This window comes from Culicoides brevitarsis, chromosome 1 (genome assembly GCF_036172545.1).
Source record: "Culicoides brevitarsis isolate CSIRO-B50_1 chromosome 1, AGI_CSIRO_Cbre_v1, whole genome shotgun sequence".
Classification (NCBI taxonomy): domain Eukaryota; kingdom Metazoa; phylum Arthropoda; class Insecta; order Diptera; family Ceratopogonidae; genus Culicoides; species Culicoides brevitarsis.
The window spans coordinates 33,635,759-33,757,654 of NC_087085.1; the positions used below are offsets into that span (position 1 = coordinate 33,635,759).

The following is a 121,896-nucleotide window of genomic DNA, read 5'->3' on the forward strand; positions in this document are numbered from 1 at the left end:
AGGCCTAAAAAAAAAATCTACAACACTGAAAGTTTTGATGGTTTAAAAGAAAATATTTTTTTTTAATTTTTCAAAGAAAATTATTATTTTTGTTGAAATTTTTGATTAATATGATATATTCAGTTTAAAAAAAAAAATTAAGTAAAACTGATCAAATATTAAAAATTTTCTCGAAAAAATTGATATTTTCATGAATTTGAAGGTGCCCAATTTAAGAATAAAAATTCGTACACTTATTTGAATTTTGGGTGCCCATTTTGGGAGATTATACTGTAGATCTATTCTAATTAATCCAAACCAAGCAAAAAAAAATAACATGTGACAGACATTAACTTCCAAAATGGATCCATTTCGACCAAATTTTTTTCAAAAATCCTCAACCTTTACTTTTTCTCAAGTCATTTGTCGTCGTCGTAGTCATCTTTCTAATAATCCATTAATAATCTACTAATATAACTTTTTGTGTGTGATAATCTTGACGTTGAATTGTTTTTGTGCTTTGCATCATCCATAAATTTCTAATGTTAATCATATTGCCAATTCTCATCTTCTCTACCGAGATATGAGAAGTGTTTGTAAAAACTTAAGAATTTCACATACAAAAGTTGAAGATCATCTTCTCACTTACGATATGTGAGCAACACCGATATTGATGATGATGTAAGAAGAGTTCCAAGTGGTTTTTGTTTTCAAAATTGGTACAAATATCGGTAACTTTTTTTTCCGCACATTAATATATTAAGCGTCCCAGAAACAGTGGCATCACGGCATGGCATCGGAATGAATGAACAACGAAAAAAAAAATGGCAAATGACTCTATTTTTCTTCTGATTGCCGTTCTCACACATGACGTGCTTGCTCTCACATTTAAATTTGCCATTCATCATAAATAGTAATATTTCGGATTAACGTTGATTCTTGCGACTGATTATTTATTTTTTTTTTTTACATTTCTCATAATTTCTTTCCATGAAGAAGAAATTAAAGCTAGAATTGTGTGCACTTCGTTACATGAGCATTTGGATCACTACCGTAAACCGTAGAAGTCGAGTAATTGTTTTTCTTGTGCACAAAAGTTTTTAACAGATACCAATTATAATACAATAGACAATCATGTTTAAATAAACGCACAACAACAACGACGAAGAAAAAATACGAAAGACTTCTCATGGACTTTTCTTCTGCATTTTTTCTTCACTAAATTGTTATATTGTTGCTTAGAATCTCTTGTAATTTAATAATCAAACAAAAAAAAACACACAGAAACAGGTTCATTACTGTTAAATGTGATAAAAAAAAGAAAGAAAAAAATTATATAAATTACGGCAAAAACCTATTTAACCTAGTTTTTGGCATCATCGCGCATACACAAACATTCTTCTTCTATTATTTCTACATTTGATTGCTTCCCATTTGATGATGGCTCGCTACAATAGAAAAATAAAACCATTTACTTATTTTATGATTTTTTTTTATGAAAAGAACACGTAATACCTACTTAATATTGTTATTGGTTTTGTTATAACTGAAATTGAGTCTCATTTTTCATTCTTTTAGAGGTAAACTCATCGCATAATTTGATGTAATAATGAAAAATAAAAGAAACAAATGTACAGGGAGGTCAATAAAATTTATCAAAAAAATTTTCATAGCTGATATTTTGTTAAATTTTACAAATTTGAATAATGTATTTTTTAAATTTAAAAAAGAACTTGAATATTCACAAAATTGAGATATTGAATTGAAAAATTGCAATATAATTTTTTTTACAGCGCCATGAGTTTCGAAAAGACTTTCAAAAAATCAAATTCTATGGAATAACATTTTAAAATTAAATTATTTTTTTTAAATGTAAATAAAAATTAGTTCAGGTACTCAATTTTTCAGTTTAAGACGCCAAATTTTTTTCCAAAAAAATTGATTAGAAGTTGATTTTAATCATACCTTTTTACATTTATTAATTTTAAATATTTTTCAATTTAAAACAAACAAAATTTTGTCATATTTTCATATAATTTTGATTATAATCTCATAAGAAGCTCATATCACTTAAGCTTTAAAAATTTTGGCGCCAAAACACATTTTTTGAAGGATCTCTTCAAAAAAAATTTTTTTTTATTAAATTTAATTTTTTTATATATTTTTTTAAATTCAATTCAAAAATAACTTTCGGTTTGAAACGTGAAAACTAACGACTATTTTTTTAAGAAAATTCTATTTTTTCGAAAAATAAAGAACAAAAATATAAATTGACAAAACGACACTGTACCAATATAAAAATATTTTGTTGCTGGAAAACCAACAAAAATAATTTGCCTGCCATCACAGTTCATAATCTTTCTCTCTCGCTGCAGTGTTGTCTCGTTATGCGCACACAACATTGTCTCTTCTTGTTTGTTGTTCCACATTTGTTTATGTATTATTATTATTTTTATAAGTTGAAGTGCATTACTACACAATTTTCGTAACAACTGACAAGATCATGTTCTTTTTTCTACACACAGCACTGAATGCATGAATAATTTAGTCACATTTCTCAAAACATAAAACAGTTGATGATTACTACCTCCGTATCTTTTTGATACTCGTTGCTCGAGAGAAATGCAAATACCGTTTCTGTTGCCTTTGCTGCTGCTGCTGCTATTACTATTATTATAACAAACAACAAGAACAAGACGACGCAAAACAATAACAAACAACATAAATTTCCTCCAACATTGTGACTGTGACCTTAGAAATTACATAATCTACTATCAATAATAATGTTTCTGGGACAACGTACTAATAAATTACAATATTTAATTTTTGTGTCTTTGAATAATCCACTTTTTAATCACCATACGACGACGACGACGAAGTCGAAAAAACGTAGAAATGAAGTTAAAGGTTACGCTGCTTCCAAAACGTGACCTGCGCTCACAAACGACAAGAACGCGGAGAAAGAATGGGAAAAATAATTGCTAACAAGATCAAAAATTAAAATGCAATACAGCACGCCATTTGCCATTTGGATATATCGAAAAAATAAAAAAAAAGAACGAAATAAAATGTCATTTTCTAAAATGTTGTCATTTCAACCATGAAAAAAGGCAGTAAACGTGCTTAAATTTCGATAGAAATATTTCTCACAACGATTAAAAAAATATAAAAAAAGAAATATAAAGTCGACCCATTTCCATCGGCGATTTGAGTTGCGCGCATATCAAAACTTTTAATCACTTCTACGTTTAGTTTTTTTTTTTTGTTTTTTTGTAATTAACTTTCAATTCAAATTAGTTTCACTTAATCACATCCTTTGTAGCAGCATGTAGAAACATCGTGTTGCGAGAGAGCTAAATACTTTGTTAATCAATTCATCTTTGTGGAACGTCATAAATGTGGTCACAGTTTCTTCTTTGTTGTAATAAATTTTCTTTTATCGGCGTTTTGTGATCTGTTGAAGATGCAAAAATGTCAATAAAATTATCTTTTTTTGTTTTGAGTTTAGATTTGTGGAGAGAATTTTAGTGAAAATTTAACAAATAATATTTTTCATCTTAAAATAAATTTTAATTTTTTTAATTAAAAAAATAATTAAAATTATTGCCATTTTTTTTTATTGAAGTTCAGTAAATGAGATAAATATTTTGCAATATTTTTTTTTTTACAAAATTTTTAAAAGGAAAAAAAATAAAAAAAAATAAATAAATTAAAATTCATTCAAAATTTTCTATTTTTCTGAAAAAAAAATTCTATTTCGCAAATTTATTAATTAATTATTAATTAAAAATCTTGGATTAAAGGAAAAATAAAAAATTAAAAAAAATTAAGGGACAAAAGTTAAGTATTTCTTAATTAAAAATTAAAAAAAAGAAATATGGAAAATATGTAGTGTGATTAAAAATTTTTTAAATTTAATTAAAAAAATAAAAATAATTTTAAAAAATCATAAAATATTTCAGATAACTTGTAAATATTTTTTAAAATTATTTTTCATGAAATAAGGATTTTTTAAAATTAATTTCAAATTTTATGTGAAAAATTTTAATTTATTTTTCCATTATTTTTTTTTAAATTAATTAATTCTAAATTAATTATTTTCATTATGTTAATTTAAAATAAAATATTTTAATTTATTTTAATTAATAATATTTTCCTTTCTAGATCAATATCAATACGGGTCACTTGCCTTCATTCTAAGTCACAAAGGGAAAAAAACTGTTGACCAACATTCGCGGTTAACACACATTTCTGGATCAACTTTTCTTGGTACTTTGATCGCTGATAGGTATCATCTTCATAACGAACCGATAACTAAAGGTATTAATTACGAAACATTTCTTACTTTTTTTTTGCATAAAAAAGTATTCTTTCTCTTTTTACTATCTTCAGTCCATCATCGATCGATGAAAATAGCACGGCGCGGCAAATTCTCCAGCAGTAGTGATATAAATTTCCGAAAAACCACAAAAACCGTAAATCACTGTCATCATTTTTTTACTGTTTACCTAATAATCGTTGGTTACGAGCGAAATTGGGCCAACTTTTGTGCTGTTGTGGATTTTTTCTTCGTGAATTCTAATAATTTTTTTTTTTTGACCAATTCGATTCGATTCACTTATTCTCGTGTGTATTAGCTTATTATTATAACAGTCACCGAAAAATTTAAATAAAAATGTACGATGATTACATAATGGATGTGGTGCGCATTTGCATAACTGTTCTTCGTTGTACGATTCTCGATCTCGACGGTTTTTTTTTCTTTATTTTAATTTAATTTTGGTAACTGTCTCGCAACTAGTGAGTAATTATTTGCATGCAAAGGCAACGTTTCAACATTCATTTCGCTTCACATCGTAAAAGACATGCTTACAACACACCTTAAATGCCATAATTAACAACGGACTTACTTGTCATTTCATTGTCTGACGCTCGCTCGTGTGTTCTTTTCTTTTGTTGCCGAGAATTTCTCTCTAATTATTTTTCTTTTATGACTTTTTCGTATAAAAAAGCGGCATTTTACTTTGATTGTCTTATCACAAAAATTAGCACGATTATATTTTTTTATTACACAACTTACATTTTATCGATGGCGATGATCTCTTCGGAGGAATCTCTCATAAATACGTTATTTATGCTGAGTTTATGTTTCATTAGTGACGCGCAAGTGTGTCATTCATCCATTCAAAGTTCATGTCCAAAACGTGAATCTTCTTCCCAATGAAAACTTACACCTCGCGCGAGAATTTCTTTCACAAAATTATACACTTTTTTTTATTGTTAACGGTCTTCAATGAAAATTATAACTTTATATAAACTTTATGTGTTTGCGTTTGCGGTGTAGCTAATTATTGCACGATGACTTCTTCTTCGTCGTCATCGTCGCGCTCGTCTCAACACTACGTGACTACAAATTAAATGTAAGCAAAATAACACCAAAAACCCAGTTACATTGTTTATTGCGATAAATAAAACTCTTTATTATTATTTTTTTTCCTTCTTCGTTTGAGTTACAGTTTCTTATGCGACTGCTGTTATTATTTATGATTTAATTCCTTTTGTTTGTTTTTTTTCAGCGGATCTTGTCTAGAATGTTTAAAGAGATTATTACTTAAAAAGAAGATAATTTGGATGTAAAATTATTTTTTAAAGAGTTTTTGACACCCGGATAGAACTGTACTCTCTATTCAATTGGTGTGGGAAAAATTTCATGTGATACTGTTAGAATTTTTTGTGGATTCTTTTTTGACTTGTGAAATTCTTTTTTGGGTGAAGAATGGAAGTTTTTGTTTGGCGATGTTTACAAACAAATATGCTTTGAAGCTGAAAAAAGTAGATTAAAAATCGATCAACACTTAATTTGAAGACAAATAAGAAAAGAAAATTTTATTTAAAAAAATTAACTAAAAAACGATAATTTTACGAATTAAAAAAATCTTAATTAAGTTAAAAATTTAATTAAAAAAAAAAATAAATAAAAATTTTAATAAAAATTAAAAATTTTAATTTGATTTTTACTTAAAAAATATAAAATAAAAAAATTAAAATTGATTTTAAAATTTTTAATATTTAAATTTTCTTTTAATTTTATTAAAATATATTTTATTACTATATTTTATTTTTTAATTTTATTTTTTAATTTTATTATTTAATTTTTATAAATTAAATTTTTATTTATTTTTATTTTTTTTGTTTATATTAAAACTTGGATATTCGAAAAATTTATTACAATATTTTTGTAACTTAAATATATTTTTTCATTTGAAAATAAAAGTTATTTATAAAAATTATTTTTTTTTAAATATTTATTTTATTTTATAAAAAAAAATTATTAATTAAATTATTAATATTAAATAATTATTTTTTTTATTAAAATATTATTGCATATTTTTTTTTAATTTAAAAAACAACCAAACAACGTTTTAAAATAAAAATATTTTTTACATTGTCCATAATTTAATTTTAATTTATTTTACAATAAAAAAGAACTAAAATTAGAAAGTAACAAGTGTTAAAAGTCACAAAATAATTTTTTCATCAATTTTGACCTTTTCTTTAACATTTTTAGATCAATTACGATTACTACTTTGTTTCAAAAGCACAAAAACGCTCGAAAAATTCCAAGAACGAATAGAAAAGTATTTTCATGTTTTGCTCTCACATTTCGCGTGTTTCTCGTAAATTTAACGACCTTAATTTTTTTATGACTTTTTATCACTTTGACATTCAATGATAATTTATTCTAGAAATTTTTTCTCCACAAAGTCATTAAAAAATATTTTCGAAGAAGCTCTTCCATCTTCATCAAGAGAAACAAAAGTCCTTGACCTTTAATGCACATTTTCATATTTTTTTTTGTGCAATCTCATGCCATGCCAATATTTCGCTGCATATAATATCTATGGGCAATGTTAAATAAATTATTATTGCAGTTTTTTTTTGTAACTCTCTTTTATATTATTTAATGCGAGTTGTGTATTATTATAAGACGTTTTTTTGTTTTATTGGAATTCATGTATTTTTCCCTTAGACTGATCACCAGCGCATCAACGCATTAACAAGAAGGTAAAAGTAATCTATTTTAAGGTTCATGAGTGAGTGAGAAAAGTGCAAAAAGCAGTGCGAAGGCAAGACAAAAGAAACAATCGATCAAGCGAGATGCATCTTTGCACTTTTTCCACATCACTTGCACGCAGCAAGGCGAACGACAACGTACGCGAGTAAAAAAAAACAGGGAGATAGATCAAATAAACATATTTATGGATGGAGATGATGATGATGATGATCTCGGGTGATGCATTCTAGTGTGAAACAAATGATAAAAGGTGAATAACAAGCGAACGTTGCTAATAAAAATCAATCATCGAACCCATTTTTGCACTGACTGCCAGCTAAAACAACGCAAACGGCCTGAACTTTGATAGAAGAGCACAAATAAATAAAATATCTGGCAACACAATATGATCTCCGTAAGATAAATGTCGAATTGGAAATTGATGTGGTGTGTTCTACATTGGTCGATCTATCAAATATGTACAATGAATAAAATAAAATCCATTCCATAATAAACCACAAAGCAACTATCAGCATGAACAGAATCAAGATTACCTTTTCTCCGTCTTTCTTCGTCTTGCGAGAGAATGCGATGCTGATGGAAAAGTACAAACGTTCGTTTTCCTGATCGTCATCTCTCACTCACTCAAACCAAATAAATAAACTTTTAGCCACAATCAAAGATCGTTATAACTTTACAAATTGTTACACGAAAAATATCGTTCGTTAATCGAAAACATGAATTATTTGTAGATTTTTTCACTAGATATTTCGCACTTTCTTATATATGGAGCAGCGAATGTTCCGTAGGTAGTTCTTAACCTCAATAACTTCGTGTTTTTTTTTTAATAAAGTTAAGTCAATAAAAGGGTTTTACGACGACTTCATGCTGAATTTGATTCAAATTTATTCATTGCTTTTTCTTTCCATTTATTTGCTTTTTTATTATCTGAAATTGTAAAATAATTAGTTGATAAATAAAACAAAAATAATAAAATTTAATTATTTTAATTAAAAATTAATTAATTTTTATTCAAATATGAAAATTAATTAATTAAATAAATTAAAAATAGATGAAAAAAATTGAAAACAAAAAAAAACGGTTAAAGATTCGTTAAATTGATAAAATAACCAGAAATTTTAATTTTTTTTTAAATGCAAAGAGGTTCGTTTCTTGATGCCAAATTATTTGTGAGAAATCTTTTTTTAGAACATAATAAGATTATTGATAACAATTGAACAATTTTGATATTATTATTCTGAAAATACAAAAAAATTTTGAATAATTAATTAAAAATATTAAAAATTTATATTAAAATTATTAAAATCGATTTTTGATAGATTTTTAAAGAAATGTTCTCAAAATAGAAAAATATTCATAATAAAAAAAAATAAATAATAAAAAAATAATAAAATATTACAGGAAGCACCGATGCAAAAATTTTCCAGAAATATTAAGGAAAACTTCATTTTAACTCGTCGAGCTGTGATCAAAGACTAAGTTTTTTTGCTGATAAGATACAAAATATATTTTTAAAGATTTTTCTGTTTCAAATATCTGTTCAAATATGAAACTTGGGACAAAAAATCGCTACGTTGACAACATTATAAAAATATTTTTTTATGAATTTCGGCTCATTTGACAACAGAATTAAAAGAAAATTTAAAAAATTCATTGAAAAAATACAAAATTTGGGAAATCTTGAAAAAATTAATAAAAATTGGGCATTTTTAAGCTTTTCTACAATTTTTATTCCCCGTAATAACTTATGATTTGTAAAATTTAAGAAGATGTTGATAAACAAATAGCTTTAACTGCTTTCACAATCTCTTCAGAAACAAGTTCCTCAACTTCATGGTTAATCCGATCGTAAAAATGATTGTCAATGGTTTCAGTGTACCATTTCGCAGTCTCATATTGTTGCAAATGGGATCTCCTTAGTTCATTCAAATGGATAATCTCGTGCTAAAAAAAAGTTATTTTAAATTTTTTTTAAAGAATTTCAAAAATTGAGTCATACAAGCTTGATTTTTGACAAAGCATCCTCTTTTCCTTCTTTTGCCATCTCATACACTTGGTAATAAAATTCTTGAATTAAATAATGCAGCATATTTTGGTGTGAATTTTCAACACTTTGAATAAAATGGTCAAAATGATGCAAAGTATAGTTCAATCTAATTTCGAGCTGATTTATGGCTTCGTGTATTTTCGTCTCATTACAAAGCTTGGCATCCAAAATTTCAGTAATTCGGTTATGACCGAGCTCAATACTTTCACCGAGCTTTGCGCGATTCTCGTCAAAGGCGCAATGCATTTTCTCTCTGATGGCTGCTTGAGTCGCATTTTTGGCTGTTTCAATTTCAAGGCACCATGGCAGATAATTTTGTTTTTCTTCCTGAAGATATTTTATGACATCCGGATGGGAGCCATTTAGGTAGATCGTTTCAAAATCAAATGCCATTAAGTGACAATTCATAGAAGTGTAAAACATGTTTTCCAAAATATAATGAACATGAGTTTCGAAGTTAATGTGAATATCCAGAATGGTTTCTGTAAAGTTGGAAAACGCATGAGAACACTGTGAAAGAAAAAAAAATTAAAATTTGAATCAATTTGATGAAAAAAATAAAAATTAAAATACTTACTGGCAGTGCGAAAGCACAAATTGCAAAAATTGGTAAGAAAAGTTTCATTTTTAATCAAAACTCGACGAAGTTTGATACAAAACTGATCGTTGTTACTAATCCGAGGGACAAGGGAAATTAATATTTTACTTTTTTATTTTTTTTTTCAAAGCATCTGTTCAAACACTTGACGTTGGCGAAAATAATACTTTTCGTTGACAACAACCAAAACATACTTTCAAGTGTTTTTTTTTAATATTTTTTGTTTGTTTTAAGCATTTTTCTAAATTTTTTAATAATATACTTGAGAAGCTATGAATTATTTTATGAATCGATTTCAGATTGATTTGATCAGTTTCTTACTTAATTTTATAGAAAATACCTAAATATTTTTTAATTAAAAATTCCTTTAACAAATATTTAAAAAAAAAATTTGGAAAAAATTTAAAAACTTTAAATAAAATAAAAAAAAGAATTAAAATAAAAAAAAATAATTAAATAAAAATAAATTTTAATTAAAATTAAATAATTTATTTTTTATAAAATAAAAACTTAATTTAATTACAATTTAAAAAAAAATAATAAATAAATTCTTAAAATATTCAAAAAAATAAAAAAAATATTCCAAAAATATTAGAAAAAAAAAATAAAAACAAAAAATTGAAAAAAAAAAAATATTAGAATTAAAATTCTCTAAAAAAATAAAAAAAACACGTTCCTCAAATATTTTTTTCTTTCTATGATCTACGTCAGCGATAGCTTTGCCAACACAAAACGACATTCGACAAGATATATTTTGTTGCCACATGACAAACAGTAGCAACTACCGCATGAACTATCTCGACAACGAGTTACCGATCTACGACAGTTAACTAACCTGCGATGGCATTAAATACACTCCGATCGAGCAAAAAATGTCAATTAATGTTAGAAAAGCGATTCATCTTTTTGAAAATTGAAACTTTTATCAAATTATTTGAATCGCATTGCATGTTGCACGTACAACATTTCAACTTTTAATAAATAAATATAACAGCGAAATCTCCGTGAATCATCAACAAATGGCTCTTTTTCGCTGCATCTCCAACGCAATATGGCTTGAATGATGATTTACGACCACACTACTTGCAACTACTTGCTTTTCTCCTTCTAAAGAAATTTTGCTGAACGGTGAAGTTCTGACCCATATTTTGTCTCCCTTTTTTGTCGTCACATCACGTCACCTAGAAAAAATGAGAAAAAAAAATCGAAAACTCGGCATAAATATGAATTTGTCGTGAAAAAAATAAATTCACGACGTTCTTATGTGAAACAATTTGTAATCATACCACCTAGCAATAAACCATAAAATAAAAATAAACAAACTTTGTAGGTTAAATGTTAACGAAACGACACATAAAAAAAAGATTTAAACAAAATTCAGCGATTTTTACTGAAATAAAAACGAAATGAAACGAAATAAAGTGAATAAAAGAAGAAAAAGAAATGGCACACTTTTGAAAAACTAATTTAATCTGAAGATAATCATATGGTAGCGATGATATTCCAAAATGGTCATTAAAAACAGGAAGTTTATCGTTTTTTTACACTAACACACATAATTTTCTACTTAAAAAACTTGCAAATTTCCTGTCGTTCTAAAATAAATATCATTATCAACATTTCTTATCTTAACACATGAATAATTCATTTCTATAAAAATGAATGAATTGGTGTCATAACAAATTAATATTAATATTTTTTGTCTTCTAATTAATTAAAAAAAAAATCTTTTGTTCTACAATTTCTTTCAGCAAAAAAAACGGATTAATGGCACTTCACTCGTGATCAATCAAAATCAAGTGAAAGACAAACACAAAACACGCTAATCCCATAATTGAGTGTGTAAAACAAGAGGCACGCAAGCGGATTAAAATGTAAGATTAGAAGATTTTTTGGTCATCTCATAGAAGAATTCTCCATTGGAGTTCGCAGAAAATTCCAAGTACATCAAATAACGGTCAGTGTTAATTGTAAGACCTATTATGTATGCATAAATATCACGATTTGCGAAAAAAAAAAATAATAAAAATTTAACAAATATAAAAGAGAAAGATGCCACAGGATGGTGTCAAAAATGCCGCAAAGTATTTACAATGTTGTTGAACATTTTGTAGTTGGCGAAATTGGTGAATGGAGAACAAATCTTCATTCTTTCTTTCGTTTTTTTTTATGAAAATCATTCATCATCGTTCGCATCACTTTTTATTGTTATTTAGAAATGCTTGGACGATTATTATTAAATAAATAAAAAAAAAGTTGTAGCACAGATACGTAAATATAATAATTATTATTTATTAAGAAACAACAAGAGATTATTTTATTCTTTTTTGTTTTATTTAATTTTTAGAAGTTCGTGTCGATTTCGTGCTAAATTTAAAGCATTGCCATAAGGGAAATAGAAGTAGAAGTTTATAATATGTTGAAAATATGTAATTTTTGATCATTAACGGGAAAGTTTTTTGAAGTAATAATAACACGAGAAGATTTTTTTATTCTAATTTGAGTTAAATTGAGTGTTAAGAACGAATTTAATTTAATTTAATTCTTTCAACGAAATTTTTCGTAAAAGTTAATTTTAATTAGTTTTGAGTTTATTTATAAAATTTTAAAATTAAATCATTTAAATTAAGAAAATATTTTTAAACATTTATTAATTTTAAAAATAATTAATTAAATAATAAATTTTTAAATTTAAATAATAAATTAATTAATTTTTAAGTTTTAATTTTAGAAATAATTTAATATTTTTTTTTTAAATTTTTATTAATCCAATTGATGAAAAATAGAAATAAATTAATAAAATATTTTTTTATTAAATACATAATTCAATATAAATTTTTTGTTTTAATAATTTAAAAAAATACAATTACAATTTAATAAAAATACAATTATTATAATTTTAATATAAAAAAATTATTTAATAAAAAAAAATATTTAAAAAAAATTAAGCAACTAAAAATTAATTCATTAATTTTTATAAATTTTTTATTTTTAAATTGAAAAAGTAAATTTTATAAAATTAAATTAAAATTTAATAAAATAAGAATTAATAAAAATACAAAAAAAATAAATAAACAATTCATTTTTTAATTCTAAATATTGGAGACTGAATTTAAAATTAATTTCTTATAAAAAATATCACCGTAAATTCTAAAAAAATATAATCTCATAAAAACATTAATATAATTAAATTCTTTGTATGAAAAGAAACCCATATCATTCCATTCCCATAACACTTGTAGGTAGCAAAATTCTCAACTCTTTACGCCACATGTGAACTAACGCATGCAAATTCACCGTAAAGTTCTGCCTAAAGGTGATGGAAATGAATCGCACAAGAACTACAATTACTGCGTGATTTTCTTTGTTGCGTATTCTTCTAACACATCAAGCCACAATCGAACAAAGTAGATTAAAATTTTCTTGTTAAAAATGCAAATCAATCGCCTTTGTAATTATGACGTCAACTGCGTAACACATCAGATTTTCTTGCTGCTGCAAAACCCACCTACTTGTCTCGCATTTGACATGAAGTTTAAATAAAATTCCGATCGACGAAGAAAGGTTGACTCGCTGATGCACGACGACATCTCAACCAACCCGTGCAAATTAAGAAAGTCATGTTAGAAAATTAATTTGCATAATCTACATCTCATCGTTGCTCGTTGCTGCTACCAGACAAGTCGAGTCAAGGTAATTAATTGTCTTAAATGCTCGAAAAATAAACAGATGGAGAAGGAAAACTAGGTAAAGTTGCGGCGCGCGAGAGTAAGACAATAGGCATTTGTCTAATTTTGGCCTGGTTTTTTTTCTTTAATTTCTTCGGTGAAAAAATATCGAGAGTAAAACGCATGTGAATGATGGTAAAAATATTTTTAGAAAAGGTTAAATGTTGTGTGTCTCGACTTTTTTCGGTGTAAGCGTGTGAGAAGGTTGAAAAAGAAATTGCTTTAATCAATTTTATTAGATGTTCAGTTATCTACCGACGTGTGTTTCGTGCAAAAAAGAAGATAAAAGCAATTTTGAGTCGTGTCAGGCAATGAAAACTGCCTCAAGGAGCTTCATTTCATCACGAAATGTCCCAAAATTTCTCCATTTCTAACAATTTTTCGCCTAAAAATAAAAAAAAATATAGAAATTTAAAAGTTTATTCGAAAAATGTGCAAAAATTAGTTTATTCTAATTTTTTTTTAAGGAACTTGAGTTTCATTATTTGCTTCTTTCACAGATTTTTCAATTTCATCGACTTCCATCAATTCACCATTCGTTACTTCTTCGTCGTCGCCGAAGTAAATATCCGGCAGCGGAAGATTTTCCGGTTCATATTTTTCTACCAAAGTAACTATCAGATCTCTCAGGTACTTTCGTTTGCCCCGAATGTGTTCTTGGGTGAACCATTTTTCAAGGCCCTTGATTGGAGTTCGATAATCGCTAATTGGATGCAAACAAAAATGTTCCACGTACTCCAACAAAAACACGCCGCAATCGAAATAATTTTTCTGACGCGGTACTTTCACATAACAACCTGGCATCACAGTCGATGAAAACTCACAATTTGGCGAATCGTCTTGTTTTTCGGCCAAAAATCGATGTCGCAAATATTCCCGCAGCGCTTTCGACACATTCGGACGATCAATACCGAGCGAATCGAAGATCAAAAGACATGCTTGCTTCACGGGAACACTTTTGAGGAATTTCGGGTCGATTTCTTCGCCTGTCTCAAAGTTCAATTTTTGTTCCATGAGGTATGGGAAACAAATAACAGCCAGCAACCAATGCTCGTTGATGTTAATTGGCACGAAAATAAAGTCCTTTTCGAAGAGTTTGACTTTCTCGTCCCACTTGGCGACTCGTTGGTACTTTTGAAGGGACGTTTCTTCAGCTGACATCTTGCCAGTTTCCTCATCGGAGCATTTTGTACTCAACTTTTTCCAGAAAAAACTGTCGAAAATGTGAATTCTTTCACGCATTTCGGGCGAAACGAGTTCCATTAACACGTATTGCAGGTACAAATCGATTATGGCATCGTTTAAATACGTCTTTGGCGCTAAATCCATGAAATCGTTGAGGAAAAGTGAGATGTGTCGACCACTGCTGCTTGTCGGAGGATATGTCAATATTCTTCGGACATTCGAATTTTCGTTATTTGTCACTTGTTTCGGCTTCGTTGGCGAAACTACTTCTTCCAGATAGTCAGCAGGTAAGTATTTTTGATAATTCTCAAGTAAATCTTTAGCTTCGATACACGAGATCTCATCGAACTTTGTTTCAGCGAATTTTTCGAGAATTTCACACAATTTCTCCGTGTGCGCCGACACTTGCAGCACAATTCCAATCCTTTTGAGGCTCGATGTGATGGTTGGCACTCTCATTTGCTCATCGCTCAAGCCCAAGCTCTGTTTGATGTTTGCTATAACGGATGGCAAAGGATAGAGAAATAACATTTTTGCCTTTTTCGAATGGCAAAAAACAACTTTTGTGATGTCCTCCGACTTTAACGTCATGCTTTTCTTCTCACTGCCCTCAAAATTGTCACACCAAAAAGTAATTGAATTTTCCGTTGCAAGTAATAACGTTTCGCCACTGTGATGAGCTCCGATGAAAACATGCTCACAGGAAAACTGTGATTCTTCCGTTTCAGCGGGAGAAACTTCCATCTTATTATAAAATTTTGTTTATTTTTGATTTGTTTTTTTTTTACATGCCGCTGTTTGTAACAGAACAACTTGTTACTTTCGAACTGGGCTACGTATGTTACGCGATTTACACATTGAGCGAGTGTGACGATGTAATTTTTTATCATTGGGGAAACTTGAAGCGGTTTATTGTTGTATCAAGTGACTTGAGGTAATTTTTTTTTCAAATGTTTTAAACGTTAAATTTATTTTAAAAAATACTTTCTTAAAAAATTTATTTAAAATTATTAAAAAAAATTTTTTAATTTTATTTCATTTGATTTTTTTCATTTTCAACCATTTTGTGGCTTAAAACCACAAAAAATTTAATGTGAAAAAAATTTCTGTTTTTAATTTGAGTAAAAATTGACCAATAAGAAAAGTACGGAAAAAATTCTTAAAAATTTGACATAAATTGACAATTACTTATATGTGTGATAAAAATAATTTTTAAAAAATTTTTGATAAAAATTCTTACTTTTTGTGCTTTCTTCAATATGTGTTTTTTATTACATAATTAAGCAATTTGTGCAAAATTTTTGTATCTTTAAGCGGTTTAAGTGTTGAAAATGTATCTATTTTTCAATAAATTATTTATTTATAAATTATTTATTATTATAAATTATTGACATTTTAGGTGAAACGATGAATAAAATCCTTTAAAACGAGCAAATTACTGTAACCAGCCTGCAAGACGGTCCCAAATCGTTCAATTGTCATCTCGTGAATACCAGCTGCCGTGAGTCCCAATTGAATTTTATCGCATTGCAGCATAACCAACAAAATCTTTTGATGTTTCACATCGATCGCGTACCATGGCAAGTCATAAAGAGCTTCTTCAATTTCGTCAAACTTATCACGAATCACTTCATTGATGTAACAAGTACCAAAAAGTATGACTAAACAAACATTTCCAGAAACGGCAAAGAAATACTGTGACTTTACAATGATAATTATCAATCCAGTCAAGAATAAATTCGACAAAGAAACGATTTCAATAATCAGCGCGAGATACGTGAAAATTCTGTACATTTTTAGGATCACTGTATTGACATCCACAATCATGCTCGTGATACATTTGATCCAATTTTCGAATTTTTTGTCGTTCAATGGGACTTTTTGTCGCAAAAATGGTAATGCTGTCGAGGTTTCTGCGTAACTTTCACGAATTTCTTCAGTTCTTGCTTCCAGATCGTTCTTCATTTCCTCAATGGATTCCAAAATGACGTCACAAAATCCCAAAATGTGAAGAGTGATGCAAAGAAAAAGGAAACTCAAAAAAATAATGCCTAATGCGATATAAACCAAAGCTATCTGACAAACTACGACACTTGTGATGAAGCAAATCCAAGTATGTTGATCCGGAAAAGGCAGCATAAAAGGCACAGGTATTTCGAATTTTGGTACAATGTCATCCGGTAGAAAGAATGAAATTATACTTCCTCCGGTACAGCAAAATATCCCGTTAAACAGCAGTAAATTACGAATCCATTTGAAAACTTTTACAGTAAATGCTTCGGTTTGAACAAGACGATTTTCCGCAATGACCTTGACCTCACCTTGGAATTTTCTGTTGACGTCATACAATTTTCGACACCATTCCAGAAGATCCTTAATGCCTTGTCTCGATATAATGAGAATCCAGTATGATAAGAAAAAGCCACAAGATGTTACCGAAACGGTAAGGCAAAAGATGACACTTGTAATGTTGAAATTTGTCATGACAACTGTTGAAATCATACCAAACGCAATTAAAAATGCATTTAAAGGCGTTTGTAGCTTTAATAGCTTTACAATGACTGAGGGTGATTTTACTTGAGCCTCTTTGGTGAACAAAAAACTTCCAAAAGTGATGTCAGATTCCTGGATTAACTTCCAAATTCGATCAAATGAAACCATTTTTGAACCTTTTTGGAGAAAGTTTAGTCGCAACTGAGCTCTGGAGCTTTTCAATCAAAACTAAAAAAAATTAAAGTTAGATGTATAGATTGAACTTTGTTTAGTTAACCGTTTAATTTGTTCAATTAATTGTTTAACTGTAACAGTTTAATATTGAAACATAATTAGCTTAATGTTAAATTGTTATTGTATATAATTTTATATTTTTAAGCAGAATAAAAAAAATAGGTTGTTCGCTAATGATAAAAATTGCAGGTTTGGGCCAGGAAACAACAAACAACATTTTATTATCGTTTAAATTAATAATAATTAAATGGAATTTAAGAAAAAAAAATTAAAATTATGTTTGTATAAGAATTTTCACCAAATACAAGAAAAATTGAAATTTGGAGTTTGAAAATTATTCATAATGAAAAAAAGTTAATTATTGGCTGGAATTAATTCGTAGTTTTATTTTTTTTTTGCATTTTGGTGAAAATTCTTACAAATATTTAAAAATTCTTAAAATAAATGATTAGGTAACACGAAGTAGGTAATATGAAGTATTTTTTGTTGTTTTTTGGTCCAAAGCAGCAATAAAAATATGAATTTTTATCATTAGTAAACAACCTATTTTTTTATTCTGTTTAAAAATATTAAATCATTATAAAATAACATTGAACTAATTTTATTAAAAGGTTAAGCTATTAGAGTTTAACAATTAGGTAATTGAAAAATTAAACGATAAAGTGAACAAATTTAACTAACGTAAGGATGTTTTCTGTTTCGCTCTTTTTGCAGTTTTGAGTTATAAAAGGATTAAAAATGATAAATTAGAGCTCTTTGACAAATTTTTATCCATTTGGAGCAAGATTTGACAAAAATGGCTTTGACACAGTTTTTGACACAGTTTTTGATTTAGTTTTTCTCTTGATTTAGTTTTCAAATCAAAACTATGTCAAAGAAAAAATTTTTTTTCAGTTTCAATTTTTTGGCAGTTTTTAGTTACAAAATGATTTAAAATGATAAATTAGAGCCCTCTGACAAAATTTTATCCATTTGGAGCAAGATTTGACAAAAAATGCTTTAACACAGTTTTTGACATAGTTTTTGATTTAGTTTTCAAAACAAAACTATGTCAAAGAATTTTTTTTTTTTTCAGTTTCAATTTTTTGGCAGTTTCGAGTTATAAAAGGATTAAAAATGATAAATTAGAGCTCTTTGACAAATTTTTATCCATTTGGAGCAAGATTTGACAAAAATTGCTTTGACACAGTTTTTGACATAGTTTTTGATTTAGTTTTTCTCTTGATTTAGTTTTCAAAACAAAACTATGTCAAAGAAAAAATTTTTTTTCAGTTTCAATTTTTTGGCAGTTTTTAGTTACAAAATGATTTAAAATGATAAATTAGAGCCCTCTGACAAAATTTTATCCATTTGGAGCAAGATTTGACAAAAATGGCTTTGACACAGTTTTTGACACAGTTTTTGATTTAGTTTTTCTCTTGATTTAGTTTTCAAAACAAAACTATGTCAAAGAAAAAAATTTTTTTCAGTTTCAATTTTTTGGCAGTTTTGAGTTATAAAATGATTAAAAATGATAAATTAGAGCCCTCTGACAAATTTTATCCATTTGGAGCAAGATTTGACAAAAATGGCTTTGACACAGTTTTTGACACAGTTTTTGACACAGTTTTTTTGCTCTTGATTTAGTTTTCAAAACAAAACTATGTCAAAGAAAAAATTTTTTTTCAGTTTCAATTTTTTGGCAGTTTTGAGTTATAAAATGATTAAAAATGATAAATTAGAGCCTTCTGACAAATTTTTATCCATTTGGAGCAAGATTTGACAAAAAATGCTTTGACACAGTTTTTGACATAGTTTTTGATTTAGTTTTCAAAACAAAACTATGTCAAAGAAAAAAAATTTTTTCAGTTTCAATTTTTTGGCAGTTTTGAGTTATAAAATTATTAAAAATGATAAATTAGAGCCCTCTGACAAATTTTTATCCATTTGGAGCAAGATTTGACAAAAAATGCTTTGACACAGTTTTTGACAAAGTTTTTTTTGCTCTTGATTTAGTTTTTAAAACAAAACTATGTCAAAGAAAAAATTTTTTTTCAGTTTCAATTTTTTGGCAGTTTTGAGTTATAAAATGATTAAAAATGATAAATTAGAGCCCTCTGACAAATTTTTATCCATTTGGAGCAAGATTTGACAAAAATGGCTTTGACACAGTTTTTGATCGTTTTTTTTTTTTGTAATAAATTAATTCTTGATTTCTTAATCGAAATAACCTTTTGAATAGTGCAAAATGCCAAACTTGTTGAAAAATAGCTTAAATATCGCTAAAAAAGCTAGAAAAACTTGATTTCTTAAGTCATTTAGTATGAAAAAGTATTTCAAAATCTATATAAAATTTCTATATCCCCCATGGTGATTTTTGATAAAAATGATGGGGGAGGAAACGCGAAACAGAAAACGGTCTTGGAACACCCTAACGTATAAATTAATTTTTTCGATTTACTTCAATATCTTTCATTAATAGTTCATAGATGTATCCTTTTCTCATAATTTTTGCCTTTTCTACATTATGTTTCATTTTATAGCTTAAACTTACATCTGCCATGCTTCTTTGTTGTTTTCGATATCAAATCATAGCATCGCGTCATCTGAAAAAATAAAATAATTTCAAATATTTTTTTTAGTTTTATGTTATATTATCTAAATAATTACCAAAAAGAACCAATTTCAAGACGATCCTTACTTTTTACGAACTAGAGGATCATTTATTTAAGCGCCAATAATGCACTTTACCACAAAAACGTTCAAATTGCATCCGTAAACACAACATGTTGCAATAAATCGCTGAATTTACTTTTATCAATGAATGATCTGTGCATGACACGAACGATCATAGCTCGTCAAAAGTATATTTCAAGCTCGTTTTTGAGTCATTTCTTCCATTTTTCATCTAAATACACAAAAAAAAACTTTAATCCATATAGTTGAAAACCACTTTTGTGATAGACATTTCCCCTCGTAAGTGTCCATTGCACTTTTTGCATGTAAGTAATTTATCTTATTAGATATTTACCGCGCGGAGACATCCAAGCATTACTTAACGCCATAAAAACTCCTTCGAATGCACACGAATTGCCAACAACTCCTCTCCCTCTTGAATTTTCAGACGATCGCAGACAGTGCACAAAAATTGCATTTGTTGGTCAGTTTCAGTTGCAACTTGTCTATTGAACTGCGCGGATCAAAAAAAAAAAAAATAAAACATTAATAATAAAAGTGAAAATAACGTTAGTCGGAAAAAAAATTTCAGTATACTTACAGGCAATCGGTGTCTACTCTCGTTCGTTCGCGCTATTTACTTCTTCATTCATTAAAAATTACGTTGGATTACGACGACGAGCAGTGTTACGAAGAAGTGAGACGGATGGAATGAGTGAAAAACTCGTTAGTGACGTAATAATTTGTTAAATGTAAGGAAAATGTGCAATTTTTTTTCTTGTAACGAGTAAAGTCAAAGTCTCCATAGATTTTTTTTCTGACAAAATTTCAAGATTAGAAAAACTGATGGTGCGTGAAAAATTCTTCCGAACCACGAGTTTTTATAGTTTTTTTTATGTGTGTCCTCAAGCATTGCAAATCGCGCAATATCTTGGATGCATTAGTTGAGCATAGATATTTTTTTGCATATATGTTAAGCCTACAGTGTCGATGTGGTGAAATCCAATATTTCGTGTGTTTTTTATTTATTTTTATTTGTTTATTTGCTTAAATTCCGGTAAATGCAGCAACAAACAACAACACATGCAATGATGCAAGAGACATTCAGAAACCAGAAATTGTGTTTAGAAAGTGAAAGCAGCTAATAAAAAAGATCAGAAGTTGCTCTGATAACTTTTCTACTGTCATCGCATGTGTCAAATGGCATTTTTTGCAAAAAAAAAATATTAAAAATTCCTTTTTGAAAAAATGTCAAAGTTAACAAAAGAAAATATTTTTTAAAAAATTTAAAAAATATTTTAATTTAAATATAAAAAAATATTTTTAGCTGGACTTTTAAATTATTTGCGATTTTATCATTTTATTAAAAAAATATTTATTAAAAATTTTTATTGAATTTTTGAAAAAAAAATTTAAATTACGATTTTATGAAAAAAAAATTCTTTGAAAAATTTAATCTTTCTTTGAAAAATCTAATCTTTCTTTAAAAAAATTATTTTGAATTTTTTTATTAATTAAATTTTTATTTAAATTTAATTTTAAAGACAATTTAATTTAAACATTCAGAGAAGAAGATTTTTTATATTTTTTTAAATTAATTATTTTCAACAATTTTTTTAAATTATTTTTTTAAATTTATTTTTTCTTTAATAGAAATATTTAAATTCTTTCCAAAACGATAATTTTTCAAAAAAAAAATTTTTTTTTTTTTTTTGTAAAGTCGCAATTTTACCAACAATCTAGAATCATTTTAAAAATTTCATGAACAATATTGATGTTAAACATAAAATTTTAAAATCAACAGGAATACAAACCAAAGTGATCGTTATCTAACAACGCATTAAACAAGCAAAAAAAAACACGAAGGTGCGTTACAAAAGTGCAAAAAAATGAATCAATAAATATCTAAATTACAAAAACAAAAAATCGACGTCATTCACGAAGATTCCTTCAAATATTACTCAATTAAGAGTTAAAAAGTGCATGAAATTACCTAAAAATAAAAATAAAAAAAATAATGAAGAAAAAAATTACATTACTATTCATTGCGGCAACAATTTGCGTGATCAAAGCCGAAGAACAGAACAAAACGAACGAAACAACGCCCATCATCGTGAACAACAACTACCCAAAGCCAATTTCCCTGTGGGATGGCAAAGGTATGATGAACCCAATGATTGTGGACTCAAAAACAGCAAATGCCGTACCAGGCTTCTCCACAAGCGGATCTGAATACGAATTTAATCCTGACGACTTGGAAGCTTTGCAAGATCGACTCGTTGACGAAACGTTACAAGGCGTCTCGTCGCTCATCAATAACGACAATTCCGACTTGAATGACGATTTTGATTCGTTTGTCTTTCCCGAGAGCTCGACAGATGCCGTGTCTTCGACTAAAAATGACACTTCCGATTTGAAGCCGGATCACATTTTTCGCGTTCCAAAAGTGAAAAAATACAAAAAAGCTGAAAATGTTACAAATATGCCGATTATGAAGTCTTCTTACCTGCATTTTCACAATTTTCATCTCTTCATCAACATGTACGATCATCATTTGTGGGACGCGGAGAAGATAAAAGCGAACGTTTCGGATCAATGTGGGAAAGATATGAAAAATTATCTCGGAAAAGTAAGAAATGGCGTGCCTGTAGCATTGAAAGCGAGCGATTCATCGGGTCGTTATGGCGGCATCTACTTCTTTGGCAACGACTTTTGGATGGGAAGCAAAACATTTTGCGACGAAGTGAATTTGGAGAGCAGAGAATTGGGTCAAATTGAACGTCTACCGGAAATGAGCTTCTATATGATTAAAATTTTGGTGCGAATGGATCCGTATTTCACTGAGGTAAGAAAATTTTCAATTAAAAAAGCAAAATAATACATTTTTTTCAATATTTTTTAAGGCAAAATTACTCCAACTGGGTCAATGTTTACCAAAATCCTGCGAAATTGAGGATATTTATACAATTTTAAGGCTGGATCCTGCTGCGCAAGTACTTTCCAACACAGCTTACAAAACGGGCTTGAACATTTTCAACGTCAGACGTGTTCCCGGTGACTATCAAATACAAAAAGATCCCAAATATTTCATGTTGATGTAAGTTTTAACGCTGAAATTTATGCAATGAACCTCAATTTCATCATTTTTTCTTGTCTCAGCATGGTTGTCTCGATCTTGGTGTGCATAACTTTCGTTGCAAGCATCTACGAATCAATTTTACTTGGCAAGGGATATGATCTCGTCGAACGGAGACGCAGTTCAAGAGTCCATAAACGTGATATTGATCAAACGAAGAAGACAACGACGGAAAATAAACAGATGGAAATGTATCGGATGGGACAGGAGAACAACAATATCGATGTAAATGCCGTAAAAAGTGGAAAACCAATGAAAAATGGGCACGAAATTGAACTTAGCACGAGAAGTTTGAACATTTTCAGCCGTTTTTTGATTTGTTTTGGCTTGCGAGGCAACATGCAAAGTATCTGTAATGTAGAAAAAAGTGATCCAGTAAGAATTTTTTTCTAAATTTTCCATAAAAAATCATTTTTGAGCGAAATTTCTTTGTAGGATGCTTTGACATGTGTTCATGGCATGCGATTATTGTCCTTGATGTGGACAATTATGGTTCATACTTATCTTCAACTCTTCGCTGTGGGAGAAAATCGGGTAAATTATTTTAAAAATATGAAATTTTTTCAACTAAAATTGATTTTTTTACAGCATAGTCGCAAAATCGCCGAACGATCGTTCACATATCAAATTGTCGGTAACGCCACATTTTCCGTTGACACATTTTTCTTCATCAGCGGTGTCTTAATAGTTTATCTGTACTACAAGTCATCATATTCTTCGGATGGCGTCAAGCAAGTTCGTACCACAAAGCTTCCGAATGCCGTTAATGAAACCGTTTTTGCCATCATTTATCGCTACATCCGTTTGACACCCGCATACTTCTTCGTCATTGTTACCAACGAGCTCGCCCTTAAATGGACGTTCGATCGTTCCGTGTTCCAACCTAGCATTATCGATCACATTACGTGCAACAAATACTGGTATCGCAACATTTTCTACGTGAATAATTGGTATCCCTTCCGTGAAATGTGCATGATTTGGTCGTGGTACATGGCAAATGACATGCAATTCTACATTGTTGCGATTATTCTGCTGATTCTTTCGAAACGGTAACGCGAGATTTTGTGATTATTTTATGAGTTTTCATGCAAATTCCTTGTCATACATTGTAGATTCTTCAAAGTATCCGCCATCACGGTCGTTGTGTTGCTCATGTCATCGTGGGTCGTTGCCATTTTTGTCTCAATCCACTTCAACTACATCCACAAAGTAGCAGATCCCTTTGAATCGTTCGATATTTTGTACGACAAACCGTGGCAACGCATGGGTCCGTATATCGTCGGCATGATAACTGGCTACATTATCGTGCGAAAGAGGAGAGCACCGAAAATTTCCTTCTTGCTGAACGTGATTTTATGGTTTTTGTCTTTCGGACTTTTGTTTGTGCTCATTTTTGGCGTATGGAAGGGACAATTGAGCGTATTGGCAACCGCTTTTTATGTCGGAATGGGACACACAGGTAACTTTTGGGATTATTTCTCATCGATTTTTAGTTAAAAAAATGTTTAATAAATTTTAGCTTGGGGCGTTGGACTTGTTTGGATTTGCTTATCGTGCTATTGGGGATTGGCGAGACCCATAAACAGCTTTTTGTCCTACAGAGGATTTTTACCATTGAGTCGTCTTACGTATTGCGCCTATTTGATTCATCCGGTAATTATGGTTGTTACATCGTTTCAACAACAAGGACCGATTTCGATGACACATGCAATGATCGTAAGTTTTTTTGTTTCGCATTAGATGACTTCAGTTTTTATTTTGAACTTTTTGTCCCATTTTAAAATTCTAAAATCCAAAAAGTAAAAATTTGATGAAAAATTAAAATTTTTTGACTTAAATATTTTAAATTTTTTTTTAAAATTCTGTTTCGAATATTAATTTAAGCAAGATTTTTTTTTGAGAATTTTTAAAAAATAATTTTTAATGAAAATAACTTAAAAAGTTCATAAATTACTTAAATTAAATTATTTTATATGAAAAATATTTTTAATAAAATTATTATCAATTCAGAAAAAATAAATTTTTAGGACTAAAAGTTCTAAATAAATTAGGAACGAGCTAAATTTCACTAAAAATCATACTTTTTATCTTTCAGATGACGACTTTCTTGGGAAATGCGGTGCTATCATTTATGTTCGCTTTGGTAATTTCGCTATTGTTTGAAGCACCTGTGATTAGAATCTTGAAAATAGTCTTCCGTAAATGATTTGCTCAAATTTTATCTTAATTAAATGTGTTGGTTATCTATTTTATTTACAATTTTATTGTTAGAATAAAGATTTTTTTTGTATTTTATGAGTAAAATTTCTTATTTGAAGCCATTTTTGACGTTTAAAGGTAAAAAATTAAAGATTTTTTTTTTAGAATTTGGCTTAAAACGTAAAATGTGTGTTTTATTCAAATTGTTTTAAATGTCACCTATGATATTTTTTTTCTAAAATATTTTCTATAAATAATTTTATAAGTAAATCCGCTAAATCAAACGATATAAATTTATAATTTCAGTTTCAATTAGTTTTTTTTTTGGCCTATCACTTGCACTGTACACTATTATCTAGTAGTTTTTTCCACAAATCGAACTGTTCCGTCGGCTTAATCATGTGCAGACTAATTGCTTTCTTGATGTTGCACTGATTAAAAGCAATGCGTCGATTGATGAATTCCGTGACATGCAGGCGCTTGATGCCGAGAAGTTCCGCCACGATGCCCGTCGTGTAGACATCCTCGAGCTTCAAGTACGTCTGATTCAGCGATTTGCGGTACAAGTCGCCGATAGCGTCGCTCGTAATGAGATACGCGGGTCCCGTGGTGAAAGGCGGAAAAATTGTCGGGAAATACTGCTGCGGCGACACGTAATATTTGGATTTTTTGTTGCGAATCGGTTTCCATTTTTTCGCGAGACGCCCATAAATGGTCCGTTTGTCTTTGTGATGCTTCTCGATGAATTGCAGCAGGCGAGGAACATTGATGAACATGTCGTCGTCCGTTTTGAGGAAGAACGAGACATTCGGGCAATACGTGTCGACCCATTCGAGCGACGAAATTGTCTTGAGCGTCAAATTGTTGTAACTGTCGACAAAGTGGCCGCGCACCAAGTCGTTGTACATGTATTGCTCGGCGGCGAGCACATCTTCGTGCGCCTGATTTTCAGTCTGGCCGAGAATAAAACCGATGGCGACGTCACGTCGGGTGCCGTAATGTCCCCAACTTTGACGGATGGCAAGGCGTTGCTCGTGATGCGTGGGCGCCGACATGATGAGGATCAAAAGTCGCAGCTGCTCGCCGCTATTTTTGCACAAATCGGCACTGGCTTCCGTGAATCCGGGGCGGTAGATGTCACTTGTGCGCACAACCTTTGCAGCGTCATTGCTTTGTTTGCTCTTCGGATCTTTCGCCGTCACATTGTGCACTGCTGCGTTCGCTACAGTCGTCGTCGTCGTTGACGCATTCTGACTTGAATTACTTTTAACACTACTTTTATCTGAAACGACACAAGAAAAAACAACAAATTAATTGCTAATGAACATAATTTCCCTTTAGACATTAATTCCCTGTACGCTGTAGGTTAATCTAATTCGCGACACTCCCATTTTCCCCCGAACAAATAAAAACAATACCAAGTACGCGAAATGTCAATAAATTAGCTTTTTGTGAATGTTGTTTTGTTTCCAAAAATAGGCGCCTTGCCAAACACGCTTCAACTCAAAAAAAAAATAATGTTTGGCCCACTTGATTGCATAAAAATATTGAAAAAGAAATTTTTTACGTTCACTTTGTCATGAAGTGTCTTCATAAATTTATTAATTGCCAAGCTGATTAAATATTTTTGATCAATGGACGTTCTTTTTTTTTATTTTTTGCTTGTTTTTATTGCTTATTTTTTAAAGTTTTCCATTATTTGTTAACGCGCGTAATGAATTGCGCATTATCGTTATTGTAACACTTGGTCTGGGTATTTTTTTTATTTACTTTTCAGAAGGCAATGAGGATCAAAAAAAGATGAGTCAGAAGATGTCTCGCTATTCACAAGATTTTTATTAATGATAAAGCATAAAAACCTGTTAGACGTAGAAAAAATTATAATTTTGTGTAATCTTAGAAGGCGACAAAAGACATAAAGAAAAAAAAAGTTGCGTAAGAATTTGATTTGTTATGACAGAGTCATTATCGTTTGTCTTTACAATTTTAACAAATTATCTTTTATGTGAAGGATTTTCGTGATAAAAATTTTTAAAAGCGTATTTTTAATTATTTTATTTTTTTTTAATTTCTTTAAAAGAATTAAAAAGAATAAAATTAAAAAAAATATATATTTTATTGAAATTGAATTAACTTTTTATATTTTTTTTTCTAAAAAATTACGATTGATTTATATGAAAAATATTTTTTTTAAATATTTAATTTAATTTTAATCAATTTTTTTAAATTTCTTTCAAAAATTTGAGTTTTTTTTTATTAAATATATTTTTATAAATTTATTTTATTTAATTTTTGAAATATTTTCCGAAAATCATAAATTATAATTTTTAAATTAAATATTTTTAAATTTACTCATTTTGTGTTACAATGTTCAAATTTTGATAAATTTTTCTTAAAAAAAAATTTTTTTCAAAAGACAGACTCGATGTCCTCAAAATGACTCGAAAAACCTTCTTAAACATAAAAATCTCAAAAATGTCCATTAAATCTATTAAAAAAATCAGAATTGCTTGCGGAAACGAATCCATTAAAATACCTTCGAATCGACTCATCAATCTTCCTGATGACGACGACGACGCTCGACCAACGTCTCATCTTTAATTACTAAACAATCACAATATTTAATAACGGTTCGTTTGTTTGTTACTCGTGTCTGTGAGTTTTTTTCCTCTTGACCACTTATAATCTTTGTATTTGAGTGTTTTTTCTTCTATCGTATCATGAAATCATCAGTCATAACACTAACAAAAGAAGAATTTATTACAAAGAATCAAACGTCGACGATGGTCAAGGACGTCTTTTTTGTGTTCATTTACCACAAATGACCGGATCGAGTTGCTTTTGTGCTTTTATGCCTTTTGTTTACTTTGGAAATTATTGATTGAACGTTAAATTTTGTGATAAAAAATTATTTTTAGGCACTTTTTTACTCCTCATGGGACATGTGACAGCCAAAGTGACATAATTTCATGAAAAATTAAATTTACCTGATATTTTGGCAGTACTTTTGGCCTCTAATGTTGGTAAGACTGACGCTGCTTGTTGACTATTACTATTATTACTACTACTAATGCTCGCGTTAACGAACGACGTCGATGCTGGAGACGACACGGAAACATTTGTTTTTGGTGTCTGTTGATTGCCGATCACTACAACGTTATCTATTCAACGAAAAAATTCAGTAATTAAGAAAAAAAGTTAAGGAAGCGAAAAAAATATCGTACCTGATCGTATCTGCACCGTTCCAACGCCATCTCGTGACGCCGCATCATCCTCGATGCGATTGTTAATTTCTGATGATGGCACCACATTTGATGAGTCTCCTTCCCCTACCACAATTTTCCTACTACTATCACTAATATAGTTCTTGGTACTAACTAAAATATCACCATTTTGTAAATTATTACTCTTACTACTAACTCTATCGCTATCTCTCGTGTCTTTGCTCGACATTACGTAATGATGTGCGGTGCCTGCGTGGACAATTGTATTCATTTCGGGACTAGCCGTGTACAGTAATGAATATAAAAATATCGTTAACACAACTATGACAATTATCATAAAGTGAACTATTCGGATGTGTGCCATTTTGGTAAAATTCTAAGTATTTTTTTACAAAAAAAAATTTTTTTCTAAATTTTTTTAAAAAAATCGTCTTGTAAGCGACAATATTAATTCTTTTCTGACTTGGCGACTTTTAAAATCTTCTTGCATCTTCTCAAGGCGTTTGTTTGTTAGTAATCTCACTAAACTAGTATCACTATTTTTTTTTTCCTTTTCTGTTGTGTTTGAGCTATAAACTTACAAAATCTAATAATAACAAAAATATTTAGTTTTTTTTGAATAACAAAATTCCTCTTAAATTAAATATTTTGACTACTGAGTTTGTGATGTTGTTGACTTCGTCGTTTGCGATAAGAGTTTCTGAAAAGACAAAAAAAAATACGGAAAACTTATGAGATTATGTTGTTAAGATCATTGGCATTTAAGGGATTTCACAATAAAATTCAATCGTCACGATTTTTTTACATGTTCATCACTTCGCTTAAATTTAAAAAAAATTGTTAGATTTTTATCCGTTGCTTATTACAACTAAATATTTTTTTTCGTCAAGGACTTTACATTAGCTACAAAAACATACAAACGAAACTTTTTAAAAAACACACGAATTCGTAACAAGAAACTTATTAAAGCAAAGCACTTTTGATTAGATACAGCAATTTTAATTCAATTTAAAACTTAAAAAGTCACATTCAGAGGTAATAAAAACCTTGTAATTTTAATTATTTTTCCAGAATAAAAGTTTTTTTTTTCAAGCACTACAATATCGACTTATCAATCGAAGAGATTAAGGCACACTGAAGTTCCTGCATGTTACCAACGTGAAATACGAGAAAACTTATTTGTTGACAAAAGCTGGTGACGTTTGCTTGAACGTGTATTTTGGTTAAAAGCAGTTAAGTAAAATTTGGAAAAAATGTTTAGAAATTCGCAGGCTGCGTAAATATTTTTAAACTTTTTTATTTAATTTTTTATTTTTGGAAAAATATCACTCGAAAAGTACACGTGTGACAAGTTTTGAATTCTTAAACGTACTTTTTGACATTTTTTTATATTTTTTTAGGAAGACGATGCATTTTCACGAGAAAAAATTACAATGGAAGATCATTTCCGATAAGAAATAGAAAATAAACATCCTTTATATTAGAAGTTCATTTTTGTAGAAAAATAGTTTCCGGTTTTATTGAAAAGCTTATTTTCGATTGAAATGACGTCTTTATCGTGAATTGACGTCTGATAGCTTATTTTATCAGAAAATTAAACAAAAATATTTATTTCGAAATTTATTGTCTGAAGATCTTTAAGTTTTTAATGAGCTTAAAAGTTTTGTGTGACGTTAAGAAAACTTCTAAGATAATTTTTTGTTCTAAAAATGGCTTAATATCGATTTTTTTCAAACAAAAAAAAATGAACAAAAAATTTTTTAGAATCAAAATTCAATGAAAATATATATTTGTGGTTTTTACATTTTTGTAACTTGGTTAGACAAAACTTACAAATATTTGAACAAATGTTTTTTTTTTGTGTTTTTTGTAAAGTTTTAAACCCAAAACATATTTTAAAGAACTGAGAAGAAAAAATTTTAAGTCTGACTTTTAAAAGCTGGTAATCAAGGTTATTTTGAACAAATTTTCTCAAAAAAAAAATTTAAAATCTGAAAATTAATTGTTTTTTTGCTATTAAAAAAATAAAAAATATTTAAAATTTTAAGTTTTTGAAAAAAAAAAACTTTTTTTTATTGAACAAAAAAAAAATCATTCAGAAGTTTAAAAAAAATATTATAATTTAATAATGTGGAAAAAATGTAAAAAAAAACTTAGAAAAAAAAATTTGCGAATTTATCTGCATTTTTTATAAAATTTCATTGAAAACCTAAAGTAGGCCGATATGATCGGATTTACAAAGAAAATTGCATAAATATCCCTCTTTCATAACCAACTATCTAATCTCGTCTTTATCAAATAAACATTTATGACTCAACAATTAAAAAATCACTTTATTATCGATCGCGCATCATTAATTACCAATCATCATTCAATATTTCGGTACTTGAACCAACGTGAATGAACTCTCTAATTATATAAAGAAGAAGCAAATTCTGGGTTTTACCAAAAAAAAAATTAAATGTCTATCGATTTTCAGGAAATCTCTTCGAAATCAATTATTTTTGTGATTTACCGTCACTTTTGTTATCTTTCAACAACTAGACGATATCATTTTATTATTTCCGATGCGATAAAATTTGATATTTCAAAAAAAAAAATGTTTCTTTGTGTAGCAAAAATTTTTAATTGCTCGCCTCGACACGTTTTATTTTGTGTTTCATGACATGACGAATCTCCCTGCAATGGATTCGTTTTGTATGCAAACCACAATCAACTGCATTTGATCGCGCAGACAAAAAAAACTTCAATAACCTTGTATTTCGATAAGTTAGACGTTTTTATTAACAACAATTATTATTATTGGATTTATTATGATGGTGGTGAATATGGATATAATTTACCCACAAAAGTTTTTTTTCTGCTCATATCATGACAAATGAACGTGCTTTATGCTTTTTTGTTGTAACTCACATGGGTAAGTGCAGGCAAGAATCGGATTGTAATGTTACTGCAGTAATTATACGTAATAACTTTGCATCGCATCGCTTTGGTAACCTCCTTTATTTTATTTTATTTCAGCGGAAAATGAGGGAATTCACTAAAAACCTACTTTCGAGCCACGCATATACACACGAAAAAGGGCCCAAAAACAATCATCAGGCGCGGCATCGGCACAAATCTCGACATGAATGTGCAACAGCAATGTGGGGCGCGACCTTGTATTGTTCCTATCTAAACTAATAATTATCGAACATGATGAACTTCCGAACGAATGACGGTAAATGATGCATTAGCGAGGCAAAAAATAATCATGAGTTGTCGAAAAAGATGAAATATTGCTCCGTATCGCGGTTTTTACGGGCAGGAATTCAATGCAGTAATAACGAAGGCAATTATTATTTATCAGTAGATAAAATATTTATGTCATGTTACTTATCGCAAGCAGACATGTAGAGAGGAAAAATATTGCAATGATGCCTGTCAAACCAATAGCGGGCTCAATAACATGTGTAAACAAGCTTGCTCATCGCTGTTTTTATCACCAAGTTTGAATAAATGACATCTGTAATGTCTTGTTTGAGGTGAACTTTGAACGGAATGTCAATGCAAAATATTTTTATTGATTAAATTGGAGTCTTGTTGACTGTCTGGAGAAGATAAAAACAGATAAAAAAATTTAAAAAATATTTTTTTTTTAAATTAAATAAATAATGAATGTTTAAAAATTATTTTGAAAATTAAATTTATAAAACATAAATTAATTTTGGAATTAAATTATTTTTTAAATTAAATTAATAATTCAATTTTAAAATTAAATGAATTTTAAAAATAATAAATAAATTAAATTTAAAACAAAAAATAAATATTTATATAAATACTTGTTAGTAAAAAATAAATTAAAAATATTAAAAAAAAAAATAAAAATTTTTTTAAATAAAAAATCAATTAAAACAATTTGAAAAATTATCAAATCAAACCTAAAATTATTTCTTTATTTTTAAAATATTTTTTTACGATCTTTTCGATAATTTTATCTAACTATTGATTTTTATTTTTTTCAGAATTTTGATTGTTTTTATGTAACGAAGGTCAATAAATGAACTTTAATTGTTGTTCTGCGACGCGTCGATGTGCAATGACATCATCTGAAGGTATTTTATTGCAAATTTTATGCATGTTCAATAAATTGAGAATTCACATTTAGAATCTTTGATTTTTATAGGCTTTTAACTACGTGTGTGGCTTCTGAAGACATAAAAAAGAGCCTTTAAGATGCATATTGAGGAAACAAATTTCATCGTAATTGTAGAAAATCGAGAAAAACTGAATATTAATTGGAAATTTGAGCGATTTTCGTTCATTCACGTGACGTCTTTAATGCTTAAAAATACCGAAAACAGCCTTAAAATGATTATTTTTGGAACAAATATCGAGTTTGAAGACCTTTAATAGTTGTTCGTACAGCAAATATTCACTTTAAATTGATTTTTCGGAACAAAAATCGATGAAAATGACATTTTTTGTTAGGATAGAAGCCACAAATTTTCTCCATTTTGAATTTCATTTCTATAAAAATTACTTTTTACCAAAATTTTAAATTCAAATTCCATATAAATTGTCAAAACGTCTCTAAAAACCGAACAAGAAAACACTTTTAACAATCAAAATTCTTATCAGCACACCGGCAGCAATTTGTCCTTCCTAATTTCCTCAATTAGTTTCCTTATCACTTCTAAACATTTTTATTTTACTTCCATGCCAGCAACAGCAGCAGCACCTTTCCGTCGATTTCATTGCCAACATTCACTCCAGCATGAAAAAAGCGTTTAAATTTCCATTTTTAATTCCTTCTCTCCGGCATTTTAATTGCTATTTTTCACTTTTTTGGTCGATTTTCGATGCACACACACACACAACTCGTGATACCGAAACTAAAACTTTTCTTCGAAGCGAAGAAGAAGTAACTTGTTGAGTAAACAGCTTAGCGTGCAAACATCTCACCTATATTTTAAATATCGGCAATAATCAGCATATCTCGCTTCACCATCCACACAACTTTTGTTTGTTTCAGTTTTTTTTTCGTATTTTAGGTAGTTTTCATGTGCATTATTGCTTATTGGTGTTGTTGTGTTGTGTGCATCTAAAAAATAATAAAAATCAGAAGTAAGTGGGTCATATAACTTGCATCATTGGATTTCTTTCTTCGACTTTTAAATTACACGCAAATAAATAGCTTTTTCTGCATTTTTTGTTTTTTTGCCATATTGGACGTCTTTCGTCGTCGTCGGTGTATTCTTCGATTTTTTTCTGTGTTTTAGCAGAACATTCCACAGCAAAACAAAGGTTTTATCGATCTCATGAATCAATATGGCAAGCAGGCAAGCAGTAGTCACCTTTCGAACTTTCTTTCTACATATTTGTGCAAAATGTTCCGTGGCACAAAGAATGAAAGTTTTCGTGTTTGAGGCGAAGCAAACAAGCAGGAGATGACATCGAAACAATTTAATTAAAGCTTTTACGGAGCCATAATGAAGGTTGCTGCGGTTCTCACACTAAAAATGCGAATTTTTTCCATTTTTTTTTTCTTCAAATTCTCGTGACCTTGAACGCAGGAATGTCAAATAATTTGTTGACCTTGAACCTCGGTAACCGCTCATCATAATGACACACAATAGATAATAATTAAATTAAATTAAACGGCGCGCAGTTGGTAATGAAATGAAAGCTACAATTTACTCAGTAAAGGGGGAAAAAAATCTGATAATTTAATTAGTCGCAGCAATTTCACATCGGATCGCACTCATGCATGAGGCATGCTTTTATGACATTAGCCGTTGGTTTGTTTGTTTGCGATTACCGCATCGCTTATTGATGCAACAATTCCTCCGCTGACAACCAACAACCATGACATGACTTTTTCTCGTCGCTGTTCGTCTTCTTCTTCGTACAAGTTGAAATGAAAATAAATAAAGATATCATAAAAAAAAATGCTCTTCGACTTGAGTTATGATCGCCTCAGCACTTCACAATGTTGCAAAAAGGGAAATAAATGTAATAAAAAACCAGTTTCAGCAACGAGAAAGAGATACATTAAAGATCACCTGAATTCGTTGAACCCGATTTGATCGCAAACAACTAACTAACTATAACTACCAACTTGGGTTTATTGATTTTTTTTTTTGAAGGATTGTGGGAAGTTTATGTGTTGCAGCTTTTTTGGTCTAAAAATAGACAGAAACTGTTTTTTGTTAGGTTTTATAACGAAAATTGAAACTTTTGCCAACTTTTGATTGAAAAAAGTGGCAGAAACGTTAGGTTTGCAATTCAAAAAAAAATTTTTTTTACTGAAAAAGTTTCAATTTAAATAATTTTGACATTTAATGAAACGATTTAATTCTAAGTTTTTGTAAAAAAAATTAAATAAATTGGTTTATAAAGTACAAAGTCTCATTTTACAAAAAAATATTCTAAATATCTTTAAAAATATTAAAAAAAATATTTTTCACAAAAATTTAATTTTTTAAATATTTATTAATTTTTTTTTAATTCAAAGGATTTTTAAATGAAACATTAAATTTCAAATATTCGTAAAAAATTAATCATTAATAAAAAAATAAATAAAAATGAATTAATAGGTATAAAATTTTTGATAATTTTTTTAAAATAAAAAATATTTTTGAGGAAAATCATTTTTATAATTTTAGTTATTATTTTTTGAATTTTTTGAAATTTATCAAATTTCAATCAAAAATTATAAAATTTTCCTTTTTTTTGTCAAACACTAAAATTAAATTAAAATATTTTTTTTATTTATTTTAAAATTTAATTATTTTAAACATAATTTTATTTTAATTTAATTTATTTAAAATTAAAAAAAAATAAAAATAATTAAAAAAAAAAATGTCAAAACTTTTAAAAAATTCAGAAAAATTTTTAAACCAAAAATAATTCTTAATTTTTGCGATTTTTTGCTAATTTTAAAGAAATTACGAAGCAAAAACTCACCGCGATACACAAAAACCTCACAACGCGACCAAGAATAATCAAAAACATTTACATGGATCGAGTGATGTGGATGTCAGTTCATTCCTCCATTCATAAAAGCAATTGATCACGATCCAATCTCAATATTTTTTTTTTGCTGTTGTTCTTCTTCTGTCGTTATTTGTTACGTTTTTTTTTGTTGTTGTTATTTCCTTTCAACTCACAACCGATCAAAGACCGTCCAACGACCGAATAAACGTTTTTAACTAGGAGCTCGTTTCGTTCCATTCATTCTTCTTCGCGCAAATCTTTCAACCTCATGTTCTTTTCTTTTTTCTTTTCTTTGCCGTGTGCGTCGATGTTGCCTGCTTCGGAATTACACAAGAACAATTTTTTCTTCTTGTAGAATAAATTTTAATATAGCTGGCGGCTAGTTTTACGGTAACTGTGTGACTTGATTATTATTCATGTACTTTTGAGCTTCTGCAGTGGAAAGTTTCTCTCGCCTTATCAGCAAAAAAAATTTTTTTCTCGAGCAATTAATTTTAGTTTTTTTTCTTTGGCGTGCAAAGTAATTAAACGTCCTTGAATTGTGCAAATTGATTTTTTTTTCTTAACAATTAGCTGTTGTTGCTCTAACTTGTTGAAAAATCGACGCGCAAACGTATTTGAGACATGTGGATGACGGTTTCGCAATTAGCAAAAGTAAAAAGATGGCAAACAAAGCGAGTCATCTCATCGGAAAACAAAACAAAAACTTCATTGACTGACTGACGCAGGGCAACTTTTAATATTTGCGCGACAATCAAACAACAGATGATCATTATTTCGCGTCTGCGGATGTTTGATTAGATAAAGACTCGTTTGGTGTTGTTTGTTGAACTTTGTTGACCAAGTTCTACAAAAAAAAAACATTATTTGATCAATATAAACGCGTTGTGCCTTTTTGCAATGGAAAATTTTTTGCACGAACAATTCAATTATTATGTTGCCCGAACGAGAGAAGTGCATGTAAAACGCATAATTCCATCCAGCGCGTTGTCATAAAAACAGGTAGTTAGTTGAAAAACAAGTATCGGAAGAAAGTAGTTGATAACAGTAAATATTTTTCGTATTTGCAAACTTTTAGCACCAAAGCACATGTAAAAGTATCTGCATGAAGAAAAGTAATGCAAAAGAGGGTGGATTTAAAATTCAGGTTAAAAAGCAGAACATTTGCAGTTTAACGGAGTGTGTGATTCATTAACATTGTATGCGAGTTGCAAGAGTGAAAAAAGGTCAAGTGGCAACGAAACAGGTTGTTGCCTGTTTTTTTTACAAGGATTTTCAGAATTGGGGAAAGGTTAGTTGAAAGAATGTTGTCGAAAATTCGAGTTATAATTACTTTAAAACAGTAAAGAGAATAAAATTTTAATAAAAAATATTAAATTGTGAAAGATTTTTTGCAATTTTTTTTGTTAAATTTTATGTTTTAAATGAATAAAAGTTGACATTTAATGACAGCTGTCAAATTTTGAAATTTGCTTTTTGTGAAATTTTACGAAAAATTTAAGATCCTAATTTTTTGTCGTTTCGTTTCTTGTTTGAATTTCTTCCAAAAAAGCTATAAAATTTCGAAATAATTTAAAAAAAAAATGTTTTTGACACCTGTCATTTTGAAAGCTCTTAAATTTTTTTAATTTTCTGAAATTTATCTTATAAAAATTAATTTTAAGTCTTTTAAAGAAAAAAATTAAATTTAAGAAATTCTTAATAAAAAATAAGTCATAACTGACATTTAATGACAGCTGTCAAATTTGTCAAAATAGACTTTTTTTGAAGTTTAAAAAAACTTGTGACATTTTAATTCACTTTCATTGCTTATTTTGTTTGATTTTTACAAATGTCAAATGAACGTACAGAAAAATAATTATTTATTTACTGTTTTCTCATAAAAAATCAAGATGATCCCTAAATTTTTTGACATTTTTAGATAGAAATGAAATTAATCGCGGGTTTTTATTATAATTTACTGAATACAAAATTCAGCTTGTCGCTTAAATTCATACCACTCGGATTTTAGTGCGAGTTCCGCCTGTGGAATTAAAATTCGGACTTTTTACAGGGAAGTTTTCAAAATTTTTGACATTTATATTTAATTTTTTTTTTAAATTTTTTTTTAATTCTTATCAAATATAGACTTCAGAAACTTCATAAACTTCAGAAAAATTTTTAAAAATGATTTTTTTGACATCTGTCATTTTTGACAGCTCCCAAATTTTCTAAATTTCAACTCAGAAATTTAATTTTTTTAACTTATCAAGTACATTTCGTCCTTTTTTTATCAAATCCTTATCATTTTTTAAAATAATTTTTGTTATGAAAACTTATGTTCATAAAAATCTCTGTTAATCCGATTAAAACTTAATTCCGCTTACGATGCTTGTTACAGCACTTATACTAATTGTCACTTGTTACATCACCACACATCGTCGTCGTTGTCGTCCATCATCGTTTCTCGTTAAAATCATCATTAAACGTATATTTTTAAAAATTTTTTTCCTCTTCATCGTCATCCGAATATGATACGAGTGGCCCACTTAAAATTTCTTTTGAATTCCATTCGTTCTGCTTCTTCTTTCTCTCTGTTTTTTTGTTATTAAATGCCATCCATGTCGCTGTTTGAACAAGTTTTTAGTCCGTAATTGAAAATAAATTCACTCAATAATTACGGGTTTGTTAAAAAAAAAAATTAACGTAGTCTGACCCATTTCTCCGAAATTTTTGTTTTCGATATTTTGGCACGAAGTTGCCACTCATCAATCAATTTTGGCATTAAAACTTTATTTTTCGTTCAGAAGTCGATTCGTCAATTTAGGAATAATATCTAATCAATTACTTACACACCGCTTAAATTCTCGGAATTGGATTTAATTTTGTGAAGTGGCTTTTTATCAGTGAAAAATGAAGCGTTTGTATAAAAAATAAAAATTAATCGTTGCTACGGGATATCAATAAACAAGACAAGTACGCTCGACCTCCCTTCTTTCGTGTTATTGAAGAGACAACAAATATCATAACAACAACGAAATAAATAATTTTCATGAATCATTCATAAAATCTCCGACGTTCGGTGTCGTTTTTGTTATAAAACAAACATTTTTTGCCCGACTTCTTGCTTGCTTCACTGACTTCTGTTTGACGCAACGCAAACCTCAAAGCAATATTTCCTACTGTGGGACTTTGTACCCGTTTTTGTCTAGACCAGCTGCGATTTGGGTCGACTTGCAGCCGCACATGCACGTCAATTTTTGAATGAAATTTAATTACTACGCTCGATAATGAGTCACTCGAACGCATACTTTGTTGCTAATTGAACAGTATTGTACTTTGCGTCAATGGTGTGTGGGATTAAATGACGATAAGACGTCTTTTTATCGCCCAAAATATTTTGTAACGAGACTTGTTGTTGTCGATATGCCGAGAAAAACGAACTAAATGTCTCATGTTCACATGAAAATATACAAATTAGATGAAAGAAGAGCGGAGAAACGTGATATGGCAATCATGTTCATAGATAAAATAATTCATGTACACTTTTTTTTTTGCTTGCGAATTTTTTTCTCTCTCTTTCTCGTGTTATGCAAATGAATTAAAAGGTTACAAGTAGCTAAAAGCGCTTTTGCTCACTTTTGACATCGTCCATATTTTTTTCTTTTCAATTATTTATGAACAATTTGAGGCGGAGAATCGATTCAAATACGATTTTTTTTCGCTTTATTCTAATTATTCTTGAAAGGTACAGCAAAATTGCAGACCGGTCACTGACCCAAATATGATACGATATTCATTCTCTCTCTCTATTTCACGAGGCGAGTATCTGATTTCGTTGCCGCTTTTGCCCGTGCATGTATGTGTACTTATGAATATCTATCATTTTTATGTTAATATATAAAACATGTGAAATATAACAAGAAAATATAAAAAAAATTCCTTTGGTAATGAGAATAAACGATGTGAACAAAATTTAAACTTTTTAATGTTTGCACAAGAAATATATCCAGTTTGCTGTTTGAGTTTGGGCTTGACACACAATGTGAACGGATTTTTATGGCCAATTCTGGGGAGTTAATGGTGTGATGATGAACGGAGATGTTCAGGGAATGGTGAAAAAAGTTCAAGAAATTCGCTGGAATTTGTTTGTAAGTGGATTTTTTGAGAGTTTCTCGAAACTTTTAACGAAAATTTTAGAGTTTACATTAAAAAAATTATAAATTTTGAAAAAATTTGAAAAATTTTACTATTTGACGTCAAAAAAGACAAAAATTGACAGCTGTCAATTTGACAGATGATTGAAAATTTAAATTTTCTTTTATTTTTTGACTGTTTTTTACATTCTTAGCAAAGAATCAAACTTTTGTGCCAAAAACTTTTGAAAAAATGATAAAATACTTTTAAAAACTAATTCAAAGTGACAGCTGTCAAATTTCAAAAACACATTTTTAGACTTTAAGTGACAATTTATTGACAAATTTTACATTTTCTTGCAAATTTAATTAGTATTCAATTTAAAATTACTCAAATAATTTCGAAAATTGAGTGAAAATTTTGAAATGCAAAACTGTCAAAGTGACAGATGTCAAAATTTTTACTAATTTTAAATTTTTTGATATCATTTGAGTAATTTTTGTTTTAAAATTAATGGAATTTGTGAGAAAATTTAAATTTTTATCAATAAATTGTCAGTTAATGTCAAAATGTGTATTTTTAGATTTGACAGCTGTCATTTTGAATTCATTTTTGAAAGTATTTTGACATTTCATTAATTTTTTTGAGAAATCTAATATTTCGAGAAATTTATTTTAAATTTTTGATCAAAAACTAACTTTTCAGAAGAAATGCCAAACATCACTATGAGAAAAGGCGTCTCTTTGATTAATAAAATTCTCTTCAAACGACAAAAAAAGCCAAAGAACGATTCGAAAACTAATCAAAACCACAATCGGATATCCAATATGTTCCCTTATCCACATCAAAGTTGCATAAAAGTGCAACATTGTCGTCATCGTCAGTCTTTTGTATGCAGTTGAAAAGACTGAAACCTAATTAAAAACTTTCAACATGAACTAAAAATGTTCGCCTGTGTTATTGATTTATCTATCAATGTCACCAACGACAACAACAGCGATGATGACAACGGAGTAACAAAGTGTCATTCCATTTAATAATGTCTCATTTAGCACAGCAGCATGTCCCTCGGTCTCGTTCTTTCGAGCTTACGGGGCGAAAACTACACCACGGGGAATTCGTCGTTCAATTGTACCATTTTATAAAATACAGAAAAAAAAAACACATAAATAGCAGAGTTGAAGCGCAAAACGAGACTGTTTACATATAATATTAAATTGTCATCAGGAACGCGCCGTTATGCGGTGTTTTATTAGCACATTATGTGCTCTCGTCTTGGCAATTTTTTTTCTCTCCATTCATCTACTTAAACAGCGTCGACGACGACGAGATGAGTCGACAAACTTATCAAAAGTACTTTATTGCGAAATTTGATCAAGATAAGCGCACAGCGCAAACTACGGGTTCAAAACGGTGAATTTTGCAGAAATTTTTTTTTTCGTTATCTTTCTTATCTTTTTTCCGAGACCGCAACATTACGAAAGCAATGAAGTAAGAAAAAATTCGAATGACGTCGTCGTCGGCAGCAATTAATCTTCGACAGAATCAAATGATGATTAATTACAAATTAAAAGCAATTACATGTGTCTAACGGTTGTGCTACATATCGATTCTCATGGCAGGTAGGTAAGAGTAAATTAAGTGAAAAAAGTCGCAAACAATTCCCTGACATTAAATTATTCTGAGAATTGATAAGATAACACATGTTTTTAACAACATCGATTCTGAAAAATCGTAAACAAAAAGCAGATACAGAAATTCTGGTGAATTCATTCGAATTATTCCCTTGATAACGGGATTTTTTATCTCCAAGGGTTTAAATGGAATTTCGCAATTAGGCTGATAAAATTATCAAAAACGTTTAAAATATCCTCAAATTATTTTTTTTTAATTTTTTCAGTTTTTTTTTATTTTTAAATTTTTATTTAATTAAATTATTTATTGATTAAATTAATATCAAATTATTTTTTTTATTAAATTATTATTATTATTTTTTTTTTTTTGAATTAAATTAAATTAAATTTAGAATTCAAATATAATTTAAATTTTTTAAAATATTTATTTTCACTTTTTTGACGAAAATTTTTTAAAAACGATAAATTTTTTTGTTAAAGTCAGTTTAAAAGTACTATTTTAAAAACATATTAATAAACAATTAAATAAACAATTTAAAAAATTAAAAATAAATATAAAATACAATTTAAAATAAAATTATTAAAAATGTTAAAAAAAATGAATTTTGTTGTCCATAAATTAAAAAAAAAATGTGTCAGCCTCAAAAAGTGTTAATTATTGTTTGATAGCAGCAAGTTTCACTAAAAAATAAATAAAATTATTGCGTAAGATAAATAAGAAAAAAATCACAAATTTTTATCTGACGCAAACTGGAATTTTAATATTTACATTAAAAATAAAATTTCACGTGGATCATATTTTTGCGCATGATAAGAAGAAATTTTTGTCAAAAAACACACACACATCCCACATCATCATTATTTATTTACTACGATGATGAGCCCGTGACAATGGACGCGCTTGAGCAAATACACGATGACGACAAAAAATTCGATAGTGAAAGTATGAATTTCAATTAATTATCGGTGCGCGGTGTGTTATTACGATTATTTTTATATTAAATATGAATAACACTTTTTTTCGTACGTTTTTATTTCTGTGATATGTTTGTTTATTCGTAATAATAATGATATTATTATACATGTTAATAATAGCAATAATAAATTTGATGGTTGGATGCGTTTTTACGATCATCACAAAGAAAGAACTGCAAAAATCTCGTCAAGTGAATGCATTTCTTGCGCACTTCACTTGAGATACGAGATTAATTGTTTCGTCATGCTCTTGAATTTAATAAAAGCGAGTTGTTCGTACAAAGCAAGTTAATAAGATTTGTAAAATATTTATTAATAGAAACTATTACATATGATAAATATGTTTATGAAATATTTGCATAATAAAATACTTTTTTTTTTGAGCCGCGTGAATAATTGAGAGCAGCTTTTATTCGAAAATGAGCGTTTTTGTAAGCGGTTTAATGGAAAAAGTAATATTTGTAAGAGATCGATGTCTGTCTGAGGTATAAAATTATGAAATTTATTTTAAGAAATTATTTTCAATGATATTGAATTATTGAGTAAAAATAAATAAAAATTTTGAGGATATTTCCATGAAAAAAATATTTTTTATTCAATTTTAAGATAAAATTTAACAAATAATTAATAAAAGTTTATTAAGAATAATGAAATGTTTATAAAAAATTATTTTTCAATAAATTTTGGTAATACATTTCATGAAATTTAAATATAAAATGAGCAAAACTTGGACTGTAAATGATCGTTGAAGATATTTTATGAACAATTTCAGGTAAGTAAAGACAAATTTTTCAGATTAAAATACATTTTTGAATATTTTGATACAAGTTTTTAAAATTTTCTACAATTTTTAGTGAAAATATTAATTTTGTTAATTTTTTTTTAATTTTATCAAAATTTTCATATATATTTTTAAAGAATTAAAATTATTTTTAATTAAAATTTTGAGTAGAAAAAATAATAGAATAAAATTATTTAAAACCTAAATTTTCAATTGATTTTCAGTAGTCAAAGGATTAAAATCTCACTAAAAAGCAATAAATCTTTAAATAATCAATCTTTCCAATGACAAATTCGAATGAAACATAATCCCTCCTTTGATGTGAAATTCTTCAATAACGTCATTTTCAACCGGTTGAGAGTTTCCTCGAAGGTAAATTGACACAAAAGCTCTTTTTTCAAGTGTTTCGTTCTCGATTTTCAAGTTGATTCTTTGAAACAAATTAAAACCTTTCCAATTGTGATAAGATTACGTTCAGACATGAGCTTAAAATCTGTTGAAAATTGATTTTTACAAAGCTCAGCCTTAAAATTTAATAAAAAGTTCGGAATTATCTCTTCCAAGAAAACAATTTTATGGAATTTCTTTAAAAAAAAACTCACTCAATAAATATCAATAACTGAAATTAAATCTTTTTAATGATAAATAATTACAAGATTAAACATTACACGCATTATTAGCCTCATAAGCCTACTCACAACTTTTTTTTGTGTACTGTAAAATTCTCTGCATTTCAGAATGTTTAATATTTAACGTAAAAAAAGTAAAATAAAGTTGTTGAAAAAAAAACAAACAATCGTCTGTTGTGAAGAAAATTTTAAATGAAAGGCTAACGCAGCATAAGTATATTTTTTTAACACACGTACATTGCGATAATATTATTAAATGCCAACAACTTGAGCTCTTTTTTCATTAGGAGGAGACATTGCTGGTAGATTACATAAATGCTGCACATTATTAATAGTCGCGCACATAATGTTATTATTTTATTATTATAAACTATTGTGAAATGTACAAAAGAATTTATTTTATTAATGGCATTATAATGGCGAATTCATCTCATCTCCGCTCAATTTCTCCATGAATTTCGTTTTATTTCATGAATTTTATAAGGAAATTGATTGTTGTACATGATATGTTGTCGTCGTCATCTACGGAGGCAATGCGCGATACGACGAGACGAGAGCGAGAGATAATACAACAAAGTACATTTGCTTTTATCAAATTCATTTAAGATTCATTGAATTTGTAATATTTCAAGAGCTAAGTGTAATCAGTTCCAGTACCGGTTTCCGCGTATTTATTGTAAGAGTTGTGTCACCATATATAATATATTTTGTGATGACGTTAAAAATTAAACGATTGGAATTTTACATTAATGTTGTTACTTTTACCAAAGTAGCGGTTGACTGGCTCATGTGGTAAGAGTAATGATACAAAAAAGTCGCGTCGCAACTAAAATTACCACAATTCCTCCGCATCAAAAAGTTTGTGACTGTAATAGGGCTCGTCAAATAAATTTTGGCTAATTTATTTTTTTTTAATGATTGAAAAATTTAAGAAAATTTCGTTTGAATTGCATTAAATAATTTAAATTAAACTTAAGCTTAAAAGATTCTTAAAGACTTAAATTTAATTAAAATCCATAAAATAAAAATTTTGACTCGAAAAATAAACTTATGAGACTTATAATGAAACTTAAGTATAAAAATCTAAAATTTTTTGACTTAAGCTGTTGACTTAAGCTTAAGTTAAGGAAAAAGTCAAAAATTTAATTAATTTTTCGATCAAATTTTGTGAAATATATGAGAAGTTTTTATGATATATTTTACAAAATTTGATCGAAAATAGAGAAATTATCTGACTTTTTCTTAAACTTAAGCTTAAGTCATAACTTTTTAAATCAAAAGAATTTAGATTCTTTTACTTAATTTTAAGTTTAAGTCTCATATGTCCACATATGTCGATTTCTTGACCAAATTTCTAGAATTTTTTATTTTTTAATTTTTAAAAATTTTAATTAATTATATTTTTAAGCTTGACTTAATGACTTTTACTTAAGTCAATTAGTGTTGACTTAAAAATTTTTACAGACTTTTACTTACATGACGAGCCTTGTTTACTTTGAAGTAAAAAGAGAGACATCAAAAAATGCTTGGAGCAAACTCTTCTTCGTCGTCGTCGTCGTTCTTTCTTTCATTCATCAAGTTCAAGACTTCCGTTGGCATCATTAAAACTGTATTTAATGGACTTTAAATATCTCGCCATTTTTTTGTCTTTTTTTTCCCATAAACTAAACTTTAAAATTATTTTTAGCCAAAACGCAGGAAATTAAGAAGTTATCTTATCAAATGGCTCAATGAAAAAATCGATAATGTGATAATCAACACATGCTCTGCACTTCATTCAGTAAAAAAAACAAGAAAAAAAATAAACTAAGAGAATTTCAATTGAAATGCCTAGCCCATTAAACAACAGTTATGTTATTTTTCATTCTAATTAAGTAAAATTATTTGTGTCTCTCATTCTTGTTTCGCTAGATTAACATTCATCCACAAACAACACGATAAATGTACATTTCAGTTGCTTATTGCTAATTCAATGTGATAAGCTAATTAATTAACATAAATATACAAAATAATTACTTGTCTGCCACTATTTTTTCTCTTCGTCTTCTTTTTTTTTGCATTGACGTCGTTGGAGTTCTTCTTCCTCATGAATTTTTATAAATAGCATAACTCATCACGCAGAATTTTTATGATGGGTTGCGATATTTTTTGCTGTATGATTTCCGTTTTTCTAATAACAATTGATGTTTAATAGTAATTCATTGTTATTAGACGATCGGCAGTCGCGTAGCGGGGGTTGTATTGAATTTTGACATTTTTGTGTTGAAATCTTTGGGTTTTGTTCAGTCAATCATCAGTTTTTTTAAAAAGCTATTATTGATTTTATTTTTGTTTAAAAAATAATGTTTGTATAAATATTTAAATTTGTGTATTATTCTTAGTTTAAATTTATTTTTTTAAGTTTCAGAGCTGTGACTCGAAAATTCTATTTAAAAAAAAGATAATTTTAATGCAAAAAAAATCTTTAAAATTAAAATTTTATCACAAAATTAATGTGTAAAAATATTAAAATTCTTAGGAATTGAACAAAAAAAAAATATCAAAATTAATTTATTTCAATATTTAATTATTTATTTAATATTTTATTTAATTATATTAAAAAAAATTTAATATTTTTTTTTTATTTTTAAAAAAAAGACAAATTTTTTCACTAAAAAAATATTTAAAAAAAGTCAAATAATAAAAAAATTAAAAATAATTAATTAATTTTGGATAAATTTAAGAGTTTGCAGTACAAAAAAAGCTCAAAAGATCAATTTTTATTCATCAAAAATTTTTTTTAAATTAAATTTTATGATCTTAAACTTCAAATTATCTTACAAGGATACTTTTTTACCACATGCCACGCCACTGAATCTCATTAAAGTTCCATAAAGAGCAAATCGACAACACATGTGTTACTGTCACCTCCCTTTTCCAACTTCAACATAATTATTTTAACAGAAAAAATCACTTCATAATAGGTTTAAAAGATAAAATTTTAACAAAAAATACCATTCAAGGTCGATTTTTGTGTTTTTTTTTATAAATATTTCAATTTTTTAAAAGCGACTTAATAACAAGTTTAGTTTTAAAAGTAAACAGATCTGGTATGATGTTTAAAATATCGTGAAGGGGAGAGAGAGAGAAAAAAAAAAAATGAAAAAAATGCGGAGACACAAGTGTTGTGTACATTTATCCGGAAATTGAATCATTCAATGATCGTTTATTTATTTATTTTTTCTTTCTCTATCGAAGAAGTGATTAAGCGAGCGAGACGTTACTTAAGTAATTAAATGATAATTGATTAACGTGATTGTATTATCTCATAAGGCGGGTCTCTTTTTTTAACACTTGATCGAGAAAGATGTTTTTTTAGCACACTTACCATTAATTTGGACTCCTTTTAAGATTTTTTTTTGTTGTGTGTGACGTTGTTGAGTGAACAAATAATCTCAAAAGTTACTTGAAAAGCAATTCAATTTCTTCTTTCTAATTTAATTTCTTGTAATTGCGTTGTATTTGTTGCTGATGTCGCTGCCTCCGTGGTTGGGTAACTCATTAAAATTTTCGTGAATATTGATTCGAAGGAAAAAAAAAGTTGTGACAATCTCGTTTTTTAATATTTAATCAAGTTTATTATTTTTAGACTGCCTTTACTAATTTTTTTTATCAACTTTTCGCTTATCTGCTTCTATGTTAAAATACTTTGTTGTGTTACATGCGACAACATTCGAATGTATTTTTGTAGTTCCTGTGCAATATTTTTAGAATTTCCTTTGCATTCATTTGTTTTTTTGTTTTTTTTTTAAATTGTTGAATAATTCACTCTCATTATAAATTTATATTTTAATTTTTTTGTGTTGAATCTCACTTTTAGTAATCTCTCGGTGTAGTAAAAGGGCTCTTTTTACGCACTTTGTAGAGTCTTCGTGTTGTGACCATTATTTTTAGTGGAAGTTTTCTCAAGTGTGGGAGTGATTTCGAAAGGGGTTTTTCAAAATCATCACGCGAAAAACGGGGCTCTGGCTCGCGATCTTTGTGGATTCGAGGAAATTCGGTGTGTTACGGTCCCGGGAGGCTCGTTGTGGGCAGCTGCGAGGGTGTTTTTCACGAATTTCCACGGATTTTTCACTTTAGACACTCAATTGCACGTCCGTTCGCTATGAAATTTCGTTCGCGAGTGATGTTTGTTCCGCTTTCACAGTGTCTTTTAGCCTGTCACAAATTTGATTGAAAAATTTCAAAAAATTAATTGAATGATTTGTTTAAAAATTAGAAGATTTTTTCTGAAAATTTCGAATTTTAGTGTCTTTTTTGATAATTTTTTATTAATTTTCGTTAAAAATCCGTAAAATCGCTCGAAAAATTAGTGAGACGAATGAAATTGATAAAACAACTTACCTTCATGTTAATTCAAATAAATCGCAGCGCCATCTACAAACACTAACTTCAGAGCGAAATGAAAAATCGTCAAATTTAAAGACAAATTTCGCTCAAATTACATCAGAAAAATTCGTAAAAAGGCCTGGAACGTCACGAGAAATATTGGAATTCATCAAGTCAAGTGAAAATCTCATCAGATTCGTCGTAATTCAATAGTTTTCTAATCACAGCAAAATCTGTGCTGACGTGGTTCAAAACAATTGACGATTTTGTGGAGGATTAAAGCTCTTCCTGCAAGTAACTGAGCAAAAATGGCTCTTATGACAATGATTGCCCGCGTGGCAGACGGTCTCCCCTTAGTCGGAACTATGCAAGAAGATGAACAAGTAAGTTTCGCTTGAACGATTATCTGCTTTTCAAGTTCATTAAACCTGAATTTTTATCTTTTTAGACGGGCAAAAGCGTATTAGAATATCAAAATCAAGCCAAATTATTGTTTCGTAAACTGACGCCACAATCTCCGAGACGGTGTTCCATCGAAACAGGGCCTTATTTGTTTCAGTAAGTGATTTTTCCTTCCATAAATCCAATTAGAGTTTAATTTTTTTTGTTTTTTCTTTTAGCTATATCATTGAAAACGACGTTTGTTATCTCGTGCTGTGTGACAGACAATTTAGCAAGAAGTTAGCTTACAGTTTCCTCGAGGAAATTGCACAGGAATTCGACAATAACTACGGTCGACGCGTAAATTCCGTCACACGTCCCTACGCTTTTATTGAATTTGACATTTACATACAGAAGGCACGCAAGGGCCTCACCGATCGTCGAAGGAATATCAATTCCATTAACTCACAGTTGCAAGATGTGCAAAGAATTATGGTAAAAAATCTCATTTTTTGCTCTAAAAAGTTTAAAATTAAAAAAAAATTTTTGTTTTTAGGTCCAAAACATCGATGACGTTCTCGCGAGAGGCGCCGTCCTATCAGAGCTCGACACAAAAACGCAAAATTTGTCAATGTTGTCGGCGAAATACAAGAAAGACGCGACATATTTAAACAGAAAGTCAATGTACGTAAAAGCAGCAGCTGCTTCGATAATTTTGCTCGTGTTTGTGTTCTACTTTTGGGTTCTCTAACCGTTAAATGAGGAACTGAGGGCATTGCTTATCTTCGTTGTTCTTGTTATCTTTTTCGATATACTACTGATGTCGGCATTGAAGAAATTTCGTGCGTAAAAGGAAAGGCTGGAAGGGGTTTATTATTTATTTTCGAGAGCGCTCGCTTAAAAAATTGCCGAAAAATTTACGTTATATATTTAAATTTATAAAAAAAAAAAATAAAATGATTCCAGTTTCATAAATAATTGAAAAATTTTTTATCAAAAAAACATGAAATTATCCAAAATTTTGTTGAAAATTTAGTTTTTTAATAGAAAAATTTAATATTTAACTTAAAATTTTAACAAAAGTATCAAAAATTGACTCAGCTCTCTTTTTCCTCTTCTGTTGTGGCACCATCATCATCAGCTTCTGAACTTTCGACATCATCTCCATTGGAAAACAGCAAATTTTTGTTGGTTTCTACTCGATTTTTCTTATTTAGAGCTTCAGATTCGTCAGGATTTGGTCTTTTAGCACTTGTTATTCCCAAAATTTGTTCATATCGTGTCTTTTCTGTTTCATCTTCTTCGTCTAAAAAGTAATTTTTTAAAATTTCTTATCAAAACTCAAATAATTTTGAATTTCTTACCACTGTCGATGATATCCAACTCTCTCGCGACTTCCTCGAACACAACAACAATAACAGGAAACTCCACAATTGTCTTTCCAGCCAAATTTTCTTTGAGACTTTTCCTGTAATCTAACTCGTAATACCTATTTTTGCATTTTCTAACTCCTTCTGCCTTCAGCAACACCCGCAAATTGTCAATTCCCTTCGCTTGATAGAACTCCAGCTGTTTTTTGCCCACAAAATCGCTCTCAGGACTCAAATATTTCTCCAACAACTCTCCGATTGTCGCAGTTTCGGAACATTCGTCATCGAAAAATGTCAAAATCTTCTCCCCTACATTCGGGAAATTCCATTCGATTTTCCATTTGACGATTTGATTCTTAAAATCCAATCTGGTCGTGTTAATTCGATGTTTCGTAAAGTTCGAAAGTAAAAATCTCAATGTGATATTTCGCTGTTTGCATGCCGCCCGCAACCGGAACATGTGTGTCGGAAGTTCCTTGTTGTAAATCGTGTATTTTTTGATTTTATCTCGCTTGCGGTCAGCTACGTACCGCGTGCATTCCTCCAAAAAGTGATAATCGCTCATGAAATCCATCTGAGTCATTTTTTTCAGCGGAATGTATTTTGTCTTGTCACGAATTCCATCGCATTCGAGCTCGGTTTTGTGGATTTTGAGGCACGAGAGGCAACAGGTCTTCACTTCGCATTTCGGGCATGTGTATTTCGCATCGTTAACGTTGCAGACCTCACATTTTCCAAGCCTTGGGGGGAGAGTGAAGATGTTTTTTAATGGATTTTGGATGAAAAAAAGAATTTTACCTGGAATTTTCAGCATTTTGTGCTTCACTGTCCTTATATACTGTCGTGGTTTCCATTTTTATCAAGAATTAAACGCTAAATTAACAGATTTTTAATATTTTTTATTTAATTTTCAGTTTTAAACTCATTGTTTTGGTTTAGGCAAGTTCAAATTTTATCCGCAACGTCCGATGTCGTGTTAAGCAATTTAAAATTTAGTACCGTTAATATTTTTCAAGCGGAAATTAAAATGGTAAGTAACAAAATTTAAACATTTAACGCAATTTTTCTTCTTTTTTAGCAGTTTTTGGCTTCTTTTTCTCCAAAGGTTTGCGAATTTCCGACACAATTCGTTTAATTTTGTCATCAACGCTCGGAGTAACTTCCTGATTCGCCAGCAACGGGACAGGACCTCCATCAATAAAGCTCCCGTAATACTCCGTAACGCCTATTTCTCGCAACATTCGTCTCTCATGGGGTTCAAACAAGTAAAATGGAATGGGACCTCGCAACGGAGTTCTTACCATTTCCTTCAATTCTTCCTTAAAAGGACAATTTATGAGCTCTTCATACCGTTCCGTGTCTGCATATTGATAAACAGTGCAAAAAGCGATATTCGGAAAAAGTTCAACCGGCGGAACATATTGCCCCGGAAAAAGAAGACAAACTAATTCGCGTTCCTCATCCGTTAAATGCCTCATTCGATTCATCGCCCTTTTCAGCATTTCCATCTCTCGGAGGACATATTTGTGCGTGTGAGCTACCGTCAAAGGGGCTTGATACACGAAATTTATCGCCGCCTTGAACGTTGTCATCTCAGCGCCCATCAGTTCGTTCACGATATTTTTGCATTTGGTCTCCGGCGATGCAAGTAAGAATTTTATCATCGAAGTTTTCAGCTTTGGAAGTGTATCCATTTGCTCTTTGACAGCTTTTATCCACGAAATTGGTGCCGAAATTGACTTTTGACGTGTCTCCTTGTGTGCATACTTCAAAATACTCCGGAAAAATCTGTCTGGCTCTTCATCGTCGAAGAATCTACGAGTCATTGCAAGTAACAAGACATGAGCATACAAGGCACTCACATCGTCTGCCGCCAAATTATCATGTCGATAGTTGTAGTTGTAACTGTCATAGACCTTCAAATCCATATTCACGTCTTGATCGGTGGCGATAAAATTAAAATAATGACCTTCCCAGCCCCTGTAAACGGTCATGCAAGAAATTAAAATTGCCGTCGCTTGCGAAGAATGCTTCCCGAAAGTGTTGTAGTTCCAGGATTTGTGGAGATATGACTTTGCAGCGCGCCAATCTGCGGGAACGGGAATTTTTTGTTGCTCTTTTGGAGGATTTTTATTCAATTTCATCATCTTGCGAAAGAATAGCGACTGTTTTTATGTGATTTTCTAACAAGACTGACTTACTTGGGTGTTATTTTATTAGCTTTCACCCTCATCGTTAGCCAAACTTGGGGTTTGATGCTTATTAATTGAATTAGTTTTCCAGAAAAAAAGTTCATGTCAAAGAAATTCGGTAAGAAATCGCATTTTTCTTGCATTAGAACGACTGAAAATCATTCCAAATAAGTTTATTTTTATATTTTTAGGTAATTTTCACGTAATACAGCCCATAGAAAGGACTAAAGTATAATCACAAAGGACATTTGCGTGTTGAAGATTGTTTCTGACGATTATAAATATTGAGTAAAAAATAATTCTCGGTTATGATTACTACTTAGGAGTACTATTACACGACATTAAAGCCGTTGAAGAGGTAAAGTTTGTTGAAAATCATTCATAAAACGACCAACGAACAACTTTTTATCGTGATTAGAGAACAAAGGCGAGCAAATTGTATTAAAATTTGTTCTGAATTGAAGGTTACTGGGTCAAATCGGAGTTCAAGTGCCTCTTTTGATCAATTTTTAGACATTCAAAATTGTAATTTTGCTGATTTATGACCCAAAATAGCATTTCGCATTCAAATTTCATACATTCAATGCAATAAAAAGCAGAAAATTCTGGTTTTTTATTCACGGTTAGTTTTATTTAATATTTATTAGTATCATTTTGTTCATAAAAGTGACTTTGAATCATCACTTTACATTTTTTTTAGAGGTTAGTGTATTATTTTTACTATCTATAACATCATTCATGGTTGCATTCAAGACATTTTTCACTAAAATTCTACAGAATATCAACTAAAAAGGAACATTCAAGTGCGATTTTTCGACTAACCGGTGCTTTTATACATTCATATTCATATTTTTTTAAAAAGATTTCTCAAGAAAAGTTTTTTTTTCTAATCTTCTAATTTTTTTTTATTTTATTTTTCATTAAAATTTACTTTTTTTATTACTAATTTTTGTTGCATTTTGAAATGCCATGAGTTTTAGAGGTAGTTGATGTCGTTTTGATGACTCTTGTGTGACCTTCAATGGAGGTCAGAGTCAATTTATCCAAAATTTTGAACAGAAGCAGAAATTTTTAAAAAATAAAATTTATTTTCTTATTTGCGATTCCAATTATTTTAATATTTTTTTTTTAACTTTTAGCTTAGCTTATTGATCGATCATCGACAAAAAAAATAAATAATTTGCAATTTTTAGTCTTAAAAATTAAAAATAATAATCGAGAGAAACAATTTAAAATTTAATTCCAGTTTGGACCTTGTGCATCAAGTCGGCAGATGTGTGCAAAGCCTTGACCTCGTCCGGGTTCAAGTATTGGCGAACGATGTGCGTGACACCGTTGGCTCCCAAAACGCATGGCAACGACAAGAAAACGTCATTTTCGACGCCGTGTTCGCCCTTGATGAGTGTCGAGACGGCATGCACGGCTTTTTGGTTGCGCAAAATTGTGTTTGCCAACGAAGCGCACGACAAGCCAATAGCCCATGAGGTATATCCCTTCAAACGGATGACTTCGTAGGCGCTTTGAACGACTTCCTTGTGCAATTCATTCCATTTTTCGGGATCTTCGGAACTTCCAACGTTGGGATTGATTTCGCGCAAACGAACGCCGGCAACATTGACGCCAGACCAAACGGGAACACTTGTGTCTCCATGCTCGCCGATAATCCATCCGTGCACAGAAGTTGGAGCGGTACCCAAACGTTGCGACAACAAGAAACGGAAACGTGATGAATCGAGATTCGTGCCACTTCCGATGACCTTGTGTTTTGGCAAACCAGACAATTTCCATGCGACATAAGTCAAAATGTCGCAAGGGTTTGAGACAACCAACAAAATGGTGTCGGGTGAGTGTTTCACCAATTGCGGCACGATACCCTTGAGGATGTCTGTGTTGCGTTGCACCAAATCCAAGCGAGTTTCACCTTCGCGTTGACGAGCGCCAGCAGTGATGATGCACAAACGGGAGCCCGCAGACACGGCAAAGTCCGTGCTTGCAGTGACATGAGCATTTTTCATGAATGCCGAGCCGTGTTGCAAATCCAACAACTCTCCTTGCAATTTGTCGGCAGCAACATCGACCAAGGCGACTTCGCTCGAAACGTTTTGCGTCAAAATACTGAAGGCGCAAGCCATGCCAACGGCTCCGATGCCGACAATGGTGACTTTGTTGCCCGATGTCGTGACGGGAGCGTTGATTTCATTCAAGAGTGTATCTTTAACGGATGCCATATTTGATTGCTGCGGAAAAAAAGGAAAAAAATTAGAATAATGGCTCATTTAAATCTCATCAGCATGCATCATGGAGCATGTGAACGGCGGAAAAACCGCAAAAGTAATTGATTTTGTTCTGTTTTTTAATTAAAGCGATACGGAGAACAGACATTTATCTGAAATCGTTACAATTTTTTTATTGTTTTTCTTAACTATTTTTCTTTTATTGCGCATTTCGAAGAAAAAATAATTTTTAATTGATTTTTAGGTCTGTCTGTTACTGAATTTCATAATTTCAGGTAAAAATTTCATAATAAAATTTTATTAATAAATTTAATTAATTTATAATTTTTAATCTTTTAAGATGTTCCGAAACATAAATTAAGTTAAGATTTTCTAATTTTTCATGAAATTCAAATTTTTTTAAAAATTTCAAAGAAAAAAATATTTTTAATTTTCTAAATAAAAAAAAAAAACAATTTTAATTTTATGAAAATTTATTTAACTTTGTTGATAAAAAAAATTTTTTTGAAATCAAATTTTGTTCAGCAAATAGTTCAAAAAATTTAAAATTTCGAAAAAATTAGATTTTTAAATTTTACTGAAGTTTTAAATTAAATTAAATTAATTAATTTAAATAAATTAATTTTTACTTAAATGGATACTACCTAAATTTTAAATTTTATGTTAAAAAATTATTTTTTTTTAATAAAAATTTTATTTTTTTTAATATTTTTTTTTTCATTTTTTAATAAAAATTTTATTTTTTTTTTATAATAAAAACTTTATTTTTTTATAATAAAAATTTTAATTTTTTTATTATCAAAATGCGCTCAAATCATAATTCTCTTAAAAATCAATAGCGGAAGTTTTATGTTTTTTATTTTTTTAAATAATAAATTTTTCACAGAATAGTGATAAAAATAGAAATGACCAGCTGTCTCTTTTCCACACACTTTAAAAAAAATTATATTTTCCGCTCGTGTAAAAGTAATTCAAGCCCTTTGTAAAAATTTCTTTGACCTGATTCAAAGACAAAATACGCTTACATTCACTTTTTCCGTCAAATTATTCAATATTTAAATCTCAGACAGAAAAAAAACTTATTGCACAACAATTTTCGAAGTCAATGTTCCCGCTGATTTAAAAATAACAATTTTTTATGTAATTTTTTTGTATCTGTCTGATAAAAGAAACTGCATAATAATATACTTTAAACCTAACCGCATGAATAGTTTTCCAGTACCAGAGAGGAAAATAAACTGGGGATGAGAAAAATGGGGGTAGCGGCACGAGCGACAAGTTTATTCACATTGCCTCCCCTTCATTCTACATTGGTACGATGACACGAGTCTTGAGTTAACTAAGGTACAAGTCTATGAACTCGTACGGATGGAAAAATTTTTGTACGAAACGAAAGTGAATTTGACCTTGTGGAGGTTATGGTAAGGGTAAAATCGACCAACTCTGGGTGTTGTTTTCACTTTTTATCTTTTCTTGCTCTGAGATCTTGATTTTTTTGATGTTTTTCGATTGATTTGTGACAAAATATCTCGTAATATGCTGAAGTCGAAAGTTTTGTGTGTCAATCAATGATAATTGACAATAATTGCTTTTAATTTTTTTTCACACTCGATTTTTACGTATGTTTCGTATTATCATTCTCTTATCACTTTTAATTAAAAAACAAACAAAGAAATTTCATGTGCACGATGACGAACCTTTTTTGAGTGATTTTTCACAAAAAAATTGATGAAAAAATTAGCTGGATAAAATTTTTCGTGTCTTTTTATCGATGTGAACCTCACAGTGGATAAAACGCAACTGACTGAACGTCTTTTATATTCCAAGCATATACAATGCGCTACAAAGTACGCTAAATGAACGGCAGTACGCAAAATTTCTACAAAAACGAGGGAAGGCATGAACGCGCACGCATGAATTCCGACTATGAAGGTGACCTTTTTTTTCTCATTCATAGAACAGAATTTTATCACAAGTTTCGTTCATTTTGATCCATCGGGACGATAATGACGAAACACGAAAGTAGCGTTATGAAATGCGTTTTGATTGTATGATGTGCTTCGAGTGTAATCTCCAATTTTAGCTGGATAAGTTGTGTCAAAGTAAAAATGCATCACATGTGATTTGGTCGTGTGCCAGCAAAATTCTTAACATGTCACGAGGAGACATTTACTTATGTGACCTGAGAAATTCTAAAGAAAATTCTTTAACTCTACGGTGAGTCAGAATGAATGCGCGAAACACTCTTCTTATCACTGCTTTATTGATGCACGTTGAGTCAGCTGTTATCAACAATGGAAGGAACGCACGCTTACACATTTCGACGAATGAGTGATAAAAAAAGTGTGAAAAACATAAAGAGAAGAAATTTTGACAAAGATTCCGTTGGTGAGTTTTTTTTTAAATTAATTAATTAAAATTAATTTTTTCTTTAATTTTTTATTATTAAAAAAAATATTTAATTTTTGCTAAATTTAATTCAAGCCAATTTTTTTCTCCATTTTTTATTTTTTTTTTACTTTTTATTCCATTACTTTAAAAAAATCAATTAGAGATAAATTCGTGATATTTTTCAAAAATTTCCAAAAAAATAAAAAAAAAATCAATTTTAAAATTTTTTCAAAAAAAATCTTTTTTTTTTAAATATTTTTATACCTACTTAATTTTTTGTGAAAAAACATTAAAAATTAATTTTTAATTATTAATTCATATTATTAATTTTTCAATAGATTTTTCATAATTTAAATTAAAAATTTGTAAATTTTAATTCAAAAATATTACATTTGAACTTCAAAAAAATTTTTATTTAATAAATTTGAAATTTTTTATTAAAATTTCTCAATAATTAAAAATTTATAAAAAAAAAAAAAAAAATGACGAGAAAGAAAATTTTCTTAAATTTTTTTAAATATTTACTCTTTTAACAACCTTCGCCAGTTTTTTTCTCTCAGTGTCATTGTCATTGTAGAAAAACATAGAAAAATAATTCTACACTTCTACCGATTCTCACAACAAACCTTTTTTTATGATGAATCACTGCACGTAATTTCTACAAACCCTCGTTTGACCGGTTTTTTCGTTCGCAAAGACACTTTTTGGCAAAAATTTCACTTATTTATTTACAAATTTACTCACAACAATAAACGATTGTTTTGTAATCGACGACAAACTTCAACTAAATAAAATTTTCTACTTCTAAAAACGTGATTTGTTCTATAATCTGTCCTTTGATCTATAATTACAACTAATACTTTATCACAAAAGGCAATCGATTTCACACTGTTTTTGTTCAAAACGACTCATTAAAAGTCGAAAAGCCCCCTTTTACGGTCGTTTCACGTGATTGATGTAATAAAAAAAAAATGCTGTAAAGTGAGGCACATGAACTGCATCACGTATGCACAAGTCATGTAGGTACGCTTGCATTTGATGTTGTAATGAATTCACTTGTGATGAAATGGTCCTTGAGAAAGCATTAGAACAGAATAGAATAGCGAGAGTTGAATGAATTGCGAACGATGACGTCCGTTTTTTGCTTTTTTTCAGTGAACAGAAGCAGATAAGATGACGCAATTAAGATGTTATTGAACTAAAATTGAAAACTTACGACGAAATTTTTGTATTTCCAGTCAATCCAGTCTCGTGATTCCTCCTCAATTAATTTTTTGTCGCAAAAATATCTAACTTCAACCCGAAATGACGACAGTAAAAGGCAACTTTGGAACTTTTTTACGTGCTTAAACATGAAAATCTGACAAAAATTGTGAAATAACCGAACGTTTGTCGAACAAAGACTTGCGAACACTGAAAACACACAAAAGTTCGGTGAATGAAAATTTATGTTTTTCACTTTGCTGGAAAATTCGCTGGAAAACCATTGGAAAACGTTACTATTGTAGAAAGTAATGGGAGGTGAAGAACCATTTTATGGTCGTTTTTGTGTTCATGAAGCCTGTCGCATGTTGAGAAACGACTAAAAATTTGTTCTTTATTACTCTCGTTCGTTCTCTGTTGCTTTATTAAAGTGAAAAATGTGTTACTGATTAATTGTTTCGGTACTTTGGTGAATTACACTATTAGCAACTGTGCATTCGGAGTTTTCTAATACGCTCGAACAGCAGCTCCAATGTCTAAAAAGGAGAAATTTTGTAAGTTTTTGAACAAATTTTGGACAAAAATAGGTACCTTCGACCTGGATGCCCTAAATGCCCATGCCCGCAACCCATGTAACCGCCAGGCATTTTACTTGCACAGGCACAAGTTGCTTGTTTTGACCCGCCGCTTGAACAGAAACAGCAACAATGGTAGATTCCGGTGTGTTGTTTGATGGCACGAGATCGCAATGTGTAAGGTGAGTCCTAAAAATTCAATTTTTCGACAATTTATATAAAATATTTTAAATTTTTTCGAAAAAATGAAGATTTTGTAATGAAAAATAAGAGTTTTTGTAATAAATTTAAAATTTCATCAAAAAATTAAAGTTTTTGTATAAAAACTCAAAAATTTTATTAAAAAATTTTAAAAAATTTGTACAAAAACTTTAAATTTTAATAAAAACTTAAAATTATCTTTGAAAATTTAAAATTTTTAAACAAAATTTTTCAGATGACATCAAATTTTGACAAAAAACCGAGTCAAAACTCACCTTAACGGGCTTCCCATTGATCGTAATTGTCAAAATAAGAATCCCAGCGGCATCCGGAATGAATGAAATGATATAAGTGCCATCCCTTTTATCGCTCACTTGGACCGGAATCGCCCTCGAAGAAGAATCCTTGTACTTGATCTCCACAAAAATCGTTAAACCGCCATGACACATTTGTCGATCGTTCTTATCTTTACTGATAAGTATCAATTCTGCCTTCTTATGAATCCGCAAATTTAATAATCCATCCGTTTTTTCCAGACAACAAAGTTTCGGCGAAGCAGTTTGCGTCGTGATGATCCCGTACAGCGGAATATTATTTTGAGCTTTATTCGAGGGAGCTTTAACTTCGGGCAAAAATTGAAGAGAATCATTAATTTTGAATTCGCCCGTAGATTCTGACTTTTGACAGTATTCAAGACGCCGATTCAAGATCCCAACAAATGTGAGTTTCTCGATTTCATTTCCGCTGGCGAGGAGTTCTTCAGCAAAATTTATCGCCGTGTTGGCTTCCAAGCATCGTCTATCGAGATCTGCTTGTCGTGCAAGAATCATTTCCATTTTATTCTCGCGTGCTTTCGAGATTTGGTTAAGTAACGTTTTTTTATGAACCTCAAGTGCTTGGAAATATTCCGATAAAAATTGCTCAACTTCACTGCGGACCTCGATGCACTTTTGGTTGATTTTTTTCGATGTTTCGTTTATTTTTAGCTTTGAATGTAACGCATATTCGGTTAGAGGCTTCGTTCGTTCCAAATTGTCTGTCAAAATTTTCATGTAAACTTTCGATGCTTTTGCCAAAGTGATGTATTTATGACCTCGATGGAGCAAAATCGTGCAATCGTTACACAGGACTTGATGACAATTCGTGCAGAAAATTTTAATTTCGTTATTTGAATGGATCGGACAACTGAGGGATGCACGAGAAACGGATTCCGACGCCTTCTTCGAAGCCCTTTTTGGTTCAACGAACATTTTTATCTCGTGATTGCACGTGGTGCGTTGTCTTTTGTGGGCTTCCTTGCAAAAATTGCACAAATTATAACCGCAAGTCATGCAAAAAGCATTTGCCTAAAATAAAAAAAAATCATTTTTTGTGGATTTTTTTGGATAAAATTCACTCACAATGACGTCAGTTGAACACAAATTGCACCAAATTCGAGCAACTTGCTGGATTCCAGTTTTGGTAATCGCTTCGTCGACTTGTCGCTCCATCAAAAAGTTCTTTGGAAGGCGACACAAGCCACCAACGGGTATTTCAGTTGATGTTCCACAAATCGGGCAAACGATGGACTTTGGTTTGTCGTTAAATGACACGAGGGAAGACTTCCGACGATTTGTCGCAGCAATGCTTTTCGATCGCGGTTTTGATAATCTTTTGTTACGAGAGCCTTGCGGTGAGCGATTTAAGCTTAATTCGTCTCCGGAGGTCACAGAACCGTTTCTTTCAGAGTCTGTGGATAGAAAAAATGTCAAAAAACGTAAAAAATTGAAGGAAAATTCTTACAACTGTATTCATATTCGCTTCCATTGCTGTTATGACGATTCGCCCAAAAGACAGCTGCATTACGATTCATGTCAATTTGGTTCAAACACTCGTAGCAAAAGTTGTGAAGGCAATCCAGGACACGAGGATCTTTGAAAACGGACTTGCAAAGGTAACATTTTAGCTTATCGGGGATAAAATCGTTCACTGTTTCACTGTGTTGGCGTTCAACGTTTCGTTTTACGGCTACTGGACTCTTATTTGGAGGCGGTGTTGAAGGAATATTCCTTAAAATGGAGCAAATTTAATGTTCCAAGCTCGAAAATTAGCAAAAATTGTTAAAACTCACTCATCTCGAATCCTATCAACCGCACAATTGCTGCTCACTTCCTTATAAAAAGACCATCTCGTGGTCTTAGCCTTTTCCGGAACAACCAAATCCACGTTTTCCTTCGTTGGCGACGACGCAGACGGCAAAATTGCGGGCATTGAGTTCTTCCGCAGCACATCCGGCACATTTTCCAATCCCAATCTCGTGAAATCTGTCACGGCACTGTCACTTAGCTTCCTTCCTGCTTGCGAAATCATTTCAATTAACGGCGGTTCTTGATTTAAACTCGAATTTGATATCGATTCGCGTATCATTTCTTCTCCAAAAGCATTTCGACGTGCCAATACGTTGTTAATTCGATCCGCGAAATTGCTCGAAACACTTCTCGTGAGGAAATTTTCCGTATTTTCATCACTTGAAGGCACAGCGACATCCATTAATTGCATTTCTTTTTGCAGCATTACGAGACTTGCACATTTTTTGTCACGATTTTCACGAGAAATTGGGGCTCGTTCGCCCGTTATTTGCTTTTGTGACAAATTTACGACAATTTTTTCGTCTTCTTTTGATTCTGCTTTAATTTCAGGTTCTTCGGGAGTCGCATGCAATACAACAGCATCTACTAACTCGTCGTTTAAACGCTGATAACCGGCATTTTCGAGGACAGAATCATCATTTCCCGAATCAGAGACAACTTCAAAGTCACTATCGGACCCGTTAAATTCATCCGTTGGTCTTCGGACTTTCACGACAATATTGGGAATGACCATTTTTCTTCGAAACTTTTCAATCAGGCAGCTAAAAGTGGACTGAGAAAGGTTTATTTTTGTAACAAAAACTCGTTTTGTAACGAAATTGATTGCTTTGGTGACAATTCTAATCCAATTAACGAGGAAAATTGTGTTAAAAATGACGAAAAATCAATAGGACTTAGACAAAAATATAATTGTTACGCGTCTGTTACGTAAAGATTTGAGTGAGGAAGGGAGCGACAGACAAAACAAAGTGAATTAATTTCATATTCCGTGCTTTTATTCTTGATTTGACTAAATTTTGTTGTTGAATATTCATTTTATAAAAGCCTAAAGTTGTCATAAAATGGTTTGAAAAGTCAAAAAACTTTCATTTAAAACTAAAACAGACCTAAATTTAATAAAAATTTTACATAAAATCAACTAAAGACACATCATTACAGGAGAAAATTCGTAATCGATTGAAAAAATTCAACAAGTTCTTATAAAAAATTTTTTTTTTAAGCTCTTTGCTTTGTAGAATGTCTAAAATTTATATTTTTCATTTTATATTTCAAAATTTTTCATTCAAAAATTTTTATAGTTGATTTTCTGCAAGTTTTAATTAATTTTTTGCAAAACAATGATCAAAAAATAATTTTTATTTAAAAATATATATTAAATTAATTTTTATTTTAAATATTTTTATGAAAAAAAAATTAATTTTTTATTAATTTTCATCAAAAAATTGATCATTAATTTTGAAAAATCCACAAAAATGCATTTATTTGAATTTCTCACTTTGCTTGATTCAAAATTTTTAAGCTCTTCAAAGCCTTGTAACGTAAAATTTTATATTTTTTTTATCTTTTAAGCTTCTTCAAGTCCTTATCATATCAACATTTTTTCTCCGAATTGATATTTTCCAATCCTGTGATGTGTCAAAATCTCCTAACAAGCTAACTTTACACTAAAATTAATCATAAAAATACACTTGATTGCTTAACTTTTAATGCTTATGACTAGTTTTTCGATAGAAACCTATTTTTTGGTCATTTTTTTGTTCTCCGGGGAGCCATTTATCGCAAAAAAGGTGTGTGATTTGTGTGTCCTTGAAAGTTGTGTTATCAGCGAATTTATTGGACTTAATATTAAACAGTAAAATGCTTCCTTAGCAGTACAAAAGATTATTTTTTTCATCTTTAATGGTAGTGATGCAAGTGAATTCAGAGAAAATTCATTGAACAGAATCACAGTCGTTTCTGAGCCCATTTGAAGTCATCGGCACGCGGCTTTTGTCGTGTCACGAATTCAATGATTGTCTCCAATGTTGACCAGAATCTGTTTGAAAAATTATTTTTTTTAGAATTTTTTATTGTTTTTGATGAAAAAATGATATTCTTGCCGTATTTTCTCCAAAGGCCAATTCAACCAACCCGTAGTTATGCAAAAGTAAGTTTCGTGGGGCGCCACATGATGAATCCTGTGATGTCGACGCGGTAAAATTATGTGATGGTCTTGCAGGAAAACAACCCATTTTGGCAATCCCCAATACGTGTGTGACCATTTATGGATCTAAAAATGGAAAATAATAGAAAAAGGACTGTGACACGTGTCGGCGATAAGAAACTCACCTGATTTGTCATTGCAACGAATATCGAACACAAAAAGAGGTACGCACTAAATGCATATTCCATTTGTATTTGGGCGTCTGTTTTCGCGAGAAAATTATAGGCGAGCTTCAGTAGAATCGGTATCGCTATCATGAAGTTATCGCCATTCGTTTCGATAAAGTCGTGGCGCGTGATTGATGTTGGATCGATGTGATGTTCGCGGAAAGGACGTAAAAATGCCTGAAATACACAAAAATATTGTCAATTTGGGACCTAATATTAAGTTAATTTTTTTTTGACTCAAGCCTTAAAATTAAAATTAAAAATGATAAATTAGAGCCTTCTGACAAATTTTTATCCATTTGGAGCAAGATTTGACAAAAATGGCTTTGACACAGTTTTTGACACAGTTTTTGATTTAGTTTTGCTCTTGATTTGGTTTTCAAAACAAAACTATGTCAAAGAAAAATTTTTTTTCAGTTTCAATTTTTTGGCAGTTTTGAGTTATAAAATGATTAAAAATGATAAATTAGAGCCTTCTGACAAATTTTTATCCATTTTGAGCAAGATTTGACAAAAAATGCTTTGACACAGTTTTTGACACAGTTTTTTTGCTCTTGATTTAGTTTTTAAAACAAAACTATGTCAAAGAAAAATTTTTTTTTCAGTTTCAATTTTTTGGCAGTTTTGAGTTATAAAATGATTAAAAATGATAAATTAGAGCTCTTGATTTGGTTTTCAAAACAAAACTATGTCAAAGAAAAATTTTTTTTTCAGTTTCAATTTTTTGGCAGTTTTGAGTTATAAAATGATTAAAAATGATAAATTAGAGCCTTCTGACAAATTTTTATCCATTTGGAGCAAGATTTGACAAAAATTGCTTTGACACAGTTTTTGACACAGTTTTTTTGCTCTTGATTTGGTTTTCAAAACAAAACTATGTCAAAGAAAAAATTTTTTTTTCAGTTTAAATTTTTTGGCAGTTTTGAGTTATAAAATGATTAAAAATGATAAATTAGAGCCTTCTGACAAATTTTTATCCATTTGGAGCAAGATTTGACAAAAATTGCTTTGACACAGTTTTTGACACAGTTTTTTTTGTTCCTGATTTAGTTTTCAAAACAAAACTATGTCAAAGAAAAATTTTTTTTTCAGTTTAAATTTTTTGGCAGTTTTGAGTTATAAAATGATTAAAAATGATAAATTAGAGCCTTCTGACAAATTTTTATCCATTTGGAGCAAGATTTGAGAAAAATGGCTTTGACACAGTTTTTGACACAGTTTTTTGCTCTTGATTTGGTTTTTAAAACAAAACTATGTCAAAGAAAAATTTTTTTTTCAGTTTAAATTTTTTGGCAGTTTTGAGTTATAAAATGATTAAAAATGATAAATTAGAGCCTTCTGACAAATTTTTATTCATTTGGAGCAAGATTTGACAAAAATTGCTTTGACACAGTTTTTGACACAGTTTTTTTGCTCTTGATTTAGTTTTTAAAACAAAACTATGTCAAAGAAAAATTTGTTTTTTCAGTTTAAATTTTTTGGCAGTTTTGAGTTATAAAATGATTAAAAATGATAAATTAGAGCCTTCTGACAAAAATTTTTTTTTTTGCTCTTGCAGTTTTGAGTTATAAAATGATTAAAAATGATAAATTAGAGCCTAAAAATATTTAATTACCTTTCCAATTATCGGCAACTCCACAGATCCCCATGTATCGGCGCCCCAATGAACGATGCCCGAACCCAAATCTGCCGTTAAAATACCACAAAGAGCTCCGATTATCACAGCGCTGACTCGCTCCAAGCGAAAATGTTGAATGATGAAGATAAAGTTGACGATCATCAGAGTGATGCAACAACAAACGCAAACTATTTCCTGAGTTCGTTTCCCTGTGAAAATGAAAGAAACATGAAAAATCATCAGTCAATAGATGGAGACGCCCGATCAATCACAAATTTCACAATAAAAAAAACATCGAGACACATCACTCAAACACTCATCATTAAAATTGCTGTAAAAATATTTGTAAAATTCGCATTTCCTATGAGACCGACGTGTTTTTTTCCTCGTATTATTTATTATTTACACTCGATGTCGACAAGGTCGTGACAAATTTTTCGTGTTATGCTCGGTGCGAATTAGAAGACAACAACATTGATCCGCATGATGAAGAAAAGTATGCAATAAAGACAGAGGTGTGGCAGGAATTTCTCTCGTCTTATGGAAGAACGTGCCTTGTTACTGAAATTTTTGTAAAAAATCGTAAATTTTAATTAAAAATGATGACGTCCCTATTTTCATTAAAGAAAATTTTTTTATGAAGAAAAGTGACCTGACACACTGTTTGCCATCCCGTGAGTTATTGCAATAAAAATTCTACGTGAAATGACAACAAAAAAAAAATAAATATTGTCCTAGTCAGGCGAGAAATGACGTAAAAATTTACACGATTACCGCTTTGACATCCTTTTGCACTTTAAATTCTTTAAAAAATTCCGCCTTTTTTAACATTAATTAATGAGCGGTAATTAAAAAGTAGAGCAGATTAAATCTAATTTTCACGAAAAGAACAAAAGAAATTATGCAATTTTTTACTATAGTCTGCCTTAATCAATGAATGGATGAGAAAATTTGTCGTTGCCGCTAAAAATAGACGTTTTAAAATATTTTTCGATGAATAAATGGTTAACAGAATTCGCACGTTTGCAAGTGTAGAAGAGCAAAAGGTGTCTTTCATGCTAAGGTCATTAAAAAAATATTTCTCTGTCTGTTTTGTAAATATTTAACAAACAGAAGAAAATCGAAGTCAATGTCAATGTTGGGAAAATTGCATAAAATTTAAGAGCCAGGCGTTTACTTTGTTGACTTGTAGACAACAATTGAATTAATCGATGAATGTTCAATATTGATCTGATAACATTTGTTGAAAATTCCCACAAATTATATCCTTGACCGCAGCAAAACAATACAAATTACTGCGGCGACGGTAGAATTCGATTGATTCAGTTTGTCGAAGAAAAAAAAATAAATAACAACCGTTTAGAATATTTTTCTTCATAGGTTGTCAATTATTCATTAAAAGTGAATGAAAATTAGGGGTGATGGAATTTTTTGAAATATTTTAAGTTTTTAAAATTTTATTACATTTTTTCAATTAATTTTTTAATTAATTTATTATTTAATTTTATTAAATTATATTATATTAATTTTAATTTTTATTTATTTAAAAAAATATGGAGTTTAAAAAATTATTTTTTATTTATAAAATTTTAAATTATGAAATAAATAAAATTAAATAATTAATGATAATAAAAAAATCACTTTAAAATATTAATTTAAATTTAATTAAATTAATTAAAATTTAATTTAAAATTTTAAAGAGACACTTTTGCTTTTCATAATTTTATTTATTATTTAAAATTATTTTTAAAAATAATTAAAATAAAATAAAATTTTTGAAAAGAAATTAAAACATAATTTTATTTTAATTTAATTAAATAAAAAAAAATCATAATTGAAGAAATTTTGTAAAAGAAATTCTAAAAAAGTAAAACTCTACAAACAAAATTTTTTAATAAAATAAATTCCATCACCCCTAATAAATTACCATTGATAAACATTTCCTCAGATATTCTTTACACGAATCACTTAATTAAAGACATTCGTTGCTCAAATATGAAGAAAAAAAAATCAAAAACAAAAAAATTACTCATTCATAAGAAATTCATTTGCACAACAATTAAGCAATCAATACGACGAACCTTTACTGTAAAGCCCCGCTAATTCCTGCGCTCCCTTGTGATTGGGACCCCATCGTGCCGCCTTCTCCTTTTGTTGTACGTGACTTGTGCTGTTCGCATTTGGGTCATCTTCCGACATCGAGTTTTCCAGAATTTGTTGTTCCGTTTTTACCGGCGTTTGCTGCTCCGTCGAACGAATCATGAAAAGAAAAAGAAGAGAAAAATTTTAGGAATTTACGTAAAAAAATACAAGAAGCTCAGATGTTACGATGTTGCTTGAATAATAAAATAAAAATAAATATTTTTGCATTGCAGCAAAGAAGTAAATAAAAATTTGGAATGCACGGAGATGGTTCTCATTAATTTTTGAAGAAAGCTCTGCGATGGCATCAGCAGCAGTAAAACTTGACTTTATCGTTTTTTGTTGTTTAGAAATGTAAATGAATATTGATTTGATTCGTTTTTACGAAAAATCAACAAAAAATAATAAAAAAAAGAGGAAATTGAAGTGCAAGAATATCTTTTATTGACTAAGTAGCGGAAAAAAATGCGAATGCCCAAAATGTCGCAATTTTATGGAAAAACCTATCAAGTAAGTAGTCATAAATATTTTTTTAGCTACTTGTGTTTTTATGTATTTTTTGACGGCGACACTTTATTTTATTCACTTGACATTTTTTTTTTCAGAGAAATTTCGGATAAGAAGGAAGGGGTAAGTGTGATATCAATCAAGATCCTGTTCCAAAAAATTTAAAAAAAATCGAGTTTACACTGAATTTTTAATTTGCAGGTATATTCCGCGACATTTTGTCGCCTTTCGATGATGCCTGCGTGGCGGCAACATTTCGTGAAACAATAATTTATCGAGATTTCGCAAGTATTACGAGTAAAAACATGCATCAACGATTAACTTTTGTACAAGTTTTCATTATAAATAATAATATTATGCATGTATGGAGGAGAATTTTCAACTACAGGGTGTCGTGATTTATGTTTTTTGTGAACTTGGAGGCTTTTTTGTACGTCTAAAAGGCTTTGGAGTTGGAGTTTTTGTACTTGTGAGTATTTTTATAATTTTTTTTATCAGTTTTAAGATTTTTTTCTTAAAATTAATTTTATTTTTTTTTAATTATAAATTAAATTAAATTAATTTTTGAATTAATTTTTAAAAATTTTTACCAAATTTATATTTTTTGTATTTTGAAAATTCATATTAGGCAAAAACTTAACCAAAAAATTAATTTTTAAAATTATAGATTACTTTCATTTTTCTTTCAAAATTCAATGAAAAATTATTTCAAGGTACGATAAAAATAATCGCAAATCAACTTTGTCCTCGATATTTATTTCAGAAAAATGATAATCCTTATCTCATTGCAATTCGCCCCTTTTTTACTCAGAATTAATGCATTTTAGCAGCATTTCATCCAGAATTTCGTCAGTTTACTTTAATCCGTTCAACGATGCGTTACTTTTATTTTTTCATTCTTCTTGCAGCAATTCCTTTGATCGCTCGATCATTTTCCGTTCTTGAAGTCGAATGTGAGACGGATGAAATTTTTAGCACCATTTGTGACCATAAATTCACCACAGTAAGTTGCAAACTCGCAGACATCCACGTTTTGCATAATTACAAAAAAAATGGCACGCACAAATTCCATCAACAAGAGATACTCATCACGAATTTGGACGAAGAGAATTACACGTCGATTATCTTTGAAAACATCGTAAGTCCCGTATTTCCCGCAGAAATTTTTCAACAAATTCCTCAATTAGGGAAAGTTATGACTTCTTTTCAAGGCCACAATAAAATCGAGGTAATTCCGGATTTTACATTTTCCAATGCCACAAATCTCAAAACTCTTGCATTGCATTTTTTGGAGCTGCATGATATTACAGAAAATGCGTTCTACGGAGCAACAGCTTTGAGACTTTTAGCTTTGGTTGGGTGTGAATTGGAAAAAATCCATCGAAACGCCTTCAAATCATTGAAAAATTTGAGATATCTGACTTTGGGACATAATTCTTTGGAAGAAATCCCCCGAGAATTGTTTGAGCCACTAACAGAATTGAAAAATCTCTATTTAAACGACAATCAACTGAAATCTCTTCACGAATTGACTTTTATTCAAAATACGAATCTGAACTTCATCGAAATGCCGAATAATTTATTGGAAAATATCACGTTGCAACTTCCTGATAAAATAAAAAATCTAAATTTTGAAGGTAATCGATTGAAAAATCTCAGACTTACAGGAAACAATGTGAAATTAGAGACACTTTTACTTGAACGCAACCAAATTGAGAATTTTCAGATCCCGTCCTTCATTGAATTGAAAAGATTGAATTTAAAAAATAATAAAATTAAATCTCTCGACTTTTTAACCAGCTGTTCACACTTAAAGTCACTTCAGATCGATTCAAATCCAATAACAGACTTGACTAATTTAAGAAATTGTCAAAAATTGACTGAATTAACTCTCGAATCAATGAAAGGTATTAAAATTACTCAAGACACGTTTTCATCGTTAACGAATCTCAAGTTCCTGTCATTGAGAAACACGAAGCTCAACACTGTCGACGTCTCTTGGTTCAAATCTTTACAAAATTTGTACGGTTTGATGTTAAGCGGAATGGATTTAAAAGAGTTGGATTACGAGGAACTCGCCAAATTGCCATCTTTGAGGCGGATTTCCATTACAGACAATAATTTTAATTGTTCTTACACGACGGAGATGTTGAAGTTTTTGAATACGACTCAAATTCAGTTTTACGAATTATTTGGAGAAATTTGTCGTGAAGATTTGCCTTCCAAGAGGATTGGGATGTTTTGGAAATTTTTGATGTTTGTTGGATTTTTTACGATGATAGCTGGAGTACTGGCATTTGTCGTGAAGAAATATCAATTGAGCAGATTCATCAGTTATCGATCATCCACGAATATTAATAATTAAAGTAAAAATTTTAAAATAAAAACATGTTGAAGTAAAGAAATTTTGCTTCTTAAATATTCTCTGAATAAAATTCTGTTAAAAATTCCATTAAAAAATTATATTTCTAAAGTTTTTTTTAAATTTGAGCTAAAAATTGTTGAATGTCAATTCGAAAAATTACCGTTGAAAATTTGAAAATCGCCTTTTTGCTAATTCAAATTCAAAAGTGATAAATTTTTTAATAATTTTTTTAAATTTATCCCTAAAATTTTTTATAAATGTTCAAAAATTCTTACATTTCTCATAGTTTTCCTTTAATTTCTACAATATTTTGGAGGTTTTAGATAGTTTTAGCCAAAAATTCGTAAAAGTCAATTCAAAAAATGACCGTTAAAAATTTGAAATTTGCATTTTGGCCAATTCAAAAAAGAAAATAAAAATTTTCAACACAATCATTAATATTTTTTGAATTTCATTTTTAAATTTTTAAACTATTTTAATTTTTATGGGTTTTTATCACTTTTTTCTTTGTAATAATCTAAATTAAGCTTTTAAAAAAGGAAAAATATATAAACGATAAAAATTAGAAATTGTACAAAAATCTTTGAAAAATTGAAAATTATTGTGAAAAATGACAAGCAAAATAAAATTCAAGAAAAAAATTCGTAGGAAAACTTTTAATTTTTCCTTCACTTAAAAAAATCGTTTTGTGCATGTAATCAGCAACGCGCATAAAACAACAAGAAATTCGATAAGAAACATGCAAACAAAAAAAAAAAGTTCTAAGTAAAAATTCCTTCAATTTTTTTTTGTTTTGTCTTTTCTTTCAACAAAGACTTGAAAACTTCATTCTCGCCAAAGAACAAAAGAATGACCTTTAAAACGAATTTACTGCATGTCTTCCATCCCTGACCTCATTTTAAGTAAGTAACATTTACTTTGTCTCCTCATATGAACATTTATGCAAACGAAAAATTCTCGAGAACCGTGCCAATGGACAATTAACGAAAGAACCCATAGAAAGTCATTTTCATTAAATCAAAAAAAAAAAAAATTGAGTTAAGAACATTTCTCACACAACAAAAACTTACCGTTAAAAAAGTCGTTGATATCTTGATGGCAGGCACAGACGTTGACGCAATCAGCAATTGCTCAGACGTTACGCTACTCGGCTCCATTCGCTTCGAACAATGGTGCAACGATGTCGATATCAAATCCATTTTTTGTCACTTTTTTCCAAAAATTTTCTTTTTTTTTTGTTTATAGTTTCATATTTCTAATAATTACTAAAATTTTTTGTACTTTCCTTGTGCATCTAAAAAAAAATCAAATTTCAGCAAATAATTTTTTTTTAATGAGATAAAAGGTATTAAATTTCTAAGCTGGATTTGTTTCATGTTTACACAGAAAATTTATGTTTTAATGACTTTTATTGGTAATTTTATGACATTCACGCTACTTTTCAAGTAATAATACAAATAAAAAAAAATTGCAAAGACGATCACAAATTTTCACTTTCGATTTATGTTTATTTTTACTTCAGGAATTTCGAATTTTTTTATTTCAACAACATTAGCCTATAAATATATAGATAAATAAATTATGAAAACTGATGATATTTTAATGTGAGTTTTCTTGTTGTTTAAAAGTACACAAAAAAAAAACATTTTTTTTTATTGTAAATATTTTAAAAGTGTCTGCTGTGTTTGTTGATGGAGATGTCTGGTATTTTTTTATTGTAAATAATAGCGCGCGCGACATGAAAGAGGCTTATCAAAAAATAATAAAAAAATTAAATCATCATTTTTTTTCTAAAAAAGGGTCACACGCGCCATTGTCACGAATTTTTATTATTTTTTTAAATATTTTTTTTTATTTTTAAACTAATGCAATTTTTCGCAATATTTTATGTTTTATTTACCAAATATTTTTTTTTTTATTTTTTTTTTTGCTATTTATTTATAAAAATACACTCGCGAAATGAAATTTTCTCATCTACATTCTCGAGCCGATCAAACGCAACTGATGGTGAGTTGTTTTCAACGGCGGTGCCAAAAGTCTAGAGCAGACCACTCAAACATATGTTTAATAAATATAGACTTAACTATAAAACCGACAACAACAATCATCGATAATACGTTAGAATTTCGTGTTAAACGTGTGTGCTTCGTACGTTTAAAAGGGGGGCAAAGGAGCCACGAAGAAGCGAAAGTAACTTAGCACTCACACGCGACAGACACGCAAACACAACAAACTGTTGAAAAGCTGCTGTAGCCGAAATTTGCTCATTTTTTGTGTGTGTGACAATAAATTTTTTTGGCTTTAAAGCAAATAATACAAGTGACATCATCACTAAATTTTTTTTTTCTTTCTTTGTCCATTATTCATCCATTAGTTCTAAATAGGTCAAGAATTGAATAAATATTTTTTTAATTCAACAAAACATGCAATCATGCATTTTCTTCCTTTTTTTCGAAGCTCGGGGACTTATTAGCAATACATAACCACAACACAAATAATAAAAAAATGTATTATGCAGTCAGAAACACACGAATAAAGCAAAAACTTGCTTTAAATCAAATAAAAGTTCGTGTTAAGACAACGTTAGATTTCGCTGTTGGTTTTGTAGTCTGTAGCTTGAGCGAGGGCGGACTCACGTAAATTTATCATTAAAATTTATTAGGATTAAGATTTTTTCCATTTTTATGCTTTTTTGGTATGTAACAGTGTCACGTGTTAGAAAAAAGGGCATTTCCGATTGTGAGTCGACCAACAAGTAAGAGTTGCTGAATAATTAATTGATAATTTTTTTTTGTAGTAAAATCATCGTAGCATAAATTTTATCGATGAAATTATGAAAATTTTATAACAGTGGGAAATTTAACGAGGACGTTTCTATTTGATTTTAGAAAAAAAAAGTTTAGAGTTCTTGAAATAGATGGAAAATTGTGGAAACTTCTAATTAGTGAGACAGACAAAAAAAATGAGTTCGTCCTTTTTACTAAAAAAAAAGTTTTGGTATAGACATCAATATTTTTTTGACAACTTTGATTATTTGTTCAAAGGTCAATAATTTTGATTTTATGGGAACATTTTTATTTTATTTTTTTCAAAATTTGTTTAAAAATTTAAAACTTTTTTAAAAAATTTAAAAATTTTTTCCATTTTTATCTCAAAATTAATATTTAATACTTTTCAAAAATTAACCTTTATATTTAATTTTTAGTTTCAAAAATTTTTTCTTACAATGTTTAGATTTTTTTTTTTTTTTAAATTTAGTACTTTTTTTTGCTCTAAATAACTAATAATAAATTTGCAAAAATATATTTAAAAAAAAATTAAAAAAATATTTTCCAATTTTTAATAAAATTATTTAATTATTTTAATTTAATTAATTATTAATAATTAATTACATATTAATTTATAATATGTAATAATTATAAATAATTAATTTTATTTTAATTTATTTTAATTATATTTAATTTAATTTAATTTTTTATATTTTTTTTAAATTTATTTTTTTTTAAATATAGTTTAAAAAAAATATTAAATAAACTGATAAAAAAAATAAGTTTTCAACTTTTAAAACTAATATTTTATATTCATCAATCAAGAAAAAAATTATTTTGCTTATTTGTTTTTTTTAATGAAAAAATTAGTCATTTTATAACAAAATTTGCGAAATGTATAAAAAAAATTAACAATAAAACATCAAATCACGAGCTGTAAATAAATCAATTAGGTGTTTGAACTTTAAAAATGTCACATTAATCGCTAAAAATTATGTATATATTAAAAAATATTTTTTAGCTCTTCTTTGATATTTTTGCTTACCTTTAGTTAAATTTTCATAGCTTAACTTACAATTTCGAATAAAAAAAAATATTTTTTAATATTTCATGATTATTTATTTTATTCATCATTTTACAATTTAATATCCGATACATATTTATCCTCAAGTAAGATTATAGTAGTATGTAGTTTTGAAGAATTGAAGACCATCTATTATGTATTTGCTAGATAAATTTGATATTTCTGGGGAAAAAAGCTTAAAAACTTAAAAATAATAAATATAAACCACTGTAATTGTATTAATATTCCATTTATTTTTTTATTTGATTTTTTTCATATATTTTTTATCCTTTTTTTGTAATAATTATTTTTTTTTTCTTTTTTAGTTCATGATTTCTTAGTTATTAAGATTTTTGCGTAATGCAATAACTTTTTTCGTATCACACGATCTCCATTGTGGTTGGCGGTGCGACTCATTAAAAAAATAGATAATACTCGAAATTTCATTGTTATTAAAGTGAAATGAAATAAAAGAGACGAGAGGGGATTTTTTTTTATTTTTATTTACATGATGGAACACAATCCAGACGTTTCATAGCCAACTTCCGCCGTAGGAAGCTTCGTAAACTGAATGTCCCTCAGCTGGGGCTTTACCTCGTATTCTGGCTCGGGTTCGTCTTCGGGCACGCCATCTTGCGTTGTCTCATCGTGGTTTGAGGGACTCGCGACGGGCGTTTCCGCATCTTTGGGACTTCGTGCTCCGAGCGGTTTTGTGATGTTGACAATTATGCGATTGACAATGGGGGCGGGGGCGGCATACGTTTGCGTCATTGAGAGATTTCGCTCTAACGAGGCATTCGGATCGGCAGTTGTCGTCGTGGGATCTTGCGAACTTTCGTCACGCAAAAGTGACGCGTTACTTGCTTCGTCGTCGATTGTGGAGAGAACGACAGCGGGAGAATCGAGCGTATTTTCGTCAATTTCCTCCAAAACACTCACTTCCATCGTGCCAACATCCTCGAATGCGTCGTCGTCATTGTCGATGGGCTCATCAAGGGGCTCTTGTTTGATTTTTACCTCCGTGAAATCAGTTGGTTGGTATTCCTCAACGGGACTCTTGGATTTTTCCTTGGAATTTTCGATTTTGGGCGAATCGATTGTCGTGTCTTCGTATTCGTTAATTTTGTATCCGAGCTCGTCGTCATCGTCATCCAAGATTTCCGTGACAACGGGGGCTTGGGGCGGTAAAACAATCACATCATCGTCGTCAGTTTCGTCCATTTTATCATCAGACTCGCCATTTTCCTCAACTTTTGGTTTTTCTTCAGTTTTTTCTTCGATTTTTTCCGTTTCTTCTTCCATCGGTTCAACTTTTTCTACTTCTTCAACCGAATTTTCTGTCACTTCCATACTTTCTTCGACAGTTTCGTTCGCCGAAGTATCCATTTTTTCCGCCGCCAATTTGTCACGCTCAAGTGCCGACTTGAAATCTTCATAGCAACTTGGATGATAGCATTTTTCGTCGACGCGCATCGCATTTTTCAAGTGCCATTCTTCGTTTTCTTCGTTGAAAAAGTACTCAAACTTGTCTTGGCACACTTCGCATGTCTCTTCGGCGCCCTTGGGTCCCGCTTGGCAACTCAACATTTGCTCTGTTGGGGATTTTTCCATTTCCTCGACGTCAAATTCCGCTTGAGCGCCATGCTTTTCGAACCAATTCTTCTCGCGCTCTTCCAAATCTTCGATTTCCTCGAATTGGATCCAATCGCTGACGTCGTAATACCATTTTCGGGAGTGCGCTTTCTTACTGGCATCGCGATCGCGTCGATTTTGTCGGAAATGCCAATCCAAATGTTGGCTGTACTTCATCGTTTGTTCGGGCGGGAAGCGAACGCCGCAACTGCTGCATTGCATGCCATTATAGAGGGTGTCAACGATGCCCATACTGCGTTGCTTGATCGATTTCGGATCTTTCAAGTCAACTTTATGAATTTCTTCCTTGGGTTTTTGCTCGGCGACAGGAGTTGCAGGCGTTTCTTCGGATTTTTTGCTATTTTCAGGCTTCTTGTCGCCCCCAATGATGCCCGATGAGATAAGACGCTGGAATAATTCGTCAATATTGAGGTTATTGAGTGCAGGCACGATACCCGGAGCCGTCGGCTGTGAAACGTCTTGTGTCGAGGTAACGGCAGGAACTTGCGTATTGTTAAGAGGGACATTTGTTGACGACGCATCGACGCCCGACGTCGACGGTAAAGTCGCGATTTGATTTGGTTTCATAACGCTAAGAGGCTTTCCCTTGGAAACACCTTTGGGTAAAGTGGTAAAACGAATAAATCGTACTTTATTGCCTATCTTAAATGACTTTGGCAAGCCTCCGTATTCCACATTCAGAATGGGAGTGCCATCAATTAGAATGGTTTGCAAGTAGTCGGCGATCTGCAACGTGTGACGTCCCGTTTCGGGCAACTCGAAGTTTTGCATTTTCGAGTCGAGAAACACGGGAATGAGAATTGTGCCATCGATGATCATTTGGATCTTGCCGAGACACAAATCCTTCCGTTCTTCGCCAATTTTCACCTTTGGTTCGGGTCCTTCGACTCCAATCATCCGGATGACGCCATCAATGAGGATCGGCAATGCGGGCCCGCCAATGTAACACTCGTACGGCATGTTGTCCAGATAGAGCTCGCGCGTCGGGGCACCTAGAAGAAATACAAAAAAACTATTAAAACACAAAAAGTTCCTGCTAATGGAAAAGTCCCCCATTAAAATTATGATTTTTTGTATGAAATGCATTTTTTTTTCTTAATTTAATGTGTGCCAGTAGAAGATGAGAGCACTCACACAAAAAAATGGAAAGAAAATCCACAAAAGTCGACGAAAGAAGGAAATAAGACACAAACACGTGTGATTCAATATTTATTTAATATTCATCCTCTTTCATAATTTTTTTTTTTAGATTTGTTATTAAAAATTTAATTTTCAAGTCTCCATTTTTTTTCCACTTTAATCGAATTTCGAATCCGTCTTCACTCTCATCCAAGGTTTCGTCTCTCCATCAAGTCCCGGGGCTTACTGTGGCTACCTGTATGGAATTATTTGCGTTTTCCTTCGAAGATCACGTTCTTCCCAAAGTGCCAAAAGTTTAGTTTTTGGAAAGAAATGTGAAAAAAGGTGTTTTGTGTTGTTGGAATTTGTGTGAAAGGCAAAAAACAAAAAAGTGCGTGTTGATGAAAAGAAGGAAATGTTGAAGTGTGTGACATGTTTTCCACAAAACTCATGACTGACAGACTTTTTGTGCATTTTTTGTTGAAGAAGTTCGTGGTTGTTTAGAAAAAAGTGAAAACCACACATTTTTTGTTGGGTAAAGTAGTTGGAAGGCTTCAAATGAAATTCAAATAAATAGAAAATTGTTCCAAAAATATTTCAAAATTATTAAAAATTTAAATTTTTTGTACATTTTTTATCATATTTGTACCTAATTGAGCGAAAATACCCGGAAATCTTTTAAAAAAATAAGTTTTAGCTTTTTAATAGTTTTTTGCCAAATTTGAAGCTGTTAAATTCGAAAAAAATGAATGCTTAAAGAAAATTACTAAATCTTGTTCAAACATTTAAAAAAAAATTTCTTTGAAATTGAGCCAAAAATTTAATTTAAAGCCCAGTTTTATACATATTTTGACTTTAATTATGATTTAAGGTAAAAACTTTCTTTTTTCCAAAATATCAAAATTTTCTTCATTAATCGATTTTAAATTTTTTTTAACCTCAATTTTAAAATTCAAAATATTTTTTTTTAATTCCTATTTTTAGTGAAATATTTTCAAACCATTTAATTTTTAGAAGTCAATCAAGCTCGAGATGATTAATTAAAAATTTAATTTTAAAAAAATTTTGGTTGATTTTCTAAAAAAAATTGCAGATAAAAGTTTTAATTTTTTCACATTTCGTACAATAATTTATAAAATTTTTATTTTTTTTAATTTTTAGAAAATTTTTTTTATATTTTGAGCTAAATAAATTTGAATTCCATTTGAAGCGATCTTTTGCTAAAAAAAATTTGTTTGAAAGCATCATACTCCCTCGTGAGTTCTTTCAAGTGATGAAAATTTTCCTTCCAAGAATTTTTCATTAATTGAAATTACTCAAGAACTTCCCGATGACTTTTGCATACATTTAAGAATAAAATTAAAAATGATAAAAAAAATTGTTAAAATAAAAAATTAATAATAAAGTTAAAGAAAAACAACTTTCGATGGGTCGAAGTGTTTTTTTTTCAAATCGATTTTTTTATCTTTTTATTTTTATTTCTTTGATTTTTTTAATAGTTTTAATTTTTTTAAATAAAAAATTTGTCATTTCTTACAAAATACTACAATTAGATAAAGTTTTCTGTTTTTCACGAGTATTCAAAAAACTTAACTAATGCTTTATTATTAATTAATTTTCTTTTCTTTTTAATAAATTAATTAGAAGCAGTCTTTTTTTATATCACAGTTACATTTTTTTTTCATATTTTTTAATATAAATAATTCTTTTTTCTTAACTTTATTAAATGACTAGAGCAAAAGTGTAAAATTTTAAACAATCATACATACCGAGTCTCACGTGATGCAGTTGTCCCTGTATGGAAACGGGTTTGTAGACGTCATTGAAGGCGAGATACGTTGCTTCCTGCCCGTCGATGGTGAGTCGTCGTTGTCCATTCTCGAAGCCAATTTCGCGCGGATCGTCGTTATTCATGAAAACCACGGCAGTCTCGTTGTAGAAACGAATGTCACGGGGCACGCCATCGATGTTGATGGTTCTTACGAGGTCATCCAAGCACGTATCGACGACATTGGTGACAGGTTGAACGCACGTGATGCCCGCAGCTGCTGCAAGAACGGCTGGCGCGACGACAGGTTGTTGCGGCACTACATTCGTTGGCGGCGGGAACAATCCGGGAATCAGGGGAATCGCTGGCGGCGGTGCTTTCACTTGATCGAGTGCAATGAGGCGATCGACAACGATATCGGGATCCGGCAATGGACTTCGACCTTGTTGCGATTCACGTCGCTTCGCAAGTTGAATTTTATTTTTTTCATTGATGTGCCAAACTTGTTGCACGAGCGTTTTGTATTGGTCGTGATTGATTTGGTTGGCGGCAAGTTGCTCGTTCGCTTGATTCACGATGAGTGACAAGCTGTTGTTCAAGTCTTCCTCGGAATCGAGCACGATTGTTTCGACGGGTCGTAAAGGTTGACGTTTGCGCGGATCGTTGCTGTGTTTGTACAACAATGGGCGACCCAAATTGTCCTTTTGCTTCATGTCAGCTGCCAATTTTGCACGAACTTCTGCTAATTTGCTCATGTTTTTGGCAGTTTTGTGACCAATGATGGGCGGTTTTGCTACCATTGTACGCAGATCCAAGTCCTGATTGCCGAAAAGGTTGTCGATGTGATTGCCTGATGGCGTCATCTCGTCGTCGTCATCTGTGATATCGACAACGGGCATTTGACGCAAATCCACATCAGCTGTAAAAGTGAAAGGAAAATCGATTAGAAAGTGTTTTAATTGAAAAAAAAAAATATTTAAGGAGGTTTCAATTGTCGAAAATGTTTTGAATGTCTTCCTTTTTAAATATTTTGAAATTTTTTAAGATGGATTTCGAATACAAAAGAAATTTTTTTTTCAAATTTCAGTCCATTTTTGACAATTTCTGAACAAAAAATATCAAAATTTTCGTATTTTCGAAATTTTCTTATTTTTTTCAAATTTTGAGTCAAAAATGTTAAATTTTTTTGAATAATATCTCTTAATTTTAAAATTAACTTAAAAATATTCAAAATTTTAAAAATTTCTTTTGAAAATTGCTTGAAAATAATATTTTTTATACTGCCTATTGATATTTTTCCTTTCTAATATTCAAATTCAAAACATTTTCGACAATTTTATCATTCTAGAACAAAAAATTAAAAATAAAACTCACCTGTTGGTTTTATCGGGACTCGCAAATCCACGTCCCCTGTTTGTTGAAGAGGTTGCTGTTGCTGTTGTTGTTGCTGCGGCTTCGAATCCTTCGACGATTTACTCTTGTCACTGCTTCGATGTGATGTTGAAGATGAAGACGACGACTTTTTCTCGCGTTTGCTGTTCTCATTTTCCGGCGATCTCTCCCGCGAACGTTTCGGTTTTTCCGTTTTACTTGGACTACGATGTCGTTTTCTGTCGGATTTCTTATTTGGCGACGTCGTTGATGCCGAACTCGACTCACTGTTTGACTTTGTAACGCTCGACGGTGAACTTTTGCTGCTATTGCTCGAACTTTTGCTGCGTTCACTGTCTTTTCTATCACTTTTTGACTTGCTGTCAGATCGTTTTTTCTTGTCTTTATCTTTTGAATCGCCGTTCGTGACACGATTTGAGCTACTGCTTGTACTACTTGGCTTGTTGAGACGCGGGTCTTTACGAGATGATGACGACGAAACCTTTGGAATTTTCGGGAGCGTCGTCACAGATGGCATTTGACCCACAGCTGGCGCCAATTTTTGCTGACTTTGTACATTTTGTGTCTTTTTTGTGACAGAACGTTCGAGTTCTTGCTTTTTGCGTTCCAGCTCGAGCAGTTCGATTTGTTTTTTCTTCAGCTCGTCAGTCAGTTGGGTGCCAGGTGCGGGTTTTATTTTGAAGAAATTCGGATTGACATGGATGGCGGGTGACTTTGGTTGAATTTGTGCCGTAATGGGCCAATTTGGGTCAATTTGATTGACTTTCACGTCTAACGTGAACAATTTTGTTTGGGGAAACACGTCGTTCCACGTTTGTCTTAGCTGAAACATCTTTGCGCGTATCTGTTCGTTCACTTTGCTGAACACCTCGCAAAAAATGTTGACAATTTTCATGTTGACATGTTTCCGATACTGTTGGAGATTTTTAACAATCGAGTCGATTAGATATAAAATGGGGAGTTTATACTCGGAACGCACTGTTACGATGTGACGCTCAATTGTGTCGACAATAACGGAGGCATATTCGATATTTTCCTCCGCCAGCATCGTCAACATCGAAATGAGGGGTTTGCTGTTGACCGTTAGATCTGTCAAGCTTGACAGATATTCGGCGGAAACCTCTTGTGCACGTACCGGATCCAGCTTTGCAGGCTCGTCGACGATTGCAGCCATAGTGAAATCCGCACGCGTAACGATTTTCGAGTGAAATTTGTCTCTTCAAAAGTGTTTCGTCATTTATGGCGTCACAACAATCGATGGTTGTCTGTGTGTAGAAAGAAGGTCATAGATAAAAAATTTTTTTTCTCTTCGAAAAAACACGTTTAAACACTAATTTACCTGTTTTTGTGTGAATAACTCTCACTCGTATCACTGAAATACACGATATTGCGCTTCCTGAATGCCAATTCTGCAAGAAAAACGAAAAATTGCAAATTTGTCTATTTCACCATACGCGTAGCTAAACGACGTAGCTGGCGTGAAAATTTTACAAATGCACTATTTACCTGTAACTAACACGATTTTCTGGCAAATTTCGTGATATCGCGCTGCAGTGAGGCCTTAACTTAGTATTTACAATGTTTTTTAGCAATTAGAAGCTGTGAAAATTGTGAAAAATGTACAAAAAGTTGATGGCTTTGTGTGGCCTCGTTAATAATTTTTTTGTTATGTCGCTAATTCAAGTTTTACCGTACAGAAAAGTACTATGAGCTGTACGGGACATACGTTGCTTACACGTGTACGAGTTATACGAGACCCATTGTGCATTTCATGAGACAGGAGAAATCGCCCCCAATGCGAAATTTGAGTTCAAAATGACCGTTTTTTAAGGCATTGAAGGATTTTTGAAAAAATTCGAAAAAAAATTTAAATTTGAAGCCTTTGAATATTTTTCTATTGAAAATGAATTTCAATAATTATGAATTTCATGTAAAAAAAATAATTTAAATGCCATTCAAGAGAATATTTTATATTTTTTTTAATAAAAAAAAAAAATAGGTGAATGATGAATTTTAAGAAAAAAAATATATTTTCTTTTGATTTTAATTTTAAAATTCAAATAAAAAATTTTAAATCATTTTATGTTATTTTAAGGGGAAAGTTACGACAAATATTTTAAAAAAAATTTTAAATTTCAAGTAAAAAATTATTTTAATTAATTTTATACCGTTTCAAAAGTATTTCTATTAAAAATTTATTTTTGTCTGAAAAAAATATTTATTTTTGAAAATTAAAGTTTTTAAGTGAAAAATCAAAAATTTATGCCTTTTTGAAAAAAATATTTGAAAAATAATTTAAAAAAAAATTCTTTCAAAAATAATAAAAAAAAAATTACGAGTGAAAACGGAAAATTTTCTTTTGGAGGCGAGTTTCTGATAAAAAAAATAATTTTTCAACTAAAATTTATTTATTTCGTGATTTTTCCTATTATTTATCTCATAATATAATATGCATCTTGCGACATTTTTAACGTCTCTTCCACACGAACTGCTTACGGGCGCCTTCCTGTCCATACCTCTTACGTTCCTTGGTTCTGAAGTCTCGTTGCAACAATCCAGCTGATTTTTGAAATAAAAAAAAAGTTTGTAAATTAGTTCGTTCACGAAAATTGGAGAGATGACGCAAATTTAAATTGGTCTTTTCAGCGACTAAATCATGATTTATTGCCTAAAATTCCATTTTAAATGCGTCTTTCGTCACCGAATTACAATATTTACTCACCGATTCTCATTTTCTCGATCATTTCTTCGTCCACGAAGCATCGCAAGCCCATGGAAATGCCCCATCTGATGGCTCCTGCTTGTCCCGAGGGTCCTCCGCCGGCAACATTTGCTACAATATCCACTTTATCGAGCATATTTGTGAAGAGAAGGGGGAAAATGATCTACGAAAAAATGATTTTTAGAAGAATTTCATGGAAATTTTCACTTGAAAACCATTCAATCGAGGAAATAACTTACAAAAAGGTTCTAAAGACGCAATTTCTTAATAAAATATTTATTTGATAAGCTAATACTCTGACTCACAGACATTTCTTTCCTACTAGCACTACGTTTTAATACATAAAATAATACAAAGTTCATCATTCTTCCTAATCTGATTAAATTTTTTTTTTTGTGGTAATTTTCCCATGAAATGTTGTTATTATTTACAAAAAAACAGAAAAAATACTTATTTACACGTCGCTCGTGTGTCGTCCCTTATTCAATACTTTAGTTAAACATTAATATCACAAATAACGAAATAAAATAATACGTCTCGCTTCATTGTTTGAAGTTATTTTTATGCTGATTCGAAATAATCGTGAGAAGTTGCTCAATGACTTTGTGATTTTGGTTTAAGGCACTCTTCAATTCCTTGATCTCGTTCGATAATTTGTCGATTTTATCCGCATTTTCCTCGATTTTCGTTGTTAACGTACAAATACTGTCCGTTTCGTAGCAATCTTGATCGCGATCCATGATAATTGTCGATAAATTATTATTGTTATACTTTGTTTTGTACGAAAAGTAATTCGATTGGGGATTTTTTTGCTGTACCACAGTATGTCCCGTTGGCTTGCGATGCTTGGCGATCTCATAAGCAGCCATTAGGATATCACGTGGCAATCGTTTCTCGCCCGGATTTAACGGTTTCACGCTCAGAACTACGCGATAAGCTTGCGGCGACACAAGTGCTGTGTAGTACAAGAGGCTCCGAAGCCAATTTGGCAACCATCCATTGAACAAAGCTGATTCAATGTACGAAATAAGCTTCGTTTGTCTAACTAGTTTTGATAATCCCGCAGTTTTCTTTAAACCTTGGATATCGTGAACGGCAATACCGACAAGAAGATTCATCAAAATCACCGTGACGAAGAGCAGAAATAGAACAAAAGTGATTTGCGCACTGATTTCCAGCAAAAATGGGGGATCTTTGCCATCTGGATCGTTAATTAGCAGTTCAAGGTCTTGCTCGCCCGTCATCATAACCAAAACGGTAATGAATCCCATGAAAGGATTCGCGAAAGATGATGACGAAGGAAATATTACACAGAAACTGATGGTAAATCCGACCAACATGCACGAATAAGCCATAAAAAGTTTCGCAAATTCGCCCTGAACTTTCGTATACATCGCCACATAAGCTCCGAAGACCGGAAGTTGTCCTACCATCAACATCATATTGGTCCATCCGAGTAAAACTGCAAAGGCGCCGATGTGATTTTGCCATGTGTACGTTCGATTGCCGTAAATGTAGGAAATTACAAAGACACTGAGGATCACAAACCATTCTATCAAGTTTTCAATTTGACAGACGTAATGTCGAACGGAGGAATATCCCGTAATTCCGTAGATTTTGCGACAAATTTCGACGAGAGTGATAGCGACAAGCACCCACCATTGCATTTCCATGACAAAAGGGTTGTTTCGCAACATATCTCCCAAAATTGACTGTTTTTGGCACAATTCTTGCTCCTGAATCGTCTCTTCCATGTCTTTGCTGCCGTTGTAGCAATTGTGCGCCAATGCCGTTAACACGTACAACGTGAGAAATAGGACGAACGTGAAACAAAATAACAACCTTGCGATGTAATATTTACGGATTTTGCCCCATTTGATGTACAAAAAGGCCGTACAAAGGGGATGTTGCAAGATTTCCTTCTGTCCTTCATCGACAAAGGTGTTCAAGTAACTAATTTCCCGCGGATGACAAAATTGCAAGATGTGACGAAAGTCGAGTTGCAGCTCAATTTCATGATTATTTGTCTCTTGGGCATGCGTCATTGTGATCGCGGCATCCAATTGTTGTGTCACCATCGCCAACGAAGCGGGCGTTTTGCGCGTTATGACATTCAAAGCTGTCGTACCTTTTTTACTTTTTGTCGTTACATCAGCTCCATGGAAGATTAACATTTCTACGCAGTGTGACAAGCCATCCAAAGCCGCAAGATGCAACGGAGTGAAGCCATAAATGTCTTTACGATTGACATCGGCACCCCATTGAATCAGTACTTCCAAGATATCGAAGGCGCTTTCAGCTTTTCCGACTGCGGCATGTAACGGCGTTCGATGATCAAAGTCTTCGGCATTCGGATCCGCATTTCCAACACGTAGCAAGGCTTCGACACAATCGAAACTCGATGTTCTCGCAGCGAGATGTAACGCCGTGAAGCCACGATGATTCTTCATTTTTGCATCAGCACCTTTGCTCAAGAGTAAATTGACACATTCGGCATTTCCTTCGTCTGCGGCGAGATGTAAGGCGGTAGATTCTTTCTCGCGCACACAAATTCTGATATTTGGATCGGCATTTTCCGCTTCCAGCAACGACGCAAGACATTCAGCATGTCCCAAATCAGCTGCCAAATGAATTCCGTTTGTCCCGTTGGGTTTTAAAGAGTTTACGTCGACGCCTTCTTTGACGAAAAGTCTCACACAATCGACGGCATTTGCTCGTACAGCACAATGCAACAAGGATTCCTCACAATTCTGCTTCGTCGTATCCAAATTCACGTCAGCTCCGTTGTTAATAAGGAGTTTTGCTGTTTCCGGCGAGTTGCCGTATGCCGCGAAATGTAACGGCGTGAAATACTTTGGCAACGAATTCACGTGAATGCCGCGTTCGATGAAGAAACTCGTCGATGCGAGGCATCCGCTGAACGCAGACAAGTGCAGTGCCGTGATGCCACTCGAATCGACGTATTGCAAGTCAGCGCCTTCCTCGATAAGTCCTTCCAGCAAATCCCATCGTTTGAGAAAAGCAGCCCACAGAAGACATAAATTCTTCTCGGATTTCGTGGCATCTTCGAACGCTTCACGCAAATTCTCTTTAATCACATTTCCTTGCTCGATGTCGTCGAGAAGTTGTTGTCGTCCGCCCACAGACTTCATTTGGTCCGTAATACTCGCACGAATTGTTTCGCCGCAAATCATGATGCTCAAATCGACAGATGGCTCCTCGAAGCTGTCATACATGCTGGGAGCACTTTCCGCAGGAGGCGACGAACCCACATCCAACACATGATTGCTCGGGTAATTTTCGTCGATGACACTGTTGGGATCGGGGCGCCAACGAACGCTGTTTGGCACGGTCTTGAATCTAAATTAAAATTAAATTTCAGACAAAAAATTTGAAAAAATCGAGAAATTTCTACCTTGTGGTAAGTGACAGGGGAACAGCTTCATTCTCGATTTGTAAACTCACTGCTTTAGATACGCGTCGATGGAGTAAAGGCTTTGCCTTGGGTTTCATTGAACCTTCTTTGTATCCTAAGTTTTCCATTTTTTTTTTGTATTTTTTTTTTTAGATTTTTTTCAAGTTTTGAACACCTGACTTGACTGTTAATTGAGTTTATTTGACGTTACGTTCAACATTACTTCTTTAAACTGCCTAAAATATTTAATTAAGTAATTAATGATCTCATTGCCCCGACGTTTATTCACTTTTTGTTGACAAATATATTTTTTTATATTTTATGTTCTCATTTTTTTTACGAAAATTTTAGTAAAACGGTACTTTGTTTCTATTGAAAAAAATTTAAAAAATACTTCAAGATTTTTTTTGGTCGAAATTATTTGTTTTTTTATTTTTTATTATTTTAAAAATTTTAAAGATATTTTTTTTAATTTTTTATTTAGTCAGTTTCACGAACATTTTTTAAATCTTTTTTAAATAAAAAAATCTTATTAAATTATTTAAAAATTAAATTAATAAGATTAAATTTTTTATTTTTTTAAGATTTTCATATTTTTTTTATCAGTTGTACGAAAAAAATTTTTTTTTTTTTAATTTTTTTTTTAAATTTTTTTTTTTTAAACAAATTTATTTTTTTTAATATTTAATATATTTTAAAAATCTTATTAAAATTTGCTAAGATTTAAAACTTATTAATTTTTATTTTAAAAATTATTTTTTTTTATATTTTTTTAAAGCTTGCTTTCAGTTTATTTTAAAAATTATTTTTTTCACAAGAAATTTAATAAAAAAAAATATCATTTATTTTTCTTTGTGTTTTTAATTTTTTTCCAGGTGCAAATTGAGGCAAACTTTCCACAGATAAGCAAAATATCACATTCTCGTTACAAAAAAAAAAAATCATGCACAATTCGCATGATCTTCCTAAAAATTGCACATAATACTCTCGTGTGCGATAAATAAAAGACCGGCAATTAAACACGTGCTTCCTTTGTCTTTTTGTATTTTTTTTCAAAATCTGTGTTTATTGAACCGCAACGAAAATTCGCGATAATTATTACCTCTAATTATTCGATTATCCAATATTAAGTGGATCTGTGACGCGTCCCGATAGCGACGAAATATTTCAAAGTTCAAAATACTCGAGAAAAGCGTTGCTTCGAGTAAACAAAGTTATTCACCGAAATCGCCGTGTACTTCAACGCCAAGTATCGCCAAAGTCAAGATTATGTTCAATTTATCGCTTTAAATATATTGTATTATGGAGTAAATGCCATTATCAGGCTATTCATATCCTCTCCGCTATCGCCGCGCGCACTTGAGATTTCGTCTGTATTATTCAAATGGAAGGAGGTATGCGAAAATTGGACAGACAAAACTAATTCATCGCATTGAATACATTATAAAGTGTCTTTAACGACGAAATTCGACCAAAAATGCAAGTTTTGCTTGCGATTGAGTGACAAAAATCACTTATTGCCACGAAAAACGTAAATCTCAATATTTTTTAATGTAATAATTATGCATGAAGATGATGATGGATGTAAGTTTAAGCCTCACGCTCCGCAGTAAAAATCCAATTGAGACGAAATTGAATCACGTGTTACATGATCCAATTTTTAACTGAAAGCAATCATCTCATTTAACGAATCTATTTTCTAAGAATGCACAGAACTTGACATTTTTCTGACCAAATTTCTTGCAAATTGATGTTGGGGAACTTGAATTCTCAATTTCAAGGTGAGAAATTTTTATTATTTTTTTTCTATTTTAAAAATTTTCGTAAAAAAAATTTTTTTTTTTTTGGTAAAAAAAATATATTTGTCACAATTTTTTTGATTTTTTTTTTATTTTTCAGGTTGATGCCCGTTTTAAACTCTCACAAAATAATTATTTGTTGAACAAAAAGGAAAAAAATCCGTTCGATTTTAAGAGGTCCGTTTCGAATGAGAGATACCAGTCAACTGAAGTTCAGCTCTTAATCTCTACCCGACACTTGCCTGCATTAACAGTGAATTTTATAACAATACAAAGCATCAAAAAGATAAAAAAAAAGAACATAATAATGGAGATTTTTGTGTGTGTTCATTATATATTATCATTCATTACATTATATTATTACTATTATCACAGCAACAGGCCATGTACGAGCAACGAGAGCAGATGAGCAGGCGAAAAATGAAATATCTGAGTCACTCATGTTCGACACTACTGCTCTTGTTTGACATGAGATGAAAGATGTCTTCAATTCTGTGTGTGATAAGAGACGATTCTGATAAGTGATAAGACATCTCTCGAAATATTCCGGAGAATGACGACGACGACGACGACATACGAAAGGAATTTCTCACGATAATGTATCGAGATCATGTAAATATTTAGTGATCGAGAGGAGTTTCTTATCTCATCCAAGTGACTAAATAAGAGAAGGCGAGATAAAAATTTGCTGCAATTTTTGTGGCGATTATTACGCGATTGCGTAGGTTCTTGTTTAGACAAGAATTAATCAAAATAAATGATAACAACGCAAGTTTATTTTGTAGAAATTGTTAGTCAAGTACCTGGCGTCTCCATTTTCAGGAAGAAAATGTTTCAAATAAAATTTGGAGTTTACGGGTTTTTGGGATGTCTGTCCGTTATTTTATAAAAATTTCGTTTCTCAAAATTAAAAACATCAAAAATTGGTTGAAATCTATAATTTTTGGTATATTTTGTGATATTTTAAAGGTTTTGACTATTTTTTACAGAAAATTAGAAAAATTCATAATTTAAAATTTAATAAATATATTTAAATTTCATAAAGAGTAATTTATTCGACGAGGAAATTTTAAAAAAATAAAGTTTTACACGAATTTGTAAAATTTTTAAATTTCAAAATTTGGTTGAAATTATTAATTTTTTTTTGTTTTAAAAATTTATCTTATGTTCAGAAAAAATTAAAAATGGTTTTAAAATATCGTGTTGAATATTAAGATCATTAAAAATATTGAAAATCGACATTAACTTATTAACTCTAAATTATTTCGGAAATTCAAATTATTTCGGAAATTCTGTAGTGTATTTTTTTCTGTTTTTTCTGTACTGTCAAAAAATAGTGAAATTTATAAGCCGAAATATTATTTGGTCAGAAATTGTTTGAATTCTAAATTTTTCTTTAAAAAATAAAATTTAATTAAAATCATACAAAAACATAATTTAACAAATTTTAATCAATTTAAAAAAAAAACTGAATGAATTTGTTTAAAAAATAATTTTATTATTTAGAAATGCGCTCATATCAATTTTTACACGATAAGCCTTTAAATTTCTTTTCATCCTACCGGAAAATTTTGTTTATTTATTTAATGTCGCCTCGTTACATTTAATTTTACTCACTCATTTAATCTGTTCATTTATCAAGTATGACTCTGAATTTTTTTTACCAAACAAAACAAAGCAAAAAATCTGCTTAATTGGTTTGCGTCATCCGTTCCAGCTTCATCATTTTCCACAATAGCCGCAAAAAAAACTACTTAATAATGAAGATTCATCAATGAAAAAAATGTTAAATAATTTCCATAGTTGTCTGGCACATTGTTGAAATTTATCCGATCAAACAAACCAACAAACAGTGCTTGACAAAAACTTTTTGACATGCACAAATGATCATCAAAATTGAATTTTGATATTGTGCGAGGTCAATGTCGAATGGCGCGAATTTTTCCAACGTGCCCGAGAAATTTCTGAAATATTTAATTATTACCTCGTAATGAATGTCAATGTCATCCCTTTAATAAATAGTAATCTGCAGAGAGAGAATAGAGTGCAGCTTCATAATAATCATCATCATCATCACGCTTATCTCTTTTGATAGGCAACACACCCACTTCCTGTTCATTGAGACGGGCACGTCGTGCATTGTTACACATTTTGCAGCGATAACTCGCCAATAATTTACGTCGATTGAATGGTTTCAAGTGAAATTATGACAAAAAAATATGTGACTTACCTGTTCGCGGCATTGCTTATCCTCGAAATAGTCAATTTCCCGCCCGTTTATCTTAATATCTCCCGTGCCTGGGCTAATGACAGTCACATCGCCTCGCGCACGCTTCCTTAGACACTCGTACGTTGTGATAAAAGCGCGTCCTTTCTCGTCGTACTGCACTTCGGGTATTTCCGCCGTTTTATTTTGTTCTAAAAGCGGTTTTCGGTACTTGTCAATTAAATCTTTCACTTTGTAGGAATACGGAAGAGCAACTAATCTGTCAAAGGCAGCCACAAATTGTTCGTATTCGCGATCCATGATAGTTTCGACAAGCATTTTCTCGAGTCTGTCTTTGGGAACCCAAGTAAAGCCGCTTAAATCTCTACAAAAAATTGAATTTATAATGAGAAAATTGCATAAAAATTACAATGAAAAACTTACACTTTTTGTGTTGGATCTGGCTGAAGTCCTTTTCGCAGCATTTTATCCTCAAAAGCGTACAATTCGTTGAAACTATCGACAATATCGTACATTAATTTGTAAAAATTTGGTTTTCCCGTGTAGAAAAATGGATGATGAGGTCTTCCAGATTCGTCAAACTCCGCAGCCTTGCGTTTGGGAAACACAGCTTCTGGGGGCTTCATCAAAGGACGTGCTTTTTTGCTGAAAAGACCCGATGGGAACAAATATTGAATTGCTCTATGGATATCGCCTTGCGTAAAACTCTCGGCTTCTTCGCCCATCATATTCGCCAGATGCCTTTTTCCGATCTGAAAGACTAATTTTTCGTTTTTCATGAATTCATCGTGTTCGCGAGCTCGTTGGAGATACGCTCTCATGGCACGACTCGTTTTTTCCTTCTTCAACATCGGAACAGCGGAGACGGTGACACTATTCGTGCATGCTCTCGAGGGTTGCTGCAAAGAAAAATGCGATTTTTAATGTGAAATACTTTGAATTTCACGAGAATTTCTTACGACATTGCTCGAGCGTGCGATATTTGGCAGTTTTTGATGATTGACACGCGGATTTATGCCACATTTGTTGAAATAATTCGAAAAAATGCGAATACTCATGTTGGTTTTGTAATTTTTCCGAACAATAACAAACCGTACGAGCTGTCATTTGTCTCGCAACTGTCAAAATTGGGTCGGATCAAAACAAAAGTGAACAAATTCCTATTTTTTACGGTTTTTACGTGATTTTTAGTTATTTTTAAATGTCTTCTCAAATTCGAACGCTTATAAGTCGAAAGGTAAGTCTCTTTTTCATCAAAATTTAACAAAATTAATAAAAATCATAGATTACAGAGGCCATAAAACACGATGTTGGAGTTGCATCTCAAATCTCTACCATGCTGGAGTTGGATAAAAACCGCCCTGATCCAGAATTTTACCTTAATATGCGAGAATTGAACGACTTATGCGGAAATAAAGAACAAAAAATCGACGTAAATGACCTTTTGAAGCTCGATTCGGATCGTTGTGAAATTCTTCAAAGCGTAAAACTGAAAGTCAAACCGCCGAATAACGAAAAGGTCGTCTTCAAAGTTGATAAAAGACGATTTATGGAAGAAACGTTATTACGCACCAATGAAATTCTTTCGGAAAAAGTCGAAAAAGCCAAAACTGTGATAGTTGAGTTCAGTTCACCAAATATTGCAAAGCCTTTTCACGTTGGTCACTTACGTTCAACGATAATTGGCAACTTTTTGTCGAACCTTAACGAGCATTTGGGACATCGCGTGCATCGACTCAACTATTTGGGCGATTGGGGCACGCAATTTGGGTATTTAAACGTTGGCGTCGACTTGAAAGGATTCACAGAGAACGAAATTCAGGCGAAACCCATCGAGAAATTGTACGAAGCTTATGTTTATGCGAATCAAATGAGTGAAAAGGATCCCGAAATTCACAAAAAAGCGATGGAAATCTTCAAAAATTTAGAAAGCGGAAGTTATGACAAACTTGAAAGATGGAATTCGTATAAAAAATTCACTGTGGATGAGTTGACACGATTGTACGAGAGACTAAATGTTCATTTCGACGAATATCATTGGGAATCGATGTACGGAATAAATGCAGTTCAGAATGTCGTGAGACAATTAAGTGACACGGGAGTGCTAAGTGACTCGGAAGACGGGCGAAAAATCGCAAAAGTTGGCGATAGAGTAGTTCCTGTGGTCAAAAGTGATGGCACAACGTTGTACTTGACACGCGATATCGCCGCTTACATAGATCGCTATGAAAAATTCAACTTTGATGAAATTTACTACATTGTCGATAATGGACAAAATGATCATTTTACGGCACTTTTCAACATAATTCAACAACTAAAACTGCCATTCGCTGGAAGAGGGACTCACATAAAGTTCGGAAGGATCAACGGAATGAGCACAAGAAAAGGTTCTGCGATATTTTTAAAAGATATTTTAGACGAAGCTCGAGATATTATGTACGAAAAACAAGTACAATCAGCAAGTAAGTCTTAAATTTAAAAAAAAAAATCAATAAAAAATTATAAAATTTCCCTTTTAGCAACTAAAATTGACATTTCCAACACAAACGAAGCCTCAACAGATATCCTTGGAACATCAGCCATCATCATAAATGACCTCAAACAACGCAGAAATAATCAATACACCTTCAACTGGGACAATGCCTTACAAACTAACGGCGATTCAGGCATAAAACTTCAATACACGCACTGTCGTTTATGCAGTTTAGAGGAAAATTCGGGTGCAAGTATCGCTAATGACGTAAATGTTGATTTTCTACAAGAGCCAGAAGCTGTTTCAGTTGTTATTGAATTAGGAAAGTTCCCAGAAGCAATTGCGAGAGCTCATAAAACGCAAGAAGCGTGCGTTATAGTGAATTATCTCTTCAGTTTGTGGTAAGTTTTGAGATTTTTTAAAAAAATTTTATCAAAAAATTATTTTTTTCAACAGTAATACGACAAGCAAAGCCTTAAAAAAGTTGAATATCAAGCAAGAACCCAACGAGGAACGAAAAAGCCAAAGACAATTGTTGTTTAATCGCGTAAAATTAACGTTAAACGTTGGAATGCGAATATTAGGTTTAAAACCTTTAACTCGCATGTAAGGATTTTCATCGATTTGAGACCCGGTTAGACTGAATAAACGTTAAATTCATCATAAAAATCTTTATTCGTTAAATCTTTGTTAAGTTATCGACTTAAAATTAGTCATTAATCAACATTATAGTATAAAAAACTATCAGAAAGTACCTTTTTTCTATCAAAACGTGACAAAAATCGCGTTCGATATGTGTTTTTTGAAGGAAAAATGAGAGAAAAAGCAAAAAATATCAGATTATTACTGAGCAAATCCCTTAAAAACTATCAAAAGAGCTGAATTGAGGTCAAAATGTTCCGTTTTTTTTTTTTGTAGTTTACCATACACCCGCGCACACACTTAAAATTTAATGGACTTTGCAAAGAGTGCAGCAGTCGCTTGAGTCTTGTTCCCGTTGAAGGATCGCAGTTCGACAATCACTTGTTCCCGATTGAAACCGAGTTTCATGAGTTCCTGCACATCGGCTTCCGTAAATTTGTCTGTAGGCAAAACGGTGGTAGCGGCATTCGTGGGCGATTGTGTCGTTCCCGCTGTGGATGTAGAAGCTCCGCCAGCAGCTTCTTGTTTACTCCGTTCAAGGGCTTCCTTCATCTCGAGCTCTTCTTGCAATTTTCTCGTTTGCTCGATGAGTTTTGCTTCTTCCTCCGGGCTTGTAGCTGTCAAGCGGGCACAATCGGGCAACTCATTTTCATTCAAAAATCGCGTTTTTGTTTGTGTCGTGCCAATGTGCAAGCAATTTTCACGCAAATCGATCGTACATTGATGTCGTTTCAGCATATCGAGTCCCAATAACATGTCCATCGGTTGTTCCTCGAGCACGGAAAAACTCGACGTTAAGAAGACATCTTCGATTTGTATTTGCACCATGTGAATGCGCCCGATAATCTTTTGTACGCCCACGCCTTTGGCAACGCCAGCCCATCTTTTGTCGACTAAACGTTGGATGTGACAACGTTCAGCTGCCGCCGCACTCATAATTGTCGTTTGGGCGCCCGAATCGACAAATGCCTTGATCGGGAACCCGTTTACCTTGCAATCGATATACAACATGACGACAGTACCAAATGTCTCCGGGTTATATTCCATTGCAGCATTCAAATTCGCCTCAATATTCTTCTGACGAATCTCTTCGGCGATGAGACGTTGGGCATCCGAGTCAAAGGGATCCGCATTTAGCATTCGGAGTCGTTGTGCTTCCTTTTCCATCTTTTCCTGAATCTGTTTTCGCAACATTGCGGCAAAAGTTTCCAAATTTCCCGACAATAACGCATCTGCCAAACGAGGATTATTGTGTTTGAGCAATCCAAGTGCCTCGGGATTCGATAAAAACATATCGCGAACTGTCGCGGGATCATCTTCAGCTCCCACACTGAAATTCGGATCTGAAGCAGAAGCAACTGGCGGAGCATTGGGACGAGAAACTGAACCTCCGCTCGACGAACCTGGGACTTGAATCGTGCTAAAATCAAAACTCGGCAAATTTCCGCCAACTCCAGAAGCTGCAGCTCCCCGAATCGCTTGCATCGTACTCCGCGCTGATTCAACCGCTTGCATTATGTGTTGCAACATGACCAAATCGCCATCTTTTACGCCAAAATCCTTGAGTGTTTTCTTGTTATCCGTGAGTGGGCGACCTGCAATTGCATTTAAAAATAGAAAATTTTTGCCATGTCATTGGAATTTGCGATGCGAAAGTGTACTGACCTTTGTGGATGACGACCATTTCGTTCGATGGATAGCCCGTATCTACCTCGCAGAACGCCTTAAAGTTCTCCAACTCCAAGTCCTCGGCGACATCCAACTCGAATGTGAAGTCAGCGAGCGTTGTGACTGTAATTTTCATGATTTTATCTGATATTTACGCGTTAATCTTCAGAGCTTTGTGACTTGCGATTTAATGTAAATAGTAATATTTGGTATTTGGGTAAAGTATTTGCCTAATTCATTGCGTCAAATTGCCAACCAATCAACGCAAGACGTCAAAATGCCGCTCCGTGATTCGTTGAAAGACATTTGAGAAACATTTTGGTTGAGATTCGGATGTTTTTCCTCGGAAAATATAAAATTTTCAGGGAAAACGCACAAAATTCATTGGAAAAATGTCGAAAAACGACAATCGAAAGACCCCGGAATACGATTCGTCGGTAGGATTGATGCCGGTAAGTGTTGAACTTTAAAATTAAAAGACTTAAACTTGAGCTTCAACTTGTTTGCCCTCCGTTTTGTAGTTAATTCAGGCATTAATTAAGCCGCCCGATGATGAAATGGTTATGAAAACACAGAAAAAGACGCAGGGACCGTATTACAAGAAATCCGGCAAGAATGATTGCTTCTGTTATGCCTGCGAAGAAGGCGGTGAACTGATTTGTTGCGACAAATGCATTTGTAGCTTTCATCTTGGATGCCAGTGAGTTGCGAAAATGTATTTTTTTACACAAAAATTGAAAATTTTCTTTCTTTTAGTGATCCTCCATTGGAAGAATCTGACATCCCGAACGGAAAATGGTTATGCAACAATTGCCGACACACAAAAGCGGGAGAAACGCGTTCATCGCGTATTCAATCGACCACGAGTGCACGCTCCGAAGCGATTTCCAGACCAGTTACGCCGACAATCGAAGGAGAAATTACGCATCAAAAAATTAAACAACTACGAAAGAGTCGATCTCGCAAAAGTTCAGCTTCGAGTGAAACGTCGGATAAAACTAATGGAAAAACAACAACAACAACTACGGCGACGAATGTGACAGAAGAAAAGCCAAAAACTGAAGAAACTCCCGTGGAAGAAGTAAAAAATTCGGATGAAAAATCAGAAAATGTCACAGAAGAAGCGAAAATTGAAGAGCCAGAAATTAAACTTTCCTCGCCATTGGAGGAATTGATAAAAGCTGCGACAATCATGAATCCACGCGTTTTCGAGCTCCCACGAGAAATGGAAATTTTTTCACAATTTCCGGGCGAAGATAAGGTCGGACCGAAAAACAGCTCGAATGGGCGTCGTTTCGGGCGTCGCAAACCTTACGAACTCGATGCACAAGGTCTCGTTCCCTTACCTGCCAAAGTTTGTTTCACGTGTCGCAAGTCCTGCAAGAAGGCGCCGTTAGTTGCTTGCGACTATTGTTCCCTTCTCTTTCATCAGGACTGTCTTGATCCGCCTCTCACTGCCATGCCAACGGGCTTATGGATGTGCCCAAATCATCCTGAACAATTTATCGACTGGAATCTCGTAAATTCTGCATCAGCGACGCAACGTCTCAAATTATGGAATCAGTATAGCGGGCCCGTCGATCAGGAAACCGTCAAAACGGAATTTTTCCGCAAAATTCACATGAAAAATCCCCCGTTTCGTGTCAAGATGAAGTGCATCCCGAAGGAAAGAGTTGTCGTGCCGCCCATGGTTGAGTATCATTATCAAAATCCCCCGGATTTGTTGCCGTCGTTGAAGCAAGTGCTGCGTTACGAACAAGCCTACAAGAAATACGGACCAATTGAACCGACGCAAGAGCTCGTGGAACAAGTTTTGGATGAGAATATTAACGCTTTGGAGACAGCAAATGCGAAAATTGAAGAGTTTATCAACGAAGTTGAGGGAGTTAAGGAAGCCGTGAATGTAGATGAGGTCAAACAAGAAGCTGAAAAGGAAAATGACGACGAAATATTGAAAGAAATTGAAGAACAAATCGTTTCGGATGAAAAAGATGAGGGCAAAGAAAAAGGTACGAAACGCAAGACGAAAGCAAAACGCAGTACAAACACCGAAAAACCCGAAGAAAACAAGGAACCCGAATGTAAAAAGATGAAAATGTACGTTTGTGGCAACAAAACGTACGAAAATGAGACAGAAATGAGTAAGTATTTTTCAAATTTTATCAAAATCTATCATGAGGGAGATCCAATTTCGTATTTTTCTTCAAATTTTTACAATTGAATCCCCTTATCATAATTTTCTTTATAACAAAAGCCTCTCTGTTTACTTTTCCATCGTTGCAAGTCAATTATCTCATTAAATATTTAATGACAATCATGATAATGCAATTGTTCGAGCACATTACCTATCAGTCGTTGTCGATTTCTTGCATTGAAAAGTCATAAAAATGCTTTTTCATGAAAAAGTTGTCCTCGTAACGGGCGCTTCATCTGGTATTGGAGCTGCAATTGCCGAATATTTCGCTAAAAATGGTGCTTTTGTGGCAATTACAGGACGTTCTTTGGAAAATTTAGAAAAAACTAAAGTTTCATGTAAAAAAGTTTCATCTCACGAGCCACTTTTGATCCAAGCTGACGTCACAAAAGACGCTCAACGCATAATTTCCGAGACAATTTCGCATTTTAATCGATTGGATGTCCTTGTTAACAACGCTGGCGTACTTCGTGGAGGCTCCGTTGAAGCGGCGACACTCGAAGATTACGATTACATGATGAACACGAACGTTCGAGCCGTTTTTCATCTTACGACATTGGCTGTTCCTCATTTAATAGCAAGTCATGGGAATGTAGTGAACGTTTCAAGTGTCGCTGGATTGCGCAGTTTTCCCAATTGCTTGGTTTATTGCATGAGTAAGGCAACAATTGATCAGATGACGCGCTGTTGTGCCTTGGATTTGGCCCAAAAAGGTGTCAGAGTGAATTCAGTCAACCCCGGGGTAATAATTACGGATATTCATAAGCGAGGAGGAATGGATGACGAAGCGTATGAAGCTTATTTGGAGCATTCGAAGACGACGCATGCGATGGGTCGCGTTGGAAATGTCGAAGAAGTCGTTGAAGCAGTTGGATTTTTTGCCTCAAACGAGAAATCGAGCTTCATTACGGGAGCTACGTTGCCTATCGATGGCGGAAAACACGCAATGTGTCCTCGTTAATTGCATTTAATCGACGATCATTGAATATTTTATCTGATAATTGACTTGCTTGTAAAAGTTTCTTGTTCAATAAAGTTTTCCCTGAATAAAAATTTTAATTTAAACAATTTCAGTTGATGCTGAACTAGCTCACTTCGATTTGACGATGATAAAACGCCTCGCATTTCAACGTTTTCAGCAAATAGCGAAGGAACATCCGGATTTGGCGGAAAAATGTCGTCAGGAACAAAACTCCGAAGCACTTAACGAGCTGCTCGTTAAACAGGAAGTCATTTCGGAAGCAACTCAGGAACAAAAATCCGTTGAAGAAACATCTCACAAGGCAGTAAATGGCGAAAAAACGGAAATCAAAGAAGAAATTGACGAGGAAAAAGTTCGTAACGTCACTTTGGATCTCGAACGCAAGATGATGGAAACGCAAATTCGATCGCGAGCGCTGCTAATTCCCGTTAACGACATCATGCGAGGCGATCGATGGTACACAGACACAACAAATATCGATGCTGCTGTTCAAATGCGATACCGAAGCATATCGATCGGCACAGGCATTGGCAATGATCTCAATTTGCTGCTATTTGGCAAGTGTTGTCACACATCGGTGAAGCATGCCGTTATCTTTTACGATGAGGTATTTGAGATTTTTAATTTTTTTTCACCTCAATTTTGACTTTTTTATGATTTTTTGTAGGTGACAAGATATTTTGAGCTTTTAAATTACTCAGAATTCGGCACAGAAGTGAACGGACAACTTTTTAGCTGTAATTATACGGAATTTAAGCCGTTGCCGCCTCAGGGAGTGCCGGAAAGTGTCATCAAAAGCAATGAAGAGGCGGCGAAAAATGCTCAGGAAATTATTGATAAGCGTCGGAAAATTAACAGGGAAAAATATGGATTGGATGAGAATGCAACGTAAGATTTTTTTCGTGATTTTAACGAAATTTTTGATATTTTTCACGTTTTTTGTTGTAGAATGCCTGCTCCTGCGCCATCGCCATGTCAATGTCTCGCTCGACCCTACGTTTTCGAGGGATGGGAAGGCACTGCATTACTCAGTCACGGAGCTCTCTTACGCTTTGGATGTCTTTCATTCGTTTTTTCCATCGTCGATTACGATAGTGGCATTGAAGATTAATTTATTGCATATTTTCAAAACACTTGAACTTGTAAATATTTATTTTTTTTTTCTTTTGAAATAAATTTCAAATCACGTAAATATGAATTATTGTGCGCACGGCGTTCCTTTGATCAAATCTTCGGTCGATCCAGTTAAAATCCGGAAGTTTTCCTCCTGCACATGCAATTCGCGATACAAGAATTTCGGCATGCGATCTGATAAAACCCACAAATTTCCATCGCTGTCAACTTTCAAGTCATTCGGGAACTCGAGAGCAGTTTGATCCGAATCTACCATGCCTTGCAACTCACTGAAGCTGGATTTTTTGTTCGTGTTCCAGCATCCGATCGCGTCACGATTTACCTGTTTGCATGAAAAAATATTACATTTAACGGGGAAAAAGTTAATAAATGCGTGAAAAAATGTACCATTGTGTAAAAAACGACGCCAGTTTTATCGTCATAGAACTCAGCGGATGACTGCGAATTCATTCCACGATCTCCTAATAATTGATATTCACCGAAAGAATCCATGGAAGTTGCGTATGTTTCGTTTTGAAGGACTTTGTTGGAGACGACGAACTCTTTTGTGCTCGAGAAGGGATGGAAATAAACGTTGCGAGCACTGAAAATTAATAAACTTATTAAAGAAATTTGGAAATTCATGAAATTTTTTACCCATTTTCCATTCTTTTATCCAAAGCAAGTCCAAAAATGCCATCAGTCCATTGGAAATTGATACCGCCGACTGTGTAATTGCCTTGAAGAGGATCAAAATGGAAATAATGATGACTTACGCGCCATGCCTTGTTTTCCTTGAACGAGTAGACAATGAGGGCATACGATCCCAAATCCGGCAAATAAGCAAATGCATTTTCACAGTCAAGTGGATCGACGTCAATTATCTAAAAATGTGGAATTTTTATAAATTTTAAAGTAATTTTTTGGGCAAGGTCAGTTTTTTATGGGTTTTTTAGTCTAATTTCATTGCTATTATTTGTTTTGATCAACAATTTTAGATTTTTTAGCGAGATGTTTTTGCCTCAAGTCTTCAAAAATACTAAAAAGATCAATTTTCTATCAACTTTTTGATGAAAATTTTTTCCATATTAAAATTTTTTTGTGAATTTTTTAAAATTTTTCACTCACCACATTGGCAACAAACGAATTTTCTTTCAAAAGATTATCGGGAATGGCGAATCTTCTGATTAATTGATCCGTTTTCAAGTCAAAAATCACGACGGCACTCGGAGCAGCTGGATCATAATCTCCCCAAATGTCTGCTGCTCCGCTATCCTGTACCCATAAACGATTACATTCGTCAGCACGAACTCTAAAAGGCGAAATAATGTTGCTGTCCTTCTTCAACGCTGACGTTCCATTCGACGGAAGATCGATATCGTTGTCCTCCCAACTTGGATACGGCTTGAATTTGGGACTCATATCTGTGTCATCCAAATCAACGTAATTCAAAGCAGCTGCAACGCCTGGCTTCCATCGTGGAATCGTCAAAAAAAGTTTGTTATTCCATCGTTCCAAACCAAGAGGTAAATTATTCTCCGGGATGTACTTTTTGCTTGCCAACCATTGCGATTTAACTTCCTCCGAGGGCCATTCAAAGTCGATTTGTTTCCACTTGAATTTTTCCTTTAGATTTGTCAGGGCATTCACATTGACGAATGCGATTAACAGCAACAGTGGTATTGATCGTGACATATTTATGGGGTTTTTGTACTTGAAAGCGGCAACTTTGTAAATTATTCTGCTTCGAAAAAATTAAAAGACACGAAAAAAGTTCGAGAACGATGCGAATCGCGCGACAGTTGAACACAAAATAAATCTACCGAGCTGCGATCATATGCTTTTGTGCTCTTAATTTTTTGTTTGTGTTGCTGTTTGGTGTTGTGCGTGCTGTTTTGGTTCATGCGAAATTGAAATTCGACGATGCTCGATGACGGTTTGTCGCCGACCAGTCTGCAACTGCCATTAATTCGTTCCGACAACATCGCTTGATTAGTTATTTGTGATAAAAACCAGTCACGCAGAGTTGTCTGTGCTGCGAATTCGTAAGTTGAAAAGTGAATAATGAACGTAAAAGGCGTGACAGCTGTTGTTGTTGCAGTTGTTTGTTTGTTTTTAACCGGTCTAAATTTTAATGCTGTTGTCGTCCCATTTTACTTCTCGTGTCACAAAAGATAATTTGTATTCTTCTTGCTTATTTCTTCATTCGCTTCTTCCGATCCATCCGCCAGAAGCACTTAATTATCCGCTACTTCGCTTTGACAGCTGAGTACAGTTGAAGGTCTCCAAAGCAGAGAAGAACTCGACAAAAAATAAATAAAAAAAAACACCTTAAGTAGTTGACAAATATATATGGATCGTTTTCGAGGAAGGTTATGCCAATAATTTGCGATCGACGATTTTTTTAAAGGTAAATTTTGTTTCAGTTCTGAATAGCTACCGGTAATAATTAAATTTATATAACAAAAAAAAACAAGAGAAATGAATTCAATTCGTGTTATTCAAGTTCAATTGCTAGATAGTTGTTTTTGTTAAATTTTCAACGGTTTGCGTCACATTGTTGTTGTTTTATGATTCATTCATGCACAACTTTAGTCATGGAGTTGCCTGGTTATTTGTGGTTTAAAGCATATAGTAATGGGTTAGTAATGACATGCAATTGAAACGGAAGGAAGACATTTTAAACGGTGAACTGCGTAACTTATGTGAGCGAGCAAGTTAACGAGCAGGAGATTAATTGGCATTAAAAGTTGATTATGTCTTAGGTAACAGTTGCTCTAATGAGTGATGGCGATGATAATTTCTTCATTCAATTTAAATGAAGCGATGTAGAAAGATGATTTTTTTAATTTCTTAATCAAATTTCAAAAATTTCAATATTCACAAGTATATCCCAAAATCTAAAGTAATTTAACTTGAAAAATCTCAATTCATCGAAAAGCTTCATGATACCAGTCCATTTCAGTTGCTTGTAGTAGTATACTGTGCACATGATGTTTTCAGATACTTATATTTTATCACTTCTTTACATTTCGGATGCACTCAGATACCTCGAGAACCAAAGAGCTTATCATTTTTATATTCTTTAGCAAGGAATTTGTTATGCAAGTCTTGTAATCCATCAATCCAACTTCTTGAAAATTTTCTATTGCATCAGTCAAGGTTGATTCAATTTTGAATATTTGAATTTTGAAAATCTATTTAAAAATGTTTTATGACCTAAAAAAAGATTATTTTAGTTTTATAAATAATTCAAAAAAAAATTATATTGTACTTACTAAGTATATAAAATGTATATATACTTTATAATTGATATTATTACAATTTTCACCTTTAAACTACTAACTTATAATTTTCTTACATCAGAAATTATATAAAATAATTATAATATAACAATTAGAAAATGCACTGAGTATGCACTAAAATTATTTTTGTAGTATGTTTTATACTACTTTGTTTTTATCGCACAAAAATACACATTTTTTGTGAAACGCCGGCCTAAAAACATCGAAAAATTGTCAGAATCAAAGGCGGTAAGGTGCTAAACGACAGTAAACTTTCCAAAGAATTCGAATAAAGCAAAAAATTTCCCGAGTTGAACAAAAAAATCTCGAGCCCAGACCTCTAAGTTGGGAAAAATGGCGAAAAAATGACATCCTTTTTTTCATAGCCGAGAATTTTTCGAAAAAAATTAAAATTTTTCAAATCCCGCCCAAGATATGAAGAAAGAACAAAAACCTTAATATAAATTAGGCACCTAAAAATAATTTCTCATGAACTAAACAACAAATTATGTTCAAAAGGGATTCATGTAACAAACATATACTACAATAAGAATTTGCTTTGCTAATTCAAGAATTTTTATATTAATTACTTGAATAAATAAAAAAAATAACATAGGTAGATATGAAATTATCTCGCATGTGAACAGTAAAGGTCTAGTACAAAGATAAATTTCACTTGTTTTTATTATTAATTGGTTCTAAATAACGTTATAAGAAATAAAACTTCATGTAAACAATGTTCTAAAAAGGAAGTCAGTCTCTTTCTTCACGTCGATCTGAAGAGATCAGAATCATTAGAAAATGTTTCACTTACTTGTTATCGCGTTATGCCTCTTCGGATACTTGTTGATTTGTGAGGAACGAAAACGACGAGCCCTCAAGAAAATGTTTCCAACGTTAAAAAGTCTTCTAATTCTTCCTTTTATTGGTTCTGCGATCTCCCTGCACACCAGAAACGGTCGAGATTTCTTTAAAAAACTACAATCATACTTCAAAATATATGGAGATACGTTTTACGGTATCTTGGAAAATCAGGTTTACGTATTAATGTCGCATCAAGCTGATTTTACTCCAATTTTGACAAGCAAGAAACTGCTGGCTGATCGACAAGCTGAATATCGGTTTTTTAAGCCGTGGCTCGGTGATAGTATTTTTGTTGCTAGCTCTGATGCCTGGAACAGAAAAAGAAAGGAGTTTTATTCGTTTTTCAATACGAAAACAATTAAGGATAGTATACCCGTGTTGGAACACCATATGGACAATCTTGTAAAGGCGATCCGAAAAAATGTTGATACAGGCGTCGCTTTTGATGTATATCACATAATGGAAGCCTTTGCGATAGATACTGTTTGTGAAATTACCTTAGGACTGCGTAACAACTCGCATGAGAAATCTGTGAATATTCAACATTGCATTGAAGAGTACGTTCTATATAGAAAAGATATTTTTTCCGAGGAAAATCTAGAATGTGACCTCTTTAAAATTTTCTTTTCAGAAATGTGAAAATCATCATGTGGCGCGCTACACATCCACTGTTCAGAAATGACCTTTTATACTCTTTGACAAGTAAATACAGAAGAAGCGAAGAATTGACGAAAGAATGTCGTGCATTTATCCAAGAAATTATTGAAAAAACAAAGAAAAAGGCATTTGAATCGATGTCACTGAAGGATGCAAAATCCTTTTGTGATTATTTGTGTTGTATTAACGCACGCCACATGCCCATCAGTGATGAAGAAATGCGGGATGAGATCCTTGGTACAGTGTTTGCTGTAAGTTTTCTATCAGATCAGATTCGATATTACCTACTTTGATATTCTATTGATTTCGCTTTTTATAGGGGCACGATACAATGACATCCGCTCTGTCCTTCCTGACTTACTGTTTGGGCAAATATCCAGATGTTCAAGAAAAAGTTTATCAAGAAATCAAAAAAAATATTAATCCGAATGAGTCACTTACCATTCAAGCCATAAATAAACTACATTACACGCATTTGGTGATGCGAGAAGTGCTTCGAATGTATCCTTCTGCGCCTGTGGTTTTAAGAGTCACGCCTGAAGACATCGAAATAAGTAGAAAAAATCAAGTTTTCTCATGATTTTCAATATTTAAACAATTAATTTCAGATGGAATCCTTTATCCCGCTGGCACATCGTTCGTTTTGAGTATTTATAATGCCCATCATAATCCACGAAATTATGTTGATCCGGAAAAATTCATGCCTGAACGACACGAAAAAGTAAGAAGCGTGGAAAACAACAATGCATTCAATTTTTTCACATTTTCTCCGGGTATGAGACCTTGCAGAGGTAGGACTTTTAAATTTCACTTGCCTTACGTTAAAGTTTTTTTTTGTTCAACAGGAAACAAAATTGCCGAGTTTCAGATGAAAACTTTTATGATAAAATTATTGAATGAATACAAAATCCAGCTGCAAGACGGTTTTGAGCCCGTTATTTCTTATGATGTTGTTTTAAAACCTTACAATGGCGTTTGGATTAAATTAGCTGCTCGTCAATAATCCCTTGTAACCAGTAGGATTTATAATTTTTAAATAATGTTTTCCTTTGTTGGTGTATTCTATTCATATATACATGTGTTTTTAATCAGAATTCATATTTAATTTTTCTGTATTGAGCGTATCGGGAAAAATATCTCCAAAAACTGCATAGAGGATGTTGACTTCTGAATTATTAGTCCAATTGCAACTTTGCTCAAAAGTAAGCGTCGTTAGGGAACTTACTATTTTGTTCAATTTCTGCTTTTGTGTATATCGCTGGTAAAAAAGCTCCACGAAGAATCCAAAACTTTTTTCTAATGTATCGCTTTGTATATTCAATTTGATTTTCCGTATATTTTGGATGCACCTAGATACCTCGAAAACCTAAGGGCTTTTCATTTTTATGATCATTAGCAAAAAAAATTGTGTACTTAACATTAGTCTTCTACATCCATTAGTTTATTGTTTGAAAACGCCAAACCATCTCCAAATATCAAACAAGAGAATTTTGTTCTACTTTATTCAAGTTTTAAAATCTGTTTTGAGTCTTTTAAAATGTTTAAACACATTAAGTAGCTGAAAAAGTGTTATGTTAGTTATGTTTTTAAAAAAATAAAATCATAATAAAAATCATACTTACTCAAACATCTGCTTCTATAGTTTTTGCGAGAATGTAATTACATTACCATCAAGGACCATAAGATTATTAATAAGATGTAATTGAAGAAAACATGAAATAAAGGAAATACTTTTGTTTTCACCTTTAAATTAACAATCCAAAACTGAATTTATTTATAATTTATTGATAATTTAAATGAAAAATAATAATAAATAACTAAATAATTATAATGTGATTTGTCGCACAAAATAAAATAAAATGTAATTTAAGTCAGAAATTATCTTGTGTTTCGTTTGCGTTACAATTAAATAATTAATTTATTCATAGTTTATTTGAATCGAAAAATAATTTTAATAAATATTCATCAATTTGTCACACAAAATTTTACAAAACATAAACTTCACTGGTTTTAATTAAAATATTACCTGTTGATTTTTTCAATGTTCTAACATTATTTATGTGAGGAAAAAACTTTATCTGAACAACGGTTCTAAAAATAAAGTCAGTCTATTCCTTCACGTCGATTTGAAAAGATCAGAATCATTAGAAAATGTTTCACTTACTTGTTCTCGCGTTATGCCTTTTCGGATACTTGTTGATTTGTGAGGAACAAAAACGACGAACTCTCAAAAAAACGTTTACAACGATAAAAAGTCTTCCAATTCTTCCTTTTATTGGATGTGCAATTTCTATGCACACCAGAGACAGTCGAGACTTTTTCAAAAAGATAGAAAGCAACTTTAAAATTAATGAAGATAAATTTTACGGTCTATTAGAAAATCGGGTTTATGTAGTGATGTCGCATCAAGATGATATTACTCCAGTTTTGACGAACAAAAAACTGATGGTCGATCGACAAGCTGAATATCGATTTTTTAAGCCGTGGCTCGGTGATAGTGTTTTTCTTGCTAGTTCTGATGCTTGGAAGATTAAAAGAAAGGAACTGTTTTCATTTTTCAATACGAAAACAATTAAGGATAGTATACCAGTCTTGGAACACCATATGGACAATCTTGTTAAGGCGATCCGAAAAAATGTTGATACAGGCGTCGCTTTTGATGTATATCACATAATGGAAGCCTTTGCGATAGATACTGTTTGTGAAATTACCTTAGGACTGCGTAACAACACGCATGAGAAATCTGTGAATATTCAACATTACATTGAAGAGTAAGGTCTATCTCATCTATCAAAACACGTGAATTTGACTTCTTTAAAATTTCTCTTTTAGAAATGTGAAAATCATCATGTGGCGCGTTAGACATCCATTGTTCAGAAACGACTTTTTATACTCTTTTACAAGTCAATACAGAAGAAGCGAACAATTGACGAAAGAATGTCGTGCATTCATCCAAGAAATTATCGAAAAAACGAAGAAAAAAGCATTCGAGTCGATGTCGCTGAAGGATGCAAAGTCCTTTTGTGATTATTTATGTTGTATTAACGCACGTCACAGGCCTGTCAGTGATGTTGAAATGCAAGATGAGATGCTTAGTACAATGTTTGCTGTAAGTTCTCAACAAATTTTTACCGCATTTCGAAGAAAAAATGCGGCATTAAACTCGACTTGTCGTGTGTGTTATCAATTTAATCATTTTAAAATGAAATTGAAAAAAAAAAATTTTCTTTGACACAGTTTTGTTTTGAAAACTAAATCAAGAGAAAAACTGTGTCAAAAACTGTGTCAAAGCAATTTTTGACAAATCTTGCTCTAAATGGATAAAAATTTGTCAGAGGGCTCTAATTTATCATTTTTAATCAATTTATAACTCAAAACTGCCAAAAAATTGAAACTGAAAAAAAAAATTTCTTTGACATAGTTTTGTTTTGAAAACCAAATCAAGAGCAAAACTAAATCAAAAACTGTGTCAAAAACTGTGTCAAAGCCATTTTTGTCAAATCTTGCTCCAAATGGATAAAAATTTGTCAGAGGGCTCTAATTTATCATTTTTAATCATTTTATAACTCAAAACTGCCAAAAAATTGAAACTGAAAAAAAAAATTTTTTTTGAAAACTTTGACATCAAGTTTTGTGTCAAAAACTGTGTCAAAGTCCTGTGTCATTTTTGAAAATCTTGCTCCAAATGGATAAAAATTTGTCAGAGGGCTCTAATTTATCATTTTTAATCATTTAAAACTCAAAACTGCCAAAAAATTGAAACTGAAAAAAAAAATTTTCTTTGACAAGTTTTGTTTTGAACTAAATCAAGAAAAAAACTAAATCAAAAACTGTGTCAAAGCCATTTTTGTCAAATCTTGCTCCAAATGGATAAAAATTTGTCAGAAGGCTCTAATTTATCATTTTTAATCATTTTATAACTCAAAACTGCCAAAAAATTGAAACTGAAAAAAAAATTTCCTTTGACATAGTTTTGTTTTGAAAACTAAATCAAGAAAAAACTGTGAATTTGTCAAAAACTGTGTCAAAGCCATTTTTGTCAAATCTTGCTTGGATAAAAATTTGTCAGAGGGCTCTAATTTATCATTTTTTTTCGACAATCATTTTGTAACTCATACTGATTAAAAAAGTTTTAATGGTCAATATTTATGCAAAAAAATTCGAAAAAATTTGATATCTTCAAATTGAAACTGAAAAAAATTTTTTCCTTTGACATAGTTTTGTTTTGAAAACTAAATCAAGAGCAAAACTAAATCAATCCTTTGTCAAATCTTTCTCCAAATGGATAAAAATTTATCAAAGGGGCTCTTATTTATCATTTTTAATCATTTTATAACTCAAAACTGCCAAAAAATTGAAACTGAAAAAAAAAATTTCTTTGACATAGTTTTGTTTTGAAAACTAAATCAAGAGCAAAACTAAATCAAAAACTGTGTCAAAAACTGTGTCAAAGCATTTTTGTCAAATCTTGCTCCAAATGGATAAAAATTTGTCAGAGGGCTCTAATTTATCATTTTTAATCATTTTATAACTCAAAACTGCCAAAAAATTGAAATTGAAAAAAAATTTTTTCTTTGACATGGTTTTGATTTGAATGTGTATGAAATTGCGAAAGGGTCATGAGGAGTACGAAAATGTGAATTGAGGTACAAAACATCGTAGATATATAACATCGAAATGCGGTATAGTATGTCGTTCTTTAGACGACTACTTTCTCTATTTTTTAAATATTGTATTAATTTCGCTTTTTATAGGGACACGACACTATGACATCCGCTCTGTCCTTCCTGACTTACTGTTTGGGCAAATATCCAGATGTTCAAGAAAAAGTTTATCAAGAAATCAAAAAAAATATTAATCCGAATGAGTCGCTTACCATTCAAGCCATAAATAAACTACATTACACGCATTTGGTGATGCGAGAAGTACTTCGAATGTATCCTTCTGCGCCTGTAGTTTTAAGAGTCACGCCTGAAGACATCGAAATAAGTAGAAAAAAAAATTTTTTTTTTGTTTTTTTAATATTTAAACAATTACCTAATTTCAGATGGAATCCTTTATCCCGCTGGCACATCGTTCGCCGTGAATATTTACAAGGCTCATCATAATCCACGGAACTTTGAAGATCCAGAAAAATTCATGCCCGAACGACACGAAGACGTAAAGAGCGTAGAAACTAACAATGTATTTAATTTTCTTGCATTTTCTCCGGGTATTAGACCTTGCAAAGGTAGGTTCTTCTATTTATCCGTTTTGTTTTAAATATGTCATAAATTTAATATTTTACAGGAAATAGAATTGCCGAGTTCCAGATGAAAATTTTTATGATAAAATTATTGAACGAATACAAAATCGAGATAAAAGACGGTTTTGAGCCCGATATTGCATATGATGTTGTTTTGAAACCTTATAACGGAATTTGGATCACATTAACTGCTCGCCAATGATCCTTTTAAATCTGTTGAAAATCTAGTAAAAAAGTCTTAGTGATTTCAATTTCGTTTAACTCGATCTTTATTTATTTTTCACCTATATTTATTATTCTAGAAACGAATTGGATTTAAATTTAAAAAGACTTGTAAGGAAAATAAGGCAGTCAAAATGACAATACCGCAAAATTAGAGATTTTAAGAGTATTTAATTATCAACATTGTTTTTTGATATATTTAAAAAAGTGTTAAAGACATAACAAATAGTCAATATACTTTTGAAGTTTAATGTATTTTAGCCTCGATTTTAGCTTAGTTTATTCCAAGATTTCAACGGGAGTTAACCAAAAATCTTTGTGACGTCTTCGAAATTTTAAGAAATTGATTCAGGAAAAAAATCGTAAAAATTTTAAGTGAATATAAAATTGCATTATATTAAGGATTTGAAGCTAATATTTTACACTAAAACCTTGTAACGGAATTTAGATCAATTCAAGTGCACGCAATTTCTTACATTTTTACATATCATTATTTAATCATTTGTACATCATCTGTTATTTTAGATGAATATCAAATAGCACATTTTAGTTGCATGTTCGATTTTATTACATTTTTTAACGAGAAATGCTAAATCCGTTTCTTGAGTATAAAAGTACATTGTTGAATTTAAACAATTTTTAGTTTAGTGTTTGAAGGCGAAAAGAGTTCAACAAAAAATGCTCTCATACGTTCTTGCAATTTGTTTTGTCGCCTATTTTATAGTCTCATACAAACGACTTCAATCTCTCAAGATAATTCTCAAAGGGATTCCAAGTTGCCCGACATTTCCGATTGTTGGAAGTGCCCTTGGCATGTACTGCCGAGATGGCAGAGACATCTTCAACAAAGTGAACAATCAATTTAAGAAGCATGGAGGGAAATTTTATGGTCTCCTTGGAAATCACTTATACGTCTTTATGTCGGAACAGAAAGACATCAAGGCTATTTTGACGAATAAAAATATGCTGGATCGCCCTTATGAATATCAATACCTTAAACCGTGGCTTGGAGACAGTATTTTCATAGCAGATGGTGATAAATGGAAGCTAAAAATGAAGCAATATTATCCGTTTTTAAATATGAAATTTGTGGAAAACAGTGTACCCGTGTTTGAGTATCACAGTAAAAATATTGTTAAAGCCATGCAAAATAATATGGAAGTCGATTTTAATATTTACCACAATATTGAGTCATTTGCCATGGATGTAATTAACGAACTTACTCTTGGAAATCGGAATAATTCACACGAAAATCCAACAAATTTCCAGCATAATGTGAACAAGTAAATTTTGACAAGTTTGGTAAAAATTCTAATCATTTTTTGTTTTTTTTTTTAACTTTTCAAGAAATGTAAATATTACTATGTCGCGGTTGGTACATCCAATCTACAGAAACTATTTTCTTTTTTCGTTCACACAAAAATTTAAAGAAAGTCAACGAATGACAAAAGAGTGTCGGGTCTATATCCAAGAGTCAATTGAAAGAACGAAGAAAAAGGGATCAATACCGTTAGAAGAACATAAAATTTTCGTCGATCATTTATACAGTGTTAGTCAAGCCAGTCTGCCAATGAATGATGAACAGATGCAAGATGACTTACTTTCTTTCATTTTTGCTGTAAGTCTCTCGATTTTAATTTTTAACTTCGTTCATATTCCCATGATTCGTTATATGGAAAAATATACGTATTTTCGAATAACAGGGACTCGACACTATGACTTCTGCACTCACTTTCCTCATCTACTGCTTGGCCAAATACCCAGAAGTTCAGGAAAAAGTTTATCAAGAAATCAAGGAAAATATAAATCCAAAAGAGGCACTTACCATTCATTCATTGAACACACTGAGATACACAAATTTAGTGATACGAGAAGTTTTGAGAATGTATCCTCCTGGCTTTGCAGTTTTTCGTACAAATCCAGAAGCTTTGGTGCTAAGTAAGAAAAAAGCATTCATTAAAATTTCATAAAATTAAAATTCTCGTTTTTAATTTAGATGGATATACCTATCCTGTCAACACAACGTTCGTTCTAAGCTTCTATAATGCACATCATAGTTCCGAAAACTATCCAGATCCCGAAAAATTCTTGCCAGAAAGACATGACGTTACAAAAAGCGTTGAAAATGACAATATTTTTAACTTTTTTGCATTTGCACCAGGCGTTCGCTCATGTCGAGGTAATTTTTTAATTTTTTGAAAATAAGAATTTTAATGAATTTTTCATTTCAGGTAACAAAATTGCGGAATATGAGATGAAAACATTCATTGTAAAAATGTTGACTTCGTACAAAATTGTTTTGAAAGAAGGATTTGAACCAGAACTTTCTTGGGATATTGTCATTAAGCCGTTCAATGGCATGTGGGTTAAATTACTGTCGCGCTGAAAATATTAACGGGTGATTAAAAATTTATTTAAAAAAAATATTGATTTTCATTGCATACTTTAAGGATGTCTCATTAGCGCGCAAAAACTGCAATTTCACTCACGTTTTCGATTAGAATTCAATTAATTTTTCAAAAAAAAGTTTGAAAGTCATCTTTGTTCTTTTGACATTTTAATCGGCTTCGTTCATAGTTGAAATGGATTAGTTGACGTAGTTTAATAAATAATTAATTGTCTAAACAATTTGCAAACTATTGATCGTCAATATTTGTATTGAATATCAATGAGCAAATGTTTCATTTTTGTAATTCTCACGCAAACAAATGAAATGTGTTAAAATAGGATTTTTTGCAATATTGAAATGCAATTAGCATGCAAACTGCAGTTAAATAAAAAAAATGAAGTAACGCGGTTAGAAATTTCAATGAACGAAGTTGTTTTTGGGATGAGGGATGGAATCAGTAAAAATCTTTCAATCTACAGGTGATAAGTATTTATTTATAGAAGGTCTTAAGAAAAGTTCTTGACCGTGTAAGTTGATAAGGAGAAGACTTCCGATGAAGGTATCTTAGGCAGGAAATTAAATGCACTATTATCAACCGATTTTTTTATCAAAGAAATTGGTCAATGGTCAAGATATTTTATTTAATTTTTTTTAATTCATATATTAATATATTTAATTAAATTTATTATTTTTAATAATTGAAATCAAAAATATAAATAATTAAAAAAATAAATTAATCAATAATTAATAAGTAAGTTTAAAAAATATTTTAAACAACTTTTAACAAAAATGATTTTAATTTTTTAAGCCAAAGTCAAAATTAAAAAATGTCAAGTAAATATTTTTTAAATTAAAAAGATTTTTAAATAAACAAAAAAAAAATAATTAAAATTAAAAAAAAATTAAAAATCCAAACTATGCCAATTTATAATAAATCGTAAGTTTTTAGAATTAATAAATAATAACTTTTTAATAATTTCTTAATAATTTTATTTTTTTAAACTTTAATGACTTTCAAAGTGAAACAATAGCTTATAAGTAAATTCTGAGTAAAAATAAAATCAAATTAATCTTTTTTTTTAGTAAAATTCCATAAAAATAAATGTTATCAACAATGGCCAAAGGTCTTTTAAACTCATCATCCCATACTTATTAGATAACCGCCAAAACACGTTTTACGATTAAAATCTTTCATATCATTGTTTATTTCATCAATTTTTCAGATAACTTTACATAAATCCAGGTGTGTCAGCTCCTTATCAGCAAAAACTGATAAAAGAGCTTATTAATTATTAAAAAACAAGCAACATCTTGCCTATTTCCCACCCATATAAACAACAATTTCATTAAAAATTCATAAAAACTTTAGAATTTTCAAAAGTGCAAGTTGCCTGTTTACCGTTTTTATTGATTCCGATGAATTTATAACTTCTTTTTGTTCTAAATCGAGTTATTAAAAACCACTTTTTCTCATTTATAGAAGCTATACAAGTTATCAGGAGGATGAATATGTGTGCGCGAAGGTGTGCGCGATTCCGTACGACACGACGCGCGACGACTGAGTGATTTTTCGCGTCAGTTTGTTTTGAGCTCGTGTCGTGTCGAGTCACATTTTACAAATTCTCTGCGAAAAAAAAAAATAGGTTGACGAACGACCAAAGCAAAACAGAAAACGACAGAAAATACGAGTTTAAAAGCGGAAAAAAGAACGAAACGCATAGAAAAAATTGTGACGTCAATACAAAATGTTGGTTCTCATCCTAAGTCTCACAGTGTTGTTTTACCTGTTTGTATATTGCAAGCAAAAATTCAGTTTTGGCAAGCATGATAAGCTTATCGCGGGACCTCCAGCCTTGCCTATTTTGGGAAACGCCCTCGACTTTATCGGAATTGGAGCAGAAGGTACCTCAAAAAAAAATATATATTTCTCGCATCTTCCGAAGAAAATCTTTCGAGATGAGAACTTTTAATTACAAAATCTAGGCCATTATCATCGAAGCGACCTATTTAAGTGACGTGTGAGCGCGCAATGTGTGATATATAAGTCGTAATAGAATAACAATATCAACAAATGTGTGAAATCTATTTACTTATATTACGCGCAAAGCGGCTTTTTATTTACAAAGTATTAGTTTTTTTTTGTTGTGATCAGTGTTGAACTTGACTCAAGGTCAGAAAATGTTAGAAAAAAATGTTTAAATTGTGAATTTATGAAGAAACAGGTTTCTTCTAATCAGCAAATGATGATTTTTAAAAATATTTGAGCTCATGAAGTAATGCGAATTACTATGGAAGTTCAAGAAGTGAACAATTTTAATGACAAGGTCAAAGATTTTTCAAGAAGTTAGAACTTAAAAGTTGATGTAAGCTAAAATTGAACTTTGTATTTAGAATTTTTTATGTTGTTAAGTGAAGAACTCGAAAAAAATTAAACAAGAAAAAATATTTTTTTTATATTTATTTTTTTTAATTGCTTAAAATTTTACGTTAAAAAGTTTAAATTTTTTTGAAAATAAAATTTAAAAAAAATAATAAAATTAATTAGGCGAATAAATTTAATATATCCATTTTTTGTCTCCCCCCCCTCGGATTTTGTTGAAAAAATTCAGGGGGAAAAATAAAAATTAAATATAAAATACAAATATTTTTGACATATTTTGTAATTTTTATATTAAAAAATCATGAAAAATTACTGTTTATGGTAAAATTATACAAAAAACTAAAGAAATTTGCTTAATTACGACATTTTCTATTGAAATGTTGAAAAACATTTTTTTGAAAGTCACGTGACCAAAATTATTTTTTTTCAAAAATTTTTATTTTGGGAGATTTTGTTGATTTTTCTTTACTTTTAAGTTCAAATTTTAAAATAATATAAACTAAAATTAAATAAATGTTAAGAATCAACGTTTAACGTCTAAAAACGTTAAAAAATTACAAACAAAAAATTCAAAAATATTTATTTTTTTATTTCCCCCCCCCTCGAGAAAATCCTCATAGGACAAAAAATGAAAATATTAAATTAATTCGCCTTAATTAAAATTTTTAAGAATTTACGTTAAAAAATTAAATTCTTGTAAAAAAAATAAAATAAATAAAATTAAAAAAAAAATAATAATAAAATTAATTAATTAAAATTTTTGAAAAATTTACGTTAAAAAATATTAAATTCTTTTCAAAATAAAATAATAAAATTAATCTGAGCTCTTTAAAAAATTCTAATTGAAATTCTGATATAAGTTATTTTTAATTAGCAACTTGTGATCTATCTTCTCGACCAATTGTTCTTTCAATCAATTTTAATACATCTTTGTTTAATTTCCTACACATAATCTCATCAGAATCTTCATTGAACGCTAATTAAAAATTTTTTATGTGCATTAAAAGTTCTGGAAACAAAGAAAAAAGCAAGAATTTATTCACACCCAAGGAAAATGAGTGTTTGCGTGTTGCATTTGAGCCATTTGCATTGATGGTAACTCATTAACTTTACGATTCATGCACGTCCTTCGACAAGGAATTACTTTTCACTTTGTTAGAATGCACTCACTAACCTACATTTGGTTGAGTGACTGCATTGTCATTGCCCGTAAGTCACATTTAATTACCACTTTTGTCGATTTCCTCGCGGATAATGAGTAAAGTGTGTTATTAAGTTAAAAAATTTTCATTGTCAAGGAAAGCCAACCGGTTTTGCGGTGTGTATGGCGCACATGCAAATCTGTATCTGTCTATTCATTCAAGAAATCGTGTTGATATTTTGTTATTTTTTCGCGATAATTGCTTGAATGCATGTTAACAACGAATGGATTCTGTGTAGAACAATGATGCGCACGTGAATATTGCACTTTTTATGAATGACATTGCATTGTTAGTTGTTTACTAGATGATTTGCATTTGATTCAAGCGATTTTTAAGCCATACAAGTTTATTGTACAACTTTTTTTTAATACTGGATTTCATTTCAGCTACCTTCAAGAAGTTAACAGAGCTCGAAAAGCAGTATGGAACACGATTTCGCATCATTTTGGGTGCCGATTACTTCGTAATTGTCTCCAATCCGGAGGATATTGAAGCAATTCTCACCAGCAACAAGGTTTTGGAAAAGTCAAATGAATATTATTTCTTCGAGAAATGGCTTGGCGGTGGTTTGCTCATCTCCCATGGACCCAAATGGCATGCACGACGCAAGATCCTCACGCATGCCTTCCATTTCAAGATTTTAGATGACTTTGTTGCCACATTTGACTCCAAAGCTGACATTTTGGTGGATCTAATGAAGAAAGAACTGAACGGAGGGAGCTTTGATGTGTGTCCTTATGTGACACTTTATGCCTTGGATGTCATTTGCGGTGAGAAATTTTTAAAAATTGAAAAATTTTATAAAATTTAAAAAAAAATTTGATTTTAGAAACTGCAATGGGCATCAAAATGGACGTACAAAAGGATTTGGATAACGAATATGTCAGCAATATAGTCGAGTGAGTGTTGAATCCATCAAATTTCGATAATATTTTAACAATTTTCAACTTTTTAGAATATCCGCGTTGTTATATTGGCGAATTTTCAACGTATTTGCCCGTGAAAGTTGGATTTATCGTTTCATGCCGCAGTCAAAACGTCAAGAATACCTCGTTAATCGCATCCAAGACTTTGTCATGCAAGTAATTGGCAAAAAACGTAAGGAATTTGAAGCAAACAATGCCAGTGTTGATGAAGCATCGAAGAAGGATGAAGAAGAATTTGGTGTCAAGAAGCGTCTTGCTTTGTTGGACTTACTTTTGAATGCGAAACACGAAGGACAACCATTGACTGATGCTGATATTCAAGAGGAAGTCAACAATTTCATGTTTGCTGTGAGGGATTTTTGATTTTTTTGTTGTAAAAAATCACTTTTTTATTGAAAATTTTATTTTAGGGACACGACACGACGACATCTTCGATCGAATTTATGCTCTATAATTTGGCCAAATATCCAGAAATCCAGAAAAAAGTTTTCGATGAAATTGTTGAAGTGATGGGACCCGATGCAAGTGAACCAATTACTTTGAGAAAACTGAACGATTTGCATTATTTGGATTTGGTGCTGAAAGAATCGTTGCGTGTGTTCCCTCCTGTACCGATGATTAATCGGCAAACGCGCGAAGATGTCGTTCTCAATGGCAAACTCTATCCCGCTGGAAGTACTCTTGTGGTCTTCATCAATGCCATGCATCATAATCCCAAATATTTCAAAGATCCAGAAGCGTAAGTGTCAGTATTTAACTAAAATTCGACGAAAATTCATCTAAATTTATTTTTAGATTCATTCCCGAGCGTCATGCAGCAGAAAAAAATGCTGACCTCAAGAACCCTTTTTCGTATGTGCCGTTTGCCGCTGGTTTCCGCAACTGCATAGGACAGAAATTCGCACAGTACGAAATCAAATCTGCTATTTCGAAGTTGTTGCGGCACTATGAGTTTGAATTGGGCGAACCAGACTTTAAACCGACATTACTTGCGGAGTTGATACTTAAGCCAGCGAATGGTATTAAATTGAAAATTAAACCAAGAGTGTATTAAATTTGTACTTCTACTTTTTTTTTTATCCCTAACGACGCTCAAACATGTGTTAAACGTGACTTATATAAGAAAATGGTGTGATTTTTGTAAATAAATCATTTTATTTTAATAAATTCTGTTTGATTTTTAGTACATCCTCTACACAAAATTCAAAAATTATCACAAAATCCCTAATTACGGGGTTTCAACTTTACAACTATCCCATTTACGGGCTTCAGAATGAGTTCTGCTGTCAATATGGGTTCGAAATTCGGATCAGCAAGCTCGAGATGGAAGTTTTGCAGGATTCGGGCTGTTACTAATTTGATTTCTAATTGAGCAAATCGTTGTCCTAAAAGAAAAAAATCGCTTAAAATATGATTTTTTATTAAATTTTGAAATTTTCTTACCAATGCAATTACGATAACCGCCGGAAAATGGCACATAACTGAACGCATTTTTCTTTTCATGACTTCTTTGTTCGGAAAAACGTTCGGGAATGAATTTCTCTGGTTCTGGAAAGACATTTGGGTTACGGTGCATCATATAGAGGCCTAACAAGATGTTGTGATCTTTCGGATAAACAACGCCATCTAAAATAAAATTAAAAATTTAATTTGAAATTACTTTTTTTACACAAATACTCACTAATTTCGACATCTTCTCGCAAATATCGCCCAATAATTGGCACAGGAGTATACAATCGAAGCGATTCCTTAAGAACCATTTCGAAATATTTAAAATTACTCAAGTCATTCACTGTATAAGATGCATCTTTGTCCGTTCCAAGCACATCTACGATCTCTTCATACAATTTCTGTTGAACGTCTTGATGTTTTGCCAAGTTGTACAGCAAAAAGTTGATCGCTGACGTTGTAGTATCATGTCCAGCAAACATAAAGTTGTCAGTTTCCTCAAGAATATCCATGTTGGATAACTTTTGGCCATTTACGGTTGAATCTAGCAATATATCGAGCAAGGCAGTGCGTTTTTTGATCCCAATATCTTCGGATTCGATGGATTTTTTGCGCATTTTGAGCTTTTCTTCGCGACGCGTTTCAATAATTTTCTCTGTGTGATCATGAATTAGCTGGACAAGTTGATCGTGACGCTTCTTTTGGGGAGTCCATCGCCAATACCAATCATCACGAGCCAAGAAATGATGCATGCGCCAAAAAAGAATTGAGCTTACTCTGAAAAATTTTATTGAAATTAATTTTTTTATTTATTTTACAGGTGAAAACTTACTCGACAACAGCTTTGACGTATGAGGAATTGACATCTGTTTGCGCATTTACCTTCGTGCCCATGCTCGTCTCGCAAATGACATCCATCGTGTACAAACTGATGTACGGGACAATATCAAATCCATCGTCATTCACGTGTTTCTGCAATATTTTTGTCAAAATCGTTGCTTGTTGGTTCATAACTTGCACAAAATCCTCCAAAATGCTAAAGTGAAACGCCGGTGTGAGAATTTTTCTGCGAGTTTGCCATTTTGGCTTCTTGCTGACCGTTAATAAGCCATCTTGCAACCACTTGTGAAGCACATTGTAGTCATGAGATTTCTCCAAGAACCGTTGATCCGTCATAATTACTTCAATATCTTCGGGCAAGGCAACCAAAACAAAACGATGCCATGCTGCATACGCTCTCAAACGATAATTCCATGTTTGTGCATACCAAATAATTTTCTTAAAGGTTTCTGAAAAATATTTAAAATAAATTATTTTTTTTTAATTTATTTTTCTTTTTTTTTTAACGGACCAACAGAATCTGGCAAAATAAATTCTAAACCGTTTCCAACAAGTGGATAACCCAAAGGTCCCTTAATTCGTGTGACGTCACGGTCAAAACTATTTTTCTGAATTTTCCTGAAAATTAACGAAGCTAAGATGCTCGTTAGCAAAACCGTGATTAATAATAGGAACATTTTTCACAACGAAAATTATTAAAAATTATTTATTTGTAAAGTACGAGCTGTCTCTTCGAAATCTCGTGTCTGAATGAATCAAGAATGCAAAATATCATTAATTTATAGCTGCGATCAAAACAACATGTAATAAAAAAATGTCAAGAAAAAGTCGCGTTTAAAAAAAACAATGAATTATCGGCGTGCGTATCTTATCTAATTATTATTATCCGTTGACCAAAATAAAAATGATAATCTTTTTTTTTATTTAATAATTTTTTAAAGGGCATTTTGAAAAAAAAATAAAAAAAATTTCTATTTTGCAAAAAAGAAAAAAAAATATAAAATTAGGTATGGAAAAAAATAAATTTTAAAAAATTTAATTAAAAAAATGATTAAAAATTACTAATCGAAAATTTCAACAGTTAGTTAATTTTTTTTAATAATTAAAAAAAAAATTAAAATTTGATTAATTTTTTTAATTTATGGCACTCTAAATTAAACTCAAAAGTTTTGTCCAAAATTAAAAAAAAAATTGGTAAATTTTTTTTTAAATATTTTTTTTCATACAAAGTAACAAAAGTATGAACAATTTTTTACCGTTAATCAATAATTTTGTTATTTTGGTTTTTTTCCATTGATGATATGTACATTTAAAATTGCTTTAAGAACATTTTAGCAATAATTTTATAAAAATTATTATAATAAAAATAACTGTAAACATTTTATTAAAATATAGCTTCAATAATTTTTATGTAAAATATTTTAAAAGAACAAAATCCATGCTAAAAAATTTTTTTCAAAACTAAAAATTTTGATTTTTTTTTTAATTTTAAAAATATTTAAATTTATGAAATAAAATGAACTCCTTATAAATCCTATCATCACAAAACCCGTCTAAAAATCATAGACTAAAAAATTTTTTGTTCACTTTCAACAGATAACACACATGCAAAAAATGCGTTCTATCAGAATTCTAACCTTGGACGAGAAATCCGAAGAGTTTGTTTACAAACACATGATACTTAATGCGTTCTAATTACAATTCGCTATCTATTAGGGTTAAACTTAGCGTTATGAGAGAATTAGAATAGCTAAGAGAGGAGATCTTTGACTCTATAATTTAAAAAACGTGCCTTCGCTGCCGGCGCGCATGAACTCTGGTCCCAAGCCGATGAATGGCCAGCCTCGTGGTCCATGAATGAGCTTTGGATTTTCCTTAAAAAACTTGTAAAACACTTCAATTGCACAAATTGTGAAAAGAACAAAAACGAAGCAAAAAAACATTCTGAAAAATGTTCAGTTTACTTTGAGGCCGGAAATATCACTGAAGTCTCTTGCGTGCTTGAACTAAAGGTTTATTTGATTTTTTAATGTGATTTTGATTTAATGACATCTCATTTTATTTTAATGCATTTTATTTTAATTTTCTCAAGTATTATGGTTTTTTTAATATATAATGGAAAATTTTCCAGCAAAAAAAAATTTTAAGAAATAAATTACATAAATAATTATTTTCTCATTATTATTATTTTTTTAATTATTGAAAAAAATAAATTTTCAATAAATATTTAAAAAAATATATTTACTTCTGAAGTACAAAAAATGAAAAAATCTCAGATATTACTACAAAAAGTGTGATTTCTATATTTATTTATTCTACAAAAATTTTAATACATGAAGTGAAGATGAAAGCAATAATTTTTTACAACTTTGCATCAAATTAGATAATTATATTTTAATGTAAAAACCTTAAAAAATACATAAAATTTGTGATAGTCAATCAAAAAATTCCAAAGGACATCAAAAGTAATATTCATAATTTTTTGTATGAAAATTCTAATAAAAAAATATGAATTTTATAGTTTTTTTATAACAATGTTGTAAAACTTGACAAAATGACCTCATTAGCTAACAATTATCCTACTTAAAGTTCAATGTCAAGTATGTCATTGAATGTATTTCTCACATATGTTATCACTTTTTTACATATAAATGACTAATTTAATTATAAATAAATGCGATATAATCCGATGCGATAAAATGGGATAAATCTTCGATGAAAAAATGTTTTTATATGTTCGAGAAAAACTTGTTCTCTAATAGTTCCAAAGAATTCCTCTCACTTTACAATTTTACAGTATAAATATATTGCTAAATTCTTTTAATTTTGCATAAGAAAATGCATTTTATTTGGAGACAAATATTAACAAAATTTTTAAATATAAAATTAAATAAATTTAAATAAAAAAAATAATAAAAATGTTTAATTAAATTATTTTGAATTTCAATTAAAATTTAATATATTTTTAAAATAATTAAAAATTATTAATAAAAGATAATAAAAAAATATATCAAAAAATAATTCATTTAATTTTATTAATATAATTCATTATTTAATGAATTTTAAAATAAATAATATAAAATTTCAATTGAAATTCAAAATAATCAAGAACAATGACATAACATCTTAGATCATTCGAATATCGATAAAAAATTAATCAATATTGATATTTTGTGTGTGAAATTTAATTCAAAAACAATTAAAAATTCTTACCTTCTTGTGATGCAACAGCAAATTCCAATGCAAGCCCGAACGGCGGAATACCTCGTGGACTCCAAATCGCCTTTTCTTTGCCATATTTATTATTCCTCCCATACGTCACGATATCCCAATAAATTATCACCCCAATTAAACCGACAATAAAAGCATAAATTACCGTAATCATCGCAATTTTCTAATAATTTGCAGTTTTTCTACCTATTTCTTCAGCGACTTAATCACAAATTGATCCTCTCACGTGCAGAACCTTTTTAACACTAAATTAAAAGCTTTAAATAATTGTTTGTTTTTAAACAAACCGATGTGATCTGATACGATCTGTCAGTGTGTGCTGTTATTAATTGCTGAGTAATTCAATTTATTCAGAAAAAGTTCTATCCATAGATACATTTACGCGTACTGTCTCCTATAATAGTAGAAAAATTTACGTGAAACGTGAAAAATTTGTTATATGGAAAAAAGAATCCATAAAAACCGGTTACTTGCAACAATCAATCAACATGCGCTCA

General features: G+C 31.1%; 23 protein-coding genes across 26 annotated transcripts; 10 read left to right on the forward strand and 13 right to left on the reverse strand.

The window, feature by feature from the left end:
• Window positions 1-13,889: 13,889 nt before the first annotated feature.
• Window positions 13,890-15,356, reverse strand: LOC134837682 (sentrin-specific protease 6-like). Its single transcript, XM_063853068.1, has one exon. It carries the CDS (start codon window positions 15,354-15,356, stop codon window positions 13,890-13,892), a length of 1,467 nt encoding a protein of 488 aa, XP_063709138.1.
• Window positions 15,357-16,007: 651 nt separating this feature from the next.
• On the reverse strand, window positions 16,008-17,273 carry LOC134837683 (uncharacterized). Its single transcript, XM_063853069.1, has one exon. It carries the CDS (start codon window positions 17,271-17,273, stop codon window positions 16,008-16,010), a length of 1,266 nt encoding a protein of 421 aa, XP_063709139.1.
• Window positions 17,274-22,011: 4,738 nt separating this feature from the next.
• LOC134837684 (uncharacterized) lies at window positions 22,012-23,523 on the forward strand. Its single transcript, XM_063853070.1, has 3 exons — window positions 22,012-22,839; window positions 22,898-23,091; window positions 23,154-23,523. The coding sequence occupies exons 1-3, from the start codon at window positions 22,012-22,014 to the stop codon at window positions 23,521-23,523; spliced, it is 1,392 nt and encodes a 463-aa protein (XP_063709140.1).
• A 96-nt stretch (window positions 23,524-23,619) lies between these two features.
• LOC134827248 (nose resistant to fluoxetine protein 6-like) lies at window positions 23,620-25,336 on the forward strand. Its single transcript, XM_063839832.1, has 5 exons — window positions 23,620-23,664; window positions 23,719-24,179; window positions 24,243-24,589; window positions 24,650-24,846; window positions 25,226-25,336. The coding sequence occupies exons 1-5, from the start codon at window positions 23,620-23,622 to the stop codon at window positions 25,334-25,336; spliced, it is 1,161 nt and encodes a 386-aa protein (XP_063695902.1).
• Window positions 25,337-25,503: 167 nt separating this feature from the next.
• On the reverse strand, window positions 25,504-47,815 carry LOC134832772 (lactosylceramide 1,3-N-acetyl-beta-D-glucosaminyltransferase-like). 2 transcript variants are annotated; one of them, XM_063846924.1, is made up of 4 exons: window positions 47,034-47,815; window positions 28,554-29,253; window positions 28,317-28,490; window positions 25,504-26,611 (listed from the first exon to the last, which is right to left on the reverse strand). In XM_063846924.1, exons 2-4 carry the CDS (start codon window positions 28,915-28,917, stop codon window positions 25,662-25,664), a joined length of 1,488 nt encoding a protein of 495 aa, XP_063702994.1. In that variant the 5' UTR covers window positions 28,918-29,253; window positions 47,034-47,815; the 3' UTR covers window positions 25,504-25,661. The 2 variants fall into 2 exon arrangements, with proteins under 2 accessions (XP_063702994.1, XP_063703002.1); XM_063846932.1 differs by lacking the exon at window positions 47,034-47,815 and adding an exon at window positions 29,600-29,619.
• A 273-nt stretch (window positions 47,816-48,088) lies between these two features.
• LOC134836782 (vesicle-trafficking protein SEC22b) lies at window positions 48,089-49,387 on the forward strand. The gene is made up of 4 exons (XM_063851999.1): window positions 48,089-48,417; window positions 48,483-48,592; window positions 48,655-48,910; window positions 48,972-49,387. Exons 1-4 carry the CDS (start codon window positions 48,343-48,345, stop codon window positions 49,164-49,166), a joined length of 636 nt encoding a protein of 211 aa, XP_063708069.1. The 5' UTR covers window positions 48,089-48,342; the 3' UTR covers window positions 49,167-49,387.
• A 60-nt stretch (window positions 49,388-49,447) lies between these two features.
• On the reverse strand, window positions 49,448-50,721 carry LOC134838377 (box C/D snoRNA protein 1). Its single transcript, XM_063853894.1, has 3 exons — window positions 50,584-50,721; window positions 49,780-50,525; window positions 49,448-49,721 (listed from the first exon to the last, which is right to left on the reverse strand). The coding sequence occupies exons 1-3, from the start codon at window positions 50,637-50,639 to the stop codon at window positions 49,513-49,515; spliced, it is 1,011 nt and encodes a 336-aa protein (XP_063709964.1). The 5' UTR covers window positions 50,640-50,721; the 3' UTR covers window positions 49,448-49,512.
• Window positions 50,722-53,044: 2,323 nt separating this feature from the next.
• LOC134826947 (L-lactate dehydrogenase) lies at window positions 53,045-56,023 on the reverse strand. The gene is made up of 2 exons (XM_063839459.1): window positions 55,909-56,023; window positions 53,045-54,214 (listed from the first exon to the last, which is right to left on the reverse strand). Exon 2 carries the CDS (start codon window positions 54,203-54,205, stop codon window positions 53,207-53,209), a length of 999 nt encoding a protein of 332 aa, XP_063695529.1. The 5' UTR covers window positions 54,206-54,214; window positions 55,909-56,023; the 3' UTR covers window positions 53,045-53,206.
• A 2,187-nt stretch (window positions 56,024-58,210) lies between these two features.
• LOC134837685 (E3 ubiquitin-protein ligase TRIM45) lies at window positions 58,211-61,443 on the reverse strand. Its single transcript, XM_063853071.1, has 6 exons — window positions 60,692-61,443; window positions 60,364-60,629; window positions 59,982-60,310; window positions 58,857-59,927; window positions 58,397-58,569; window positions 58,211-58,341 (listed from the first exon to the last, which is right to left on the reverse strand). Exons 1-6 carry the CDS (start codon window positions 61,441-61,443, stop codon window positions 58,248-58,250), a joined length of 2,685 nt encoding a protein of 894 aa, XP_063709141.1. The 3' UTR covers window positions 58,211-58,247.
• Window positions 61,444-62,654: 1,211 nt separating this feature from the next.
• Window positions 62,655-70,911, reverse strand: LOC134837686 (plasmanylethanolamine desaturase 1). The gene is made up of 6 exons (XM_063853072.1): window positions 70,783-70,911; window positions 66,780-66,939; window positions 64,696-64,907; window positions 63,039-63,257; window positions 62,810-62,979; window positions 62,655-62,745 (listed from the first exon to the last, which is right to left on the reverse strand). Exons 1-6 carry the CDS (start codon window positions 70,909-70,911, stop codon window positions 62,655-62,657), a joined length of 981 nt encoding a protein of 326 aa, XP_063709142.1.
• On the forward strand, window positions 68,222-69,914 carry LOC134828098 (leucine-rich repeat-containing protein 15-like). Its single transcript, XM_063841062.1, has one exon. It carries the CDS (start codon window positions 68,222-68,224, stop codon window positions 69,710-69,712), a length of 1,491 nt encoding a protein of 496 aa, XP_063697132.1. The 3' UTR covers window positions 69,713-69,914.
• A 2,821-nt stretch (window positions 70,912-73,732) lies between the features above and the next one.
• On the reverse strand, window positions 73,733-81,122 carry LOC134829266 (uncharacterized). The gene is made up of 5 exons (XM_063842280.1): window positions 80,982-81,122; window positions 80,815-80,884; window positions 79,458-80,740; window positions 78,085-79,002; window positions 73,733-76,188 (listed from the first exon to the last, which is right to left on the reverse strand). Exons 3-5 carry the CDS (start codon window positions 80,647-80,649, stop codon window positions 74,048-74,050), a joined length of 4,251 nt encoding a protein of 1,416 aa, XP_063698350.1. The 5' UTR covers window positions 80,650-80,740; window positions 80,815-80,884; window positions 80,982-81,122; the 3' UTR covers window positions 73,733-74,047.
• Window positions 81,123-82,219: 1,097 nt separating this feature from the next.
• Window positions 82,220-87,608, reverse strand: LOC134835265 (transient receptor potential channel pyrexia). The gene is made up of 4 exons (XM_063850140.1): window positions 87,537-87,608; window positions 85,613-85,848; window positions 82,437-85,557; window positions 82,220-82,360 (listed from the first exon to the last, which is right to left on the reverse strand). The coding sequence occupies exons 2-3, from the start codon at window positions 85,738-85,740 to the stop codon at window positions 82,740-82,742; spliced, it is 2,946 nt and encodes a 981-aa protein (XP_063706210.1). The 5' UTR covers window positions 85,741-85,848; window positions 87,537-87,608; the 3' UTR covers window positions 82,220-82,360; window positions 82,437-82,739.
• A 1,052-nt stretch (window positions 87,609-88,660) lies between these two features.
• On the reverse strand, window positions 88,661-90,696 carry LOC134837687 (small ribosomal subunit protein uS9m). The gene is made up of 4 exons (XM_063853073.1): window positions 90,598-90,696; window positions 90,062-90,537; window positions 89,642-90,002; window positions 88,661-88,666 (listed from the first exon to the last, which is right to left on the reverse strand). Exons 1-4 carry the CDS (start codon window positions 90,694-90,696, stop codon window positions 88,661-88,663), a joined length of 942 nt encoding a protein of 313 aa, XP_063709143.1.
• Window positions 90,697-90,769: 73 nt separating this feature from the next.
• On the forward strand, window positions 90,770-92,860 carry LOC134838036 (probable arginine--tRNA ligase, mitochondrial). Of its 2 annotated transcripts, none has more exons than XM_063853480.1 (4): window positions 90,770-90,875; window positions 90,924-92,100; window positions 92,158-92,512; window positions 92,568-92,860. In XM_063853480.1, exons 1-4 carry the CDS (start codon window positions 90,840-90,842, stop codon window positions 92,719-92,721), a joined length of 1,722 nt encoding a protein of 573 aa, XP_063709550.1. In that variant the 5' UTR covers window positions 90,770-90,839; the 3' UTR covers window positions 92,722-92,860. The 2 variants fall into 2 exon arrangements, with proteins under 2 accessions (XP_063709550.1, XP_063709551.1); XM_063853481.1 differs by having other exon boundaries at window positions 90,776-90,875; window positions 90,931-92,100.
• LOC134838037 (protein DDI1 homolog 2) lies at window positions 92,774-94,621 on the reverse strand. The gene is made up of 2 exons (XM_063853482.1): window positions 94,419-94,621; window positions 92,774-94,348 (listed from the first exon to the last, which is right to left on the reverse strand). The coding sequence occupies exons 1-2, from the start codon at window positions 94,555-94,557 to the stop codon at window positions 93,054-93,056; spliced, it is 1,434 nt and encodes a 477-aa protein (XP_063709552.1). The 5' UTR covers window positions 94,558-94,621; the 3' UTR covers window positions 92,774-93,053.
• A 121-nt stretch (window positions 94,622-94,742) lies between these two features.
• On the forward strand, window positions 94,743-98,783 carry LOC134827814 (PHD finger protein 12). Its single transcript, XM_063840653.1, has 6 exons — window positions 94,743-94,873; window positions 94,943-95,121; window positions 95,178-96,562; window positions 97,690-98,204; window positions 98,265-98,485; window positions 98,546-98,783. Exons 1-6 carry the CDS (start codon window positions 94,814-94,816, stop codon window positions 98,706-98,708), a joined length of 2,523 nt encoding a protein of 840 aa, XP_063696723.1. The 5' UTR covers window positions 94,743-94,813; the 3' UTR covers window positions 98,709-98,783.
• On the forward strand, window positions 96,785-97,674 carry LOC134827816 (uncharacterized oxidoreductase TM_0325-like). Its single transcript, XM_063840655.1, has one exon. It carries the CDS (start codon window positions 96,809-96,811, stop codon window positions 97,574-97,576), a length of 768 nt encoding a protein of 255 aa, XP_063696725.1. The 5' UTR covers window positions 96,785-96,808; the 3' UTR covers window positions 97,577-97,674.
• On the reverse strand, window positions 98,699-100,600 carry LOC134827815 (protein yellow). The gene is made up of 4 exons (XM_063840654.1): window positions 99,839-100,600; window positions 99,368-99,594; window positions 99,119-99,314; window positions 98,699-99,053 (listed from the first exon to the last, which is right to left on the reverse strand). The coding sequence occupies exons 1-4, from the start codon at window positions 100,403-100,405 to the stop codon at window positions 98,796-98,798; spliced, it is 1,248 nt and encodes a 415-aa protein (XP_063696724.1). The 5' UTR covers window positions 100,406-100,600; the 3' UTR covers window positions 98,699-98,795.
• A 2,178-nt stretch (window positions 100,601-102,778) lies between these two features.
• Window positions 102,779-108,962, forward strand: LOC134837688 (cytochrome P450 4d8-like). The gene is made up of 5 exons (XM_063853075.1): window positions 102,779-103,415; window positions 103,490-103,766; window positions 108,270-108,504; window positions 108,563-108,745; window positions 108,805-108,962. The coding sequence occupies exons 1-5, from the start codon at window positions 102,796-102,798 to the stop codon at window positions 108,960-108,962; spliced, it is 1,473 nt and encodes a 490-aa protein (XP_063709145.1). The 5' UTR covers window positions 102,779-102,795.
• A 688-nt stretch (window positions 108,963-109,650) lies between these two features.
• LOC134837689 (cytochrome P450 4d2-like) lies at window positions 109,651-111,368 on the forward strand. The gene is made up of 5 exons (XM_063853076.1): window positions 109,651-110,265; window positions 110,330-110,600; window positions 110,686-110,920; window positions 110,979-111,161; window positions 111,214-111,368. The coding sequence occupies exons 1-5, from the start codon at window positions 109,661-109,663 to the stop codon at window positions 111,366-111,368; spliced, it is 1,449 nt and encodes a 482-aa protein (XP_063709146.1). The 5' UTR covers window positions 109,651-109,660.
• Window positions 111,369-112,966: 1,598 nt separating this feature from the next.
• On the forward strand, window positions 112,967-117,059 carry LOC134828673 (cytochrome P450 4d1-like). Its single transcript, XM_063841658.1, has 6 exons — window positions 112,967-113,273; window positions 115,340-115,723; window positions 115,783-115,852; window positions 115,909-116,227; window positions 116,290-116,618; window positions 116,675-117,059. Exons 1-6 carry the CDS (start codon window positions 113,117-113,119, stop codon window positions 116,931-116,933), a joined length of 1,518 nt encoding a protein of 505 aa, XP_063697728.1. The 5' UTR covers window positions 112,967-113,116; the 3' UTR covers window positions 116,934-117,059.
• On the reverse strand, window positions 117,024-121,616 carry LOC134828684 (cytochrome P450 4c3-like). Of its 2 annotated transcripts, none has more exons than XM_063841669.1 (5): window positions 121,382-121,616; window positions 118,161-118,617; window positions 117,561-118,105; window positions 117,323-117,505; window positions 117,024-117,264 (listed from the first exon to the last, which is right to left on the reverse strand). In XM_063841669.1, exons 1-5 carry the CDS (start codon window positions 121,551-121,553, stop codon window positions 117,104-117,106), a joined length of 1,518 nt encoding a protein of 505 aa, XP_063697739.1. In that variant the 5' UTR covers window positions 121,554-121,616; the 3' UTR covers window positions 117,024-117,103. The 2 variants fall into 2 exon arrangements, with proteins under 2 accessions (XP_063697739.1, XP_063697747.1); XM_063841677.1 differs by lacking the exon at window positions 121,382-121,616 and adding an exon at window positions 118,680-118,882.
• Window positions 121,617-121,896: the final 280 nt, after the last annotated feature.

Excerpts from the sequence above, each read along its gene's own strand:
- LOC134837682 (XM_063853068.1), bottom strand. The coding sequence starts at position 15,356 with ATGGAAGTTTCTCCCGCTGAAACGGAAGAATCACAGTTTTCCTGTGAG.
- LOC134837683 (XM_063853069.1), bottom strand. The coding sequence starts at position 17,273 with ATGGTTTCATTTGATCGAATTTGGAAGTTAATCCAGGAATCTGACATC.
- LOC134837684 (XM_063853070.1), top strand. The coding sequence starts at position 22,012 with ATGAAGAAAAAAATTACATTACTATTCATTGCGGCAACAATTTGCGTG. Across the intron at positions 22,840-22,897 it reads TGGATCCGTATTTCACTGAG|GCAAAATTACTCCAACTGGG; the intron begins GTAAGAAAATTT and ends ATATTTTTTAAG. Across the intron at positions 23,092-23,153 it reads CCCAAATATTTCATGTTGAT|CATGGTTGTCTCGATCTTGG; the intron begins GTAAGTTTTAAC and ends TTCTTGTCTCAG.
- LOC134827248 (XM_063839832.1), top strand. The coding sequence starts at position 23,620 with ATGGTTCATACTTATCTTCAACTCTTCGCTGTGGGAGAAAATCGG. Across the intron at positions 23,665-23,718 it reads TCGCTGTGGGAGAAAATCGG|CATAGTCGCAAAATCGCCGA; the intron begins GTAAATTATTTT and ends ATTTTTTTACAG. Across the intron at positions 24,590-24,649 it reads TGTCGGAATGGGACACACAG|CTTGGGGCGTTGGACTTGTT; the intron begins GTAACTTTTGGG and ends AATAAATTTTAG.
- LOC134832772 (XM_063846924.1), bottom strand. The coding sequence starts at position 28,917 with ATGGCACACATCCGAATAGTTCACTTTATGATAATTGTCATAGTTGTG. Across the intron at positions 28,491-28,553 it reads AACGGTGCAGATACGATCAG|ATAACGTTGTAGTGATCGGC; the intron begins GTACGATATTTT and ends TTCGTTGAATAG. Across the intron at positions 26,612-28,316 it reads AAGTACTGCCAAAATATCAG|ATAAAAGTAGTGTTAAAAGT; the intron begins GTAAATTTAATT and ends GTGTCGTTTCAG.
- LOC134836782 (XM_063851999.1), top strand. The coding sequence starts at position 48,343 with ATGGCTCTTATGACAATGATTGCCCGCGTGGCAGACGGTCTCCCCTTA. Across the intron at positions 48,418-48,482 it reads CTATGCAAGAAGATGAACAA|ACGGGCAAAAGCGTATTAGA; the intron begins GTAAGTTTCGCT and ends TTATCTTTTTAG. Across the intron at positions 48,593-48,654 it reads ACAGGGCCTTATTTGTTTCA|CTATATCATTGAAAACGACG; the intron begins GTAAGTGATTTT and ends TTTTTCTTTTAG.
- LOC134838377 (XM_063853894.1), bottom strand. The coding sequence starts at position 50,639 with ATGGAAACCACGACAGTATATAAGGACAGTGAAGCACAAAATGCTGAA. Across the intron at positions 50,526-50,583 it reads CAAAATGCTGAAAATTCCAG|GCTTGGAAAATGTGAGGTCT; the intron begins GTAAAATTCTTT and ends TCTCCCCCCAAG. Across the intron at positions 49,722-49,779 it reads GTTGGATATCATCGACAGTG|ACGAAGAAGATGAAACAGAA; the intron begins GTAAGAAATTCA and ends ATTACTTTTTAG.
- LOC134826947 (XM_063839459.1), bottom strand. The coding sequence starts at position 54,205 with ATGGCATCCGTTAAAGATACACTCTTGAATGAAATCAACGCTCCCGTC.
- LOC134837685 (XM_063853071.1), bottom strand. The coding sequence starts at position 61,443 with ATGGTCATTCCCAATATTGTCGTGAAAGTCCGAAGACCAACGGATGAA. Across the intron at positions 58,570-58,856 it reads TCAATGGGAAGCCCGTTAAG|GACTCACCTTACACATTGCG; the intron begins GTGAGTTTTGAC and ends TTGAATTTTTAG. Across the intron at positions 58,342-58,396 it reads TTAGGGCATCCAGGTCGAAG|ACATTGGAGCTGCTGTTCGA; the intron begins GTACCTATTTTT and ends TCTCCTTTTTAG.
- LOC134828098 (XM_063841062.1), top strand. The coding sequence starts at position 68,222 with ATGCGTTACTTTTATTTTTTCATTCTTCTTGCAGCAATTCCTTTGATC.
- LOC134837686 (XM_063853072.1), bottom strand. The coding sequence starts at position 70,911 with ATGGATTTGATATCGACATCGTTGCACCATTGTTCGAAGCGAATGGAG. Across the intron at positions 66,940-70,782 it reads TATCAACGACTTTTTTAACG|CAAACGCCGGTAAAAACGGA; the intron begins GTAAGTTTTTGT and ends TCGACGGAGCAG. Across the intron at positions 62,980-63,038 it reads TCGTTGCAATGACAAATCAG|ATCCATAAATGGTCACACAC; the intron begins GTGAGTTTCTTA and ends TTCCATTTTTAG.
- LOC134829266 (XM_063842280.1), bottom strand. The coding sequence starts at position 80,649 with ATGGCTGCAATCGTCGACGAGCCTGCAAAGCTGGATCCGGTACGTGCA. Across the intron at positions 79,003-79,457 it reads AGTCCCGATAAAACCAACAG|CTGATGTGGATTTGCGTCAA; the intron begins GTGAGTTTTATT and ends TCACTTTTACAG. Across the intron at positions 76,189-78,084 it reads ACTGCATCACGTGAGACTCG|GTGCCCCGACGCGCGAGCTC; the intron begins GTATGTATGATT and ends TATTTCTTCTAG.
- LOC134835265 (XM_063850140.1), bottom strand. The coding sequence starts at position 85,740 with ATGGAAAACTTAGGATACAAAGAAGGTTCAATGAAACCCAAGGCAAAG. Across the intron at positions 85,558-85,612 it reads CCCCTGTCACTTACCACAAG|ATTCAAGACCGTGCCAAACA; the intron begins GTAGAAATTTCT and ends ATTTTAATTTAG.
- LOC134837687 (XM_063853073.1), bottom strand. The coding sequence starts at position 90,696 with ATGAGTATTCGCATTTTTTCGAATTATTTCAACAAATGTGGCATAAAT. Across the intron at positions 90,538-90,597 it reads TCGCACGCTCGAGCAATGTC|CAACCCTCGAGAGCATGCAC; the intron begins GTAAGAAATTCT and ends TTTTCTTTGCAG. Across the intron at positions 90,003-90,061 it reads CCAGATCCAACACAAAAAGT|AGATTTAAGCGGCTTTACTT; the intron begins GTAAGTTTTTCA and ends AATTTTTTGTAG.
- LOC134838036 (XM_063853480.1), top strand. The coding sequence starts at position 90,840 with ATGTCTTCTCAAATTCGAACGCTTATAAGTCGAAAG. Across the intron at positions 92,101-92,157 it reads AAAACAAGTACAATCAGCAA|CAACTAAAATTGACATTTCC; the intron begins GTAAGTCTTAAA and ends TTTCCCTTTTAG. Across the intron at positions 92,513-92,567 it reads AATTATCTCTTCAGTTTGTG|TAATACGACAAGCAAAGCCT; the intron begins GTAAGTTTTGAG and ends TTTTTTCAACAG.
- LOC134838037 (XM_063853482.1), bottom strand. The coding sequence starts at position 94,557 with ATGAAAATTACAGTCACAACGCTCGCTGACTTCACATTCGAGTTGGAT. Across the intron at positions 94,349-94,418 it reads AATGGTCGTCATCCACAAAG|GTCGCCCACTCACGGATAAC; the intron begins GTCAGTACACTT and ends ATGCAATTGCAG.
- LOC134827814 (XM_063840653.1), top strand. The coding sequence starts at position 94,814 with ATGTCGAAAAACGACAATCGAAAGACCCCGGAATACGATTCGTCGGTA. Across the intron at positions 96,563-97,689 it reads CGAAAATGAGACAGAAATGA|TTGATGCTGAACTAGCTCAC; the intron begins GTAAGTATTTTT and ends AAACAATTTCAG. Across the intron at positions 98,486-98,545 it reads GGATTGGATGAGAATGCAAC|AATGCCTGCTCCTGCGCCAT; the intron begins GTAAGATTTTTT and ends TTTTTGTTGTAG.
- LOC134827816 (XM_063840655.1), top strand. The coding sequence starts at position 96,809 with ATGCTTTTTCATGAAAAAGTTGTCCTCGTAACGGGCGCTTCATCTGGT.
- LOC134827815 (XM_063840654.1), bottom strand. The coding sequence starts at position 100,405 with ATGTCACGATCAATACCACTGTTGCTGTTAATCGCATTCGTCAATGTG. Across the intron at positions 99,595-99,838 it reads ATTCGTTTGTTGCCAATGTG|ATAATTGACGTCGATCCACT; the intron begins GTGAGTGAAAAA and ends CCACATTTTTAG. Across the intron at positions 99,054-99,118 it reads GCGTCGTTTTTTACACAATG|GTAAATCGTGACGCGATCGG; the intron begins GTACATTTTTTC and ends TCATGCAAACAG.
- LOC134837688 (XM_063853075.1), top strand. The coding sequence starts at position 102,796 with ATGTTTCACTTACTTGTTATCGCGTTATGCCTCTTCGGATACTTGTTG. Across the intron at positions 103,767-108,269 it reads TCCTTGGTACAGTGTTTGCT|GGACACGACACTATGACATC; the intron begins GTAAGTTTTCTA and ends CGCTTTTTATAG. Across the intron at positions 108,746-108,804 it reads GGGTATTAGACCTTGCAAAG|GAAATAGAATTGCCGAGTTC; the intron begins GTAGGTTCTTCT and ends AATATTTTACAG.
- LOC134837689 (XM_063853076.1), top strand. The coding sequence starts at position 109,661 with ATGCTCTCATACGTTCTTGCAATTTGTTTTGTCGCCTATTTTATAGTC. Across the intron at positions 110,601-110,685 it reads TACTTTCTTTCATTTTTGCT|GGACTCGACACTATGACTTC; the intron begins GTAAGTCTCTCG and ends TTCGAATAACAG. Across the intron at positions 110,921-110,978 it reads TCCAGAAGCTTTGGTGCTAA|ATGGATATACCTATCCTGTC; the intron begins GTAAGAAAAAAG and ends TTTTTAATTTAG.
- LOC134828673 (XM_063841658.1), top strand. The coding sequence starts at position 113,117 with ATGTTGGTTCTCATCCTAAGTCTCACAGTGTTGTTTTACCTGTTTGTA. Across the intron at positions 115,724-115,782 it reads TGCCTTGGATGTCATTTGCG|AAACTGCAATGGGCATCAAA; the intron begins GTGAGAAATTTT and ends ATTTGATTTTAG. Across the intron at positions 116,228-116,289 it reads TCAACAATTTCATGTTTGCT|GGACACGACACGACGACATC; the intron begins GTGAGGGATTTT and ends ATTTTATTTTAG.
- LOC134828684 (XM_063841669.1), bottom strand. The coding sequence starts at position 121,553 with ATGATTACGGTAATTTATGCTTTTATTGTCGGTTTAATTGGGGTGATA. Across the intron at positions 117,506-117,560 it reads GCGAGAAGATGTCGAAATTA|ATGGCGTTGTTTATCCGAAA; the intron begins GTGAGTATTTGT and ends ATTTTATTTTAG. Across the intron at positions 117,265-117,322 it reads CGGTTATCGTAATTGCATTG|GACAACGATTTGCTCAATTA; the intron begins GTAAGAAAATTT and ends TTTTTCTTTTAG.